This window comes from Amblyomma mixtum, chromosome 9 (assembly GCF_055824585.1).
Source record: "Amblyomma mixtum isolate Tamu chromosome 9, ASM5582458v1, whole genome shotgun sequence".
Lineage (NCBI taxonomy): Eukaryota > Metazoa > Arthropoda > Arachnida > Ixodida > Ixodidae > Amblyomma > Amblyomma mixtum.
Genome location: NC_143020.1, coordinates 83,689,396 through 83,820,319, shown reverse-complemented (window position 1 = coordinate 83,820,319; position 130,924 = coordinate 83,689,396). Strand labels below are relative to the sequence as shown.

Here is a 130,924-nt window from a genome sequence, read left to right as displayed (position 1 = left end):
GCGCGCAAATTTTAAAACATATCCCAGGGTCTTTTTCATTAGCCGCTTTTTGAATAATTCTTGTAATTCTCAGTTCTGTGTAACGTTGTTCTCGCATAGTAAATTTTTAACTTTGTATAAAAATTAGGCCTATTTCATAATTTTGCGCTGGGAAAACTTCATTAAAATATATCTTTAGTAGCTCATTACCCACTAACTCACGTGCTGTAGAAAATATCTCCCAAACAAGTAGTCGCTTAGAATTTGGCTATCGGCCATTGTGCCGACATAGAACCTGTGCCTGCTGGCACGTCAGCATCTTTAAATTCATCGGGACACGCGATGCGGAGACGATCTGCAATTGTATTTGTAGTCATCGCTCGTCATCCTCGTATGTTGTGTCGAGCTGAGCTACGTAATGTTCGAGCTTTTCTTTTTCTCGCAAACATCTCGTGCAATGGAAGCATATTTCCACATTCTAGTACTAATTTGGCTTCTCTTCAATTGTACGCACTAAACAACATGGCGCCGAGGAAGCCCCATCAGCCGTCCTTTTTTTTACTGCGAAAGGTACGCTATCTCAGCATACATCTGTCTCGCAACTCATTTTGTGACGTAAAAGCCACTCTATGGCAGCTGAAACATAAACTGAAATAATTTCAGATAAAATTTTTATTTGCAGCGTATTTAGCGTGTGCAGGCGGATTCCACGCACCACAATACCAATTTCTCACACCGCGTTTTAAAAGCAAAAACAGCGCAGAACCAAAAACTTGGTGCCCTTCTTTCTTTACGGGCCCCAGGCCTCAGAATAGTTGGGAACGTGGAATATTTTGATACAGCAGCGGTATCGAGCTTGAATAATATGAACTGGTAATCAGTATACCAAAAAAAAGAAAAAAACCCTCCGTCGAGCCGGATTCGAACCAGCGACCTATGGATTACCGTGTGGGGGGTACCTCTACAGTCCACCGCTCTACCAACTGAGCTATCGACGGAACGAATGAACGCAGCTAGCCGTCTTGAGTGGACTGCGCTGACACGCGTTATGACCTGCATTACTGTACAGCGGGCGTGTCTCGCACCATTGCCACAAAAACTGGTTCTGCGACGCCATGCGTCTCACCGACGCGAGCGAATTCACGCCGGTTTTCTCTTTCCAGTCGCCACAAGAATAGCTAATGCCGTCTACCCCAGAAGTTCTCTTCCGAACATTATTGAAGGCCCTTCCCAGAATTATTATCTGTTTGAATATTTATATATTTCAATGCAATTTATATTTCAACGCAATTCTGGTGCAAACACTTCATATAACCAGCAGCTACTAGTCCTTTGTGTCCAAATTGTTTTCACAGAACTCGTCACTTGCCAAACCAGTTTCTGTGTAATATGCAAACACGTGGCATCATTCGTGACCGCAGTTGTATGCGTCAGTTGGCAACGCTTTTTTTAATTAAGGAAGAGTTTGCATGACGAATCCCGTGCCTGCAGAGGCTAAGGGCGTTCAGTAGTTCGCAATAAATGTATTCTGCACCGAACCGACAACGCATTTCCTCAGGGGAGCAAGATTTGGTCACCCTGGTGTAGTACTTAGCCGCCACCTTCTACTCACCTATGGGGCAGAAACGTGGAGGCTAACAAAGAGGGTTCGGCTTAAGTTAAGGAAAACGCAGCGAGCTATGGAAAGAAAAATGATAGGTGTAACCTTAAAAGATCGGAAGAGGGCGGAGTGGGTGAGGGAACAAACGCGGGTTAATGACATCCTAGTTGAAATCAAGAGGAAGAAGTGGGCTTGCGCGGGGCATGTAATACGAAGGCAAGATAACCGCTGGTCCTTGAGAGTAACGGAGTGGATGGATTTCAAGAGAAGGCAAGCGTAACAGGTGGCGGCAGAAACTTAGGTGGGCGGATGGGATTAAGAAGTTTGCGGGGATTCAGTTGCCGCAACTGGCGGAGGACTGGATTAATTGGAGAGACATGGGAGAGGCCTTTGCCCTGCAGTGGGCGTAGTCAGGCTGATGGTGATGATGATGATTCTCCACCAGGCAGCTGCGACAGATTTGCCCCAGGGAATCACAACTAACACGCCTAAATGTTCGGTCGCGCTTCACACACATGTAGGGCAAGCTTTTCAAGCACAAAGCGAGCATATTGAGGAGGCAGCGGTTCCTACAGTCACTACGTCGAATGACTTGCACCTCTTCACAATTGCGTCTTTAGGGGCGCGTCTGAAGCTCTCACATGCAGCCTTGTTGAAACAAAAGAGTGTGTTAAATTGGCTAGCTGATTCAATCGATAAAGTGATAAACCTTCCTTCCGTTAACCAGCGCTCCGATTTCACTACATAACGCTACCAGTACCTAACAAGTACCTAGTGGGATTAAAGGTTAGCGGATTGCTCATTTAGCCGCTTTTTCCTTCTCATGCCCTTAGCAGTTGGTGGATAACGTCCATATTACAGCAGCTTTCGTATATGTGATTGTATTGCCGAAGAAGAAAGCGAAAAAATATTCATAGTTTTATAAAAGCGCAACGCAACGAGGAAAAGAGCGAGAAGTGACACAAAGACGGCGCCGAACTTAGAACTATGTTTTATTGGAAAAAAACGCATCAGTTTATACATACCAAAAAATCTACGCACATAAAAAGTATATATTGTTGATCCATAATTTTTACCGTGTACCCGTAACTAGGACTGCAATCGGTTTGCAACTCTTATGTGAAAAAGTGCTAGAAAATCACCGGGCATAAAGAGCTCCGCCATAGCTTCTAAACTGTGGCAAAGGCAAGGCAATTAGAAGCATGCTTCTTTATAGAATATTAAAACTTAGGGAAAGAAACTGCTCATCCGCAGTAAGGTCCGGCGCTCCTTTAGACTGACACGATAATTACTGGCTTGCGCCTTTTTTCGACAGCCAGCCAATGCAAATTATAAATAAAAAATTAACGTCCCGAAGCGGCAGATAGGGTATGAGGGACGCCATATTGGAGAGTTCGGGATCAATTTATACCTTCTATGACGCCCTCTGACATCGTACACCACGAAGGAGTTTTTAGAGCGGAGCTCTTTGGTGCCCGTTTCTGCGTTTCGCGGCGTCGCCGTCGCCGTTGTCGGTTGTAACCAGCAGTGGACTCTCTTTAAGCTGCGAAACAAATGGAGCGGGAGCTTGGAAAGCAAAGGGTAAAATTGGTAAATTGGTTTTTGCGGAAAGCAAATGCGCAGTATCTGTATCACACATCTCCGTGGGCTCCTGAACCAGAGGGAAGCTTCTTGAAATAGTGGACACCTCAATCGTGCTTTAAGCTACGTGGCGGTAGTTAGAGATGTGCGCTGCATGCGTTGGCATTGACAACGTTGTGCCAGAAACGCGGCGCTGAAGCCATAGGCAGTCGGCGTTCGTAGTGTTCGTTGGCGTTGGCGTTGATAACGGTTTACGCTCCGATCATTTTATGGAAAGGATGCGCGCATAACTGGCTCCCTGGGTCAGTGGACGCTTGAATCGCGCATATAGGTACGTGGGGTGATGAGAGAGAGAGAGATGTGGGCTTCATGCGTTAGCCCTGACAACGGTGAGTGAACTCTCGCGATCAACTATTAACTGCAACCTGCCAGTGCGGCAAGGTGGGTGCGGACTTTAATGTAGATATAGAGACAAGCAGGAATTTCTTACCACTTATGCGGGAGAGCATCCCGTTCCCCTCGCTCGTAACGCCTCCCACGGCTGTGACAACCTCGCGAACTACTTGCGCAGAACTTGCCTTCGAGAACTAGGCATTGGTGCAGCAAGTCGACCATATATCCATCTATTTCTCCGTCCACAAAGCTTCCATCATGACAATCAAGAACTGCTAGTGGAGTGTTGCTTGAAGAATGACTACGTGCGAAAATTAACAATTTGTTGGTAATTGTACATGCATGTCTTCCTCGAATTGTTCTCATTTTCTTCAACTGCGAATAACACTTAGATATTCAGAAATATAGGACACAAATATACAATTTTGCCCGCCAATATCAATTTTCTTAACGTCTTCTTTTCTGGTCCGTTCATGGCAGTCTCATGGTGAACGATAGTTTAGCAGCCTTTAAGTACGACTTTAAAGTCCCCCGTCTCAAGGCGAACATCGGAAGTGTCCGAATTGCACAAAATTTCTTCTACAGGGAGGCAGATAAGACATTCGTCATTTACTTTGTAGCGCTCCCTATACAGTGTTACATGTCCATTCTGCGTCCGAATAATTTTTACGGTATGCTGCTTTCTGGCAGTCTTTTTCATAAGGAATGCTGCTTTCTAGCAGCCTTTTTCATAAGGAGATTATTGATTAGTGTCCCAACAGTAGTCAATTCATTTTTCCAGCATGAGCCCAGTACCTTTCCGCTATAGTAAACGAAAAGTCATCTCTAGGAAACCTAAAAAAAAAAGTGAACTTGTTATCGATTCAGATATGATTGTTTACCTTGGAAGTGCGACATCCTTTCACTGTTTCTGTTATTTGTTGCATGTACCTTCCATTTTAAGTTTATGTATATACTTTACGTAGTTTGCTTACCCTGTGTTGCTTGTGTGTTTTTTGCATATTCCGAAAGGGGACCGACACTTAGTCAGGCATTCGTTGCCCTTTTGTCAGCCCCCTCGACAGACTTTCTTTGTATTTCTGTCAAAATAAACATTCATTCATTCATTCATTCATTCATTCATTCATTCATTCATTCATTCATTCATTCATTCATTCATTCATAACCAGTCTCAGTTTCTATGAGTGCATTGTGCGAATCTGCAAGAATAAATCGGCCGTGTCCGTTGTGTGAAGCAAATGTTAACGTCACAAGAAGATTGCAAGAAGGGAATGCTCGCTCACTGGCTTACAGCCATATACATTTTGATTTCTAATAGCGTCAGCCAGACCACCTTGCATGCGGCGAACAACTAATAATGTCCCCGCCAACTTAACAGAAGGGAGACTTGTACTTAGAAGGACGCAAAAGATTCACTTCATAGCACACAAAAAAATTACGAATTCTTCATGTCATTGCTGTGCGAAGATTTTTGAATAAAGTCTCTTTGCTCACAGCGTAAATGTGGATGGCAAATCAAATTTATTCAGTTTTTAAGGCGCATTCAGAAGCAGACACACTAAACACAACAATATTTATCGTGCTCTCAGTCACAAAACAGTGCAGCAAACTCGTGATTGAAACGCATTACAAAAAAGACAGCAGTGTCTTGTCCTTGTCAGTAGTTTGTAGTTTCTGCAGTTCTTTCTTTTCATAGAATATGGAGGTCTGAGATAAACAGTAACACAGCGCCAATAGGAAAATGCACATGAAGACAGCACTATCTTTTTGTTTGACCGCACGTTAAATGTTACTCATAACAACCCACACATACATTTTAATATAAGTTTTTTTCCTTCGAAAATGTAGTTTATCTTTTCTTTTATCAAATCAATGTAACTCTGAACCTCGAGTTAACACCACTTATTCGTGAAGAGAACGACCTACTTTGAAAACGAAGAAAATTACGCACTCCACTGCAAAAACTAAGACAGCACCGACCAGCAGAAGCAGGTAGTGCTGGATAAAATCTACCAGTTAGATGCTCGGTTCTATTGCAACGATGGACTGATATTCACAGTCGTCGACGACTACTCTCCACAATGCCGCGTCGCGCACCGCAAAGAAAAACTTTCTCAGAGCCGGCATATACGGGAATCCGTGTCGAACTGGAATGCCGTCCAGCACCATAGTGAATGCCTCGCGGAACGGACGGACACCTCCAGCCAGCCGCTGAATCGTGCACTTTGGTTGCACCGGACAGTAGCAGACTCTGTCGTGTCTGCCAGCAATCAGCAGGCAGTCGAGTATGGTCGGTCGGACGAGCTGTTCTCCGCTGTGGCGTCTAAACGCAGCGTGCAACTTTCTCATCAGGATGCTTGTGTGCGAATAGCCGTTGCTCAATATACCCCACGTCGCTGATTCCCGTGAGACGCTGGGTGCTACATTTCCGCTGTCCAGAGCTGCCTCCAGCTCATCCAGGGTGTCCAGATGATTGGCGGGCTGCTTCGCAGTCACCAGGGCTGTCATCTCGCTTCTCATGTACACAGACAGGGAGAGTATCGCCATGATCCAGCAGGCATAAAGCATCCGCCGGCATGCATTGTGTCGACGGTGCTGTGACTCGGGTGCCGAGGTCGCCAAGAGAGACGCCAAGAGGAAGGTGGCTTCGCGAGCCAAGTTTTCAAAGAATGCCTTCCACGAGCGATCCGGGTTCAGTGAAGCCAGGACAATAGCCGAGGTACACATGCAGAGAAGCGTCAACGCGACGCCCCAAGAAGAGTACGACAGCACAGAAAACACAGATATGGACCGGGTGTCGTTCGCCCTGGTGTAGAAAGTGTCGTGGTTGACGTCCATGTCTGCAAACGAGAAGTGATCCAGCGTACTTTCTTCAACGCTTTTAAGGCTCATCAGGAGATCGATTTTTCCGCCAATCAGGGAGGACAAACCACTTCCCACACCAAACTGAAAGGTAACCTCGAGCGTTAAGTTCTTTGCTAACAGCAGAGAAAGCAGGACTTTATATCCTTTCTTGTGGCATACAGAGGGTCTCTCCGCGAGCGGCCGACCCACCGTTTCTAATCGACTGAGGTACAAGCAACCCACACGCGGCTGACTTCCGGATAACTGGTCCTTTTGTGGGCTCCAAGGAAATGGTGCCACAGAACCTAACTTGACAAAGTCTTGTCCGGTGTAGAGAACTCGGCTTTGCGATTCTTCCGAGTAAATAAGGACACTGCTCACAAGTAGACCGCAGCAGCCTAGAATTGACAATTTTACGGAGGGGGGAATTTTTTTCGTAGTTCTTCCTTTCGTAATGAAGGATAGTGTCGTTTCGAATAAGCACCCAGTGGACAGCAGCGAAGTACTTGTGCCTCAACCTAGCCAGCAGACGAAACTATCCTAGCGGAATCTTCAGGTCAGGAATTATGGCCAAAGTCTTCCTTCCCTGTCGTACATTGGCGTTGACAAAGGGTACGAACGTTTTGTCGAAGACGAACCACAGAGACCTTGGCAACGCAATATGTCGCATCCAGGCAATATCGCGATTATACCAAAATGGCACGAATGATACAACCGCGACATTCATCTCACCCTGAGCCAAAACTTTTATGACTTCCTTCCCTTCGGCATAGGCGCTGCAGCCGTCTGCTAGATGTCGAGAGCGGGCACAAACAGAGACCAAATGAACCACAGAATGTAAAACGTACATCAGACACCGCTCCCTCTTCATCATTTCTTCTTTACTCATACTATCCCATCCAGCTGCTCACTGAATGCCGACAGAAATTTGCCGTTTATATGAGAGTCCTGACTGCCAGAATCAAACCGCCTCATCCCACCGACATAGGTCAAGGAATCGCCGTGTTATGCGCCTTCTAAAAGCGTTTCTATAATCTTATAATCTATATTCGGGTGAAAACGCCTATAGCTTCATTTTCAAACATTTCGTTCTCTAATGTCGATCGGTTCTGAGAGCAATAAATAATATGAAATGAATTTTTCATACCTACAAGTTTTAGGCTATCTTATATCATGTCTCGCAGTGTCGAACAATCACACATGGATCTCTTACAAAATAAACGCTGATTGCGGCTAGAGAAACTGCTTGAAGACAAGTTGAAAAAATATTCTCTTGTTTCGAGGTTGATGTTCTCAGCTCCTGTTTCCTTGCAGCTATTTGAAAACCTACCGCTCCAATTCAGTGTGTTTGTGCCAGCAATCTGGTCATTGAATATCTATCTTTTTTAATTTCGTCAGTGTAAAGAAAACCTCAGCTAAGAAAACCCACTGCCAAAGTGAAAAATACATATCTTCGATTGTTACTGATTGTGTACGAAAATACAGGGAACAGTTACGAGGAGAACGTAAACGGATATACATGAAACTGCCTGAGCATAAAAAAGGAAGCCACAGCCAGATTGGCGCAGAAACTTGTATTGTGCGTTGCCGCGTATTGCAAGTTGAAAATGCCGAACCGATCAAACAAAAAACGGTCCGTATGCTACAAGCAATACCGGACCGCGTTCAAGAAATGACCTGTCTGGGCGACCATGGCATCAAGTGCCCATCCCTTTTCGTCAACACAGTGATGATTCGACAACACACACTGTAGCAACCGTACAAGAGGTTCCCCAATTTCTTTTCGCACGGCGTCATGCACTCTCGACCAGGTATACAAACGAATGCATACAACACAAGCATACAGCTACTCTTAGCGGCTTTTAGTTTCATTGCGTCTTTGTTTGATCCCTACCTTACATGGCAAGTGTAATTATTAGATTTATAAATTCTCGCAAGGGCCAGGCGATATTTCAGTAATGGCTACGAAATTATCGTCAATATAGAGGCCCTGTATTCTTAGATGCTTTTCTTTTATTTAATATTGAATAAGAAATAACTCGAATATCTTATGTGAGGCCTGTTACGTGAGTTCTTTATGTGAGTTACAAAAGAAGAACCAGTATATTATGACATAGTAAGGAGAGTGAATTAACTAGAAAAATAAGAAATGGTTGATTTTACATTTGCCCGCTACTCTCACATCATAAATAGTTGCTTTTTTTTACTATTAGACCTTCGCTGCCTCAGTATTCATTTGCTATGAAATTCGTTTTTTCACGTCAGAGCCAATCTATGGTAGCTGAAACATAGACTGGAACAAGTTCAAATAAAAATTTCACTTGCGACTTATTTAGCGAGCACAAGTAGATTCCACGCACCACTATACCAATTTCTCGCGCAAAGTATAAAAAGAAGTTTAGCAGCACAGAAATCTGCTGTGCTTTTTCTCTTAAAGTGTCGTGGGCTTGAAAACATTTGACCTGACCTAACCGACCATAACGGTGTATATTCTGATAGCGCAGCACCCCGAAGCATCGAAGCATGAAGGAGTAATCAGTACTAAAGAAAAAACCACTCCGTCGAGCCGGATTCAAACCAGCGACCTATGGATTACCGTGTGGGGGTACCTCTACAGTCCACCGCTCTACCAACTGAGCTATCGACGGAACGAACGGACGGAACGTGCAGGCTTGACTAGACGCAAGCGTTACGCGTTCTAACGCACTTCACTTGGTACTGGGTGTCGTCCCAGCCCCTCCTCCCAAATCCGGTTCGGCTGCAATTCAAGCCAAATGATTTTCCTTTAAAGTCGCTATAAAGACCGCCAGTGCCATCTGCTGCTGACGTTCTCTTTAAACATTAGCGACGGGGTACCTAGAATTAGAAATATATCTGAATATTTCACATTCTCTGTCCATATGAGTTCATAAAGGCTCGGAGTATATATTTCAAAGCGATTCCGGTGCAAGACAGTTCACGTACCCAGCAGGAAAATCATGTTTTATAGTCAACATGTTTTAGGAAAAATCGCTTCTCAAACCAGTTTCTTTGTAATCTGCTTACACGCGGCACCGCTTCCTATCGTAGTGGAAGTCGTCGCCTGATTAAGCTTTTTTTTACATAAACAAGAGTTTCGATGACAATTTACATGCCTCCAGATATTAAAGGTCTTCCGTAGTATGCGATAAATGTGTTTTCCACCAGGCAGCTGCGACGGAGGTGCAGCAACGAAACACAACATACACGCTTAAATGTGTGGTCGCGCCTTTTTGCAGAGATGTTCGGGAAGCTTTTCAAGGGCAAAAACGCGTTACGAGGAGGCAGGAGGTCCTACTGTCGCCGCGTCGAGTGAGCTCCGCTTCTTCGCATTTGCGTTTCTAGTTGCGCGTCTGAAACTGGGAGCATTTTAAAAAAAATGGCTGAGGCTTAGCTAAGGTTGAGCCTAGTCAGATGCGAAGCATATTGATGGCTAGGCTTGGTAAAACATGGCTTTCCTTGGTTGACGTTCATGCCGCTCTTCATCGGTCTCTGTGGCACGCTGAAGCTTTCGCTTCTCGTTCAAATCAGCCCTGCTTCTAGGCGGCATCCCAACACCTGGCCGCCTCGTAAGTGCTGTTGGGTCTGGGTGTCCGAGCCAGGAAACGGTCGAGGCGACGGTGAGTAAAATGTCTTTTATGTACAGTATGTACAAGGGCTTTTACATCATACAAGGGTCATGAGCACCACGGGCAGGCACACAGAAGAAGGGCGGCCCCGGCGGCGAGCGTAGCTCCGGCGTGATGGCTCTTCTGCTGCCCGTCTGCTGCTCGGGTTCAGCGCGGCTCCGCTTTTAAAGCCGCTGGAAACGGCTACGGCGGCCAGCCGTTCAAATCCTCCAATCACTGGCCACCGTTCAAATTAGACCAATGGTCGAGAGCCGGCGAGCGTCTGAGGAGTTCGCACCGACGAAGAGGAGGAGAGGAGGAAGGGTCCGTGTCGGCGCCTCGGTGTCGGGATGAGTCACGCTGCATGTCGCGACTTGTCCGAGAAAGTCTGGGCCTGCTTTGAGCGTCGGCGAGCGCGCAGCGCTTGTTTCCAGGGGGGCCAGCCAGCGAAATAGGAGCTCCGGCACTACAGTGCCCGGAGAACGAGGCAAGCTCAGCTTTATACCGCTGCTGTCGCGTCACGTGGTCAGCTGCAGAGCCTCTGATGTGGAGCCTCCACCGCCGCGGCCGACCGCGCGAACCGGCAGCCCATCTCTCCTCTGCTGTGACGTCATGTTGTCACGTGGTGTCACGTGGTCACGCTAAAGGTCAATGGTAGCTCCACCGCCGCGCTCGACGGGCTGTAGTGTAGCTCTAGTAATATGTTTGGCATAAAAACAAAAGGGTACATTTATGCGACTCTTAAATTGGTTTTTGAGGAGAGAAAATGGCGCAGTATCTGTCTCACATATCTCGGCGGACACCTTATATACGACTCGCTGACGGTGAGTTTTTTAAAGCTGTCCGACAATGGCCGTTGGAGAAGGAAGTAACACGTTCACAATCGACCATGTCACATTCTAAGAGTGCGGAGTTGCAGAGATGAGGACAAGGGCAAATATTTTGATGCAGCGAATTTTTCATGCATTTATTCATCTACAGAAGTTAACTGCTGTCTGAATGAAACAAAAAAATTATCTGCCTAGAGCAGGCTTCAAGCGAGCGGCCTATGAATTACAATGCAGCGCACTCCTACAGTCCACCGGTCAACTAACTCAGCTATGCACGACACGGAGGACGTAAAGATATTACATCAGTGGATGCTGATGATACGTGCCTTGACCTACAGCGCCGTATGTCGGACGCGCCTCGCAACTCTTCTCTGAAGAAGGGTTCAGCGCCGCTATTCATCTCGGTGACACGATCGAATTCAGGCTCAGGCATAGCAGTTTTTGCTTTCAATCGCTACGACAAACACCTGTAGAAGCAGCTGTTGAAGTTCACTCTCCAGCAATTTCGAAGGGGCTGCTCAGAGTTCTAAACCTAGTTGAACATTCAAACATTCGCGTAAAGTAGAGCTCCTCCATGATCAGCGCATATATTTCAACTCACTGCTGACGAGAATACATTATATACGCTAGAAAAATTCTTTTTTTTATTTCTCGAATGTTTCCGAAGTAATTGCTATTTGTCGTACAGTCGCGAGCAAAAAATATTAGCACAGATCACTGGCGATCACAATTCGTATATCTCACCACGCGGCGCTGCGGTACGCAGACCTGCCTAACGGGCCGCTTCCATGTTTGCGGCCTAGGGGAGGACGGCAGGAAGTAAGCTTTATCAAGCGTGCACCGCCCGAGCGTTGAAGTGCCGACCCTACGTGACTGTGCTTGCGGCATTTATTTTGGCTCGGTTATCATGAGCAAAGATTGCATCTTTTTATTACTGTTTTTTTACGTCCGCGATGGTTTGTCGAAAGGAACTCGCGGGAACAATAGATGATAGCGCTGCTTTTAGCCAGTAATCTTGCTGTCCGTGGCAGTCCACTGAACCCCCTAATACTGTAGAATGGGAACGGCCCGGCACTCTCGTTATCAGCCTCTTCGCCACACGCAGCGCCACGCGTTGTCATTCCGGCACTCTGGTGTTCCGTCGTGTGTGCTAATCTTTTTTACCCGCGACTGTACCAGTTGGAAAGAAATATTCAAAAAGACAGACAAGATAAATATAGAGCAATTTTTTACAGCATCTGAAAATTTTTTCAAGCAGTGCTTTGATCACTGTTCCAAGCGCTATAAACACTAGGTTTCCAACGCTCTTACCTCTGGGAGTTACACGGCTAATAGTGAGAGAAAGGCGATCGGCAGGGTTAAGAAATTACTAGCAAATAATTGGCCTTTTTTGTGCGTAACACCATTTCTTTGGTAAGCAATGGCCAAAAATTCAATCGTTCTTTTTTTAAAGAAGCATCAAAAACCTCAACTGCACACTGATATCAGAACACGGTGTCATAAACTACCGAAAACAAAAATCTTTCAATCTTACCCTCGACCTCCGTATGAGTTACCACGACCATTCGTACTAGTAAACCGCACTCTCTAAGCGGAGTAAAACACAAAAGGTTCAGTGGAGGTGCTGGGTATCGATCCCAGTACCTCTCGCATGCTAAGCGAGCGCTCTACCATCTGAGCTACACCCCCGACGCCGAACGGAGTCGTGAGAAGTCTCCAACAATAGAGACCACGCACTGCGCCGCAAACTACGAATCTTGATAAGGGAGCAGTGGTGCCACCTGGGACCGGTTGCCACTCGAGTGCGGTGCCGCATTGTAATGAGTCTACAGGGCTACACAATTCCCTGCTAGCTGCCTCATTCGCAACCACTGGCTACCCTTTTGAACACTGCCCGCAATATGCACTTGGGAATTTTAGTCGTCTCCTATATTGCTTCCAAGAGCGCTTTTTCTTTCCAGGGTGAGTCTTTCTCAAAGTACACCAGCTTTCCCATAAAAGGTGTCCTTACCACAATATCCGAGGTACGTTTACACCCAAGAAACCGAAGATAGCACCAGAACAAGCGACGAAATCCTTTTATGAAAACAACTTTGTACCGAAACAAAGATGCAGCGATGGTAGCCTATATGCTAGTTATTTTCCAATGCTGTTGGACATACAAGGCCGATGGAGTAACATTAGATTAAGGCGTTATATTGTCACGTTGTAGTGACGGCAGGCCAGCGGTCAGGAAGACACCAGAAAGACTTGCAAACGAAGCTCTTTATTTGGGCTGACTTGCGCCCGCAAAAGAACTGGATCACTCGGTGGCGGCGTAAGGAACAAGCGTGCTCGTCAATCGTCGAACTACGAATGTCCGCCGCTCGCGGCATCGCTCAATTTAAAGCCGGCAAGGAAACTTCCACATAACAGGTCAAGATCATCTACGGTAATCTAGAAAAACCTAGATGCAGCCTTTCATGGCTGCGAACAATCGAGATTAGTCTGGTCGCTTCTCGCGCCACGAACAAAAGTGATAACGACCCTTTCCTGCTGCCTTGAGCGTGAACGAACACACACTGCAATGATACGTGGCATTACCCCCCTCCCAAAGAAGCATCGTCTCGATGCTTTAAAATGAAAATCAACACGGAGAATGCTTCGAGAACTTAGAGTCATTTAGCGTTCCTAATAAGGTGTAAGGACAGCGGTAAAAGCTTCAAGTCTGGCCGCGTCGTCGTCGTCGTCGTCGTCGGTGTTGTCGTAGTTTTTGTCGTCGTAGTCGTAGTTGTCGTCGTCGTCGTAGGGATCGTCGTCGTCGTAGGGATCGTCGTCGTCGTAGGGATCGTCGTCGTCGTAGGGATCGTCGTCGTCGTAGGGGTCGTCGTCGTCGTAGGGGTCGTCGTCGTCGTAGGGGTCGTCGTCGTCATAGGGGTCGTCGTCGTCGTAGGGGTCGTCGTCGTCGTAGGGGTCGTCGTCGTCGTAGGGGTCGTCGTCGTAGGGGTCGTCGTAGTTGAGGCATAGTCTTGTGTTTTCGTTGATGGAGGATCTTGGTCCTTGCGCTTAGAAGCAACCTCACCTCCAGAGGCTGCTTTATTCAGTTTAACCTTCGGGGGCTGGGGGAGCGTCCACGCATGGCGTAACCTCGGCTAGGAGATACAAAGCGCGGGGACGATGGCGACGGGGAACGTGATAGGCGGCTCGGCGATGAGTATTCTTCCCGACGCAAAAACTCTTCGATTTCGGCTGGTCGCTGGCCGGGTCGGGGTCGTGGAGCGTCGTAAGAGAATCCTCGGATGCCCAGTCTTCTGTATGAGCAGTGCCGGAGGACGTAACCGGCTTCGCCACAGTGGAAGCATAGTGGACGGCGCTGGTCGGGAGTTCTCCACTCGTCGCATTTCCTCGTCTGTGTGCGGCGCTCGTAGAACGGGCGGGTTGGGGCTAGAGGGAAGCGGTCCAAAGCAGCTTGCTGTGAGCGATAGGGGCTTGGGTCCCGTCGTCGAGGTGCAGGACGGCGCAGTGCTGCGGCGTAAGTCATGACTGGGGGCTGCAGAGGCTGCGTGGATGATGGCGTCACACCCAAGGCCTGCTGAACTCTGTCCCGGATGACGTCAGTGAGCGATGAAGGTTGCGGCTGCGTTCCCGTTGGCAGCAATCGTCGGAGCTCCTCTCGCACAACTTGACGTATAACCTCCCGCAGGTCATTGCTGTTAGCGGTGTCCAGGCAGCTTGCTGAGAAAATGCGCTGCTGGCGGTCATACTGGCGGGCTCGGGCATCCAGAGTTTTTTCCATCGTGGATGCCTCTTCTACAAATTCCGCGACAGTTTTCGGTGGGTTTTGGACGAGGCCGGCAAAGAGTTGCTCTTTAACTCCTCGCATGAGCAACCTTACTTTTTCTTCTTCCTTCATGTTTGCGTCGGCACGCCGGAAGAGACGCTTCATTTCCTCAGTGTACACAGCAACGGTCTCGTTTGGGTGTTGTATGCGAGACTGTAGCTGCTGCTGGGCTCTCTCCTTTCGCACAACGTTCGTAAAGGTCTTTAGAAGCTGCTCCTTGAAGGTTTCCCAGTTCGTGAGGTTAGCTTCCTCATTCTCAAACCAGACTTTTGCTGGTCCCTCCAAGGCTAAGAAGACGCACCTAAGTTTCGTAGCATCATCCCAGTTGTTGAAGGTAGCCACACGGTCGAACTGTTCCAGCCATTCTTCGGGGTCGGCGCCAGGCGAAGCGTCGAAGGTTGGTGGCACCCGGGGCTGGTGAAGAATGATTGGAGCCGTCGGTTGGGGCAAGCTCATGGTGGACGTTCCTGCTGGCTTTCGTTTCCGGGTAGGGTCAGGCAGAATCCCGAACTCAGGTGCGTCTCCTAGCAGACGTCGGCTTGCGCGGTGGACTGGACTCAGGTCCTGCGGTGAATGACTCGAAGGGCTGGCGTCGCGACTTGCTGGGGGTGTCCGGTACATGGAAGGCTACCCAGCACCTCCACCAGATGTCACGTTGTAGTGACGGCAGTCCAGCGGTCAGGAAGACACCAGAAAGACTTGCAAACGAAGCTCTTTATTTGGGCTGACTTGCGCCCGCAAAAGAACTGGATCACTCGGTGGCGGCGTAAGGAACAAGCGTGCTCGTCAATCGTCGAACTACGAATGTCCGCCGCTCGCGGCATCGCTCAATTTAAAGCCGGCAAGGAAACTTCCAGATAACAGGTCAAGATCATCTACGGTAGTCTAGAAAAACCTAGATGCAGCCTTTCATGGCTGCGATCAATCGAGATTAGTCTGGTCGCTTCTCGCGCCACGAACAAAAGTGATAACGACCCTCTCCTGCTGCCTTGAGCGTGAACGAACACACATTGCAATGATACGTGGCAATATACTCACACATACACTTTCCTCAACTGGAGTAAGAGCAACTCTAATGATCAACTTTTACTATTCCTGTCAGAAACTGAGAAAAAAAACTATATATTTTTAAGTTATGGGTGCATAACAAGCATACCACGAAAACAAAACTTCTTAATGGAGATGAGGCCGAAGTTAAGGAGTGAGGGCAGCTGACATACACGCGGAAATAAAACAAAAATGATTGCACACAATTTAAAGAGAAAGCAATAGAGTGAAGGTGCAAAGAACACTCAAAGTTTTCTTCTTTCAAAGTTGTCCGACAGTGGTTGCTGCGCAAGAGAGAAACGCATTCAAAACGTATGTCCACAAAGGACTATGTTACATGTCAACAGTGTCGGGTTTTAAAAAAGAACCAAAGGGTAAATATTTTGATGGAGCCGTTCACATTCCCAACAACTCTGCACAAAAAGCATTTTTGAATGGGAACCAGTTTAGGAAAGCAATGTTTTGGTATATTGTAATATTTCACTATAAAAATCAGTACATCCACAGATATTTCGTCGCAAGGCTTCCTTTTTTTTTCCTATTAACGTTTTTGTTATCGTCAAAAGCGTTCCGCAGTGGTTTTCTACGACATTCTTAGCTGCACGATGTCTGCGATGGAAACACTGCTGTAGAAATGTTTTGCTACTCAGCAGTAGACAGCACCATTGCGTCTCATATTTCCATAAGAATGCAATGCAATTTTCTCATACTAAAATTTTTCTCCGATAATGCTGTACATCGTCGTGCATTTAGTCATCATGAGTCATGAGCTGCAGGGACGAACGAAAAGAAGAAAAGGTGTCTGTCGAGCCCGATTCGAAAAAGCGACCATGTGCGCAACCCGCTGCGAAAAAAAGCGAAAACCAGTTGTCTGGAAGTATACATGTGGACGCGGCATGGAAAAATTTATGACAGGAAAGTAGATGCATCGTGCGTCACCTGTGTCGAGCACATTGGTGACCTTTCTATGTCAGTTGAGCTATATTTGCTGTAGTTGCTTTTTAGACCCATTCTTCTTAATGGTTCACCAACCGATGAATTCAAAACTACCAAAAAAGAAAAATAGATGGGTAATGTTTTTCTCTTACTAAAACCTGCGATCTCTAGCAAGTAAAGAAGACGAATTGACGCTCCCATTTTAGATGTTCCACATAAATTTTTATCTTGTCAAGTTCAAAAAAAACAAGGCACACCAAGGAATAATTCGTGTTTATTGAGCCTTGCTATGAGCCCTTTTGTCAAAATCATCCGAATAGGCGGCGGAGAATGAGGGAGGGGGTGTTTTCTTTCTTTTTTAATCGAAAAAATATTACCTTTTAAGAAAGCACACAATTGTGCGCAGTCACCCCGGATTGTGAGCTGCTCACTCTGCGCTTTGAAGCGAACCTTTTTGCGTCGTAAACCGGTCGCCCTCTGGTTATCCGGACCGATTCTTTGATTTTCTTGAAAAACAAAAGAAAGCACCTCAACAGTGGCGAAATTCCTTCATCAAAACAACTTCAATTCGAAACAAACATGCAGTGTCTATGACCTCGATGTTCATCAAGCACATTTATATCTTTTAGCGAGAGGCAGGGCAACGAAGGTTGTCGTATTCATTACTGTATGCATTCTTGTCCCGGTGTAACAAAATATGCAGTGCTTTCTTGCTGCCAACATGTAACCTGCACGTAGTGAAAGTGGAATTATGGTTCATGAAAAAGTGCTGCAATTTCAGGCGCGGAGGTAAAAATGAACAACAGTAATGCAAAATCTGTGACGTGCGCCTCATTGATGTAGTAGAAAGAATGTGAAATAAAACCGTCCCATAGGCTCAGTGGTTTAGGTCTTCGGCTGCGGATTCTGAGCTCGTGGGTTCGACACCGGCAGAGCCGGCCGCATTTGTATGGAGGCGAAATAAGAAAACGCCCCAAAACACCCGGTTTAAATATTCAGAAACCTCATTTCCGACCGTAATGAGGTTTCATGAATATTTTTACTGCAGTGATAATGCACTTTAATAACCCTTTATTATCTAATATCAGCGAATAAACAACTGTATGTGATTTGCCATGTTGTCCTCCTTTTACAGACATCTCAGAGCTCAGTGGCACATTTCTAATTGTGCGTAGGTCAGCTCTTTCTGCCAATTATTCTTCGGTCCTCTTACAAAAAGTGCTTGCTTGAACGTTTACTAATAATACAAGCTCAAGATTCTTATTTCCTTATTCAGCTGCAATTTTTTCCGTCATTGAGCAAGCGATTGATAGTATCTTACAGTTTGTCTTCGTAGCTTTCGGTCGTACTCATAAAAATGCTTATCTTCTATATGTTCTAAAAGCCATCCCCCTAATCCTGGTAATACGCCGCGCGATTTACAGCACCTTTGTGTCATTCATCCACCATAATCAACCAGGTTATGATTCTGTGCGCGCGTATATTTTAAAAAATATGCAAGGGTCTTCTTCATTACCCTCTTTTTTAATAATTCTTGTAATTCTCAGTTCTTTTATACGTTGTTCTTGCAAAGAAAAGTTTACCTTTCATAAATATTTGCACTGTTTCATAATTTTGTGCGAGAAAAACTTGATTAAAAGACCTCTGTAGTAGCTCATTGGAAACTAACTCAGGTGCTGTGGAAAACATCTCCCATACAGGGAGTCTCTTAGAACTTGGCTATCGTCCATTGAGCTGACGTATAGCCTGTGCCTGCTGCTGCGTCAGGATCTTTAAATTGATCTAGATCAACATCGCGGAGACGATCTGCAATTCTGTTTGTAGTCAGCGTTCGTCGTGTCTCCTTCCGTCATCCTTGTATCGTGTATCAAGCACAGCTGCGAAATGTTCGAGATTTGCTTTTTCCTGAAAACATTCGCGCAATGGTAGCATATTTCTACATTCTTCTACTGATTTCGCTTATCTTCAGCTGTGCGCTCGAAACAACACTGCACTGAGGAAGCCCCATCAGCCGCCATTCTTTTAAGTAAGGGCTTCTAGATAAGCTACGCTACAGCAGTACGACTGCCTTGCAACTCGTTTTGTGACGTCAAAACCACTCTATGGCAGTTGAAACAAACTCAACCAAGTTCAGACAAAACTTCGAATCGTGACCTATTTAGCGAGCGCAGGTGGATTCCACGCGCCACCACATCAATTTCTCACGCAGAGTTAAAAAAAAAACAGCACAGAACCAGAAACTTGGTCTCCTTTCTTTTTACGAGTAGCAGGCTTCAAAATAGAGCTGAATGGTGAACATTTCGATACAGAAGCGCTATCAAGTTTCAAAGCATGAACGAGTAGAAAAATAGCAAAAAATTAAAAAATCTTCCGTCGAGCCGGATTCGAACAAGCGACCTATGGATTACCGTGTGGGGGGTACCTCTACAGTCCACCGCTCTACCAACTGAGCTATCGACGGAACGAATGAACGTCGCAAGCCGGCTTGAGTGGACTGCGCCGACGGGCGTTATGACCTACATTCCTGTACAGCGGGCGTGTCTCGCACCCCTGCCCGAAAACTGGTTCTGGGACGCCAAGCCTCTCGCCGACGCGAGCGAATTCGCGCCGGGAGATTTCTCTTTCCAGCATGCGGTCTACTCCAGAAGGTCTCTTCCGAACATTATAGAAGGCGCTTCCCAGAGTTTGAAATATATTTGAATACTTTACACGTTCCGTCAAAATAGGTTCATCTCGACTGAGACTTTATATTTCAACGCATTTCCGGTGCAAACACTTCATATACCAAGCAGCTACTAGACTTTTTATTCCCAAATGTTTTCAGAGAACTCATCACTTGCCAAACCAGTTTCTTTTTAATATGCAAACACGCGGCATCATTCATGAATGCAATTTTATGCGCCAGCTAGTAACGCTTTTTTTTTTAAATTAAAGAACAGTTTGGATGACGAGTCGCGTGTCTGCAGAGATTAAGGGTGTTGTTTAGTTCGCGATAAATGTATTCGCCACCAGGGGAGCTGCGACAGAGATGCCGCAGCAAATCACAGCAGACACGCCTAAATGTTCGGTCGCGCTTCGCGCGCATGTAAGGCAAACTTTTCAAGGACAAAGCGAGTTTAACGACGGGGCAGATGTTCCTGCAGTCATCACGTCGACTGAGTTCCAGCTCTTCACAACTGCGTATTTAGGGGTTCCTCTGAAATTCACACATGTAGCCTTGCCGAAAAAAAAGAGTGTTCAATTGGCTGCCTCAGTTCAGCCGATAAATTGATAAGCAAGCCCTCCTCCCGTTGGCCAGCGCTCCGCCTTCACTACATAGCACTACAAGTAATTAACACGTACCGCGTGGGATTAAAGGGAAGTGGATTGCTCATTTAGCGGCTGTTCGGTTAGCATGCTATATGCGGTTGGTGGATAACATGCATTTTTGCATGACCTTTGAAATATGCGATAGTAATGCCAAAAAAAGAGAACAAAGTATAGATAGTTCATATTCATAATAATTTACCTTATTCCTGCAACGAGGACTGCAATAAGTTCGCAACTGTTATGCGAAAAAGTGCTAGAAATCAGCAGGCGTAAAGAGCTCCGCAATAGCGTCTAAACTGTGTGAAAGGCCAGGCGATTCGAAGCATGCTTCTATATAGAATAAAAATTCAGGGGGCACTTTGGCTCTCTGAAGTGCTGCAAGGCGAAAGCGTTTCTTGGGGCTATGTTTGTTTTTATTTACTTTTCATTTTTCATATTTTGTTTTGTTTTGCTCCTTTTCTTATTTTTATTGTTTTTATTCTTATTTTGTTTTTATTTTTGTTTTTTTTTCTTATTTTTATTTTTTTTTGTTTTATTGACTTTATTCTTTTTATTTTATTTGTGAAACCCATGCATTCACTGGATGTGCCTTTATTCATGCTCCAACCTTGAGCCTTCGTGGCGGAGTGGTAGCGTCTCCTCTTCAAATGCCAAAGGCCCTGGTTCGATTCCCACCCTCGGCGCAGTTTCTTTTAAGCAGTGACGCCGAAAGGCGGACAAATCTGCCGACGCGGCTGCTAACGACAGTATGAGGCATTAAAGGCTTTCGCCTTACTATTAAAAATTAGGGAAAGCACTCGCTGATCTGCACAAAGGCCCGGCGCTCCTTTAGACTAACACGGTAATTACTGGTTTTCCGCCTTTTTTCGACGGCCAGCTAATGCAAATTATAAATAAAAAATGGCCGTTTAATGTCCCGAAGCGGCAGAAAAGGTATGAGGGACGCCGTATTGGAAGGTTCGGGGTCAATTTAGGCCTACTGGGCTTCTATGACGCCCTCTGACATCGTACACCACGAAGGTGTTTTTAGAGCGCAGCTCTTTGGCGCCCGTTTCTGTGTTTAGCGGCGTCGCCGTCGCCGTCGCTTTCACCGTAGACCGTTGTAATCAGCAGTGGGACACCCTATAAGCTGCGAAACCAATGGAGCGGGATCTTGGAAAGCAAAGGGTGAAATTGGTAAAGTGGTTTTTGAGGAAAGGAAATTAACACTATATCTCTCACACAGCTGCGAAACTAATGGAGCGGGAGCTTGGGAAGCAGAGGTTAAAATAGGTAAATTTGTCTTTCAGGAAAGGAAATGAGCAGTATCTGTCTCACACATCTCGGTGGACACCTGAACCTGAGGGAAAACCTCTTGGAACAGTAGACACCTCAGTCGTGTTTTAAGCCACATGACGGTAGTGACAGATGTGTGCTGCATGCGTTGGCATTGACAACGTTGGGCCATAAACGCGGCGCTGAAGCCATAGGCCGTCGGCGTTCGTTGTGTTCATTGGCGTTGGCGTTGACAACGGTTTACGCTCCGATCATTTTAAGGAAAGGAAGTGCGCATAACTGGCTCCCTGGGTCAATGGACGCCTGAATCGCGCTTATAGGTACGTGGGGTGATGAGAGAGAGATGTGGGCTGTTTGCGTTAAATGGTGGTGGTGGTGAAGACATTTATTTAATCATTGTGTTGGGGGTCGTGACCTGAAGGGTCACGCCCTTACAACCACTAGGTGGGATGACTAGTCAGGCACCCCATTGGCGTTTGCCGCAGCTGGCGCACTGCGTTAAGGCCCTTTGGGCCTCGAGGGTGCAGCAACCGGAGAGGGTCGCCTGCCAGCCCTCTCGGGTGGGGTTCGGGATAGGGGGTAGGGATTGGTTCTGCTGGCAGGCCCACACCATGTGCTAGGTGTCACCCCCCCCCCCCCCCCCCCGTGTGAGCACCGCCCGTCGAATTGAGGATCGAAATGTTGTAGCGTTGCCGGGCATAACATCATGTTGGTGAGCAGGCGCAGGAGTACCCGCTCGTTGACTTTCCCCAGCCCTTTGCACGGGGTGGGAAGAGTTTGGTACGTGGATTTGTAATAATCGCATATTTCCTTAAAAGTTTAAATCGGATTGAAATCGAAGTCCTGGTCGGCGTCGGGTCCCGTGGGAAATGCCCGAAGAGAGAGCGCGCGGGCGGCGGCGTCGGCTGCCTTATTTCCCTGGACGCCTTGGTGACCTGGAGCCCAAACGAGAGATCGGTGCGTGGGATCCGAGTCTCGGCTACAATTTTGTTAAATTCGATAAGCTAGGGGAGTAACCCACCCATGCGTGATGTTTCGACAAGCCCCTCGCGAGTCGGTGATTATGTATTTGAAGGAGGTGTCAAAGGCTGCCAAAGCGATGGCAACCTCTTCTGCGTGAATGGCTGACTGGGCCTCGAAAGTAAGGGCGTCTACTGTTTACCCTCGTGGACGACCGCGGCCGTGTACCATCCCCTGGGGTCCGGGCCGGACGCGTCCACGTAGCAGATTCCTGGTTTGCTCCGAAAATGGCGGTCCAAGGCTTTCGCCCGCGCCAGGCGCCTGCCATTATGATCCCGTTACGACTCAGCTTGAGACTCGCGATGATCACGGTGGCGGCAACAGCAGCGGAAATTTCGAAAGGTCGTTTGACCCCAAGATGACCCCACCAAAAAAATGGCCTGGCTTAGCTTATGGTTAAGCCTAGGATGCGAAGCATAGTCGGCATCGGTGAGACATTCTTGAGTCTGCAGTAAAACTATTTCTTCTGCGCGCTGCTCCTTTCGTTTCTCACGTTGCTTCTTCCGGTAAGCACGCTCCTTTACAAGGCGCTGTTCCGGCTCTTCAGGAGTTTCTTCAGCACGCATTTTCCGTTTGGTAGCATTTCGCCGCTCGAACCGAGTGGAAGTACTCGAAGCTTCATCCTTCACCTCGGCATCGGTTGTCGAACGCTGCCGTCTAGCTGCATACTGTGCACGTCGCGTGGCAAGCCGTACTTCTCGTTCTTCTCCGGTTCCCGTGGTTCTTTGTAACTTGCGCTTTGCGGTCTGGCGAGCCGCCCTCTCCCTGGCCGACATCTCGCTGCTCAACTGACTCAACGAGTGCGTCGCCTTTCGCGTGACGTCAGTATCTCCTAGCGGTAGGAGCGGGAGTTAGGCCGCCGGCGGAGGCTGCGCGTCCGCAAGCGAGAGCACGAGGCCCCAGCTTTCACAGCTCTTGTGACGTCATATCACGTGGTGCGCCGATGAAGGTCAAGTGGTAGCTACGCGGCCGTGCGCGGCGCAGCAAGGAAGAGCTCGGTTGTGCGAGTAATATATATGCTTCGCATAAAAAGGATGACTAGCTGGGAAGTGGCCGATGGAGCTCTTCACACACTCGGCTCGGTGGGAACGACCTTCCCTTCGGTACCGCGCAAGAAGCGACCGTCGATGGACAGACGGCAGGGAAGGAGGGATTCACCACGTCTGAGAGGAACCGGAACGAATGGGAGGAAGCCGGCGCAGATGCGGCCGCGGCGCCAGCACGTCTACGCCACACCTGTGTTCGATGGACACGTGCGGCTTGCAGTAATGTTGCACCGCAGTGCGAAAGAGGTGCAGACTTGCGTTTCCTCCTCGCCAGTTCCCACGCGTGGACTCTGTACCAGGTGCCTCCGTGCTGTGCTGTGCTGTGCCGATCTGTGTGTCGTGTTGAATTGCCGCCTGGTGAAGGGGCGGAGCCTTAGGGTATATATCATCATCATCATCATCAGCCTGACTACACCCACTGCAGGGCAAAGGCCTCTCCCATGTCTCTCCAATTAACCCTGTCCTTTGTCAGTTGCCGCCACTGTATCCCTGCAAACTTCTTAATCTCATCCGCCCACCTAACTTTCTGCCGTCCCCTGCTACGTTTGCTTTCTCTTGGAATCCACTCCGTTACCCTTAAGGACCAGCGGTTATCTTGCCTTCGAATTACATGCCCTGCCCAAGCCCATTTCTTCCTCTTGATTTCAACTAAGATGTCATTAACCCGCGTTTGTTCCCTCACCCACTCCGCCCTCTTCCGATCTCTTAACGTTACACCTATCATTTTCCTTTCCATAGCTCGCTGCGTTGTTCTTAACTTAAGCTGAACCCTCTTTGTTAGCCTCCACGTTTCTGCCCCATAGGTGAGTACCGGTAGGATACAGCTGTTGTATACTTTTCTCCTCAGGGATATTGGTAAGCTACCATTCATGATCTGAGAGAACCTACCATATGCGCTCCACCCCATTCGTATTCTTCTAGTTATTTCCCTCTCATGATCCGGATCTGCGGTCACTACCTGCCCTAAGTAGACATATTCTCTTACTACTTCCAGCACCTCACTACCAATTGCGAACTGCTGTTCCCTTGCTAGGCTGTTGAACATTACTTTGGTTTTCTGCATGTTAATTCTTAGCCCCACCGTTCTGCTCTGCCTGTCTAACTGATTGATCATACTTTGCAGTTCTTGTCCTGAGTGGCTTAGCAAGGCAATGTCATCAGCGAATCGCAAATTACTCAGGTATTCTCCATTAACTCTTATCCCCAACTGTTCCCATTCCAGTCCCCGGAATACCTCCTGTAAGCGGAATACCTCCTGGAGTGCGGCCTGATTTCGGTGACCAGAACCGACAACGCACTTCCTCACCAGAACAGGATTTGGCCACCCTGGTGTAGTACTTGGCCACAACCTTCTATGAACAAACCAATTAATAGGGTATATAACCAGCGCCCTATGTGAAAACGAACGCTCTGGGCCCTGCCGAAAAGGCCCATCCAGACGCTCGACGCTATGAACTCTTAACTTTTCATCCTTTGCTCTTCTGTTCATCTTTATGTAAATAAGTTTCTTAAAGTGCAATTAAACCCGCTTGTTTTTCGTTTCCCCAACTCCGAAGCTTCAGACCGTTCCCTCATCCCGGACGAGCCCCAGGGTCACGCAACAACTGGTCACGCTACCCGACTTGTAACAACTGGCGGCAGCGGTGGGGTGCTGCTACTCGAGCTATAACAACTGGTGGCAGCGGTGGGATGCTGCTACCCGAGCCGTAACAATCCTCTTTGGACATATTGGTGGGGAGAGGCCGCACGTGGAGGGCGCGTCGCCAGTGTGCGGGAAGGCGGCATCTCTCCTCTGTGAATTGAGTGTGCTGGATGTGAAGTCGGGCTAAAAGGCGGCGACCCGACCCTGTCTTTGTGAGACGAGTGCATTGGTTGTTGAGGTAGGCCTCCCGAAGCTCCCTAAAAGTGTTCACCATCCCCAGTGCCATAAGGCGGCTGGTAGAGGTAGAGACCGGGAGGTCCCGCGCTCGTTTTATGATTTTGCGGAAGATGACCTCGAGGGCATCCTCCTCCTCTTTCCGCAGGTGGAGGTAGGGAGTCGAATGCAAGATTCTACTGGTCACGAATGCGTTCCCCAGCCGCAAGGCGTCTTTGCATCGTAACACCACGCGCTTGTTGGAAACCCGGCGGACCATGCGGCCCACCTGGTGCGTGAGCGCTGACAACGGTGATCGAACTCTCGCGATCAACCATTAACTGCCACCTGCCAGGGTGGCAATGTGGGTGCGGACTTTACTGTGCATATGAAGACAAACAGGAATTTCTTACCACTTATGCTCGTAACGGCTCCCACGGCTGTGAAACTGTCGCGAACTACTTGCGCAGACCTCGTCTTTGAGAACGAGGCATTGATGCAGCAAGTCGAGCATATATCCATCTATTTCTCCGACCACAAAGCTTCCTGCATGACAATCAAGAACTGTTAGTGGAGTGCGTCTTCAAGAAGGAATGTGAGAAATAACAAGTCTGTAATTGCATACATACATGTTTCGCCCGAGTTCTTTGCCTCAGTCTATCGAAAAGCTGGAACAGCTGATGAGCTGCGCTTAAATTCCGCATTAGGAAGTAATGTAATCGTCGGCAATTTTTTTTATTATTTTGCGTTCAGTAGCCGAACGCAAAAGGTTAAGCCACCGAGGCCAGTCAGTAATCAAAATTTGGTTAATTTGCACTAAAGCAAGGGTTTGGTACGAAACGTTCTGTGAAGAAACTAGTGAAGCTGTGCGCTTTGCCACTTCAGAATGCGCACGAAAGGGAGGCATTAATAACTTCGAAAAAAAGCAATAAAGCAATTGCGATAATCCTGCAAAGTACACAAGACCAACCCGTCTCGGACAAAAATTTGGAAAATTGGAAAATTGTAAGATACTCTTGGGAAACTTTAAACGTAAAGATCAATTCTTCTGATAGGTAGCAAAATCCTTCTTTTAAAGCGCTCCCATCTATCACATCGTTAGGACTGCCTAAACTGAAAAGTATAGACCAATGAGCCACGGTTCTGTTGATAGCAAAAGTGTTAATAGAAAAAAAATTGCTGTAAAATCTTACATAATATGAAAACATTAGGTTCATAACTGTGTTTCCGCTCAAAAATGCTCGTGTCCGCAATTGTTAGTCATGTGAAAAAAATAATAAAAGGCATCTCAAAGCATCTAATCCCAATAATTGCAGTTATAAAACCGTCACAGCAATATACGAATTAATATACCATCCGGAAACGTCCAACGAAAAAGTACTTTTAGTGGCCACCGCCAAGAATGCCAAAAATTAATCGAACAAAACTAAATTAAGCTGAAAGAGGAAGACGCGGAGAAATCAGCAAACCTTCGAGGAAAGCGAAAATTCCGGCAATAGCAGCCTGAGCAATCGGGAAGATAAAATCACGTTAATAAAATGGTTACAAGAACGACACTTGCGTGTTTTGTCCAAGAATGCAATCGGCAAATGCGGTGAATTAAGCCCGCATTGCCGAAATTGACCGCCGCTGACTTTTAAAAGTTCATGTACACACAAATGTCATATTTATAGAATTTCTGTTGTATAAAAGGCCAACTGGTACTCAATAAACTGTGGGTTTAGGCTAGCTGATAAACCGTTGTCCTTCTTCTTCTTGTGATTCTTGGTGAAGGTGATTTGAAATGTGGGGACACGGCGCGTTCAACTGTCTCCTCTTGAGAGGGAATCACCGCCGTTGCGCCGTGCTGGGGGAAGAGGGAATATAAGGATAGTCAACCGTTGTCCAGAACAAATGATGCTGCATCTAGAAAGCGTAAATTAATTTTTCTACGGCAAGGCGGAAGAGCGAAGCAAATAATACGAGGCAAGGGAAGACTCCTTGTAAAGGCAGACACCTCGCGAATCAGATCGATGGAAGAGATTCGGTGCTTGCAGCGCCTTGCTCATCGCCAACGACGACAGCTGGCAGCGATCTTGGGAGATAAGCACTCTCGATGATCTTGTTCGGCAGTCTTCGTAGCCGCCTCGATTCATTCTAAAACAGCCCAACAATACGACCGATATATCTCACTGTGAGCTTCTGTCTGGGGTGCAACTCCACAAACCAGAGTCAATAGCACACGTATTTATTGATTGCTGGGATGCGCTGCTCTTTTGGGACGTGCTCCAGTGTACAATAAAGAAAGACTTACCCTTGACACCGTATGGGATACGATTCCTAGATGTTGAGCCCGATCTTTATAAATACAAAATACAACGTAATTTTCCTTCTTGTCCTGCACAGTATTTGGCGAAGCAGGATGGCTGATCGACACTGCGGTGAAGATGCGTGGTCTGTCCGAGATTATTTCAACGAAAACATATTTAAACTGCCTGAAGTGTACAAGGAGCTTTGTTTTGGAGATGAAGTTATCGAGTTGATGGGAGAGTTGTGTTCCTTGAAACACTTTTTGATTTTCTCACGTGAGGGAAACACATGTCCGCTCTTGATGTTTGAGAGTGCAGCGCAAAACATATGTGTATGATCTGTTGTAATCTGTCAAAACAGGTAAGAAAGACAAAAAAAAAGCTCAGATGGTAAAGCGCTCAGCCTGCGAGAGGTACTGGGATCGAAACCCAGCACCTCCACACATGTTTTCTTTTTCAAGCTCGAGACATTTTTTTTGACGCCCAGCTGAAAACTATAGACTAGGAGCTGCGTTTCTGAGTTACGATGGTTTGGAACACTCATCCGAATGCAGGTTGTCTATCAACTGATACGGTCACACCACGCCGTTTCACTAACGCTAGTCACTGGAACACTTTTCCGGAGACTTAAAACTAACTCTATAGCCTGCTCAACCGCGAAGTAAACCTGAACCACTGAAACAGCATTTTTCTTTGCTTAGTTTGTTGCATGTTGCAAAAGAAGGCAATCCGCAACACTGGCATTTTTTTCAACCTTCCGTTTGTCTGTTTTCATTCTTTGTTACAGCTATAAACAACACCATTCTCGTTAAATAAAAAAAAATTGGGCGGGAGAAGTGGAACGTGGGCTTGCTTTGTTTCTCGGCCCTTTCCATTTCCGCTCACAATCACCCGTGACTTCTTCCCATTTTTTTCAACTGCGAATAACACTTAGAATTGAGAAATATAGGACACAAATATATAATTTTGCCCGCCAATATCAATTTTCTTAACGTCTTCCTTTCTGGTCCGTTCATGGCAGTCTCATGGTGAACGATAGTTTAGCAGCCTGTAAGTACGACTTTAAAGTCCCCAGTCTGAAGGTTAACATCAGAAGTGTCCGAATTACACAAAATTTCTTCTGCAGAGATGCAGATAAGACATTCGTCATTTACTTTGTAGCGCTTCCTATACAGTGTTACATTTCCATTCTGCGTCCGAATAATTTTTACGGTATGCTGCTTTCTGGCAGTCTTTTTCATAAGGAGATTATTGATTAGTGTGTCCCAACGGTAGTCAAATCATTTTTCCAGCATGATGGAAGGAATGAGCCACAGTATCCTTCTCGCTATAGTAAACAAAAAGTCATCTCTCGGAAACCTAAAAAAAAGTGATCTTGTACTTGTTATCGCTTCAGATATCATTGTTTACCTTGAAAGTGCGACATCCTTTCACTGTTTCTGTTATTTATTGCATGTACCTTTCATTTTAACCCTTTCAGGCGCCATTTTTTGTTTTGACTGAAATATATTATTTTTCACTTAAGTAGTATGTTTAGGCCTCAAGAAAGGGGATTTGTTAGTTTTCGAACGTGAAAGACCAGCAGGTCAGTTCTTACAACGATATGGAGAATTCCATACAAAGTGTCAGATATGTCAGAAATAATAACATCGAAATGTTCTCCTCTGTCAGGTAAACACCCCAGGGATCGTGGAATCGCTTTGTGTTTCGAAGATTCACATTACTCTCGAAATTGAGCAAAAACAATCGACGTTTTCACTCGCGGCAAAATCTGTCTGCTCAAAAACGGCGGACAAAGTGCTACCTAGCTCACTCTTATGTGGAATATTATTTACTGCATTCGCGACATGGTACAAAAAAGCAACTTATTTGCAACAAGAAGGGTGCTCAATTTGACTGAAATAATGAAATCGCTGTTTAGTACTCCACTTTCTCAGAAAAAGCTGCAAGTTTGCCGCTTACACAATTGTGTACAAAGCGCCTGAAAGAGTTAAATGTATGTATATACTTTATGTAGTTTGCTTAACCCGTGTTGCTTGAGTGTTTTTGGTGTATTCCGAAAGGGGCTGACCTTAGTCAGGCATTCGTTGCCCTCGACAGACTTTCTTTGTATTTCTGTCAAAATAAACATTCATTCATTCATAACCAGTGTCAGTTTCGATGAGTGCATTGTGCGAATCAGCAAGAATAAATCTGCCGTGTCCATTGTGTGAAGCAAAGGATAACGTCACAAGAGGATTGCAAGGAGGGAATGCTCGCTCACTGGCTTGCAGCCATATACCTTTTTGATTTCTAATAGCGTCAGCCAGGCCACATTGCATGCGACGAACAACTAATGATGTCCCCGCCAACTTAACACAAGGGAGACTTACTTCGAAGGACGCAAAAGATTCACTTCATAGCGCACAAAAAAATTACGAATTCTTCATGTCATTGCAGGGCGAAGATTTTTGAATAAAGTCGCTTTGCTTACAGCGTAAATGTGGATGGCAAATCAACTTAATTCAGTTGTAAAGGCGCATTCAGAAGCAGACACACTGAACACAATGGTATTGATCATGCTCTCAGTCACAAAACAGTGCAGCAAACTCGTGATTGAAACGCATTACAAAAACGACAACAGTGTCTTGTCCTTGTCGGCAGTTTGTAGTTTGTGCAGTTTTTTCTTTTCACTGAATATGGAGGTCTGAGATAAACAGTAACACAGCGCCAATAGGAAAGCGCACATGAAGACAGCACTATCTTTTTGTTTGACCGCACGTTAAATATTACTCATAACAACCCGCACATACATTTTAATATAAGCTTTTTTTCCTTCGAAAATTTAGTCTATGTTTTCTTTTATCAACTCAGTGTAACTCTGAACCTTGCATTAACACCACTTATTCGTGAAGGGAACGACCCATTTTGAAAACAAAGAAAATTGCGCACTCCAGTACAAAAACTATGACAGCACCGACCAGCACACGCAGGTAGTGCTGGATAACATCTAGCAGTTCGATGCGCGGTTCAATTGCAACGATGGCCTGATATTCACAGTCGTCGACGACTACTCTCCAGAATGCCGCTTCGCGCACCGCAAAAGAAAAACTTTCTCAGAGCCGGCATATACGGGAATCCGTGCCGAACTGGAATGCCGTCCAGCACCATAGTGAACGCCTCGCGGAACGGACGGACACCTCCTGCCAGCCGCTGAATCGTGCACTTTGGTTGCACCGGACAGTAGCAGACTCTATCCTGTCTGCCAGCAATCAGCAGGCAGTCGAGTAAGGTCGGTCGGACCAGCTGTTGTCCGCTGTGGCGTCTAAACGCAGCGTGCAACTTTCTCATCAGTATGCTTGAGTGTGAAGAGCCTTTACTCAATATTCCCCACGTCGCTGACTCCCGTGAGACGCTGGGTGCTACTTTTCCGCTGTCCAGAGCTGCCTCCAGCTCATCCAGGGTGTCCAGATGATTGGCGGGCTGCTTCGCAGTCACCAGGGCTGTCATCTCGCTTCTCATGTACACAGACAGGGAGAGTATCGCCATGATCCAGCAGGCATAAAGCATCCGCCGGCGTGCATTGTGTCGACGGTGCTGTGACTCGGGTGCCGAGGTCGCCAAGAGAGACGCCAAGAGGAAGGTGGCTTCGCGAGCCAAGTTTTCAAAGAATGCCTTCAATGAGCGAGCCGGGTTCAGTGAAGCCAGGAGAATAGCCGAGGTACACATGCAGAGAATCGTCAAGGCGACGCCCCAAGCGGAGTACGACAGCACAGCAAACACGGATATGGACCGGGTGTCGTTCGCCCTGGCGTAGAAGGTGTCGTAGTTGGCGTCCATATCTGCAAACGAGAAGTGATCCAGCGTACTTTCTTCAACGCTTTTAAGGCTCATCAGGAGATCGATTTTCCCGCCAATGAGAGAGGACAAACCCATTCCCACACCATATTGAAAGGTAACCGCAAGCGTTAAGTTCTTTGCTAAAAGCAGAGAAAGCAGGACTTGATATCGCTTCTCGTGGCATATAGAGGGCGACTCCACGAGCGGCCGACCCACCGTTTCTAATCGACTGAGGTACACGCAACCCACACGCGGCTGACTTCCGGATAGCTGGTCCTTTTGTGGGCTCCAAGGAAATGGTGCCACAGAGCCTAGCTTGACAAAGTCTTGTCCGGTGTAGAGAACTCGGCTTTGCGATTCTTCGCAGTAAATAAGGACACTGCTGACACGTAGACCGCAGCAGCCTAGAACTGACAATTTTACGGAGGGGGGAATTTTTTCGTAGTTCTTCCTTTCGCAATGAAGGATAGTGTCGTTTCGAATAAGCACCCAGTGGACAGCAGCGAAGTACTTGTGCCTCAACCTAGCCAGCAGACGAAACAATTGTAGGGGTATCTTCAGGTCAGGAATTATAGCCAAAGTCTTCCTTCCCTGTCGTACGTTGGCGTTGACAAAGGGCACGAACTTTTTTGTCGAAGACGAACCACAGGGACCTTGGCAACGCAATATGTCGCATCCAGGCAATATCGCGATTATACCAAAATGGCACGAATGATACAACCGCGACATTCATCTCACCCTGAGCCAAAACTTTGATGATTTCATTCCCTTCGGCATAGGCGCTGCAGCCGTCTGCTAGATGTCGAGGGAGGGCACAAATAGAGATCAAATGAACCAGACAATGTAAAACGTACATCGGACATCGTTCCCCCTTCGTCATTTCTTCTTTACTCACACGATCACATCCAGCTGCTCACTGAATGCCGACAGAACTTAGCCGTTTATATGAGAGTTCTGAGTGCCAGAATCAAACCTCCTCATCCCACCGAGATAGGTCAAGGAATCGCTGTGTAATGCGCCTTCTAAAAGCGTTTCTATATTGTTATATTCTATATTCGGCTGAAAACACCTATCGCTTTCATTTTCAAACATTTCGTTCTGTAATGTTGATCGGTTCTGAGAGCAAACAAATAATACGAAATGAATTTTTCTATACCTACAAGTTGTAGGCTACCTTCAATCATGTCTCGCAGTGTCGAACAATCACACATCGATCTCTCACAAAATTAACGCAGGTTGTGGCTAGAGAAACTGCTTAAAGACAAGGTAAAAAATATTCTCTTGTTCCGAGGTTGATGTTCTCAGCTCCTGTTTGCTTGCAGCTATTTGAAAACATACCGCTTCAATTCAGTTTTGTTTGTGCCGAGAGGTGGGATGATTGAATCTCTTTTTTAATTTCGTCAGTGTAAAGAAAAGCTCTGCTAAGAAAACCTACTGCCAAACTGAAGAAGACATCTCTTCGATTGTTACTGATTGTGTTTGAAAATACCGGGAGCAGTTACGAGGAGGATGTAAACGGATATACACGAAAGTGCCTGAGCATAAAAAAAGAACCCACAGCCAGATTTGTGCAGAAACTTGTGTTGTGCGTTGCCGCATAATGCAAGTTGAAAATGCCGAACCGATAAATCAAAAAACGGTCCGTATGTTACAAGCAATACCGGACCGCGTTCAAGAAATGACCTGTCTGAGCGACCATGGAACCAAGTGCCCGTCCCTTTTCGTCAACACAGTGATGAGGTGACAACACACACTGTAGCAACCGTACAAGAAGTTTCCCAATATCTTTTCGCACGGCGCCATGCACTCTCGACCAGTTATACAAACGCATGCATACAAACACAAGCCTACAGCTACTCTTAGCGCCTTTCAATTTCATTGCGTCTATGTTTGGTCCCTACTTTAAATGGCAGGTGTAATTATTGGATTTATAAATTGTCGCCAGGGCCAGGCGATACTTCAGTAATGCCTACGAAGTTATCGTCAATATAGAGCCCCTCTTTTCTTAGACGTTTTTCTTTTATTTAATATTTAATAAGAAATCCATCTAATATCTTATGTGAGGCCGGTTACGTGACTTCTTTATGTGAGTTACAAAAGAAGATCCAGTATATGAAAACATAATAAGGAGAGTGAATTAACTAGAAAAATAAGAAATGATTGAGTTTACATTTGACCGCTATTCTCACATCATAAATAGTTGTTTAAGATTAAAGGTGCAGTGAAGAGGAATCCGAACTCGTATTTTTGTCGCGGGAAGTCGATTTACACGTTCCGAGCATTCTTAGAAACTTCGACTTATTGCCGTGTGTGGCCGATTTCCCTAATTAACTCGGATTAACGTCCAGCTCCCACGTTTTTTTTTTAATTCTCCCTGTACGCTGGCCGGAGTCGACCAACGCGTGGAGTGCCTTTCAGCCAGCTCTGTGGAGGCTTTGGTTTCTCTTTATTTTGTTTTTTAGGTTTGCGTGAATAAATAGTTTCATTCGCAGATAATATAGCCGCCAAACAAGCCCGCAGAAATAAAAATACGCGCGGACGTTTTGCTTTCGCGTATTACTACGTATTACTCCGCCGATGGCAGAGCGGCAAACCTCCACGGAGCTGGCTGAAAGCCCCTCCACGCGTTGGTCGACTCCGCCCACCGTACGGGGAGAATTAAAAAAAAAGGCGGGAGCCGGACGTTAATCCTATTTAATTAGGGAAATCGGCCACAAAGGGAAATAAGTCGATGTTTCTAAGAATGCTCGGAACGTGTAGATTGAGTTCCTGCGGCAGAAAGACGAGCTCAGATTCCTCTTCAGTGCACCTTTAAGCTTCCGAAGGAAAGCGAGTTGTAACTGGCCAGTACTCACCTTTTGGGCAGAAACTCGGGGCCAGTTAAAATCCTTGTGCTTAAGATGGGAACACTGCAGCGAGCTATGGAAACAGAAACAATAGTGGTAAAGTCGGGAGAAAGGAATGTAGTGGAGTCCGTCAGAGAAAAAACGCCAAATAATAGCATCCTAGGGAAAATTCAGAAGAAATTGGCATGGGCAGGACTTGGATTGTGAAAATACGGATGGTCCTTGAGCTGAAGAAGTGGATTCACAGACAAGGAAAGCGTATCCGGGAGTCTATTTGGTGAAGAAGATTAAGAAGCTTGCGTGGATAAAGTTGCCGAACTGGCGCAGAACACGATTAATTGGAGGGATAAGGGAGAGTCCTCTGTCATGCAGTCAACGTTTTCAGGCTGCTATAATATATGACTATAATTAAAAAGTTGGAAGCAAATGACGCGTAAGTGGTCTACCAGCTTCTGTACACAATTGTACACATCATCCTGGCTTTCAGCACAATCTCTTTGCAATTCGCGGAATGTGGGGAGGTGGAGATGAGACGCTTTTAAAGCGTTGTTGATATGGGCTAGCAAACATAGGATTGGCGGTGGTTTATTAAAAAGTCATCTTGCTACACAACGCCAAGGGTTTTACGTAAAATTGTAAACGCTTGTACCAAAACCTCGCGCTCATCTCGATCGTCATATATACGGTGGCTTCTGCCTAAACTTTGCTCTCCGTTCATTAGTTTTAACGTAAGCTGCTGACTACGTATATCATCTTTAAGGGTAGGTGGTCGCCCGGCTGAGAATTAAAGCTGAATGAATTTCTCGAATGTATCTAGTTGAAGGCACATTTGTCACTGAACCCGGATCGAATAACGGCCACCGCCCGTGAAGACCAGACGCTTGACTAATAGAACTAACTACATAAGGCTACGAGGCAGCAGAACTGGTTTTACTGGATGAACACCACCAAAAAGGAAAAGAACTTGCTCCAAAGTATTCAAGCGAAAGTGCCAACCACCTCAATATTTTAAGCAAGAGACTTGTTTATTACAAGCAACTTTCCTCGGCCGTTGTACGCCTCCGCTACGGGGAAAACTGGTTATAATTAGTTGACAGATAAAGTCACACGATTATCTGGCAACCTTGCTCGAACACAACGCGCTGTATTTGTGGACATGTCGAAACGTAGCGTGTTCGTGCTTCGATGCCCTTTGTATTGAACGCTTATTCTGAGTCATTTCCCACTCAGCATCGAACACCGAGCAGGCACAAGGACAACCGAACTCTATAGTCTTACCCTGCCGCTTTCGATGATGGTTACCCGCCGCCGTGGCTCAGTGGTTATGGCTATCGGCTGCTGACCCGAATGATGCGGGTTCGTTTCTCTCGGCCACGGCGGTCGAATTTCAATGGAGGCGAAATTCTAGAGGCCCGTGTGCTGTGAGATGTCAGTGCACTTTAAAGAACCCCAGGTGGTCGAAATTTCCGGACCCCTCCACTACGACGTCCCGCATAGCCTGAGTCTCATTGGGACATTAAACAACAATAAATCAAATCAAATCAATGATGCTTACTTCACCTCTTTGTGCGGCAAGAGATGTTGTAGAGGGTTATTTCGCACATGACTAAATGTGGAGAATGCTAGCAAAAACGAAACGCAGGCATACGGAACAGGACAACGCAGGCGCCGGCGTCCTCCCGCTCTCTCTAATTGCCACCCGTTTGTGCAGCCGTGCTGGCATTCTGCCTTATCTCGTACCTCGTAAAAATGTTAATGCCTGGAGCGTGCTAGAGCACTGCCATTTTTGTGTTGCTTGTTTTCTGTACTTTGCTCACTTCAGCTATCTTCCCCAGTATTTCTGTGTTGGTTGGTTGGTTTAATGGGGTTTAACGTCCCAAAGCGACTCAGGCTATGAAAGACGCCCTAGTGGAGGGCTCCGGAAATTTCGACCACCTGGGGTTCTTTAACGTGCACTGACATCGCGCAGTACACGGGCCTCTAGAATTTCTTTTCCAAAGAAATGGACTCATGTTGCAGTGCTTAGCATTCATTTTAACTATAAGTTTTTGATCGGGTTTTTTTGGTAGTTTTGCTCAATGATTTTCTTTCATTTAAGCAAACACCCACATCTGCTGTCCTTCAGGTCAGTATGGTTTGCAATTTTTGCGTTTCGCTTTCTTTCGTCGCTAGCATGAAAAATTCATGCTTGTGAATATACCTGTTCCATACGTATCTTTTTTTTAAATGACGCATGTCTCCACTCATAGCCCTTACTGGGTCTGAAAAGCACCTACACCGAATTACTTTCTGCAAGAAGGTGGATTTTTACTTTTAAGATGCCTCCTTTTCTCTGAGCTACAAATCTCTCGGTCGGCAAAGTCCAGAAAGTGCATAATTAATCGCTATGCGCTACCTCAATCCTTCGTTCTCGAGCATATGAGTAATCTCCATATTCCCTCTGTCTTACCGCGTTGCTAGTTGTGCGACGTATATATACTATTCACCATGTATAAGTAGGTCTGGGCCATATCACGACTTCCGAATTGTCTTCGGAAATATTAGCCGGTCCATGTACACGTGCTCAATATTCTTGAGTAGTGAGGCGCAAAATGTGTTCATTGTATTGTCTTCTCTCTGCAATAGATCCTCATGGTAATGTTTCCAACCATGCCCTTGCGCTTTGTTATTTTATCCTTTATTTTATTTCATGCAGTTAGTGTTGGATAGGATGAGATTCATGATACATGTATTATTGCTAAAAATAACTGAATGGCCAGAGAAAACCTCGCTATGCAATATTTCCGCTCTTTTGTTCGTAATACCTTTTTTCCTTTGGCGACCATTTTCGTTGATATAGTAAAGCTACAAAATGGCGTCATAGCAGGGAATTAATCTGGTTCTTGAAATTGCCACGTCACTGTCCCTAACACAAACAATTGTAGAACACAGGTCCTTGTGGCCATCAGAGAGTTTTGTTTGACTACGCTGAACTGGGGCTCTCCGTTGCTAGCGGATTTTTCTTTGGTCCTTTTTTTCTTTTCCGCAAGACTAAACTGGCATTTAAATAAACATTTTCTCCTTGAATGCAACACAAGCTCACTCACCCTCGCTTTTCATTCAGCAGCTGCAAACATAATTTCTGTCTTTATAAATTGTGGCTTTAAATGAGTTGTCGTTGCTTTAAATGAGATTAATGACCTTAATTAATAGCATGAACTCTGCTTTCTCATTTACACCTTATTTCTCTTCGACCGAGCGGTTTCGAATGAAACTTTGTTGTTCTTTTAAAAAGCTTAGTATGGTGGTGAGAAGCTTTATCATATCCAAAGCGTTCGTATAGACCACAAGCGTTCAATAAGGTATGTGTTTTGATGTTTTCATTCTTTCATAAGTGGTGCAACGAAGAATGCTTCATTCAAACGAAACTCTGGCATGGCTTATTTCCCAGGAAGAAATTGATTTTTCATATGTCTACCTCTTTTCGCCGTGCGCGAATTTTTCATCCTCTTATAATATTTTGCACTTTTTCAAATGCAGTGTTGACCTAATTTTCTTCTATTTTTTATTGACATGGACATGAAAGGTGATGTTGCTGCCTGACTGTGGCGTCAGCTACTCCTTTTCATATAACAGAAGAAAAACACTTTACCTGGCGACATAACGGTCAACAAAGCACAACTACAACACGCACAATTCAAAGTACAAATAATACAATGGACACTGTAGAAATGCTATCATTAATTAATAATATAAGAATGGTATTGCCCAATGAAATACTACATGGATATACTATGTGCCATGGTATCAACTATTCACAGTAGATGGTTTAAAAACCATAAATGCAAGAAATGAAATAGAAGCAAAGAGCAGCAACAATAACGGTATCGATACGTGATAGAAATGCATAAGAATGATCGCCAGGAGAGTGGAGAGCACGAGCAAAAGCGAACGATAACGGAGTTTATTAAAGCCATACCTAGTATCTCCCGAGGATTATACTGTCTTCGAGAAAAAATTTCAGAACAATAGTCACCACGTTTCTGTAGCGCATGCGCCGGCCATGGACCTAGTAACTTTTCAAAACTGAAAGGCCTTTTATGAAGTTCATCAAGTCCATCTTCAGTCAGTTCCTATAACTCTCGTGATCAAGGCAATCAAGCAACAGATGAGGTACATCCTCATCATCATGACCACATGCATAGAGTAACTTGTCTGCACGCCCAGTACTATGTATAAATTGACTCGCGAAGGCTGTTCCTAATTGTAAGCGGTGAATGAGAGTTTCTAGGCTTCTCTTGCGTGATAATTGGATCTCTGTTTCATGTGTTGCTGATGTTACTTGTTTTCTAATTCAATACTTGCGTTAACATTTCCTTAACTTACTTTTTTCGCAATTATTTTTTGCAATACTAAGAAGGCAAGCTTAGGAAGGGGCGGCAGTATGTTAGGTGAGCAGATGAAATTAAGACTTAAGGGGGACAGGAGGGCAGCACCTGGAACAGGACTGGCTTAATCGGGCAGACATAGAAGAGGCCTTTGCCGTGCAGTGGAGTTTGTCAGGCTGAGGATGATGACACTGGCTTTTGATTTGTGATTGTCCCAATTATTATCTGATCATTTTTACTTGCATACTGTTGCCTATTTGCCTGTTGCCTGGAGGCCTGTGAGGTCTAAACAGCTCAAATTTCGGTACACATCCTGCAGGCTATACTTGTTAAAATTTGAAAATTTGGGCTTCACGAAGTATTTATAGGTGTTGAGCTTCCCCAGTATAGCATAAAATGCTCAACACGCTTCTTTGTACTGGGTGCGGACTGTGCACAAAGTGCTGACTATGTGACGAGTGCGGACAGTCTAGAAATTTTTTTCCGGTCAAAAGAGAGCCTTGCAGGTTATAGATGAGCTGCGAGATGTGTACTGAATGTGACGGTAAATTAGAAACAAAACGCAAGTTATTTCCACTACTAGCACTTAACTTCTGCGACGGATGCATAATGAAACACTGGCAGTCTCTATTGACGCCACCAACGGCGTACGTCCCTGGAGTCCTCTTCGTCAGAAGCGAAGCGCTTGTCCTTCGGACATTTTTATATCCCTGGAAAAAGTCAGACTGCCTGAATACGCAGTAAGATACGACGCAGTAAGATACGACTGCTTGCAGAGACTGGCGCACTTTCCCCATCGGTGCTATTGATGCCACTCTATTGTCGCAGCTCGAATTACTTCCTTCCAACGGCTGTGGTACAGGAGGTCGCAACGCATGACGGCGAAAGTCCCGCCGGACGACAAATGAAGATGAGCGTGTTAACAATGGGTCGAGGACCCCGGTGGTGCGTGAGAGGAGTACGGTTGTGCCGCAAGCACAGATATTTGTAGTTAGACTAGGAGACCATTTTAGGGTTTTCAAGTTAATTAATATCTGCTCTTCGCGACGCGCGAGGATTGCGGACGACTCAGTGACATCAAGTAAGCTCAGCTTACCTGCTAAAAGCATTTACATGGCGAATGAAAAGGCCACACGACACAACAGACGAACTCGATACAGTTTTTCAACAAGCAAAACCGCAACGCATGACCCGTGCCGATGGTCTTCTCCCTCCGTCTAGCGTCCACGAATCCTCCTTCGTGCTAGCGAATTTTTGTGCACATCATCAAGCGTTCGTCCCTAATTAAAGGGAATAGGTGAACTTAGAGACGTCCAGGTTTGTTCACCAAGCACAAAGCAAAAATAACAATCACAAAGGAAATCGCAAAAACCACAGTCACAATCAAAAAGGCGTCCTGATGCATCTGCATAACACGTAAACAGCCCATGAACCCGTGACGCCACGCCGCGTGATGCGCTGTACGTACTTGAGATCACCAATTCTATTCAGCGTGCGGATCCGTTTATTCTGAGCAGAGCGTCTTTTATCGCGCATATTTTCTGCACTTTAAAAACAGTATTAATTTTGATTTGTAAGAGTCTCAAATAGACAACGGGTTCTTTTCGCGATTGCAAGTGTTAGCGTTTGCGCACTAATACAACATTACGCACTGTTGCACTGAAATCCTAGACAAGTGCTGCACAGGCAACATACAATGCTCTTATATTCTTTGCGTGTTCGACTTTCTGAAAGGTGGAGCTCCAAACATGTTCTTCTGCTCCTCCCTTCACTTAGAGCGCCCCCAAGCGGTCTCAGATGGTCTCTCGAAGTGGCTGAATGCCGTATGTTGCATCACTGCTTTCCATTAATTTTAGCGGGGCGCTGGACACGAGTATTTTAGTTTAGTTTTAGTTTTATTGAGGTTTAACGTCCCAAAGCGACTCAGGCTATGAGGGACGCCGTAGTGAAGGGCTCCGGAAATTTCGACCGCCTGGGGTTCTTTAACGTGCACTGACATCGCACAGTACACGGGCCTCGAGAATTTCGCCTCCAAAGAAATTCAACCGCCGCAGCCGAGATCGAACCTGCGTCTTTCGGGTCAGCAGCCGAGCACCATAACCACTGAGCCACTGCGGCGGGGCAGACACGAGTAGTCTATGTGGTTCAATGATACAAAGTGTAGAAAAATGAGACGCTGCCTTAACGTGCTTACTCAGCGCACGTATGTGGATGCGTTCGAATAGCGGTGAACTTAATCTTTGCGACAGCAGCGCTCTGTATTGCGAAAAGCGAATAGCACGCAGCTTTAACTGCTAACCCGTGATCATCGACCGCATTTATGACATTTCGTAACGATTTCATTTCGTTGTGACGTAATTCCTAACAATGTGGCAAAACACACAACAGATAATAAGCACGAACATCCCGGCCGTCGCTCCGAAGCTAGCCACCTGTCGTTGCATCAAGTCCGGCCGAGTCACAGGAAACATACGGTGTCAGTTTGCCGCACACCAACCACTGTAGTTTTTCTCCCGAAACAGGATTTGCGCCTACAAAGCTTTTCAGATGTGCCGAACGTTTCTTCGTACCCCAGCCATTCGTGAGTTACAGCGTCGGCACCATTATGCAATCAGTGCGGCATGTGTGTTGTGTGCGTTTATGCAAGCAGGCTACGCCACTCCACACAGCTTATGCCACCAGAAGAGACAGTAAATAACAGATAACTAAATGCAACTGGGAGAAATTTTATCTTTAAATAATATGGTTCAGGTTACGGGTTTGTGGCTATGATTGTATGCACTCCGTTATTGTCCCGTATGACTCGGGTATGAGTGCCATCTTAAAATCAGACAGCACTAAGCTAAGAAAAGACGTATAATCAAAAACGCCGACTGTGGCTCTCAAGTATATTGCCACGTATCATTGTAGTGTTTGTTCGTTCACGCTCAAGGCTGCAGGAAAGGGCTGTTATCATTTTTGTTTGTGACGCGAGAAGCGACCGGACTAATCTGGATTGATCACAGCCACGAAGAGCGGCATCTACGTGTTTCCAGATTACTCTAGATGATCTCGACTTGTTATCTCGAAGTTTCCTTGCCGGCTTTAAATTGAACGATGCCGCGAGCAGCGGGCATTCGTAGTTCGACGACCGCCGAGCACGCCTGTTGCTTACGCCGCCGCCGAGTGATTCAGTTCTTTTGAGGGCGCAAGTCAGCCCAAATAAAGAGCTTCGTTTAAAAGTCTTTCTGGTGTCTTCCTGACCGCTGGACTGCCGTCACTACAGCGTGACAATATTCATTTTATGAAAAGAGGTTACGGAACAAATATTACCATTAAAAAACATCAAGCAGGTAAGTTTGGCATCACAGCAATGTCTTGACACTATGTAGGCAAGCGGTTGGTTGATCTCTGCAAGCCTTTAGATGATAGAATGCGCCGCTTTAGCCTCACATGTGTAGGCATAACTTAGCAAGCACGAGGTGCTGATTGGTCTTTCCAGCCAGAGCTGTAAAAGTCCAGCGACAGAAAGTCCACAACGCGCCCAAACTGACTTTTGAGAGATAAATTTTTTTTTATCTTTCAGCCCCAAAGTTATTGCAGTGCGACGTTGGTAACATATGTTTCTGCAAGCGGGCGAAAAATAAAGACAGAAAAACCGAGTCAGGTTCAACGGTGATATGAAGTTAAGCATGAAGGAATGCACTACATGGGAAAAAAAACCTATAAACATGCTTTTTCGTTTCAAGTTTAAGCTCAGCTGAAACACCCCTCGTTAACTAAACCAACGACTTTCAAACCTGTTTCAAACGCCGATAAAATCCGGCGAGCGGGTAAATGTGTATATCAGTTCATACGCATTTAAGTAGCTATGAAGGTCATCAACTCCTCGAACAATCACCTTGCCACGCGAGCACGCACGCGCCTGACCTTGCAGAGGCTCGAATACCAGACAAACTTCTTTCACTGAACGCGTTATAAGAGTGGGACTGTTGCCACCGCGTCGTTTCCTCCATTATCTCCGCCATTGACTCCTCGGTTTCTGCTCGTTCTATTTTCCGCTTTCGGTCTTCTCTTGTGTTTACGCATCGGAGACTCCAGACCTGGTTTCCTGCATCCTTATTGTGCCACACCGCTAAGCATATCTCTAGCCTCTTAGCTTTTCGCCACCCTTCTATATAGGAGATATATATGAATAGCCGTACGGTTTTTCCTTCCCTCGCCCTCTCTGCTCGTCTCGCTGTGGCAGCTGGGTGTCCGTCAATTGCCATCCGCAGCTCGCAGTCGTCGCGGGCCGCACAACAGGTGGCGTGGAATTCGTGCGAAGAGCGGTTCTGAGCGGAACAGGATGTCAGTATGTTGAAACCATTGTGTAGACGATTCGCGAAATATAAGTGCCGCCTGACAGTTCTCCACCAGTCGAATTAATCTACAGCTACGGACTCAAGTTTGTGACGTGAAATCACCCTGGTCCGAGTTCAACTTAGCTTTTCAGTTTACGGTGGTCCACGACCAGTCACCATGAGAACATCGTTGGTTTTGTGTGCTATGTTTGTGCTCTTGTTTTGGTGGTTCTGGGACTACCTGGTTCCGCTGCATGAGATCGCGCACCTCATCGGTTCCGTGTGGCTCGTCCTGACACTCTCGTACAAGCTTTCCCAGCTTGTATGGACCCAAGTCTTCGTTACCAAAGTCAGCGGCGACGGCAAGGCTGTGCTCATTACAGGTGAGTGGATCTGCTGCCTTGTACACACAAGCGGTTGTGATGTTTCCAATCAGCCACTGGAGCAACAGCATATATCTTTCCACTAATGTTGACAGATCGAGCTACAAATTAAGCTGGCGCAAGTGAAGTTGTGCACGCTAGGAATGCTGTGAGGAGATGCTTTTTCAAAGCAGCTGTTGTGTGTGGCAGCGAATCAAAATGAAGTGTCTGCCTCTTTCAAAGAAGGAAGGAAGGTCGCATGAGTTGATGTTGAATATTTCCACAATAATTTCTCGCCGATATGCTTGAACATGAGCGATATCCTACGACCTTATTGTTGAGAGGATGTTACGAAAAGTAACAATTAGTCCAAGCTACAAACGACAAGACAGAGGAAAATTTACGAGTATACCCAGGGTTCTCGACTATGAGAGAATTTATGGGTATACTGTAGTCTGGGTACCCGACCTCATGCACTTTACTAAGCGCCGTGGTAATATTTAATTTATGGAGACATGGGGAACTCCCAGCTTGAATTTAAAGTAAGATGTTCTGGGCGTGGCGTACCGTATAGTCTCAGTACTAATAATTCAACACGGTACGGGGCGCATGCACTGTAAATGAAGCTCGACCATTCAAACTTACTTTATTTATCCACCCCTCACGAACAAAATACACAATACGCATCACACTATTAAGCGGCAGAATATTCTGCGCCCAAAAGTACTAATGATGGCAAGCAAACCCTTCAGCTTTCAGCAATATTAATGTGGATCTCACAAACTATGTCAATTAAATCACCGTAGTCATCAGACTTTTTCATTATTACCACCAAAAATGTTTTCAGCAAATTTGTAACTACACTATATTACTCTCTTTTATATGAATGTGCTATAATCGCTGTCAGACATTTATTTTTGTTCGTGGCTTATAACAATATCATAAGGTCGTCTTGCTGCCTATTTATTGCGCTTATATTAGCCATTTTCTCAGAGCAGGCTCTACTGATAGCTTCATTTTGGGACGTCTCTCTGTACCAAATTAGCCAACACTTATTTTCTGTGAAGTAATTCTCTAAATGAAAACCTGAAATCTTTCATAGATAACTTCACGTATCCTTTTCTAGTACGGTGAATAAATGACATGAACGAGGTACCGAATAATACCGTTTACCACATGAAACTCTTAACAATTAAAAAATTATTGTCACTGTACTTGTTAATACTGGGAAGAATGCAATCACTCGGCAGCTCTTTTATTCATCTGTTTTCTGCGCAATTCCTTACCGTTACAGCATTCATTTATTGAATATAATTCGTCCTAATCCGCTTGTGTAGAACTTCTATAATTGTTGTTTTTTAAACTGTGTTTTCTTTGTGTAACTTGCGCGTGTTGCACAAGAGCCTGTGAGTTGTATACAGTCTTGCCCACTTAAAACATCCGCAGTTATAACAAGCAGATGCTGTCGCGTCACTAGTTACAGGGAATGTGGAGGCGCTGTAACCTAGCTCCTGTAACCCTCCACTAGGAATTCCAGAAGAGGGAAAACCAACGGGCTGGTTGGTACATGTTTTACGAATTGGAAAAACAGCGGAATCAAAGACGAGACACAAGCGCTGGTGTTTTGTCCTTCTTGTGTCTCGTCTTTGATTGCGCTGTTTTTCCAATTCGTAAAACTCCTCTAGGAAGAACGTGACGCCAGAAAAAAAAATAAAAAAAGGCTATAAACCGCTGGCCAAGCGGGCGCCGATGGGCTGCAAGGTCAGTATGTGTGTTCCTAAATGCCGGTTGCTTAAAGCGTACAACGAGAAACATAAGCGCGACGGTTGCGAGACGGGTTAGGTCCGCTTTCTACGCTACTGCCGCGTGCAGGCAGCGCGCTAACAAGAGACTACGGTAAGCTCCGCGTGTATGTGCCTGCACTATCTTCTTTACCGCATCGTTAAAATTTACTGCATATTCAGGCCAGTAGGCTTCACAAGCGGCGTTTACATGACGGGGTGAGCTGAGGAGTTGAGTTGAAAACCGGTTACTGGGTTCATGTAAACACGGCAGAGTCGGATCTGGGAGTCGAGGGAGCGAGTCCAGTCAACACCGCTGCAGGGGGCAGGTTGACTCGCTCGACCTTAACGGCAGACGGCATGTAAGCCGGATCGAGTCGAAGAGTCGGGTTAGAGGGAGGGGAGATGATAAATGCGAACCTGTTTTTCGCTTGCTCCGTCGCGCCTCCGAGACACCGGTCCGTGCCGCAATCTTGGAGGCTGCCACTGCCCTCTCCCGCTGCGTTGCTCGACGCTTGGTGTCGCTGCAGTTGAACCGGTCTCGACTCGCGAAAAACGGGGTTCATGTAGACACGCAGTGGTCGACTTGATCAACTCGATCCCCTGAATCGACCCGTCACTGTCGGGTTCATGTAAACAAGGCTACAGACGCCATATAGTGCGCGAAGCTCGTTATCTACATACATTGGCGCTGTAAAAGACTAAGAAGTGAAATGTGCCATCGCAGACACTTGAGGTTCGTTTCGGAAGAGATGACGACGACCGTCGAGCGCTGTTCATCTAAATAGAAGGAACGCTCGTAGCTTGCGCTGGCCAGTTTCAGCTAGACGATTCTGCACAAAAACCTGAGACATGATTGCTCCTTAGAAATGTGATAATTTATGTAATATACATATCAAAAACTTCAATTAATGCTTTCCTTGTATTGTAAGTAAAATGTGCCCAATTCATTGCACATTTTAAAGTGAAACTGAAAGAACTGCTGTCTGCCGGAGCAGTATATGCCGTAAGGATCTTTCCCTCAGGAAGAATGCACCAATGGTCTGAAAAGTAGCTTCAGAAGATCGCTTTGTTTGTTTTTTGCATTTTACTGCACACAGCATTGGGTGCCACGTCCTTCATCCCTTTGAGCTGAACTTATTTTCTGTGAAGCTAGAAATGCGGTCCCAAATATACTTTTACTTGCAAAGGAAACCGAACACATTGCCGTGGCTAAACACTGGGCGCTTAGGCGATACTGCTATTTTCGTTCCATATTTACTGGCATATTGAGGGCACTTTCTTCCCGAGAGTTTTCGCGGTGCGTTCATGGCGTGGGGTTAAATGTTCAGGAAATTTTTAAAGCTGCCAAAAGGAACGAAACGCATTCTTTAGGATGATTTCCGTCCTCGACAGCACGGTCAACACGCGGAGCGACCCATACTTGTGTCCAAAGAGAGTCCCAGTACACGTTCACGCTAGCACATCTCCCTACATTCAGCGCGAAGCTCAACCGTAACCAGCTGTTATAATCCTTATTACAACAGATCAAACATAGGAACCCACTGTGACGCGGCACGGTTTCTATCTGTTGCCCGATTCCACGCGAAACGTTTTTATTGTTTGATCGTCCCGCTCGGTGAGGTATAGTCGTACAGGCAATCGACAAACGGGGGCTTTATATTACAGTGCAGTAGTTTCATGCAATGGTTACTATACTTAAATAAAGAAATGATTTTAAGCGCCTTGTTTTTTACGGCTCAGCAGGACTGCAAGGAACATTCTTCTCCTGAAGTAGGTCACAATTAACAAGACTGAATGAAGGCGCACAAGTAGCGCCTGTGCCGTCGGATATGTCCTTTTCTTCAGCCCTCTTGTTTACGCGCTTCCTTCAGAGATGCATAGTATTGAAGAAGCGTAGCTTGTTGGGCCAGTTGGTGCATGGTATGTAGAAAACCAGCGAAAAGGACGCATTCACAAGGAGGAGAAGTACACAGGACAACGTCCTGTGAATTCCTTCAGAGAAGTGCACCTAAAAACAACACGTGCCTATTGATGAAGCTTACTAATGTCTGGCGTTACAGTTATTGACAGACCATCGTGAGGCTAGTCCCTTCGCATATAAACATACCTGCCATCAAACTTAGCGAACATTTATTTTCTGATTTTTCGTTCCATTTGCTTTAAAATGATACATTTTTGCAACCTGCCAGAAACAAAAGTCGTCTACCAATGCCTGTCTTTTTTCCGTTTTACGGTCACTGACCCCTTTTAGGTAGCCACCAATAAATCAGCACGGCTCTTTTATTCACTATACAGGTCTTGAGCTATATTGGTTATTTCATCTGGTAATGCACTGCATTAAAATAGCTACATATTTATTGCACAGGTTGTGACACAGGATTCGGTCACAGGCTGGCGAAGCGACTCTCTCGTCAAGGCTTCCTGGTGTTTGCCGGCTGCCTGAGCTGTGACAGTGACGGCGCTGCGGAACTCAAAAGCCTGTCCAATATTAAGGTGTTGGAGCTCGACGTCACGAAGCAAGCACACGTAGATGACGCCCTAGACGCTGTCAAAAGAGATCTCGGCAGCCGAGGTAAGTCCGGTTGCTGATACCGAAAAAGGAACATCATTTTTTTCCGCAATATTCAAAGTACGACGCTTCACAAGTCTACTAAAAAAGTGGGTAGCAGAGCTCCAATCCTGGAAAGCAAACCGTGAAAATTTTGTAAACATGCCATGTTTAGCTATGTTGATATCACCGTAGCAAATATTTGGAATTTCCCCTATACAAGTCAAACATCGATTTGCAGCAGCTCCGCTTGGAAATCTGACCATCGTGTAAGAGTCAAGTAACGACTAGTTTTACAAGCATGATAAAGTGTGTCTCCTAGAGAAGACTGCTAGAAAAGACTCCTAGAAAAGAGTGACTGCTTTATCTGTACAATTATCGTCAAAGTAATAAATCAACAGGCGCCTGGAAGTACCTTTTCTTCAGGATAAGCCGCAGGTAATCCTTAAATCTGAGCAGTCCCAAAGTATTCCTGTAATAAGAGTAGGACAGAAATTATGACAGGAACTGTGTCTCCATTATCCACACTTCCTTTTATTGTCACACAGAAGTGAGGGGTCCATTTGAGGGGCTGGCGCTTTATTCTGGGAGAGATATTTCGCATAAGGAAGCCATGCCAATCCCTATTTTTTTGGTGACATAAGTACAAGAAATGCATTGTGTAAAAGGGGCCGGCCCCAGCCCGAGACGAATAAAGTTGGTTGGTTTCGTGGGGTTCGCCCCAAAGCGACTGAGGCTATGAAGGACGCAGTAAGGGAGGACTTCGGGAATTTCTGCTACCTGGGGTTCTTTAACGTCCACTAACATAGTACAATGTACGGGCTTGCACCATTTAGATGTAGGCGAACTGCTACCGCCCCGGACGGGATCGAACCAGTGTCTTTGGGGTCAGCAGCCGGACCCGTAACCATTCAGCCAACGCGGTGGTCCCAAAAAAAGAACAAAGCTGCCCTGTACTCGCATACGAATACTATCAAATTTTCACTTATGTGAAGGACTCACCTAATTATAAAAAAGATTCCAGCAAGGTTGTGCCAGCATCTGCGATATTGGTTTAGATTACTAGTAATTAAATATCTTTTATTGCCTGTGTTGACCAAATTATTGTCCATGAGATAAGCGCGCTCTGTAAAGACAGGATGCCCGTATGATATACTGGAACTGCAGTATGCTAAGATTTAAAATTTTAATACTCATCATTCTGAGCAGCCTGCGCATTAAAGTCAGGAAAAAGAGTAAATTTTAAAAACACCACTTGCAACGCAGCGCTTTCACAGAGAGAGCTCGTTAAAAAATCGAAAAGCATACATAAAATACGACATTATGAGAACAAAAGTAACTGCGCAAAAGGACGGGACAAGAGAAAGAGAACCACACGGGACAAACGCAGACTGACAACTGATTTATTCCACCTACTCCTCCTTCCTTCAGCAGCAAAGCGCATGCGCACCAACCACAAAAACAAAAAACAGAAGCGACACTCATCTCGTGGAATCAAGGAACTCGAACTCCTTGCGGTACAGGTGTACTGAAGCATCGCTAATGCACTTATCAGGCCCTAACCTCGCGATTTCCAAGGCCTCGATAATTTCTCGTTCTTTCTTATCCCTCGAGCGTCCGATAATCTTAGTCCTATCGAAAAGCAGATTACAATCTCTGTCATCATGCTTGCAAGTGTGACAATGCTTAGGCAGATGCTGCCCCCTTGAATCTTCTAAGGAATTTGCGTGCTCTAATAATCTAATGTTGACGCAGCGGCCAGTTTGCCCTATGTAGAACCTACCACAACTCAGGGGAATCTGGTAAATTACATTGCATGTACACTGGACGAACTTATTCCTGTGGTTAATGCCACACTCAACCTTCTTTTGCTTATCTTTTCTCGCCAAATTGCACAAACGCGACAACTTGCAAGGTGCAGAAAAAATGACGTCAACGCCGAATTTTCCGGCGACTCTCTTGAGGCCGTGCGAGACCCTGTGAACATAGGGCATAACTTCATACTTCCGCCTCTCCTGTGCATCCGCCCCCAGAGGTTTTGAGTTTGGGCGGAAGGACTTCAACAGGGACTCAGCGACAGCCTGAAGAAGGGCCAGCGGAAAACCAGCAGACCTAAGGCGATCAACCTGAGCCTCAAAGCTAATCTGAACTTTATGTGGACAGGACTTGGCTAATGAAGCCCTGAGGCAAGTTGATACAATACCCCTCTTGACCAGCTTCGAATGGCACGAGTTAAAGGGTAAGAGTGCCTTTTTCGACCTAGGCATGTACGCCCAGCAGAGGTGGTCAGGATCGTTAAAAAATAATTTTAAATCTAAGAATTGCAAACAAGAGTTTTCAGGAAGTTCAATGGTAAAATTAAAACTCGGAAAGGCTGACTTAAAAGATGCTAAAACCTCCATTGCCACCTGGGCCAAGTCGTCGTTGTGGTCAATATTTAAAAGGATTAAAAAGTCATCCACGTATCGGAAAACTCGAACGATACGGTCGTCAGATAGTACCCGCGATAGCGAGCGGTCAATTTCAGCTAAAAGGATTTCCGATAAAACTGGGGCTACACATGACCCGATGCAAATTCCGCGTTTCTGCACGTAAAATTTTTCCTGAAAACTCACAATCGTTGAAGTAAGATAAACCTTAAGCAATTCCAAAAAACCTTCAACAGAAATACCGCACGCATTCTGGAAAGACACAGCACCAGAACGTTCGATACAGTTCCGGACTGCACGGAACAGGTCATCGTGGGGAAGGGAGTAGAACAACTCTTCGATGTCAACCGAGAAGCCCGAGTTAACATCGCAGAGGCTATCCCCTAACATTTCGGCCACTCGGTCTGAGCTGCTGACCTTGTACGGATCGTCGGGTGCCAGACTTCCCAGATGGCGCTGAAGGTAGCGACTGACCACAGCTTGCCAGGATCCAGTTTCTGTAACAATGGCTCTAAAAGGGCATTCTATCTTGTGGCTCTTGGCACTGAAGAACACAGTGAGCACTAGGACCTTGTTTTTCCCCACTTCACTTTTTAGCTTGTCGAGTTTCAAATCCCTTAACAGTGCAACCGCCTTTGCCTTTGCTTTAGACGGCTTTAGATCTGTTCTCTCAAAGTTCTTTAAGACAGATGTCATGGCCTTGTCACTAAAAAGCTTCTGAGGCATAACCAGATTCCCCTGAGTTGTGGTAGGTTCTACATAGGGCAAACTGGCCGCTGCGTCAACATTAGATTATTAGAGCACGCAAATTCCTTAGAAGATTCAAGGGGGCAGCATCTGCCTAAGCATTGTCACACTTGCAAGCATGATGACAGAGATTGTAATCCGCTTTTCGATAGGACTAAGATTATCGGACGCTCGAGGGATAAGAAAGAACGAGAAATTATCGAGGCCTTGGAAATCGCGAGGTTAGGGCCTGATAAGTGCATTAGCGATGCTTCAGTACACCTGTACCGCAAGGAGTTCGAGTTCCTTGATTCCACGAGATGAGTGTCGCTTCTGTTTTTTGTTTTTGTGGTTGGTGCGCATGCGCTTTGCTGCTGAAGGAAAGAGGAGTAGGTGGAATAAATCAGTTGTCAGTCTGCGTTTGTCCCGTGTGGTTCTCTTTCTCTTGTCCCGTCCTTTTGCGCAGTTACTTTTGTTCTCATAATGTCGTACCAACTAGCCCCTCACCGCACTCTTCTAGATTTCATTTCTTCTACATGGGGCTCTTTTCTGTCTACCCTTTCCTTTGAGGATCAGAGCGCTGCGTGCACTAGCCTCATCGCTGCAAAAACATGCGAGGCCAGGTGGTTGGGCTTCTGCCTGCGCAAGAATCTGCGCCCGCCGGAGGTGTTGGGCTTCTTCGGGATTCTTGGCTGTTCCGAGGGACACTGGAAAAGAATTGCAAAGATTCTGAGAAGCGAATGCTGGAGACACGTCCGCCTGTTGCAAGACTGGCTGCGGTTTTTGTGCTTCAGCTGGAAGGGAACGGGCCCTGCAGGCTTCCGGACACTCAAGGATTACCAGGCCCTGGCTGAGGGAAGTGCTGAGTTCCTTTGGAACATGCGGCGACTGAACCTACCCAAGGTCCCCAAAAAGCACGTTGGTGTTGTTCCGGTTGTCTACCTTGGAGGGGCATCGGTTCCACACAGCGTTGAAAGTGTCCTCAACAAGGGCCCCAAGTTCAGCGTGGAAGTCCCCCTGAGCAAGCCCGAGGCTTTGGCGGCGGCGCATAGGATTGTTGACAAAGTTCAAGGTGAAGAGAAAGAACGTTGCCATTTAGAATGTGTTGATTCGATCCGCAACACTTTCAAAGGCAAGAAGAAAGAACACTCCATGGTGAGATCTGTGGCAAGCTATTTTAGGAACTCTGACCTCGCTTTGATGATGGCCGACAAAGAAGGAGGCTTTGTGGTTATGCCTCAGAAGCTTTTTAGTGACAAGGCCATGACATCTGTCTTAAAGAACTTTGAGAGAACAGATCTAAAGCCGTCTAAAGCAAAGGCAAAGGCGGTTGCACTGTTAAGGGATTTGAAACTCGACAAGCTAAAAAGTGAAGTGGGGAAAAACAAGGTCCTAGTGCTCACTGTGTTCTTCAGTGCCAAGAGCCACAAGATAGAATGCCCTTTTTGAGCCATTGTTACAGAAACTGGATCCTGGCAAGCTGTGGTCAGTCGCTACCTTCAGCGCCATCTGGGAAGTCTGGCACCCGACGATCCGTACAAGGTCAGCAGCTCAGACCGAGTGGCCGAAATGTTAGGGGATAGCCTCTGCGATGTTAACTCGGGCTTCTCGGTTGACATCGAAGAGTTGTTCTACTCCCTTCCCCACGATGACCTGTTCCGTGCAGTCCGGAACTGTATCGAACGTTCTGGTGCTGTGTCTTTCCAGAATGCGTGCGGTATTTCTGTTGAAGGTTTTTTGGAATTGCTTAAGGTTTATCTTACTTCAACGATTGTGAGTTTTCAGGAAAAATTTTACGTGCAGAAACGCGGAATTTGCATCGGGTCATGTGTAGCCCCAGTTTTATCGGAAATCCTTTTAGCTGAAATTGACCGCTCGCTATCGCGGGTACTATCTGACGACCGTATCGTTCGAGTTTTCCGATACGTGGATGACTTTTTAATCCTTTTAAATATTGACCACAACGACGACTTGGCCCAGGTGGCAATGGAGGTTTTAGCATCTTTTAAGTCAGCCTTTCCGAGTTTTAATTTTACCATTGAACTTCCTGAAAACTCTTGTTTGCAATTCTTAGATTTAAAATTATTTTTTAACGATCCTGACCACCTCTGCTGGGCGTACATGCCTAGGTCGAAAAAGGCACTCTTACCCTTTAACTCGTGCCATTCGAAGCTGGTCAAGAGGGGTATTGTATCAACTTGCCTCAGGGCTTCATTAGCCAAGTCCTGTCCACATAAAGTTCAGATTAGCTTTGAGGCTCAGGTTGATCGCCTTAGGTCTGCTGGTTTTCCGCTGGCCCTTCTTCAGGCTGTCGCTGAGTCCCTGTTGAAGTCCTTCCGCCCAAACTCAAAACCTCTGGGGGCGGATGCACAGGAGAGGCGGAAGTATGAAGTTATGCCCTATGTTCACAGGGTCTCGCACGGCCTCAAGAGAGTCGCCGGAAAATTCGGCGTTGACGTCATTTTTTCTGCACCTTGCAAGTTGTCGCGTTTGTGCAATTTGGCGAGAAAAGATAAGCAAAAGAAGGTTGAGTGTGGCATTAACCACAGGAATAAGTTCGTCCAGTGTACATGCAATGTAATTTACCAGATTCCCCTGAGTTGTGGTAGGTTCTACATAGGGCAAACTGGCCGCTGCGTCAACATTAGATTATTAGAGCACGCAAATTCCTTAGAAGATTCAAGGGGGCAGCATCTGCCTAAGCATTGTCACACTTGCAAGCATGATGACCGAGATTGTAATCCGCTTTTCGATAGGACTAAGATTATCGGACGCTCGAGGGATAAGAAAGAACGAGAAATTATCGAGGCCTTGGAAATCGCGAGGTTAGGGCCTGATAAGTGCATTAGCGATGCTTCAGTACACCTGTACCGCAAGGAGTTCGAGTTCCTTGATTCCACGAGATGAGTGTCGCTTCTGTTTTTTGTTTTTGTGGTTGGTGCGCATGCGCTTTGCTGCTGAAGGAAAGAGGAGTAGGTGGAATAAATCAGTTGTCAGTCTGCGTTTGTCCCGTGTGGTTCTCTTTCTCTTGTCCCGTCCTTTTGCGCAGTTACTTTTGTTCTCATAATGTCGTACCAACTAGCCCCTCACCGCACTCTTCTAGATAAAATACGACTCAATACTATCCATCTTCAGCTCAGAAACAGCATATTAGTTGCTTGAGAAGTTATGTATTTTCTCTACCTTAAAACTGGGGCGTTTTCAGAGGAAGCATGTCACCTTACTATTCATCAACTCAGCGCAGTGATGCTCTTTTTTAATAATACTGCTCTCTGAGATTGATTTGTGAGAAAACTTTGTAGTCAACTGCTGTTGCGCACCCCGAGCGTCTTATCATATCTTGCTTCGGTGCAGAACTCTGGTCGGTCGTCGCCAACGCCGGCATCGGAATTTCGGCTCTCCTTGAGTGGGTGACGATGGACACCGTGATTAAGGTTTTCGACGTGAACCTGTTCGGAGCCCTTCGAGTCACCAAAACGTTTTTGCCGCACCTCAAGAAAAGCAAGGGTCGAGTCATCGCCGTGGCCAGTCCACTAGGTGGGAATACAGTGAAAAAATTGTTTCGCGCATTTCTCTGTAAAACAATACACGAAAGCGTCAAAACAAATCTCTTCAATAAATTGCGGTTTGATTTAAGGGAAGCGCTTTGAAAATTTTACGCTTACTACCAGGTTTGAGCTTGTAAGCTGCTGTCACTACGGGCGCTAAAAAGATTAAAAACCATTCAGATGTCCTCACCAGGTTCTCCAGCGTGGAAGTCTTGCTAGCCTCAGTTTCTTGCCACTTGTGCGAGAGTTTTTGACACTGCCGTGATACCACCTATCATTGTTGTCCTTCTCAAAGTTTCAGCCCCACATTTCTCCTTTGTATTCCTTGTAAAACAGGTTGTTTGGATAGTTGGTGCACAACGTTATGGAAGAAACACCAGCGTTCGTCTACTGTGTTCATCTGTTTTTTTTTTTGGCTGGTGTTTTTCCATCAATCATATTCCTTCTTCCATTCTAAAATGAAGGTTCGCCAAACTATAACGTTCTTGACACCATATCTTCCCTCCTTCCTTTGTTCTCTCTTCTTGTTCATCAAGAGTGTCCTATTTTATAGCCGCGTTAGCATGAAAAGCTCTCGGACACTTTACTAACTGCCTTTTCAGGCGCATTACCGAGACGAATGCTAACTATGTAGTCAGTCGTTTATGTTTTCATTTCGCTTAACTTTCTTCCTACCTCCAACTTTGCCACCTTGTTTTAAGACAAAACTCTTTCTTATCTACTTCAAGCAGTCAAAATTTTCAAAAAGACACCGCTTTTCTCCGGATGTCTTGAACTAATACTCTAATACTTACCCTCTGCTGGAAAGCCAAACAAAGTGTTCCTATTGACATTTACTACACATTCAGCGGAGGTGCTACTTCTTACTCTATTCTAAAATATGCTAGAAAATGTGGTTCACTGAAGAAACCTTGTGACAGTCATGTGCTTTTTCTCTGTCAGAAGTTTTCCTTCGGTCTAATACTAAGTGAAAATAGGACAGCTGAACGACCTAAAGCTCCGATGCACAGCCTTTGTGAAATGTAACGGTACCAAGCAGTTTTCTTCTGGACCCTGCTGGTCATGCATCGTCAGCGTTCAGAATTGCTTCAAGATGACACTAATTCTCGTGCTCACTGATAAAGAGTTAGGACTTTACAGATGTTGCAAGAGACTCACTGCATGGCACAAAAGGAAACCCATTGGCCACTTTTTCTTTTTTTTTTACTTTTGAATAGGGTGCTCATTGCTTTCCCCATTGAAGCAAATATCTAGGCAAGGCTTTCAGTATTACTGCCCCTCTTTAATACCTAAGCCTTCATTTGCACGTTCAGGGTTAGCATTAGGCTCCCTTTATTTCATAGGCGTAGAGTCAAAGCAACCTTGCTGCTCTTGCTACTCGTCAAGCTAAGTTGTGTTTGCTAACCCTATCACTTTTCTTTCTGCGTACCAGGCCGTTTCACCATCCCCATGATAGCGCCTTACTGCATGTCAAAGCACGCCCTGGTGTCTATGATGGATGGTCTCCGCAGGGAGTGTTACGACAGCGATGTCGACTTCGTCACCGTGGAACCATCCGCATACAGGTGAGTAGCTCAAGCACAGGTATGAAACGACAAGCATAGGTTTTGGTCAACCTTGGTAGTAGGCTTAACCCAAGCGAGTTTAAACATGAAGAAATTTAAGAACGTTAACAAACCAAGGTTACAAGACGGGAAGGAAACGAGACACCGGAAAAAACGACACATTTAAAGCCAAAGAGCACTTTTTGTCGGGAAGTGCTCCTTTATGCCGCTGTGTCGCCCTTTCATGAATAATATAGCCGCCGCGGTGGCTCAGCGGTTATGGTGCTCGGCTGCTGACCCAAAAGACGCGGGTTCGATCCCGGCCGCGGCGGCTAGAATTTCTTTGGAGGAGAAATTCTAGAGGCCCGTGTTCTGTGCGATGTCAGTGCACGTTAAAGAACCCCAGGTGGTCGAAATTTCCCTCCACTACGGCGTCTCTCATAGCCTCAGTCGCTTTGGGACGTTAAAACCTCATAAACTAAACTAAAATAAACCCTTTCATGAATAGAAATGCGGAAGGTCCGTCGCTAGAGAAATGGTACGCCCCACAGCAAGAAATACATTACGCGTCTTTCCGCTGAGAACCAAGGAGAAAAATCCTGGTGCACACAACAACGTACTCAAAGCTGATTTTGCATTTTTCAACCTTTCCTCTGATGTCAGTGCTTCGATTGCGCGTATGAGTTTGATTCCAAACATGGTCTTATGAACACATACTTTTATGCTCATCATTTCATTTGACGGACAAAAAGAGGCCAAACATGCAACAGAGGAGACATTTCTTCGCTTAGGACGAAGCTCCCATGAAATTCATCAGCATGCGATCGCGGTGCTTCTGTTTGATCACGACGCTTTTTTGAAGTCGGGTCCCGTATTTCGAGTACACCTCTGATTTTTTTTTCGCGAAAGTGCAAATACACCAGCTTAGAAGCTAGAGTTACTTTTATCCTTAGTATATTTTCTTATTTCACCATATTCTTGTCACCCAAGGAATCAATTCAGACAAGAAATGCAATAGCTCCTTTGAGTGCAGCAAAACACCTGCCACAATTCCTTACTCAAAAGAGTGTGAGCCACATTTTGTCGTCATTCCAAGCAAGAGCGATTTGGCTGGAAAACTGCAATCGAGTACAACTCAGAAATGAAGCGGCTAATGCCCCTTAAACTACCCTTCGGCAGTGGTATCGACCGACTGTCACGGCGTCGTGGTTAATTCGGCTTATACGCCGTTCCTTCCCAAGCATCTACCAGCCCATTTTATGTCCCATTAAAAGGCGCGAGCGGTTGCCACTGCATTCATGACAATCAGTCGAGGCATTGGCTTGAAAGCACCATTTGAGAGGCATTTCCAGGTCATTTGAGAATTGTACCCGATTATGCTTGTCTTTCAAATTTCATTTCGAAACCTCACCTAAAGATTCCAGTGATCCTAAGACAACTGAGGCCTTTAACCGCTTACCGGAGTCGTTACACCGAAGGGTTTGTAGGCCCTCCTAAAGAAGAAAAATTGTAGCCTACCCCGTTCTAGAAAAAGACTTGCACCGCATGGTTGCCACATGTGGACGGAAAGGCAGTAACAGCGCTAAGAAGACTGGACTGTAGGGAACTAGAACAGCTGCTGCAAACAAGAAATCCATTGCTGGAAAAGCTTCGTGCTTCCGAGGACGGCTTGTCTCTTTCCGGAGTGGCGCTCACGCCTCCCTTGGTTCACTTGGTAGTTTTGCGGTAGCGTTAGTTGGAACACTCAACAACGCGTCTATGACACGGTAGATTAACTTTCGCTACAAGTCTTCTTTCACAGAAGCGCTGTGTCTGTACGGTCATTGACCTATATCTGTAGTGCACACAAACACAATCTTCCTGCAACAGAAGCTTCCCAGCAATGTGGACAAGGCAACACACCACCTTCGATAGCCCTATAATATTCCTTGCCGGACGACCTTCCTGAGCCCACACGGCACGCTTCCATTCGCTTTGTGCCCAGCTTTATATAATCGAGCAAAACATTTAAAATATGTGTCCTTATAGCCGGCATAAATTTCGGCGATCATGTTCGTGGTGAATTCCACTATCCTGTTCGGCACCGCACTTGTCTTCACCTTCGGCTTCAGGTTATCGGTGGTTCACGGACTGTATTTCTCTGTATCGCTGAAAACGGGTGCTAAAATCTCCTCATACACGACAGAGTTGGGTGCTAGGTGTCCAGCAACCATAAACAAACTACCGCTTAGACAAGAGTCATCTCGATGCACGCGGTCATCCCATTCTTAGCTGCTTAGCACATATTTTTTTTTGCCCTTAGCCCATTTACATTCAAGTCAAAACTCTCGGTTCGGAGAAGCTACCATTATGACATAACATCGCACGGTTCAATTTATTGTTTAGCAAGCATAGCTTTGCATTTTACGAGCGCTCGATAGATATACACAAAATTTTCCTGCAACTCTATAGCACACGTTCTCACGTTATTGTCATTCCAGAACATAGTGACATGCCGCAGCTTAAATGGGGTACTGCTCCCCCAAAATTGCGGTGGAAAGAAGTACAAAGCATACTCCAATAACAAAATATCGATCCTTTTGTAAACAATTACTGCTCGTTAGTGAATTACGCTCCATTATTTGTTTGTAAGAAAGGGTCTTTAAATGCAAACTGAAATGCTGCAACTCACTTTCAACATGGTGCCTCACTTTATTGTACTTGTCCATCATTATGCACCCCTGGTGCCTGTACATTGCCTGCAACACCTTGAAGTTAAAATTTGTCTTATTCAGCAGACGACCCTTCCTGCAACTAGTTCGCGATGCCGTGGTGAAAAAGTCTGGATTATTGTCTCGCTGTGCCGATAATTCACATTCCGCACGCAGGACCCCCATATTCAAGACTGGACCAATGGACATTGCAATGCAAGAATTCAAGCAACAAGAGCCGGAAGTCACCGCGGACTACAGCTACCAGGACATCGAGGACTGGATGAAGGCGCTTGACAGTGACTTCAGTCCGATCATCAGAGAAGATCCCGAAGAATGCGTGGACGTTATTGAACGGGCAGTCCGAGAAACCGACCCACAGGCAATGTACAGGTCACCTTTAGGCAGAGACGCGCTCTTCATAGCTTTCATGACGTCGTTTCCAAGTGAAGTCATTGACACAGTTACTGCGGTTAAACGAAAAGTTCAGCTAATGTTGAAGTAAGGTTTTAAAACTTTCCCAAAATTGTCCTCACGTGCGATCGGCATGATTCGCGACTCAGTTGTGCTACTATCTCTTATGCAAGACAAAAAAAATTGAGAGGACACTTAAGCTCCCACTTTGGGCGTGACGTGGCAGCAGTTACTCTTTCCCACGTAAGGTAGGCACAAACAACATATAAAGACGCGCTTTAAGCAAGGTGTATGAACGTGCGTGAATGGCGTAGTGATAGGTATCTTACTTGCAAACCGAGGGTCAGCGAGGGGGGTTTCCGATTCGCCGCCGGTGCGGCTGGTGCCATCTATGTAAGCCTCTTGTATTAGCCACTTTTTCGACCAGTCCGGATTTTTTCGTCACGCCGACGGCAACGCCGACACCGGCTCTCTACCGCTTGGGGCCTTTACATTATCGGGTGAAAATGTCCCCCAGGTAGTAATGCTAGTTTCAGGATATTTTTGCTGTAAACTGTCCTTATCGATCTGTCCAGCAACTATTCTCACCGTTTCACCGAAACAAAGATTCAGAGTGTGAGTGTGCTGTCTGATTTTAGGAAAAAATGGTTTCTTTGTGGTCTGTGTGTTTCATCGAGTGTGACTTGTATCACTGATACTACATGAAGACGCGCCAATTCAGTGAGTGTTACGATGCACGGCAGCCGTACTGGTGCTTGTGGTCATTGTCAATGCGTGATTGGTTCCAAGACTTCCAGGGGCGGTGCTTGCTCCCCTGAAAACTTTACAGACGGGGAAAACTTTACAGACAGACAAGGGCTGAAAGTTGAAAATGTCATTCTTGACAACACGAAACAAAATAAACACGGATCGAGGGGGAGCTTCAGTCTGCTACTCAACGTTTCAAAAAGGGGTCTTGTCTGGAGGGCCGGAAAAAAGGGCTTATCCATAGAAAGGCAAGTACTCTTTTGAAACATAGGCTAGCGGACTGAGCGTCCGCCTCGAGCCTTGCTCATTTTGAACAGGGCAACCATGCTATCTATTCGGAGAGCATGAAGGGTAATGAAACCAACGACATAAACGGGAACACAAGAGAAAGGACTCAGGACAGCCAGTTCATTGCATGTCCTCGTCTTGTGTTCTTGTTTTTACCTTGTTTACTTTATTTCATGTTTGCGGATGAAACGTGCAACATGACCCACGCCCAGATGTAATCTATTCGCAGACATGAGTGAAAATAGGAAGCGTGTTCTCAGAGTGGCATAGTCTGTTCTCAGAGTGTCACTATCTGTCATAGTGGATTGACACCATACGAAGATTAGGGGAAGCTTTGAAAGCTTATACAGGGCGTCGCAGCTAACTTTAGCTAAGGTTTAAAAATATGCCGAGAAACTCTCAGATGACGAGACCACATGCACATGCTGGTTATTGTATGAAGCAAGTCAAACTTATTTTTTTACTTTGCTAATTTCATAATTACTTGTGATTAATTAACCAACTTCCCAAGCAAAGAAGTTTGGCGAAAAATTCCATTGAGCTTTTTGACGGAAAGAGCAGATTTTACAAGCAAGGCCGTGACTCGCCTTCTTCTCTCTTCGTCGAAGTTTTTGCTGTTTTCCTCAGAAAGTGCACTGGAGTCGACCTTTGTCGCATTCATGCAACCGAGATTGTAAACGCGCCGTTGGGAGGCCGCAGCGTATGACGGCAAAAGTTCCGCCGGACTCGAAATGAAGTGTCTTAACAATGCTCCGATGAATGTCCGGTTGTTTCGGAAGTACCGAATTTTGTAGTACGCATTTTTAAGAAACGGAGATGATCCTTTTGAGCGCTTTTAAATACATTAAGTCTGTTAATCCGTACAGTGTGATGGTATAACCATAACGCTCATCCAGGGGTGGATGCACACCATGGCTGAGAAAAGTGGACGTATCAGGGTCATCAAGCCAAGTCAACTTACCGGCTAACAGCATTCATAGGATTAATGGAAAGAGCAAATGACACAAACGCCGATCTCTGAACAATGGAATTGTTTTTTTAAGCTCAGAAAGACAGTACCGGAATAATCGAGCATGATAGGGCAGAACGCTTAAAAAAGCAACCCTAGTAAAGAACCAACAAGACTGCTTGCAGAACAAGGCATCGTCGCGTCGTGTTTGAAATATGCCTTGCAGAAATCAGGCACTCACAGGACTGTACTCAGTTTTTATTGTCAAATTGAGAAGCTTGTGGCCGCAGGATGCCCTCTTAACATTTTAGCAGCATTAGCAGAGACAATGTTGAAAAAGTTGAAAGCTGGCACTACAGTCAACCATAGAAACCGAGACACGAATATGTCTATGCTATCTTATGTTCGTGTGATCCCATAATTTGAAAAGAATTTGAAAGAAAGCAGGAGTAGATGCTGTATTTTCACCTCCTGTGAAATTGAGAAACATGTTCGCGCGTGCAAATGCTTCCGAAAAAGCTTTTCAAGCTGGTCCCGTATGTGCAGAAAAAAAACGTGAAGAAAAATTTGGGAAGTGCCCAGAACACCCGGTTTACTTAGTTTGTTTAACTTGGGGTGGATCCTATGTTGGCCGAACTGGTCTTTGTGTGAATGACAGACTTAGGGAGCACAAAAAAAGTGTCAAGAATGCCGCCCTAAACACCAGAATTCACTGCCGTGATTGCTGCTGTCAGCCATTGTATGATAATGTAGATAAAAACAAAGATCATCTCACAAAAGAAATCACCGAGGCATCTGAGAACATGAAGTTCGGTCCACGTTGTGCAAGCACCCCATCTGTTGCTATCTCTGAGAAAAAGATAGATTTTGTAACTCGGTAGATTTTCCTCGTTGTATCAAAAAATATGCATGCTCAGAGGGATTTCTGTTGCTTTTCTGGAAGCTTTTCTGTTTATTTGTTTTTTAGTGTTGCCGCGCCATTATAAACTTTAGCTTCCTGAATAAACTATCTGTTGTTATTAAGCTCTGTGTCTCGTCAATTCTCTTCCTGTGGCCTCGTGCCGTTGCGCTGTTGCACTACAAATCAAATCCTGCAAAACCCTCCTCGCATTTTCTGCACAGTGGTACTGCAAGAAGCAGCACCGTCATGCGTGGGATGCGTGCATCACTTGTTCCCTCCTTCCAGCACCTAAGAATCCTTCTTCGTAGTAATGAAATTTTTGTTCCCTCCATCGTGTTCTCAAGCCTAAACAAAGAGAATAACTGGATGAATAGGCGTACAGCATTTCAATACTACTACTCTGTTCATGCGCCACCACACTCCCAAACAAAAACATAAATGGAAATTACACCCATTGCAACCGATGATTAGCGCTAGCTCGTCCATCCCGCGGATTTGGTTGACGAGTGGTTGACGATTGTGTTTTGTTTTTGTGGGAGTTACGACGAGCGTTTTATGTGGAATGCGAGAGATGTGTCGGCACGGACTTGAGCGTCCGGTTGGGCCGCCTGCTTGTGGTGAACGTCCCGAGAGCATTCGTTTTATGTTCGGCTTGCCGCATGTTTGCGCTTCTTCCCTACCAGATATGTGCAGCGTTGAGAGTTCGACGGTCTGTATCGGCTGCATTCGTGGCCCTTTCGAAGCACTACAGGTGCGCCACGTCCTCTCTAGCGGCTTTATCATAACGGCTGTGCAACGACCGCTCAGGCACGCAGAATGCAGCGCTATGAAATCATTTGAAGATGGAATCTTTAACCGCGTTTCAGGTCGTCTGCCTTTAACACTGCAATCGCACTGTAGCTGATAATAGATACATGTAGCTTAGCGCCTGCCATTACCGCTACCGTTTGCCGCGCCCCGTCATTCCTTACTCACTGGTTGTCACCGGCGTGGCAGAAGTAGGCGCTGTTAACGGGAATGTGGCGCCATCTGGAACCCACATGGTGATCTGCGCATGCGCAGTGACAGCTCTCTGTAAGCGGCAAGCTAATGTGGTAGCGGTATGCGCTATGCTGAATGCAATGCTGCGAGGTGCGCTATATTGCGTTCACCGGGAACCATTGCCTTAATAGCTAGCACTGTAAGTGACGAGAGATCTGACCGCGTCAAAACGCAAGCCGAATCGGCTGTAACGAGTCCGTGTCGCCATTTCACGTGCGGAACGGTAAAAGCTGCGGATCAGTGATTTTGTGAAGTGAAGTGAAGTGAAGTGAAGTGAATCCACTTTAACTGGAAGACATCCTTTTGTCTCCACCTTTCGCGCTGTTTGATTACGAAATCCTGGAAGCTCTTACATTTCATCTATTCATTGTCATGGTTTACCACTCCACTATCTTTAAACATACATGTAAGTGTGGAACCTCTCATTTACCGCTTACCACTGGGGACATTTAACAGAAAAGCACATTCTATACAGAACTCGGTCAACAGTCAGCACACGACATGTTCGGCTCTCAGATGGTGCGGATGTAACTCATCTTTTAATGTAATGGTTTATGGTTTATGGGGGCTTAATGTCCCAAAGCGACTCAGGCTGTGAAGGACGCCGTAGTAAAGGGCTACGGAAATTTCGACCACCTTGGGTTCCTTAACGTGGACTGATATCGCACAGCACAAGAGCTTTGGAATTTCTCCTCCATCAACATGAAAATTCTCGGACATGATTGAAGCGGTACCTGAACACCTTTTCTAAAGGCCTTTCTAAAGGTGTTGAAAATGCATTAGAAACATAGCCGACTCATACGCAACAAACGACGAGCATTCATGCGTCGAAATTTTTTTTCGAGGACATTGGCATCCTAGCAAACTAGTGGATGGTACTACATCCAGTACATGTTCGACCGACCGACCGACCGACCGACCGACCGACCGACCGACCGACCGACCGACCGACCGACCGACCGACCGACCGACCGACCGACCGACCGACCGACCGACCGACCGACCGACCGACCGACCGACCGACCGACCGACCGACCGACCGACCGACCGACCGACCGACCGACCGACCGACCGACCGACCGACCGACCGACCGACCGACCGACCGACCGACCGACCGACCGACCGACCGACCGACCGACCGACCGACCGACCGACCGACCGACCGACCGACCGACCGACCGACCGACCGACCGACCGACCGACCGACCGACCGACCGACCGACCGACCGACCGACCGACCGACCGACCGACCGACCGACCGACCGACCGACCGACCGACCGACCGACCGACCGACCGACCGACCGACCGACCGACCGACCGACCGACCGACCGACCGACCGACCGACCGACCGACCGACCGACCGACCGGCCGACCGGCCGACCGACCGACCGACCGACCGACCGACCGACCGACCGACCGACCGACCGACCGACTGACTGACTGACTGACTGACTGACTGACTGACTGACTGACTCCCCTTGTGCTCTGCATAGCCTGATTTGATGTTCTCTGACTGCTAGTTTTTGACCGAAATTGCAGTTGTTACATGTTAGGGGGCACGAAAGATAATTTTCTAGGGTGTCAGTTTGTTTCGTAAACGATGGGAGGAAAGTTCGCTCTCGGGAAGGTTTATCAAAAGGGGTGATGAGGCTGTAAAAATGCTGGCGAATGAATTATGCAGCACTGGCAGTCGAAACCTCTCGAATAGGTCTATTCGCTCGTGAAGCCTAATTTACTGAGACAGAGAGCAATATAATTTCACAAGCGCAGCTGCAAACATTAGACAACTTTTACGTTGCCATCGGGTTGGACGGGCAGTCGTGAAGCGCTGCCAGATGTTTCGAAATTCCTCTCAAATGGTGCGCGCACGTCTGTGTCTCTCTTGCACTTCGCATGCACGCGAAGCGCGTTCTTATCGCGCCGTGCGTCAGCGCCCAGCGTTGCGTAATGTATTGCGAGAGCTGCTTCCCATTTCTACAAGTTCCTTTCGCAAATTACATCACCGGCTAGGCTGAGTAACGCCACGCATGCTTCCTACTGGCGCTTTTTTGCAAAGCTAAAATGACAGCACTTCAAAATTAATGAGCTATATTCACGCAGCGGAAGCCTTGCTCTTGAGGAATTAGCCATGCAAACACCGCACGCTTCGCATTACTGCACGAACGCATTGAGCCTATCGGAAGACGTACTGCAGGTGCTAATAGCTTTGTTTCTGCGTTAAATGTAACGGGTAGAAAGTGTCGACGTCTGTACCCAAGGTTACAACGCATGCCGGCATGCACATTCGGACTGAAGGTGAGCGCACGCGGAACTTACGCATCTGTTTCAGACCTCTGAGACTGCAAATAGCGGAAAGGTTGACGGCGCAGTCTTTGCGGGAAATGCAAGGGGTGAAATATAAGGATTTAAAAATTACCGCTGATGCGCGCACCGGACTGGGAGAAAATGCGCATTCTCCTTTCGCGTGAACAGCGGTAGCATCAGCAGAGCGATGCGACAGTGGCGAGCCCATTGAGGTGCGAAGGCCGTAAAAGCCTGCGCTGTAAGGCCGTAAGAAAGGAGCATGCCATGGGACCGTATCTACAACTATGTAATTCGATTGCGGCTCTGTGCTTGCCTTTTTGTGCATTACGCACTTACAGTTCCTGTGTTTCCTCGCACCAGACGCTGCAAAATACGCGCCGGCACATTGGAAATCCCTATCGTTACTCTTTGGAGATACGATACAATGAAAGACCTTTTTCATGAAGATCGTGCTATTAGCGTTAAGTGGGTCTGTAAGTACACAAATTGAACCGCGCGGCGGACACACTCTCCTGTGGCAGTTCCTGCTTCAACGACAGTATTGGTGCGACGTCTGGCATCGATGGAATTCGTATCATTAGCTCCTTTAACGTGTAATAAATGCTATAAGCCAACTACGACGAAAAACTGCCTCCAGTGGTGTATCACGTACATTCATTGCTAAAGGGGAAAAAAACTGCTCCTCGCCAAGGCCCATGACCACAGCGCGAGTCTGGCATTATAATATCAAGAATGACACGCTAGGAGTGCTGCGAGGCGGCGATAAAAGAGGGGATATGGAATGGACAGTGAATGCAGCACAGAGATTAATTCCTATAACAAACAGAGCATACGGAGCAAGTATCGGGATCAAAAAAACATAACTGAGGAACGCCTGGACAGCGTAAAGTCCTTTGCCGGCCTTGGCTTTATCCAGGCAAGGGGTTAAGGTACCCAAGTGATTTGCGGAAAGAATAGCGGCCTCAGTCACGCATACCGAAATATTACTTACCAAGACCGTAAAGATATAAGCCTTTCTCCGCCGCAGCTTTAGATAGCCAGAGACACTGCTTTGAAAATGCTCAAACAAGATGTCAGACAGGGCGGAATCAGTTTGTTTCACTTTTACCTAGAAATAATTGGAGCGAGTTAGCATTTTAAACAACTTTTTCTAGAAGCACACGAAAAAAATAAAAGCTAACGTCAAAAAGGCGGGTAATTTTTTTTTTTTCAGGTGATGACTGCAGCGGTGGCGTAGTCGTTTGAGCATCCGCCTCATATGTGGGAGGTGCGGGGCTCAATCCCCAGTGCCGCCGGGTACCCAGCCGGTGAAACGATTGGTGCATGCTTCCCCTGGCCTGGTGCTTGTCATATTTAGGGTGAAAAGCCTGGGAAATGGGTATTTGACCCCATCTTGAGTAGAAGCAAATACCTTGTGCATGGCGCTCTTTGGCCGCAGATGCCCTTGTGCTATTAAAATTCATCATCATCATCATGAAATATAGCTCTTAAGAGAGCAAAGCAGGATAAGTCATTTCCATTCTCGACTCATATTTGACTTTCGTGCAATAGTGAAATAAACCGGCGAAAGTTCATGCAGGTTCACACGTATTTAGGAATCGATGAAGGTCACCCTGGCGCCGTACAATCCCCTTGCCGCTGACAACAAGTGCACGTGGCTTTGGGAATACTCGAAAACCACCCCTTGGGCCTTCCTTCAGTGAACGCGTCAAGACAGCGGATATGTTGACAACGCATCGTTCCTCTAACTACCGGCTCCACCGGCTTTTCTTTTTCCCCTCGTTCACTTTCCCACTTTCTGTTTTTCTTTCATTTTGCACGCATAGCCTCGAGACATGGTTTCCTGTCGGCCACTCATTGTGCCGCACCGTAAAGCAATTCCCTCTCTCCTTCGCTCTAGGCTGCCCTTCTATATATGCACATACGTAAGCCTTTCCCCTTCCACTTTGAGTCCATAGGCGAGGCCTCGCTGCCTTGCTCCCCGCTTAGGAAACCACCTGCGTTTTTGTCTATGCAATTGCCAATTCATGCCAGTCGTAGGTAGAAGAACGTGTGCCTTTCAATTCGTGCCAAGAATCGACCACGATAGTGCGGCGAGCCAGTATGTCGAAACCATGACGAAAATGCTGCAATCGCCAATTCTTGCCAGTCGCAGATAGCAGAATGTGTGCCTTCAAATTCGTGCCGGGAATTGACCACGATCGGACGGCGAGCCAGTATGTTCAGACGATGACGAATGATGTAGTTGAGCCGTCTACTGACAGTCCTCCAACAGGCAAACTAATCCACCGTGAAGTACTAAAAACGGTTTCATAAACTCACCAAGCAAGAAAGATTGTTGCCTGCTCTGTGTACAGCTACAACGACCTGTCGTCATGAGAACGTCCCTGGTTTTGTGCGCTTTCTTTGTGTTCCTCTTCTGGAGATTCTGGGGCTACCTTAATCCGCTTCATGAAATCGCTTATGCCATCGGTGCCACGTGGCTTGTCCTAAAACTTTCGTACATGCTCTCCCGGTTTCTCTGGGCCAGTGTCTTTGTGACCAAAGTCAGCGGCGACGGCAAGGCGGTGCTTATCACAGGTAAGTGGACTTCTTTTCTGCTCTGTGGCCATAAATGACTTTGAAGCAAGCTAGGTTGACACATCGAGCTACAAATTACGTTGTGCATGTAAGGAATGCCTTGAGGAGGTGCTTTCTGCGAACAGCATTTCTATGCGAGAGAAGGCCAAAAGGATATTCAAGCTAAGTTGTTTTTACAAAGTTAACACTTATTCGCGTAACACACTTCGGACATTGTGCAAGCATGTTAACGGCGAAGACATGAAGGGTAAAAACTAAAGCAAACTACTAACTTGAAGTCACGAACTATGGGGGTTTCTAACGTACACTGAAAATTGGGGACGCATACAGGCTACTGAACGCGGCCCATCTAACAAGAGAGTGATGCTAAATTTATGAGGACATGCAAGAGTACCAACGTCAACGTGGAGTTAATTTAGGAAGACGCTCGGAATTCGCGGTGCGGTAGCAGTATTAAGATAATAAATAAACCTAATCAATAAGAAATTTTATTGATTAGGTTGTATTATTACTGAAATACTTATGTTGACCGTTATTTTTTACTCTTCCCTTATCATTGTTTAATATATCTACCCCCCCCCCCCTACCTGTTTTATTTGAAATGTGAATTGTTATTTGTATGCCGCAAGAACTGGCGCTGCTGTCATCGTCGACTTTTTCGGGTGACGAAGCCCGTCAAGCTGTTATTGCGAACCGCTATTTTTACATCACCCACGCTTTCTGTAAGGCAAAAAACGAAATAAACATTCATTCATTCACCCAAGTGATTGAATTCTGCATAAATGAAGCCAGGCAAGCGCCATGTGTAGTCACCCAGAATGAGAAGTACTCCCTTTTATTCGCTAAAAACCTAACAATTAAGAGCAAAAACCACACGAACTTGACACACTTTCTAAAAACAACTCTCTACATTCAGTACTATCCTCTCTGAAATCGAAAACGCGTGCATCCTGACGCACACTAAATAGCTAGGGCTCAAGAACGCTGGTAACTATTTCGGTTACGTAAAGTTGGTTGCATATCGGCAATGGCCATTGAAAAGCCGCCAGGCGTGGGAAGCAATGTTTGATCTTCTCGTGCCCGGTCACATTGCAATAGACTCGGTTTCTGATAGACCCGTATAGTTCTCCATAATATGAACGAAGGAAGACTCAATATTGCTGCATCCAAATTGACTGTGGTTTAACAAAAATAGAGCATATAATTGGAAAAGAATGTGAGAAAAGCAGGTATTTCAAATGGTTTTCACGCATACTGAACGTTTTTCTGTTTATTTCAGGTGTTCTGTCTGCTTTATTATTGGCTTTATTCTCTCATAAAAAAAAACATGCACCAATCGTGTACTTTTTTTCTGTCTTTAAGCTTGTTCCTCCAAACTGAGCTTCTACGGATAAGCTCTCATTTCTCTTCAATTTACAATAAATAAATTTTTTCATTTAACACTGCGTATATAATTGTGCGATTATCGCACAATCAATGCGATTAAACTAGAAATATTTCTCTGCAGGGTGTGACACAGGCTTCGGCCATCGGCTGGCGAAACGACTTTCACGTCAAGGATTTCTGGTCTTTGCTGGATGTCTGAGCTCTGACAGTGACGGTGCTAAGGAACTCAAAAGCCTTTCTAACATTAAGGTACTCGAGCTTGACGTCACAAAGCAAGAACACGTTGACGATGCCTGGGACACTGTAAAGGGGCACCTCGGCAACAGAGGTAAGTCCTGGCACTGAAACCCCTGAAGGTACGAAATTTCCTTTTTGTGCATATGCAAATCGTGGCACTGCACATGTTTTGAGAAGCTCCGTGCATTATTCCCCATTTCACAATGTGCGTTCTTTGTAAACTGAACGCTAGCGCTTTTGAGAGCTGCCATATTTCGCAACTTCCCTCTGATCTGCCTGTTGTCGTGCCTGTGTACAGCTCGAGCATCAGTACCAGCAGTGTCGAGAGGCATACCCAACACTTCTGGACAAAGCCATTTTTCGACGGGAAATGGTTTATGAATGCAATATTTTCATATCTTGTAAAGATTCCATTATAAAAATCAATATATCTGCCGATCTTCCGTCTGCAGGTTTGCATTTCTTGCTACTAACGTTTTCGCTACGGTCGAAAGCGTTCTCTATTGGTTTTCTATGGCAGTCTTAACTGCTCGACAAAGAGAATGCAATCGTTAAAGTCTGTCTCTCTCTAATTGCTCGATGCGAGCGATGAAAACACTAAAAAAGAAACATTGGCTACATACCAGAAGAATGGAAAATCTTGTGAATACCAGTGAATACCAAGTGAATACCAGTTTCAAAAATTTTACAAAACATCCGTTTTACAAACGTGAATGAACGGAATGTGACACGACATTTCTGGAGGCAAATGGCGGCTGCTTTGTCTGCAGTTTTTGCAGTAATGAAGCTTTAGGCGGCTGAGAGTTACTTTCCTGTCAGAACAAACCCGCAATAATCTTTTATTCTTGCTATAAAAGTAGAGCGGGCTTAAGTAATGCGCTATATCTCATTTATTCAAGGCTCCTTTTTTTGTTACAGAAGATCGATACAAATTGCCCTTTTTCACTGCGGTGGGAAACTCAGATCTCGGGTGCCTTCTATCACTTTATCGCCCCGCTTGTTGAGCTCCGGCGACCAACGCAGGGCTCCTCACATAGTTTAGCTTTCGAGATATCTATCTCAGAGCCAGAAAATAAGAAGAAAAGATTTAGTCGCTTTTGACGTAGTTCTCGAATTTTATAGGCATGAGCAACGACTTGTGCAAACGTATGAATTTTGACAGCATGTTCAAGACCTGTCAGCTGAACTGTAGAACACTTTCACATCTCTGAAATCACGCCGCACCAACATGGTTGCACTACGTGAGTAAAATGACTTGAACTGCTCCGAAATTGAGCACCATGCAAGCTCTCACGTCATAGAGCTCTTCAAATGGAGGAAGCCGTGTTTTTTTTATTTCTTGTCTGCGCTGAGAGGGGTGTCACACAATAGAATCCTAGCAATTGAGTCCTTTGAGGCGCGCGAAATCAAGTACTTAAGATAGCGTGCCAGGTTGTTTCAAGCGCTCCCAGCGCAATTAGTTCACAGTGAGAGGGTCCATTTCCCTAGAAATTGCAGTTGAAACTATCACGAGACGGGTATTCAAAAACGTCGCTGCATGGCTGGCTGCGTTCATTGTCTTCTTTTCCGGAATGTTTAAAAGAAAAAAAATTAAGTCATTCAAATTTTATTATAGGTTGTTGCACTTGTTCCTTGATAAGTAAAGATAACCTTGAGGCGAAGCTTTCTTCAATTTGTTTTGCTGTGTTTTTCGTTTTCTCTTCTGGCACACGCCATTTTCACTTTGTGTTTCTCGGACCTGACGTGACCATACCATGCATGCTCACGTGCACCTTTCTGCGTTTTTCGCGGCGGTTGTTGGTGTTTCTAGATACCTTATTTTAGCTGTCATCCCAAACCTGAGCACCGCTGACAGTGACGGTTATTCTCACCGCTTAACCGTCACGGCACTTGCAGCTATTACCAAGAATTCCAGACAGCGCGCAGCCAGGACCGCTAAGCCTAGCAGCCTATAGTTCTAGAATGGCTGTCCCTCTATTATTATCTTTCTTTCTTGCGCCACGGATGATTTTAACGCGCTTTTTTTAATGTTCGGAACCATGTGTCACGTGGTGGGTGACAAGGGAACCAGAGGCGCTTGTCCTGCATTCCTGGTAATAACGCTCTGAGGAAGGGGGGGGGGGGGGGGGAGGGGTCTAGTTCGCCCAATAGTGCCCAGTCAGCACTCATGCACCTACTTAGTTCATGGGCAAACAAATTATTTGTTGCAGCTGGAAATCGAATCGTTTAAATAAAGAGCAGACGCTTTATATTTGTTCGCGTAGAACCTCACTTAAATCTGCTCTTCGTTTTGTGATTGTGCTGCGAGCGAAAATGCATTTCTGTCGGCATTTGTAACGAACACAAAGCGTTTCCCCTTTCTTCCACGCAGAACTGTGGTCAGTCGTCGCAAACGCCGGAATAGGAAGTGCCGGTCTATTGGAGTGGACGACGATGGCTACCATCATTCGGATTTTCGACGTGAATGTATTTGGCGCGCTTCGCGTCATCAAAAAGTTTCTGCCTCTTCTCAAGAAGAGCAGAGGCCGAGTCATCGCCGTGGCCAGCCCATTAGGTGAGACTGATGTGAAGCTCACGCCTGGCAACCTCTTTCCGAATGTCAATACAGGAAAGCTTCAAAAACAAAACTCGCAAATGTGATCGCTTGATTCGATGGAGGGAAATTGAAGGGTGAACGCAGAGCTTAAGATTCGAGCCATTACGGTGGAATCACCTTCCTCGACACAAAGGTTGTAAGTAATGCTCACCAGGTTACTTTCGGATAGCCCAGAAGGCTTTGCCAGACTCTCTTCTGCTTCCTCTGCAAGTTACTGCATTGCTGCACGAGAGTCGATCTTTTTGAGGGACAGTTGGTTCATACTGATGCAAGTTAAGAAGTACGAATAAAGCCCGAAGGCGAAATGAAAATTTGGCAGGAAAGAACGCTAATTTTTTTACCAGTCTCTTCCTGAGGCAGAAAGTGATGTGCCTGGTGGGCAGGTTGTCATGTGATCTTGTTGGCAAGGGCATCAAGTTGCGCCGCTATTTAAGAAAGTTAATTGCGTAGACCTTCTTGCTTGGCTAGTTGGTCTCTTGTGACTAACGCAACGCAGGAAGAATGAAGGTCGCAACTCCGGGCACCAAGCCATCAGGCAAGGCGGTGGTCTCTACGTAGCGTTCTCTGCCACACGAGCGAACAGCCGAATCAATCATGACGAGCCCACAAAAGTGAGAAGGATGAAGTCGCATACAGATAGGTGAAATGGACGAAGCCGCATGCGGGGCTCACAATACTATTATTCTTTCTTTCTTATCTAGACCTAAATATTTCATGGCCATAATTAGTAACCCTCTATTGATACGGTGTACTGTCAAAGCAACCATGCTGATTTTGCTGCTCGTGAAGTTTAGATATTCTTTTGTCTACCTCACTTCTTTCGCGTCCTCCTCCAGGTCATTTCACTTTCCCCATGGTAACGCCGTACAGCATGTCAAAGCACGCCATGGTGTCTATGATGGACGGACTCCGCCGAGAGTGCCACGGCAGTGGTGTCGACTTCGTCACCGTGGAACCATCCGGTTATAGGTCAGTACTGCAAGCTCACGGACGATGTGATGAGCACTGCTCTTGGATTCACCGGATAGTAGTTCAGTGCAGTGAACGAAAGGACAGGCGCTGTTTCTCTCTCCACTTTGCCACCTCTCAACCATGGCAGGTGGCAACTGACAGGTGGAGGCTCCACCCCATGGCAGGGCGGCTTTTTCGCTAGCAGGGAATCTAGAGATAGCGCACAAAAAAAATTGTAGCCTGTCTCGTTGTCAAGACTAGTTGCAAGCATTAAATGCTTTGAAAGAAGCCGTAGCACAATTCATTAAATCTCGATTTCCAAAAAGGTCGGCTTACTGAGTGGCGGGCTTCCCTTCACTGGTTCGACGCGTAGAGCCCCCGTGATGTTGATCCCGGAGTCATGAGGTAGCGTTCGTTCGATCTAACAACGATGATTCTACTGCACGGTCTGCTAAGCGGCGCTAAGTTGTTTAAAGACGCGCTCCTTATGGGCATTCTTTAACCTTTACTGCACCACATTTACTGTGCAAACGCCATCTAACCCTCCCGCAGGCATGCGCGTTGTTCCAACGCCGGTGATTTCGAGCAATGTGTAGAGGTAACCGCTGCAGTCCTCATGCTACAGCAACTTACCCAATCTTCTTCGTTACCTGCCAGCCATGGTACTTTCGTAGTCCCACACGGCGCATTACGCCCAGCTGTATACAGTTCGGAAGGAAAGTTTTGTAGTGTTCTGCCTTATATTCGGTGTTATGTTCGACCTCATGTTTCGTGTTAGCTTCAATGTTCTGCCACATCTTGGCTTGATGTCCGGCCTCAGATCAGCTGTGGTTCCCCAGCGAGGTTCGCCTCAATCTTTAGACAACGGGAGCTCCAGTGGAAGCGTTTGATGCAGAACGCAATTGTGTCTGAGGTGCCCTTTGACTACAAACTACCATGGTGAAGCGAAACATTTATGGTGCTCCCCGTGTTCGTGCTAGATATATCAGGCCCCTTGGGTCGATTTTTCAGGTGGCTTTCAAAACAAAAAGGCTTGCTGGTCAAAATATTAGTTCAATAGGCTATGCACTTCGCGACACTCAGTGAATGTCCAGCGAACGCATCAAGGACATCAGCGAATTATAGCTGGCATTTATGGTAGTTTGAAAAAAAAAAAAGAGGAATCCAAATGTTAGGTGTCTTTGTTGTCGCTTCTTGAACGAAGAAATTTAGATCTATAAAAAAAACTAAATCCGTGAGCACGAGCCCATGTCTAGCTCAGTCGGTACATAGAAACGCACAAAAGTGAGACAAAATTCATTTCACTCTCAGCACCTGCCCCGTCCGTTCCTTCGTGCTACTGCCGTATTCCATTTGGTGCTTTCTTCTCATAAATACATGGAGGTGCAGTTTCTTTTACCTCTGAGTCAACATGATGTGCGTACCATTTTCTTTCCTTTGGCATTGTGCTTTCATCAGTACCATTTAATATGGCACAGCTTTATTTTACGCACTACGTGCTCAGCTGGCGTGCAATTCATAGACAAGCGGTCGCTTTGCAGTGTAAAATAGTGACGTCACGCTGAACGTCGCATTTTACGTTACCAGCGACTGAGCATTTCCTTTTATTCGTCGGAATGTGCTGTAAATTCATTTTTTTCTTATCTTATTCTTAACCACCATTACGTTAGAGCTTTGAGCTATAGGAAATTACCACGGATATCACAACAATGCACTATTCGCTTTTTCCCTCAGCAAGAATCGAAGCAGCCCGCTGTGAATGAGTGATCATTATCCAAGAAATTATCTTGCAGCATTGTAACACACGTTGATAAATCATGGACATTTGAGAACATGTCATATGTGACCACTGATCTAACGCACTAAACTGAAGCCGACTGCACTGCTCTAGAAAAACCAAGAAACTGATACCTACAAGACGAAAATCGTCCCACAAATTTCGTTACTGCCGTTTTGTGCATTACTATAACCTCTGTTTATTCCAGTAAAGTTATAAATGTAAACTGAAATGCATACACTCATTTTGGTTATGGTACGACAGTTTTCTCACGTTTGTACCAATCTGCAGCACCAGTACCACTGTTTTGTCCGTATCATTTAGTAGTTCCTTTTGTTTTTGCCAGCACACCGAGCTCTTTGGTTCCGGTTGTGCACGGTGAAGAGACCAACTCTTGATTGTTACTTCCTTTTGTCAATGTTTCATATTTAACGCGCAGGACCCCTATATTCAAGACAGGCCGCGTTCCCATAGACCTTCTCATGCAAGAATTCAAGCAGCACGACAAGGAAGTCACCGTGGATTACAGCTACCAGGACATCGAGGACTGGGCGGAGGCACTGGAGACTAGTTTGAAGGGATTCGTCAGAGAAGATCCCGAGGAATGCGTAGACGTTCTCGAAAATGCAGTTCGAGAAACCTACCCTAAAGTTACTTACAGATCCCCTTTAGGCCGAGACGCGCCCACCATTGCTTTCATGACATCTTTTCCAACTGAAGTCATCGACGCAGTTACAGCCGTTACACGAAATGTTCTACGAAGGACCAAATAAAATTTCAAAACTTCACTAAAACTCCTTCACGTGCTACCCGTTTGATTCATTGCTCTATTCGCCTTCCCTGTTGTTGTGTGACAAAAAAAAACAAAAAAAAAAAACAGATATATTCCAAATAGCACTGCTATCTTCAAGATATTTTTGCCACAAAGTGCCCTTATGGTCTGCCCATTTCAAACAATTTCGATCAAACGAACTTTCAGAGGTCCTGCTTGCTGTAAAATTTTTGTAGTAACGATAATAACATCATCATCGAGCTAATAACCCTGATTTTAAAAACATTCTTTCTCGCTTACCACCACATGTTAAAAGAGCCGAAACTTTAGGTGGAAAACGACCGGTGAGCGCTTGCGGAAGTCACTTACACTTAACAGCCAATGGTCGGCAACGGTATGCAAAAGATGTTGCTATGCATGGAAGCCAGGACCGCATCATCTGCGTATGCAGTTGCCCCGAGCAGGCGTCCATAAGAAGTTCTCTGGGAGTGCCTTAGCGACCATTTGCTCTTTGTTCAAGACACTCTTGGGGCGTGGGTAAGCGCCGTCTTTGTTGTGATGGTGATGAAACCATCTTTCACGTTTCTCCGTTAGGCAGGACTTGATTATACACTGGGAACATCCTTGAGCGTGCGGGGATTTTGAGTATATGGGCATCACTTCTCGCTTCGTCATTCGCACCCGTGGTAGCATCTAAGGCCTGCACCTTAGCAAACATAGACAAAAACAATTGTCTATCTTTCCCTATCGCCCTCTCTTTCGGCTTGGTTTCATGTCATCGTTTTTGTGTCGTAGCTTTGATGTGCCAGAGTGGTTGTTATGCGTCATTAGACACTGGTGGTTTACATCCAGTCCCCTCGTCTGGCCTTGAAGCGCGAATCATCAAACGTTGGCTCTTTTTTTACTTTGTATTTCAGGTTGCAACCTTTGCAGGAAAGCCGTAGAGCACCTTGGAACTTAAGTGCTTTGCGAGAACTCCTCTGCTAAAAACGCGGTGCGTGTGGAAGGATCAGTTTAGACTTCATGCACAACGTGTCTTCCTGCAATTACGTTCCATTTAGATGCGAGAGCACCTTTGGATTTTCGTGGAATAGCAAGGAGCGTAAAAAAGGGTGAATGCGCAAAATTTTTCGGTGAATTGATAATGATTATTCGAGATACGCTGGTTTTATTCGCAGGGGACTCAGTTTGGTTATCTAGTCTAATTCTTCATTAAGCCCTTCCGTCTCCTTTGCCATCTCACTGTTGTTATCGCCTCGTGCTGCACTTCACAACGCTATGATTTGACTCCCCGCTGTTCGCCCCCTATCAGAAGTTTTAGTGGTGGCAGTCAAGAAAGAAACATTAGTTCTATCAGAAACTTAAACACATTAAAAAACTCAAGCTATATGACTACATGGGTGGCTTCATGAACCACTCATGGAAGCCCCCCCCCCCCCCCCCTTGTAAATCCACCCGGTAAGACTGGGAATCTCTCCTAAAGTATTTTCGTGCAGCCTTGTTCTCGCGAGAACAATTACTAGGACATTATTGGGTTCTTCTCTTAGCCTAAAAGTGAACAATGTCCCTGTACTGCGAACCATAGCCGCTATAGCACAACTCTACACGTCATTTACAAATGCACCACAATCTATGGGAAGCATTTAGCCTTGCCGGGTGATTTTGAAAGCCATTAGCACAATAGCACACTAGCAGTCAGACTACTCTGACCTTGAAAATAACGATGTGAAAGTTTTTATGCCCACATGCGCATTCTTGTATTGCGTGCCTAAACTTACATACAAAACCAAAATTTGAAATGAGAACTTGCATAAGAACGAGTCGCGCCTTACCTTTGTCAGCCTCAGCCATCTGTGTACAAAAATTGTACAAAAGCAAAGAACACATATGATGGTGCAGGAGGGCGCTTCTTGCTGCTCCAAGGCACAGTCTAATGAATCAACACGTATAAAGATGCCGAGAAGATTTATTCCGCATTTCATAACACTTTAGCTCACGTCTTCCAAGTGGCATCCGCTGCTTCTTGAAACAAACACGGAAGTGTGGAGCCCAAAGCTCCGTGTTTGTAAATACAGACTAATGCCAGCGCCAAATGCCGGATCAGCCAGTTCAAATACAATGGCTCCAGATGATTTGTGAATTGTCTTCTGCATCTTTTTGTTAATACCCACAGTGACTTCGGACAAGGAATACTTCGTCTTGCACTGCCATTTTTATCCTAAAAGGTACTTAGACCACGATAAAAGATACGCCAAGCCAAGTAGTGTAACGCATTAGCGTAAGCGATGGAGGCGTTAGCCAAGCAGCACAGGCAATCGGCCCAGTATTGGTATATTTGAGGATTATTCGAATTGTCGCAGCCGTAGGTAGCCAAACATGCTTTATGCTTGTTTTATTGAGCAAGTATACAGCAATGCATAGCTGGGACATCAAGACTGGCGCAGCACTAGCAGATGATATGGTAGCCTGGAATGAATGTTCAGTTGACTTGCCCAAGACTTACCAGGCGCAAAATGGGCGGCAGTGGCCTATTTCATTGACAGAGAGAATACTAATAAAAGGTAAATCCAACGGAGTGAAGCCAGAAATGACCGGTGGTGGCGAGCTTCAAGTCTTTGTAGAAAAGGGTGACTGCTATCAGCGCGAAAAATAAGTAGTCAATAAATCTCGCGAAAAGAAATTTTCCTGCAAGCATATTTACGCCGCTAAACAAGTTCATGATATGGACGGTTACGGTGGGGATTCAGCACTCAAATGCAGAAGCAAAGTAAGGCATCTTAAGCTTGCAATAGTGATCGTCCAATTCGAAGTCCGGTAGTGCAGGAGTTGTTCCGGAACCACGTGACTTATTAAAGTGCAAGTTTTTACGTAGCCTTCCGGTGGCTATAGTCTTCTTGAAAACCATAGTAAAGGCGCGGAATCAAAAGCCGGAAAACCAAGTTGCAGCGCACTTTCAAGAGTTTAAACTGAACATATTGTATTCATCAAAACTTACCTCACTAGCACGAGGCCTCCAGCTACTAGCACCACGTTCAGCACACTAACAATATATATCACACCGCTGCGAACACTCCGACGCTCACTTCTTCCACACCAGCAGCTTCCGCAGCCAGAACACAATAATGTCAACAGCTTCTGCAGGCAGCGCCCTAAGGCCGCCATTCCAGACGTAGTCAAACAGGCTCATCGTTCTGTACCGGCTCTTCGGATCTGTCTCCCTGACGGCGAGAACCATCTGGTCAACCATTTCTTCAATGTCGTCCTTAATCCTCCAGTTGTAAAGGGCGTTCACTGACTGTGCCCAGTCGCGAATCTCTTGCGGAGTGTAATTCGCGGTCACTTCGGCGGGCTGGCTTTTGAGTTCTTGTTCAATGGTACTTACGCAGCCAGCGGCCTCCGTAACTCTTGACCTGTAATTTGTTAATTGAAATACCTGAAGTAGATCTCAACTTACTCTGCACATTTCTTGGATTCCTTGGTTAGTGAATTCATTCGCTAGTAATTTGGTGCATCAATAAAACTAGGCCTTTCGGAGACTACTCAGTAAACTGGCGGTAATACACATAAAGCAGAAATACGCACACTGTCTCAAAATGTGGTTAATCTTTGGGTTTGTTTCTGCTCTAACTGAGGTAATTTCTTGAAGTGTTTTGGTAATATGCACATAATACTAACACAAGTTGTCATTACAGCGTTGACCAAAAGTCCCGAGGCCACGGGATGTGCTTCTGAGCTGTTCAGTCTGGTGCTTAGGTACCTGTGAACCTACCAAGATTCCCAGCGGACAGGATGAGCCTTCTGTTAACCATTAGATAGTTTTTGCGCTCGTAAATGTCGTATATGCCACACTACATGCCTCAAAAGCTGGCACTGGCCCGCTGACTTTCGAGCAACACTTTACGTATAGCAGACAGTTTGCCCACTAATTAAGAACCCAGCAGCTTACTGTAGAGCAATGGCTTACCTGTAGAGCAATGGTTCAACGGCTACGACGTCGACACATTTCTCGTAACACTCTCGTCTCAGACCATCCACCAGGGAGAGGACTGCATGCTTCGTCATAGCGTACGGCGTTATGAATGGAAGTGTAAAGTAAGCTGTGAAAAAAAAGTAAAAAAATTCGTTAATTTTTGGCTTCGGACGAAACAGCAAAATGTTCGACAAAAACCCCTGCATGCTTGATATCGTAACCTGAGTAAAGAAAAAACAAAGAAATTGGTATCACACCGCCATCCCAAGCCACTGAACCACCATCTCAGAGGCCCGTATAAGGGAGACCTATCTGCAAATCATGACCACTCTCTGAGGGCCTCTGCTTTAAGTATTTGTACAGAAAATAATTTAATGATCGGATGACTCATGTGGAGTGTCTAAAATCACGTGGGCAGTCAGGCGGCCCTTGAACCTCTGGGCTATCAAGAAACTGCCTTTGCTCTTTGCGGCACGGCGTCTACGGTTGTGCGCGCTACTTCTCAAACTTTTTTCGAAGCACACGTGTGCGCTGTGGTGTACGAATTTCTATTCTCTTGAGAGCTTATTTGTGTTCGGCCGACTGGGTGTTGTATTAATATCCGTTTAACAGAACATTTTAACGGTCATCTGACGAGTATTTCCAGGTCGCAAAATCCTGCAGGGCTTGTGAAAAAGAGAACAAGAAGGTATGCCTTCCGCTTATTGACAAAGCAAAGATTCCACAATCTCCGTGCTCACATATTTATCGCAGCATAAAGCATTTACTCCAACACATAAACACAGTATTTGTTCCGTGACGCGTACCTGATCTTTGCTTTTATAAAGACTTTTAGCACAGTGCGTACCGACACCGCTACGTTGCCGTTCCCGCACGCCGTCAGTGATCACGCACTGATAGGTCCTGTCGTTGCAGGTGGGCTCTAAGCTGGCGGGAGCATGATGCAATCTGGTGCCCTCAGGACAATCTCTGCACGCGCACTGGCGGCGCGCTGTAGCGGTCGCTATAACGTTATCGTTGCGCGCTATGCTAAAGGCCTCTAATCATTTTGCGAACACCGCCAGCGCTGCTCAGTCATGGAACCGTTCGGTTGAGCGGTTGCAACATCCTAAGAATACTTACAATGACCGCTGGTGACGATGACCACTCGCCCTCTGCTCTCCCTGAGCATGGGCAGGAACTGCTTCACCACCCGTACCACCCCGAAGACGTTGACGTCAAAGATGCGCTTGATGCTCTCCATTGTCACCCATTCGATGAGGCCGTTGTTCATGATGCCGGCATTGCACACTACAGCCCATAGTTCTGCGAAAATGTATTTCCTAATTGGATGCCATTTATATATCGCCTCATTGCTTCAAAAGGAGGCATTACAGTGAACAAAAAAAAATTTGTGTACAACAGAAAAACAAACGGCAACAGAAAGCATGTTCATTCACTGGCGCGTCTAATTAAGGTTGACTTGATGTCTATCCGGTGTTGATATCCAGACAGAGCAGGAAGCTCCTTCTGTAGCGCTTCGTCGCCTCATTTTGTTGGATTCAACCGAAGGCAGCGAAGCGTGGCGCATAACCGCTTCCTTCATATTTTATTTAGTACGCGGCGCCTACGGCGGTTCCCGTGCATGCTGCGATGGCTGTTCGGTGCGGCTTTCCTTACCGGCACGGGGAAAAAACGTGGCGTCAGTAAGCTCTGAACAGAATATATTATTCACTTAGGCGGAAGTTATAAGCAGGAATTTCACTTCTCAGCCCTCGTAATCGGCATATGACGACGGCAGCCATAGAAATGCCGCTGAACTCTCTTTAAATTCAGAACACGACATATTTTGGTTACGGTCTGAAGGTAGCTTGTTGAAACTACGAATGTCAGCAGTGTTTTCATATGCCGCAGGAAGGCATTTTTAAACATTTAATCGCTCGAATAAGGTGATGACAATCTCCAGCAGACGGCACTGCAGTAATAAAAGGAGCTCGACGAGCTGATGGAGCCCCTCGGTATGCGTCCGGCGTGTGTCTAAGTAGCGGAGCTCAACATGTAAACTACACTAGTTTATCCAACGACCTCCATTATTTGACTCCTATCTTTCATTTCAAACTTTGCGATTTTTTGTTATAACCCGTTGTACCCGTACTCACCAGCTTGGAAGGTATGACCTGGCTGTCAATGATACCGCAAACCGAAGCAGGTTTTTCGAGTTTTTATAGTGTCTAACCATTAAATCCAACCCCTACTTACAACGAAAATAAACATGCAGTAACTGCATTAATATAAGTGAACAGATGAAACATATCAAGATAGCAAACATGAATTAATATTTTAAGGACCTCCATTTTTCTGTTACTGGCGAAGTATCCTGCATTATCCATCTGCAAAGTGTCCGTAACATTCTTATAGTGCACATTTGTTGACGTCCTGGCAGCAAAACAACGAAGAAAATCTTCAGAGCATACATTTTGTGAAATCAGTAGGCCTTGCAAATTCTCAATTTCTTCTTCCAAGGTAGACGCCTGTTTCATGCATCTAAGCCTGTAATTATATATACAACACGCTTACCAAGCATGCGCAAAGGCACTTTAGTTCTGTTGTTTTCACATTCGTCTAAGAGTTTAATGTATTTAGCGGGATCCGCCAAGGTGAACTAGATTTCAGTTAGACAGTATTTACTTACATTACTACTGTCACTAATTAATAAGTATGGTATTGAGTAACTACTACCTGTATTGATCGGCACCATATGCTAGCTTCTCACTTGATGCTTAGAAAAACTCCAAGATCTTTTTCCAAGTGAACTATTAATAATTGCAGTTCGTCCTGCGTTTTGTGTTCTTCTTGTAGCGGTCACACCTAGTAGGTCCTCACATAATATTAGGCATTTCGTTTCCTCTTCTTTTGCTACATGAAGAATTATCTACTACAGAGCATACAGTGCCACCAAGCTGTCCTATCTAAGGTGCTACTAGATCTCAAAACAGAATCCTTACTGTGCGTGCCAAGCTCCTGCTTGACGATTCGATGTGTGTTGTCTATGTCGACGTCCTTAGTAACGTCCATCTGGAGAACTTTGATCCCCTTGAGGTTTTTGAGCGACAAAGCCCCTTCGCTCTTCGCATCCAGGCATCCGGCAAATACAAGAAAGCCGTCACGGGCCAGAAACTTAGCCAAGAGATGACCGAAACCACTGTCGCATCCTGCATTGCAGACGAAAAGCGATCACGGGGTGTTTGGTACTTCTCTTCTAATAAATAAGAAAGAATACTTTTTGGTCCTAATTATTAACGGCTCGAATCATATAGATGACCAAATTATTCATTTCCCACGGCAAATACAAAGTTTATATGTCAATTAAACCACTTTTGTCTGAGCAACAATAGTACCAATTCTTATAGATCTAGAAAACTATATTTCTTAGTTCTTAATTCTCGTATTGAAATTCTGTTCACGCTTTTGAAGGAGATAAATCAGCCATTCTTCAAAGTGCAGCTGTTCTCGTGAAATTCTCACGAATTCCATGTGAAAAAAATAAACTTCCAAGAACGCTGCTTACAAAATTCAAACCGCGTTTATATATGAAGAAAGCAGAGGAAATCGGAAATGTTTGCTACCAAACATGCTTTGAGCCTCACGCTGATCGCGCACTGGTCTTAGACATGCATGCTCATAACGGCCACAGAGCAGTAGTCATTTGTTCATAAAAGAAGAGGCGATATCGTTGCCGATCTTCTCTGTGCTTGTTATCATCTGCATTCTGTGAGCCAGTCCTTTCATAAATTGCATTCAGAAGCAAGAGCGAGGTCCAATAATGTCGCCTTGTTATAAATCGTGGAACATTGCCTTTCTTTTGATACTTTACACCATTCTCATTTAATCTTTTCGGGCATTCCTAACAATTGAGATCTCTAAAAAAAATTTTTTTTGACAAGACATTCGACCAGCAAGGAGCACAAAATACACCAACTGGTGCAAGGCTGGAGCCGCCAAATTCCTTCAGGTTTACTTTACAGTCACATGTGCAGTAAAGAAGAAGACTGTCCAGAAACGCCCCGTTGCCAAATAAAATTGAAAATCCGACTACACTGTTATATCCAGATTGCTGCAAAGGCTACAAATCGCTACAAATTGCTACACATACAATCTCCACCTCTGTTCAAGCAAGAACAACTGTTTTTACGGTGTTCGCTAGAAAAAAAAAATTCTAGTTTCCGCTCCAAACAACGAGCACTGGCTGTAAAAAGTGGCCACTGTCGATAATTCGCGACGTGTCAGTTTCTCAAATTTCATAGTCACTAACAATTTTTTTAGATTGGCCTTTGTATTCCGGTGCTTTCACTGGCGTGATTCCGAGTTAGTTTCTTTGAATCCTCCAATATTTGGTTATTAGAGTTTTAATGTGATGTTATCAATACAGAAATATCTAGCAACCTGTTCTTCGGTTGCATCCAGTGGGCGTTTACGTGCCTGAAATTCTCTTTCGACGCGATGATCTTTTTGCTGAAGATCTGCTCATAGCACCGAAAGAGAATTTCAAGTACGAAAACGCCCACTGGATACAACCGTAGAACTCTAGCTACATATTTTTGTATTGATACGATGTCATCGTCGCCGATGCTGCCTACACTCCAAACATAATCCGTAAATAGCTTACCAGCCCTTTTTACATCATGGGGCAATGTAGACTTCATGCTGACCTGTACCGCCTAGTTTGGCATTGTTCAGAGTTCGGCAAGGGACGCGACAACTTCGTCGCCAAGCAGGGTTTTCCCACCGATGGCGAGGAATTTCGTGCATTGACAATGGCCGGAGCTAACGGCATCTAGGAAGGTATTGGCAAATAGGCTAAGTGACCTCTACTTCTCTACAAAGCAGTGTGGAGCAACCCCCTCCCCCCCCTTCCCCCCAAGTCGCCCTTTCATGTATCAATAAGCTCCTACGCTTACCTTCCTTAAAAACCCTATACCCCAGCAAACCGCTTTGAGACTCCCTTTATAAATAAACAGCTCATTCATTCTTTCGATGCGAAACTCAAGGTACTCGCCCTCTTACCTGTGATGAGCACCGCCTTTCCGTCGCCGCTTATCTGAGGGACAAAAGCCAGTCCCCAGAGCCATTTTGTGAGGAAGTAACTGGCGCACAGAACCAAGAGTACGGTACCCACGCATTCAGCGACGCCCGAGAGAAGAGGCAGTCGCGGCCATAAAAACAACAGCAAAGCAGTCAGGACCAGGAACAGCGTCCAGGACACCCTCATGGCTGGCACGGCCTGTTTTGATAAATAGCTGACGCTGTACAAATAGCGTGGCCAGGAAAATATTCCATAAAAAAAAACATGTTTCGCCTCTGGGACCAGAAGTAGGCTACAGGCGTGACACACACAGTCGAGCCCGCAGCAGATGCTTCGTCCAGTGCAAAAAAAAAATTAGGAAACGACCAAAAAATAAGCGCCCCAAACATGGTGAGCAACAGTGGACTTTGAATTTCCAAGGAGTACTGAAACAGTTCGAAACTTAAAAAAATCACATATGCACGTTAAAAATAAGTCAGACGACTGCCAGAAGAAAAAGATAGTTTATTATTAAATTCTAAAAGAAAAAATGAACACTGAGAGAGTGTATTTCTGTTCAAAACACCGAACTGCTTCTTCAAGATATTTTTATAGCAGCATTATACTCGAACATTAACAAAATAAAATATGTGTATAGAGCAAGATGATCGGCCCCTGCAGCGGGGGTTGACGATTTCGAGTCACGTGGTATCTAAGGACGGTGTGCTTCCCGACTCAGCAAAGCTTCGTTCTGTCGCTGAGTTCCCGAAACCCACCACGATAAAAAAAAAAAAAACTTCGCAGTTTCATCAGCCTCTGCTTCTCCTTCCGACGCTTTATCCGCAGTTTCCTTCTATCATCGCACCTCTGACTACCCTTTTTTTTTGCGGGAGCAGCAACCTTTGAAGATGGAGTCCTGCCAGTGTCGATGCGTTCAGCATGTTGCGCCGTCTGCTCACCTCACCGTCCACCTTACGCCGCGTTGACCGCGATGCTCCAACTGAAATCCACACAAATGCCATTGGCGCTGATATCGGTGCTGTTGTTGCGCAATGCAAACCCGGGTTTGTTGAGTACTTCGCTGCTTACGCGAGTCTCTTCCTGACCAAGCCTGCGTTGAACTAATCATTTAATGAAAAATTGTGCTTCGCTATCGTTTGGACAATCGGAAAATTTTAGCCTTACGTATACGCCCGACCTTTCGCTGTCATTAAGGACCACCATTCCCTCTGTTGGTTCTCCTCCCTCAAGGACCCAAATGGCCGCCTCGCATACGGGCCCTTACACCTTCAAGAGTACGATATTCGTATCTTCTGTCGCTATGGCAGGAAGCATCATGACCCTTTTACGCTCTCGTCTGATCTCCGGCGATGTAGGCGCGACACTGTCCCCTTGTCTCGTTTGAAGCCGTTCTACGACTCCTGCGTCCTGTTGACCCCATAAATCGCCAGGATGGCTTCTTTTTTTCCGGCGCCAATTGGGAAGAGGAAGATGATCGGCAGCTACAGCGGCGGAGCTGGCACGCGCCGCGAGACTAGAGCGTTAATTGTTCGGGGCCCGGACCTGTTCTTGCCTGCTCTGCCCAGCCCTCGCACAATACCTTCACCTATGAATAAAGCCCGTTTCATAAGCTTCTAAAATTGGCAGTAACCTTTTGGGTTCCCGGAAATAATGCCCTAATTTAGCTTCGTCGTTTGCCTCTTAAGTTGTTTCAAAGAAAGGGTCATGCCATTAGTAACAAAGAATTGTTTTCGACTTACTTGAACTTGATTTGCCTCATCTATACTGGCTATTTCACTGAGCAACTTAAAAAATTCTTATAGGTAGGATTGTTAAAATAGTAAGAAAATTAATTCTGGAAAAATTGTCTTCCTCGGCGGCCGTCAGTTAATACCCTCTTTGTGCTAATCAGCTGGGTGAATTACTAAACTTTGCATTTACTTTTTAATTAGCAACGCGTGGTCGTCCGTGCCAGTGGCAATATCGAGCCGCCAAAGTGATTGCCAAAATTAGTTCTTGTTCGAAAAACGGAACGCTCTCTAAAGCTGTCCACCGCTACGACATCTAGTGCTTTTTTCTCACAAAATTGAAACCGTACGCACGAGGCGCGTAGGAAGATCAGCTTAAAAGCAATCGCTGCGGACGAGTTTTTTTTTAAAGCCTACGACGCCTAATTCGAACCATGTGAGCTGTAGTATCTCAACATGAAGCTTATTTTCAGAAGTTTTGTTCGTAGTTCAACTGTCCGCAGTGGAAACGTTACTTGCGTCCTAATGCACAGCTGCCGCAATCCGCAATGGAAGGCTCCGCTTTGTCACTAACCACCTGTAACATTGTACACGGTACAGTGGACGCTTAACATCTTTGCACGCCTACACGCGTTAGCGGTCTTCGACTAAGCCAGCTTTGACTGCGGCCTCAGGCTGTTCTAATCTGCGCTCAACTAACATGAAAATTATAAGGCCCTAGGTCATTACAGCTGGATACAACTCCTAAATGAAATGTAAGGCGCACCCCAAAAGGAGCCGTGCAGCCAATGGCGCTCTCCAGCTCTCATGATGCCGCGGTTACTCCGATTGAGTCGTTGGTTAATTCCCTTTAATCTGCCACTCGCTAACCATTTCACGACAGCATGTCAAAGGGGATTAACCACTCCATCAGGCGCATTAATCAGCGCCATTGGTTGGAGGGCATTATTTGAGGGGCATTTGCCACGTTTTTCTTTATTTGTATCTGGCTATACTAACGTATTTCTGAGTGTGTCCCATGTGTGCTCGAGGAAACTAAAAGAAGACCTGTCGAAGGACAACGAGTACCCCACTAGTGCGCTTTATTGATAATTTTTTTTATATTTTGGGCAGCTGTGTCAGTTGTGAAACACACATGTCTCGAACCGCGTGCTTCTTCAGGGTTCTTTTCTAGTATCAACTTGTTTAGCACTGCCCAATTGGCGTGAAATCAATAATTTTGTGTGGTTTTATGCACGGAAATTGGTCGGAAACCATGAGCGAACAAAAACACGTCGCATATAGCCACTCAGGTAAGCCTATTTATGATGAAGTTTGCATCAAAGGGAAAAGAAATCTTACCCATTATATTTAGGCTCACAATTCTCTCTCCTACATCTCTGAACAAGGCTACAAAGGCCTGCCAAGTTATTAATCAAGTACCCGGCCATGCAACTTGGCCTTCAAAGCCCTGAGCAAGACGCGGAATGGGCAACAGTTTCGCTCAAGGCGGTCATCGTTTTTCCGTTGCTAGTCTAGTTACGGACACTGTTATGACGGAGCTGCTTTCTTCAGCTTGATTAACAATCAGGACGCGGCTCAGCAGAAAGGAATGAAAGTGAGCAGTAAACACTTTTACTTCAAAATATTTCCTCCCCAGTTGTACAAAATGACGACCCTTCCATAAGTGTTATTCAACATTCAGGCATTTTTTTTTCATTCCTCATGCCAACGAAGCAGTAATAATTACCTAAATGAGCCCCACCGCCCACATAACGGGAGCACAAACCATATGGCCTAATAAACGAGGTCCGCCCGAATGAAGATATTGAGTAACGTAGCTTACATTAACACAAAGATGCACACGTAGATGATGAATGAATGCATATATGCATGCGAGGATTCTTCTAGCCATAAAGCTGCTTAATTTTCAAGCAGCTAATAGTATATCATGTAATACATTGTTTGCTGCACATTGGTAACCTATACGTGGTCTCCTCGTGTACATAAACTGCACAAGCAGTGTCATGCCCGCTGGCGTTTAACTGCTAATCAACCTATTAAAATAATCCGCTTGATTAACAGCAGCTTGGCAGCGACCACGTACACAAATAACGGCAATAATTTGCGAAAAGCATAAGACCCTGCATTCAAACGAGCAAGCAGAATTCCTGGCGCTCAGCTACTGAGGTTTCTTTGACTTTGTCGTAATGCCAGCCCTCACCTGAAAAACACCTACTGAGGTTCCTTTGACTTGGTCGTAATGCCAGTCCTCAGGTGAAAAACAAGTGTCCTTGTCAGATAAATAGGTTTTAAGTGTAATCCAACAGTAATTTTCAAATCTTTCTTTTCTCAAGATGTTGGTGCACCTTCCACACATTAAGGCGAATGTTTCTAAGACCCACACCACTCTTGGAAACTCGTACTCTCGCTAGCTGAATAAATTTCATTGCTATCTTGAAAAAGGACACGCTATACCTCGCACGCATCACTTAACCTTGCTCTCTTACTCATGCAAAACCCTTGCACAGCCGCATTCAGGCTGCCGCAGTAGAAGAGTGACGATCTTGCCAACTTCGCAGTAACATCATCTGTGGTGTCATTTTACCCTCTTACGCAAGATTTTTAGAAGTACTCAAAACCTACTTAATCACGACACTCGACTAACCTCTTTGGTACAATTCTTGGGGCCAGAAGTACTTATCGCCTCAAGAAACAATCCCCGTTTTCTGGAGTACACCAAGCACCTTATTTTTTGGGTGAACTGGTTCTTTCCTGCTTGGAACGGAGCACAAAATGGGAATTGACATGACGGAAGGCACACAAAGGCAAGATACTGCGTGTGGGCTTTCTCTGTCGGACAGTCCCATTGTTTATGATAGCCTTAGCTGCTTATGCGCCAATAAACCCAACACAACAACATAGCAACAGTCCCATTGTTTCTTTCCTTTTTTTTTTTTGGCGCCAAGTTTCACGCAAGTATTTTAGTGACGCTGCGATGGCATGTAACTTACGGGAATAGCCGACTGGGAGTGCTATTAAGAGTTTTAGGAGAGCGAATTTCTATCAATGGGTCCTTACGCAAGGTTTCGCGTGCGCCTAATATTCTGTAACTACAACGTGCGCCGGTTTCTCTAAGCGCACGCCCAGTGGGGGCGTGCTCTGGGCCAGGTACATTGTCCCACCGGCATCCTAAGGCAGCAAATCAACAGCATAACGAGCTGCCGTGTGGTCATTCAGCACTGCTCAAAATCACCACTCAGCACAGTTTTTTACAAAAACGCTCTATTGACGCTCCTCGCTGTTACATTCCGCAGAAACAGACGCGCTGAAAGGTGCATTCAGGAAAGAATCGCCCCTGCCAATCCAGCAATCGCTGCTCACCGTTTTCCGTGTCGTCGACGCGGTTACCGGCTCCCGACGGAGTCTGGCATGGCTCGCCGGCTCGATAGCCTTCGTAAATACATTACGCGCACGCGCGCACACTCTCGTCGCCAACTGCTTCAGATCGAGTCGCGCGAAAGCGCCATCGCGTGTTGTCGTTTCGCAATCTTTCGGCTCGTCGACTTTATAAGCCGCTCACGCCAATCGGCTGGGTGGTTTCGAACGTGCAAGTGCCGGCGCACCTTAATAGGGTCGCATAAAAAACTAGTGAACGAAAAAAAAAAGATTAAATGCCATTTTTCTTCTCAGCTAGTCTGGAAACGAAAAAATATTGCAGATGGAGAGTGAGCAGGATTACGTTACATCCCAAGAAGGAAAAAAAAAGAACTCTAGAGGGAAAGGGATGCCATGCGGCCAAACCTCGCAAGCGAAGTGGACATGAAGCCGCTCCATTCACCGTTTTTCTCTCTCCGAGTCAGTCCCTAATGTTTTGGTGCTGGTATGTTTTAGTGCGCGTGTCTGTGCAGCCCATGGCGCGGTCGTCTACAGCGAGGATGTTGATCTACAGTCTGTTTGCCGCGCTTCTTCGCGCATGCGCGCGCTGCGGGGATAGGTAACGCCGCACGCTATCACGTGATGTGATCACGGGGACCTACTTTCCCCTTTTAACTTTTTTGTAATTAGGCATCAAGGTGACCGCCTGACGCTCCCTCCTGAGATTTTTTTTTTCTCCGTTAGATGCGTATAGCTGTCCAAGATGCAGGCGCTGAATGCCAACCTGAATCCACAACCACAGCTCCTGCACGCGCTAATCGGCACGACTTTTGTTTTGTTTAGAGGGAAATACATTAATTCTTTAAAAAGTTAAGTGTACGTTGGCTCCCCGCTTTTCAAGTGTAACGGAATGGCAAATGAAAGAAAATAAATCAGAACACCGCAAAAAAAACTTTTTCTCTGTGTAAACAGGGAAGAAATAAGGATACCTATTCAAGCACACCAGTAGCGACCAACATAACACGCTTTTAGGTATTGTATTTCTTGTGGTTTTTTTTATATTCCGCGGACTTTTCCTGTCTTTACTTTAGAACACAGTTCCCTGCATCTCTTTGGTCAACATTACTGCTTGCGGATGAATTCCTCTTTTTTAATGCGCCAGCAGATGATGCATTGCAAGCGATAAAACCGTCCTGTCTGCGGTTGAAGCCTTCATCTGCCAGCTGCCACCTGGCATGCGTGACAGGTGGATGTGCGCTAACACTTGGTGGGTCTCTAGCAAAATTCCCCTCAACTGTCCTGCTGAAGCCTGCAGGCGGCAAACCCGTTTTGCAGCAGCTGCCGCAAGTGGAATAATAGAAACCGCGTCGCGCCAGCTGCGGCTTACACTGCAAAACTCTCATAAGTGAGCTAGGCCAAAGGTCCATTCATGTCGTGCAGTCGCACTTGCGTCACATTTAGTTGAACGAAGTAAATTGAGGGTAATTTTCTTTCCGTGATATAAAGTTACATTTGTGTACGGTGAATGTTCAATTACACTTTAACTTGGCCTTCTTCTTAGCCAGGTCATTTTATTTACCTGTACCTAACGCAAGAATTGTCGTTAATTACTCGAATAGCGTATATACCTATGCTTGTGGATGAAGATGCTAATAAAAAAGTAACGGATGGTAAACGACAGGACCGTCCAAAATGAAAAGCAATATGAAGTTAAATTCTCAAAGGTGGCTTGTAGTGTTACATGAGTCGTTGCGCTAGCTTGAGCGAGAGGGTGGAGCAAACGGGGCCTGCTTGCTGGCGACAGCGGTCGAATTGTCGCTGAATCGTCCCGGTAGCCATACTTTTTCGTGACACTTATGGATGGTTTCGAGAGCCCTAATATGCATTAGGGACAGCAACTTAGCCGAATTACTGCCTTAAGCAGATGATTAGAGTGAACATCGTTACGCCAGCTGACGACGTATGGCGACGAGGTGCAACTTCTCAGTCTTCAGAGGTGTGTCAGATAACAGAGCAATGCCTTAAAATGCAGACTTGCGCTAGCTAATCCACCACTACGCCATCTCAGCACTCCCCTGGCTCCGGACTTCGTCAGTTTCCTCCTTTCACTCAGTGTAACTCCTACTTGATAGCCAGCTAACTGCGGCAGGCATGCCAAGAATACCGGCTGTTCTGTTTAAAACGGAATTTTGAAAATTCATTTTATACATTTTTATCGTTTTCTTTTCTGGTTTAAACCTAAGAGTCCTACCCTTATAAGTATCAGATTTCTGAGTTTTCTTATTAGAAAAGAAAAGGCCCTTGAAAATGCATAGCTGGTCTTCGTCGTACAGGGCCGCCACAAGCATAGCGGCGTCTCCTGCACCAGTAGACGTAGACGACGTAGACGACGTAGACATGGAGCACGGAGCTCCAGAAGAAATGGCAGCGTGCTTAGTGAAAGCAGCGGGATCTCCTATCTGTCTATCTGCATAAGCATAGGGCGGCAGCCTCTAGCAAGCTGTTCAGACGGCTTCTGGTCGCCAGCAATAAAATTAGTCGAATAAAGTCAATTTTCCGTGATTCGCAAGCCCAACGGCTTGCGAATGCGCGAATTGTTCAGAGGGTGAAGAATATGCTGTGCCATACAGCGACACAATATCCTTAGTTATAGTCTCTCATGGTACCTGCCTATGCAGGCTATCCACGAGCCAAATCTTGGCTTAAAACGAGCTGAGTGATTTCTGAGTTGTTGACTTTTCACGTATCTTTTTCTTCAGTAAACACACTGTTCTGTCTATAGCGTGCTCGCCTGCGTTGGTACAGTTCTTTTGGTTGCTTTTTCTTTTCGAGAAAGAGAATCTTAGCAAACCTTATGAAAACTTTTTAAGCTAATAAAGTTGGCACTTTAATAATGTTAATACTAAGATTTGCACATTGCGCTCGGATCAGATTTAAACCAGAAATATTTCGTATATAACGACATAAATTACTTTATCTAGCACTCTGGCGATTTGTTTTGTTAGGCACAAATCTATTTATGTAACAATATCGCGAAAAGTAGGAGCGTACATTTTGATGTGCAAAGGTGCGTTAAAACCATTTTTACTAATTTCAAGCCGATGCTTATTGATGAAAGCCTGGTAGCGACACAAATTCAGGCTCACGTATTTTACTCATTTAGATGCCCTCTTATTCGCTAAATTTAAGATGAATTAACTTATCTTTCACTTGCGTGTCTGAGGTTTTCGGCGGATTTATTTCAAATAAGGCAGTTGAAATATCAGCCCACAGACCCAAGTGAGGAGAACAAGAATATAGGAATATAATTAATCAAGTTAGCCCGGCTGAGTTCTTTCCACGATTTCTATTGCCGATATTAGCAGGTTTATTCAAAAAGGGGTGAAAACGGGCATGATGCAGATACAGTGCACATAGATGCAGAACAATGAAGCGACACTTATGCCTTGCTATACAGAGGGACATTGACGACATGGTCAGGCCATGCCCTGTGGACTAGATCAAGCTAGCGCACCTTTCAAACGCGATCCATGCCGAGTAACGGCGATCAGCCCAAAATCAGATTTTAAATTTGTGCCTGTGTTTGAACCCATCATATACTGTCTATATGAGAAGGATGTTCTATTATGAAGCGTGTAACTAGGAATCTGGAAATAGTGTTCTGTATGGGCGAGTTTCCGTGCGCTGAGCGAAAGCAAGGTGGCCGTCTTAAACCTTCCATATTAGGTATATGGCCGGCATGAGTAAGAACTATGCACTGCTAAGGCAAAACTGAGTTACTGCGGTATGTAACCAACAGCTTAATAGAAGAGCTAGAGTAAATAATGCCACCACTCTTTCAGTGCGCACATTGTATTTAAGAACTTGTAGCATGTTCTCAACTACCTATGCTCTTAACCCCAAAGGCACACTAGACAATGTGAAATCATAAAGTGAATGTGGAATCATAAATTGGAGGCCTGACAAACTGTGGTAATGAAGGATATGTCTCCAACCATAACCTTCGGAGAATCTGTGTAAAGCCCAACTTAGATTTCGATTACATCGCATTTGTGCAAAGAAAAAGAATTAGCAAAGAATCTACAGCAAGAACGCATCAGCAGGTTTAAGCAGATATGTAGCAACCCTTGGTAACAAGTGGTATAGTAGGCGATTGCAACGCGTACCACCTACCAGCTTGTTAGAAACCTACCAAATTCAAATGGCCAAAGTTTTCTGAAGCAGCTCTGGGTTCATGCATCTCATATGCTTCACCACATTACTATACGCGAAGCAGTCCAACCACAAAGCCTGTATACGCACTGTTTTGGCACTTTGTTAAACCTATTCGAAATGCACCACAGTATTTTGTTCTGTCTCGCAATTTCACATCGTGAATAGCATTGCAAAATGAAAACAAGCACGGACCCGTCCTCGCCCCGCTCCCAAAGTTTCACTTGAGCATGTCATTGTCCAGTGAATTCACCAGGACATAGCTAGTTCGATACTTTTGGACACATCCACCAACCACAGGTACAGTACGAACACAATGCCACACCACCACGAACACGCCAATGCTCACTTCCTCCACAGCGCGATCTTTCTCGACCAGTGCAAGATAATGTCCACGGCTTCACTAGGCAGCGTCCTCAGGCAGCAAACCCAAACGTAGTCGAACAGGGCCATCGTTGTGTAGCGAGTTTTCGGATCTGTCTCTCGGACGGCAAGAACCATTTGGTCGACAATATCTTCGATGTCGTCCTTCATCCTCCAGTCGTACAAGGCCTGGACTGACCGCGTCCAGTCGTGAATTTCTTGCTCGCTGTAGTCTGCGGTGACTTCAGCAGGCTGAGATTTGAACTCTTTCTCAACCGCACGGATGCAGCCGACAGCCTCCGAGACCTTTGACCTGGAAAGATTTTCAGATTTCTTGCTCTTTACGGTTTTGTCATTGCTCCTCTTTGCAATAGGCTTAGAGAGTTTGTGCATATGGTTGAACAATAGAGAGAGACTGTGTCCCTCCTGCTTGGCAATTTTTTAAAAGAGCTGTTTCAGTTAGAAGAGCGTCTTTTTCGGCATAGCATTGTTAGTGATGCAGCGCACTAGAATACAGCTAAGACGTGCCAACTACTTCAAGGGTTAACTTACATCTTAAGTTAACTTAAGTTAACTTGTTAAATGTGTATAGTTAACTTGTCTAAAGTTAAATGCAGTAATGTGCTTGTATGCCAATGCCAGCCCAATATTGATGCCACTGTATTCCAACAATGAGCCATTGTTGGTCCAATCCTGGCGTGCTGCCTGGGTTTTTAACTATTGCAGCTAGTATCCTTATATTATGAGAAGCATATAGCCTACCGTAAGTAATAACTGGATCAGTTTTTAGAACTTAGAAAACGCAGCCTACCCTCGGCCCTGTGACCGAGCTTGCAAGCAAAGCAACCTCTCCATCGCACGCAACTCGTTGAAATAGCCAGCAATTGATGGGTCACACAGCCGAAGGCAACTATGCTTTCTAAGTTTTAAAAACTGATATGAATAATACTTGCGATTGGCTCCGCGCTCCTAAATGAATAAGAAAACTCGCAGTGATAGTTATAAACTGCAATATTCAATTTTATGTAGTTAGCCTACTACTTCGGACCTCGTAGCTCCGTCATGGCGCGCTACACCGCTGACAGTGCTATACCAAAAAAAGCGCTCTCCTAACCCAAAATGTCTTTAGCTTTAATTGCAGAACATCTTAGGCGAAACACCCGGCATAGTGAAATTCGCTCACATTTACTTAATTCCTAATGGAAGGCGCATCAGTGTCTTGATGGTCAGTCACCCCGAACAAAGCAAGTAAGACACACAAATAGTCCTCAAATGTGTCTTCTTATTTACGAATCATTTCACCCTCCCAGCAGAATCCGTAATTTCGAGTCCCTTGCTAATTATGTCCACAGAATGATTCTGTCTACTCACCTGTATGTCAGTGGCTCAACAGCGACGATGTCGACGCCTTTTCCGTGGCACTCTCGCCTTAGTCCGTCAATCAGGGACCGCACGGCGTACTTCGTCATCGCGTACGGCGTGGTGAAGGGCAGAGTGAAATAGGCTAACAAAAAAAAGGACACAAGTGCGTTGAGCTGTTTCGTAATCTATTACAAGTTCTAATTTTTGCTAGCCTCACACAAGATCCTGACCTTCTGTGGCCGTCTCTTCCTTCTGCATCACCGTCAGTTAATCATAAAGTTTCGAATGCAGAAGCACAACAGGCAGCGGCAGGGCAGAAGCCTTATCTAGACGGCCCGCTGCACGCTTACGTGCATGCATAACAAACGGCTCAGCCTATCAGTGGTATTCACGTAAAGTCACCGGCGTCGGAGCTCATGCCGATAAGCTCATTACTAGAGGCCGGATTTTTAGGCACTAAAAAGCACGTTTTAGGCACCATATATAGGCGGCTAAAATTGCATTTTAGGCACCTAACGGAGAAAAATAGGCACTATAAACTTTATCAAAAGGGGCACACAGTTCCGAACTTCAGCGCGCAATATCTGTCATAAAATAAAACAAAAACAAAGCAGGAATGATTTGGGACCTTAAGCAAGGCGCGAACATTAGAAGCCGTTTTTTTTTAAGGCCGTCACGCAACTTTTCGTACAATACACATGCTTCAGCACAGCAAAAGGGACGGTTACCAATTCCCTTTTAAAACACTTTGGTATACCTCGAAACAAACAATTCGCTTGTCGTGTACAAAAGTAGAAACAATGAACACCTTAACAGGAGGCCATGTATTTAGAAATCGATAGAAACATTGTCAATTCAAAGCATCTGACAAATGAGTTCAGTCTTCGCTCACACAGAATTTGAACTTATTTATTGCAGGCATACACGATGCATCAACGTTAATAAATATGTTGTCATTTGTGTAAACGGTGTTTTATAGTTTGTGGCTTCCCGTGTCTGGAGCCGCGCGTCTATCAAATGGAGCTTGCTATTAGAAATGTCTGAAACCATAAATACGAGATGCTAGAAAATGTTTCACTCAGTGCTGCTTGATGCGGAATATGCCGAAAAGAATCAGTTGTGCACGGGCCTACGTACATCCACGAGGATCTATGGTAAAATAAACATCATCCATCTAGAAATCACTGTTAAAGCTATGGAAGCAGTAGCAGACAAGGACCATCTCCAGGTTGATGGACACAAATTTATGCCTCTTATCAGTAAGAACAAGCTTGTATGCTGAAAAGGAACGCTCAACATCAACGGATGTTGCAGGAGCGTGCTTGTACTTAGGAACATTTGATGGCTTTACACTGTTCGGTATCTAGAATGTTCACCTTCGATATTTTCGGCTGTGGTGGTTGTTATTGTGCACGCAGCCGGCGTAGGTGCAGTGTTCACCACAGCCGGCGTAGGTGCAGTGTTCACCACAGCCAACTGACGAGGTCATCTAATGTTGCCACGTGTGTGTCCTACACAAAACCGAAATGGATTCGAAAGCAAACAGAATCTGAAAGCAAAGTCACAGCGTATTTCAGGCCCCTTTTCTGTAAAATAGGGCATTTTTAGGCACCGACGTCGGAAATAGGCATTTATAGGCACTGACACCCAAAATAGTCATTTATAGGCACTATAAAACAAGTATTAAACATATTGCCAACACCTAATTCGTGCTCATATGTAAAAATGGTGCGCCTACGAAGCGTTGAAAAAAATAGGCATTTGCCTAAAATCCGGTCTCTACTCATTACACACGCGCACGGGCTTTCGCTGTGCTTAACGTGCAACAAAACAGAGACCTCTGTGACGTCGGTTAATACTCCTACACCACCAGGAGTTAAGGCTAGGTCTACATAACGGTTCATACATCAAAATATTATAACATACATAGCCATTTGCAAGCTAATAAGGAACAGACTAATATTTGGAATAAGGAACACTTTTCACACGCAAAATTTTGGTTAATAAGCCCCATTAGAGGAATTATGCCACCTTACTCGGTACTCTCATGTTGCCTCTGGGCAGAAGGAAGCAGCTAAAGCCTAACAATACAGTGCATTTACATGGTCATTTTCCCAACATCAAAGGCCCTGTATTGTGGCTGTAGAGAGAAAAAGTTACCTTCAGGCCACTTTTTTTTGTCGGTTTGTTGCACTTAACTCATTAAATTTTCATATATTCATTTCATTACTCGGTGCCCTTTCATGTATACGAAGATCAAAATACGTCATATTCTGAAATTTCCTACTAACCACCACTGACGTAAAGCACGAAGTACTAAGCAGATGAGGTATACTTGGTCGGAAAAAACGACGGAGTTGCTCTCAAAATTCACATAATATTTTCTTATCCTTTCGTAACGAGAAGATTTTGTCTAGTACAGTGGTGTCTTCTATTGTAGTGAAAGATGAGGCTTCATCATTAAAAGACGTAAATGTGTAAAACTTCGGAAACGTCTGTTATTACTCAACGATTATTTGCTGTTAATACAAGGTGAGGTCCTAAACTGCTGCATGAACGCTTGTCTTGACGACAGTAAAGCTTTAATTGTATTTTTCAATGGGTGAATACAAATTGAATAGAAGCCCGCTTAATTCCCATCACCGTGCTCTTCTGAACCCAATGTGCAATATCCCGACTGCGTTTTCAATGTGAGCGCCTTTTGAAAGCACGTAATGTTCGCAAGGACTGCTTGTGAACATGGACACAACAGATAAGAACTAAACTATACGTCGACACAAAAGCGATGTGTGGAATCTCGTCACCTAAATAACGTGTATAAACATCAGTATATCTCTGCACGAAGAGCCCCACTTTTGAACAACATATGTGCGTAGTCTGTTAGCGCTTCACGCACTCATAGAGCAACCCGGCAAGGTTCGTTTCACTGTCGGTCGACCTGTGCACAACTTACAGAGATTGCTGGCGACGATGACCGCTCGTCCTCTGCTCTTCCTGAGCATGGGAAGAAACTTCTTGACCACTCGCACCACTCCGAAGACGTTGACGTCGAAGATTCTCGTGATGCTGTCCATCGTCAACCACTCGATAAGACCGCTGTTCATCATGGCGGCGTTGCACACCACTGCCCACAGTTCTGAAAGAACAACAGATTGATGTCCAAGGATGTATTGCTAATGCGGTAGTATCAGAAACCTGTCTGGCTAAAACCAGAGTTCGGTCACGTAACTCTCAGGACCGGAACTGACAACTAGACCTTTCTGATTGGTGCCTGGCTGTGCAGACTGACGTGTCTGAGTCCACAAACGCAACCACGAAAGAATTACAGAAATCTCAATGCAAAGGAATCAACAGCTTGTAATGCTATCGCAATGGCAAGCATATGGCGTAATTAGGTGTCCCTGTGTTTTTATCTGTCTCTATCTCGGTGGGGTGCGTCTTTTGCGTGCAATAGAAGTGTCCGCAAAATCTGGTGTTCATTTTAAGCAGCACCACAAAAATAAACGAGTTCACGCAAACGAACACCTCAGCCGCCGTTGCGTTTTGTGACGATCTTTCTCACCATCAGATCCTCTACGTTTTGACTATTGTTCAGCCCCGCCTATTGTTCCAAGGAGAGAGAATGATACTGCATGCAGTGAGGGCATGAAGTGGAGGCGAGGGGCGGCGGCCGCGAATCACAAAACTTAGCCAGGCCACAGAAAAGTTAGCCGATCACTTCGTTCAGACGGTAACAAGGGCATACTTGGGGATATTAAAGCCGTTATGAATCCTGCTCGATGGTAAGACAGAATATAAAGCTCTCTTCGCTGCATTTTGTTTATTTATTTTTTTATGTTCCTATAGAGTCATGCCATGAGTACATTGTATATATATAAATTTTAACGCTCCACTCACCCACCCCTTTTAATTTGCCCCGGCCATCCAGCTTAAAATTTTCTTTAGAAGTGTACGACTGCATGCCAGTTGTCAGCACCGCGGTTTTAGACTGTACTTGTCAAGTGCAGAAGAAAGAATTAATGGACCGATGCTTACAAAATACGGCACTGGTTCGAATTTATTCCAATTTGCTAGAATTTGTTTCGAGATAATAAAAGTGTTGTGGCAGAATTGTACATATAACCGTCATAGGCTAGATAACGCTCGTGGGAGCGGTGATAAGAACAGCAACGCCCGACTCGGTGAGAATCTCGCAGTTTCTTACCATCTAAACTGTCAGAAGCGATCTTCATAGATTCCATGTGCGGTGAAGGTGACTGTTCTTATCACCTAGCTTATCACCTAGTTCTTATCACCCGTGGGAGCGGTGATAAGAACAGCTACGCCCGACTCGGTGAGAATCTCGCAGGTATTACCATCTAAACTGTCAGAAGCCATCTTCATAGGTACACATGCCTGACTTCGCAATGTTAATGGCTTATGGAATTCCATTTGTTCCCGTTGAATATGTAAATGCCATACGTAGCCACAATTGCTCTGATAATTTTAATTCATTCATAAGATTGCACATTAATCTGAGTAGTCCCATTTGACTTGCAAGACATCTGGGCATAATAGCGGCTTTACAGCGTGTCGAGAGACTATAACGGCAATAAAGCAAACAGGTGGGCTTGAGATGCAAGCGTTTCTACCAAATTTGCCCCAGTAGCCTAAGCAGTGCTAGATTAGTGACGCTAATTTTGAAGGAAAAAAACATCCTGCTCGGGGACGACACTTCAGAGAACTTCGGCACTTCCCGTTCTTCGTCCATCGTCACATTTCGCGCTGTTTTTTCTTTCCTAAGTTGCAATATATGAGCCTCAATTAAACCTCGACACTGTACGTGGTGCAATAATGTCGCACATTCGTGACAGAAGTTGAGCGCCTAGCCGTGACCAGTCAACCTCGAACACTGACCGCAAGATTTAACGCCCTTTTTTAATTAGCGCGCTTTTTTTTTTGCTTTTACGCATTTATGTAGGCGTTTTGTAAAACACATGCTAAAAAAATAAACTGAGAATAGCGTTCCGGCTTTTCTCAAAAAAGCTCGAAAACTTCTTTGTCCAAATACTACACGTACAAGCTAGAAATATTTGAAAAAATAGATATACAGCTGTGAACAAAAATAAACCGAGCACGCAATTGACTGCGAATATTTTTCACTCGACGCTTAATTTACATTTCTATCAGAGGTATGTACACTGCGGTACTGGGTGTTGGTGCGCTTTTCCTTATGGCCAAACAACATTTCTTCATTTCGAAAAGCGAAAGGGTGATAGCATTAAGTACTGAATACCCTGCTCCATCTACTTGTTTCCGAACTTCTACGCAGTAAACGTGACGGTGTGACAAATATAAAAAAATAGAGAAATCCTGCAGCTCTCTCAGTGTTAATTGTACTTTGCTGCTTTCCGTAATTTTCCCACTTTTTTTGAAATTAGAGTTGAAGGTCTTCTATTACACAAAAATCTAAAGCAGCCGTAGAGATGTGCTGCTTGCCTGCACCAGTCTAGAACCTACTATATTCAGGCTCTTAAGCCCCTAGCATTAAGAAGGGTCTGTGATCCTGCATTTAGCAACTGCTCTAAAAACACTCTTTTTCCAAAAGTATAACTGGCGTCGCACCAAGAACGCTCGGTCCCCAAAAGGCCTCCCATCGAGAGCCTGGCCAGATACGCACAGAACTCCCCGACCAGGAAGTGTCTGCTATACCGGCTTAGCGCATCATTTACCTGCACTCACGTGCATGCACCGAAGTGTGCGGTCCGGCCGCTACCTTAACCTATCCTTCGACATAATGCGCTTACTAAAGACCTTCCGTATGCGCCGAGAATTCTGCGTGTGCCTTTCGTGCTTTTGGTAAGCGGAAAAAACGGTATTAATAGGCGCTTCTGTACATCGGGCGCTCGTTCCTGCCAGCAAAGTATTCAGTTTTAGGTCACTACAGCCACTCTTTGAGCACATAAATTCGCTGGTGGGGCCCTCGGATCCGTCTGTGACATGTACATGAGGAGGTACCCACAGCGCATGCGCAAGTGACTCTACATGGCAGCGCCTGAAATGCTTCGGCACAGATTACCTGATTCTGTTAGTATTATTTACATAGACTGGGAGTCATAACAATGCAGTTGCTGCAGGCTGTGAATACTTTTATCAAAAATAAAAGGATGCAACAAAAAGGAACTACACTGCATGTTACTATAATATAAGTGAAGTCAACAGCCAGTGAAAACTAGTTGGAAAGGAAAGGCTTATATGAGTTTGTTACAGCTCTAACAATCTCATGTAAGCCTCTCTTTTGTCTCTAGATACAGACAATGCTGGTTGTAAACACAGAGAATGATGGCTGATTAACTTGGCAGCTAAGTTATGCAGTTCAGTTCAGGTCCTATAAGAAAAATATTAATTTAAATAAATGTTTTCACACAGAATGGGGCGATTTGGTGGTTGATATCTGTACTTAGTGGCTTATCCAAAAGAAATTAACATTATGGTTATGTTTGTTTTATGAGGGTTTAACGTCCCAAAGCAACTCAGGCTACGAGGGACGCCGTAGTGGAGGGCTCCGGAAATTTCGACCACCTGGGGTTCTTTAACGTGTACTGACATCGCGCAGTACACGGGCCTCTAGGATTTCGCCTCCATCGAAATTCATTAACCTTATTGCTGCAAGGTTAATATTATGATGTTCATTTGCAGGCCGTTATTTATAGTTTGTTAATCCAGGCAAGTTAGTTGCCTGCTTTTAATTTTTTTTTACCAAGGTAAGCAAAAAGTCATTGCTAATGAAATGAACTTCCTTTATCCGCATGCGTCAAAGCACCATCTACACTATTCCACCAAATAGTATATAATCACCATACACTAGCATACTATAATGTAGCTGGTGCCGCCGCGGTGGCACAGTGGTTATGGTGCTCAGCTTCCTACCCGAAAGACGCGGGTTCGATCCTGGCCGCGGCCATAGTATTTCATTGGGGGAAATGCTAGAGACCTTTGTACTGTTCGGTGTCAATGCACGTTAAAGAACCTCACGAGGTCGAAATTATCTGGAGCCCTCCACTACGGCATCCCTCGTAGCCCTAGTTGCTTTGGGACGGTGAACCCCACAAACCAAACTAATAATGTAGCTGGTGTCCTTTCATGGTGCAGCAGAAAGCGCTCAATAAGAGCGCAAGATTTAAACGGGTGCGATAGAACAAAACGAATAAGGAACATCTCACAGCGCTTGGAATAATCCTTTCCCAGTCGTGAGCGAAATTTCCTTCATTCTACAGCATATTCGTGTTTTCGCACCTCGTATGGACGGAAGTTCACGCGAAAAGCAGAATTAACTTCCGCGGCAGCTTTTTCAACAGATGCTTTGAAATTATCTCGCAGAACATTTGGTATACAACGTCAGCGTCTGCTTTGTTTTCTTCAGCTCAGGTAACAAAGCTTGTTCATACTAAAAACTCAATCATAAAGTGGGCGCTTCGCGAGGTAACCGTCCAGACCAAGCTTGTATTAGCATTACTTGAATAGCATTTGACTTTTTATATACAATAATCTCTCTCAATATTCAAAAAGTCTCCTCCTATTCCGGCATTGATACGCCATGAAATAACTTTCCTTAACGGCTATTCGTGTGCAGCAATATGTAAAGAAAACTTCGCATAAACTGTTAGCTATGCTGGTAAGCACATTTCAACTGTCTTTACCCTCAGTCGCACTTCTAGCTGAAAGCCATTTACCGTGACCTAAGGCTTTGACTCTAATCACCATACAATCTTGGACACTTTCTTGTTACGACGTTTGCTTTTCAGGCCACCTGTGGATTCAACCTAGTGCAGCCCTCAGGAAGCCATCGAGATTCGGCAGTATTGCACAGGGGTTGTAGTAATACGCCTTTGGTTCTTTTCAAGCCCTGGTAAAGCTGAGATTTTTTCGACCGTAACAATTTGATAGCGTTGTCACATTTCTTTTTCTGGCTCAAAATTTTCTGGCCGACATTTTTTTTTGTACGCCACAGTCTAAAATTTAGTTCACCCAGGGAAGTACTGTACAAAGACGCCAAAGAATAATTTTCAGTACAAAACCCAGACTGCTAGCCTCCTTACTGCGGGTTCCGAGCTCCTCGTTGATGGTGCGGTAGGCATCATCGATATCCACTTCCTTGGTGACGTCCATTTGAAGAACCTTGATGTTCGCTTGCTTTTTCAGGGACATGGCGCCTACACACTTCGCATCTAGGCACCCGGCGAACACAAGGAATCCGTCCCTAGCCAGGAACTTAGCCAACAGGTGCCCGAAGCCGGTGTCGCACCCTGGACAGCAGAGTTAGAAACATATCGGGGAGGAACTTTCAGGTTATCGCGGCACACGTTTTGGTCCATATTTGGACGCACAGAAAGGAAAGACCTGCACAGTGCTGTCTATGCGGACCTTCACATCCGCTGCGCCTTTCTTTGGTTTTGCGCAGCGTATCTTTATAAAATTAATGAATTCGCCATGGCTTTCTCGTCGGCAACACAGCTATAGAATATAGTTTCTTTGGCACAGTTCACTCCGTTAACTACTCGGTGTTCTCAAGCATAGTGAGGAACAGACATTAGGATATCAATCTGCAACTACTTCGACATTTATACTGCCTGAGCACAGCAGAAGCAAGGCGAGACTCCAGAATAGTTCTTGACATAGCAGTTTTTTTTTATTTACACATACTGCAGTCATAGAGACCAAGCAGGGGGGCAACATTCAAAAAGCAAAAATAATGTCAAACACTACGCAAATCCAGCGTTCCGGCAACAATAAAAGAAGAAAACCAAACAGAGTGCAATGATATTGTTAAGTTTACACATACAATAAGACACTCTTTTCAAAAGCAGCGGCATCCTGAGCCGAAAAGACATTTGCTGGCAGTGAGTTCCATGTTGTGATTGTTCGGGGAAAAAATGAGTTTTTGAACGTATTTGTGCGTGCAAAGTACGGTGTAAGGTTATGGTTGTGGCTATTGCGTGTCTGCCGTGTAGAACGGGGGGATATATAGGGAGCAGCATTAATATTAAATTGACTAGAGTAAAATGAGTACAGAAATTTAAGCCTTGCGAGTGCTCTCCTTCTTTCTAGAGTGGGTATGTTCTTCGTGGACATCAGAACGGATGGCGAGATAGAGCTATGGTAAGCGTTAAAAATGAAACGGACGGCTTTTCTTTGGATCATTTCAAGTTTCTTTATATCCTTTTTTAAGTGCGGATCCCATACGACGGAAGCATACTCAAGTTTCGGACGAATTAGTGTGTTGAAGGCAAGTTGTTTAAGTTCAGAGGGAGCGTGTTTTAATTTGTGTCTTAGAAGGCCGAGGTTCCTTGAAGCAGACGAGCAAATGCTATTAATGTGGCTGGACCATGAAAGGCGATTTGTAATGGTGACTCCAAGATATTTGTATTCGCTCACCTGTAGCAGTGGAAGATTGTTTATTGCATAATTAAAACTGTATGGCGCTTTCTTGTTAGTAACCTGAAGAAGAACCGATTTGTCGCTATTTAATTTCATGGACCAAAGGGTGCACCACTCTAGGACATTATTAAGATTTGACTGCAGGCATTCTTGGTCGGTAGTGCTGCTAATTTTCTTAAATAGAATGCAGTCATCTGCGAATAGTCTAATACTGACTTCGGACGTATTTACGGAGTTAACCAAATCATTGATATAAATAAGGAATAAAAGAGGCCCAAGTACGCTGCCTTGAGGCACACCAGAGGTAACGGGTAAAATACCTGAATGAGATTTTTTAACATCGACGAACTGTTTTCTGTTGGAAAGATAGGTTTTAATCCATTTGACAAGTGCTGTTGGAAGACCAAGATGCTGAAGTTTAAAGATGAGCTTATTGTGCATGACGCGATCAAACGCCTTGCTGAAATCTAAAAAAATGACGTCAACCTGTCCAGCATTGTCAATGGATGAAGCGAATTCATGAACTGTAGTGACGAGCTGAGTAACCGTAGATAAGCCTCTTCTAAAACCATGTTGAAAGGGAGACAGGATGTTATTTTTTTCCAGAAATGACATAAGATATTTAGATATAACATGCTCCATAAGCTTGCAGGTACCTGAAGTTAGCGATATGGGACGGTAATTGTTAACGTTCAAACGATCACCTTTCTTAAAAATTGGAACAACGCGAGCTAAGCGCCAGTCATCAGGGACAACAGAATCTTTTAATGAAAGTTCGAAGAGGCGAGTTAAAATGTGGGCTAATGGTTCGGAATAACGGCGCAGAAACTCATTAGGGATATCATCAGGCCCCACTGCCGATTTCGTTTTTAAGTTTAGCAGCATGTTTAGTACGCCTTCATAGCTTATAAAGTCACCTGATATATCAGATCCAGATACCTGCAGTTCCAAATCTGGATCACTCGAGGCAAAGACAGAATGAAAGAAACGATTGAAGTGATTTGCAATATCCACAGGAATCTCCGAGACCATGCCGTCAATAGATAGCTGATTTACCTCATCTTTAGAATCACGTAGGTAACGCCAAAACTTCTCAGGGCTCTCTCTTAAGAAGTTGGGCAGTGCCTGCGAAAAGTAGTTTTTAGAAAAGTAGTTAAGGAAACTTTACATCGCACAGACTCACTTTCGCTGGGCTGGAGGCTAACACTGGGAGCTAAACAGCTTTCGTGAGGGCTAATTGCATTGATCATAATTACCTTTTGCTTAAGGTGATGCACTCCGTGGAAGGAATACGTAGACATTAATAAGCATAAGAATCAGCAACTACAAATTATGGCCAAAAATTTTTTGCTTGTTCTGGCGACCTAAACGCTGGTATGCGAGTTCTGAATTGTATCTGATACGAGTGAAGTATTATTTCATATTAATAGCTTCCCTCTGAGCCGCCGCGGTGGCTAAGTGGTTACGGCGCTCGGCTGCTGGTCCGAAACACGTGGGTTCGATCACGGCCGCGGCGGTAAAATTTCGATGGCGGCGAAATGCTAGAGGCCTGTGTACTGTGCGATGTCAATGCACGTTAAAGAACTCCAGGTGGTCGAAATCTCCTGGAGCCCTTCACCACGGCGTCCCTCATAGCTTGAGCCGCTTTGGGACGTTAAACTTTTATAAAGCAAGCTTCCGTCTTAATATTATGTGCGCATTTGCTCTTATGTTCAAACATTTTATTTTTGTTCCAATGGTTATGCTGCTATTGCCTTTTTTTTCTGTACGGGCATTACATTATAAAAATCATTAAGTGAGGCAGTGAGTTAACTGGTTCGTTCATTTCAGATATCCTTTCTCGCAATATTCTCCCCATAACAAAACTGCTTTTTCTGTCCACTCACCCGTGATGAGCACCGCTTTCCCTTCACTGCTCACCAGGCGGACGAAAGCGAGACCCCAGATGAGCTTTGCGAGAAAGTAACTCGCACAGGCCACCATGAGAAGAGTGCCTGAAGCCTCGGCAATGCCGGGGAGGAAGGGCAGTCGAGGCCACAGCGACCACAGGATGGCCGTCAGGGCGAAGAACAGCACCCAGGAGACCCTCATGGCTGGAACTTCCTGCTCTGACTAGCAGCTGTGCTGTCCAGACACGTGGCCCAGCTGCGAATAAAAGCCAAAATATAAACACACTGCGCCTAATTTACTCTCTCTGACGGCCGGTAAGATGGAGGAAACTTTGTAGCAGAAGCTCAAGGCATTTTGTGCACGCGTGCGTGTTTCTATTTGTATGTGGAAAGGGTTTGTGGGGTTGTGTTTGCACAGTGAAAGAAAACACGCTATATTTAAAACCATAGCTAAGGTAGAGAACCGAACTGGCGCAAGGTCCTTCTTGCATCTCCACTGTGGAATGAAATGAAATAACGTTGACATGATGCGACCATCGTAAGTTTGTTATGAGGTATGAGATCGGTGCATACAATCTGCCGTCTTTGCCAAAAGTAAGCTGGCAACGTAGTTCGTTTTTCAGCAATGTAACGGAGCACTTGTGGCATCCTTTTACCTTCAAACCTGAGTAAGGTAAGACGAGCCCTGGTCCTCACCTTTCGAGACTAACCCCAAGTGTAGTTTACAGCATCTCAGAGTAACTCAACTCAACTTTCGTATGGTTTTCGTCTTTTGGGGTTGCATAAGAGCTCCAATATACGCCTTATATGAAAACCCTGTTGCCTGGTTACTTTTGAAAAAGACGGTGAGGGTAAAAACCTTCAAGACAGAATAGAAGCCCGTTTACAAATAATAAACACGTCACAGCTTAGCGTACTATGTAAAACCCCTGTGTACAAATCTTGCATTACTTGCAAGTTTCCTGTCCATCCAACAGGTCTAGTTATATAGATTTTCAATACAAAAATAGTTCATAATCCGTTCCTATAGCCACCCAACTGATCTAGCTATATAAATCTTCAATATATAAATAGTTCATAAGCAGTTCCCATAGCCTTTGTTTGCTCCTTTCAGCTCTACACGTGGCCAACCTCCTGCATAATAGAAAATGAGCAGTAGCTCATGTCACTGCTTTGAAGACGGCGTTCGGGTACTGCTCTGATCAGTGAACACAAGAGGGCTGACTTCGCTCGAACAGTACATGTAGTGATGATTGAGCTTAGTCATTTGTGCGCGGTTCTGTAACCTTCGGCGGCAACTGTCTGGTTCGCGGGCTTCACGGTTTGTCGCTGATGTCACGCGTTCCGTTAAGCTGCAAAATGAAAAGTTGCTGAGACTGCCCTAAGTTGCGTCCAAAGTTTTAGGGATTTAATCGAAAGCATTCGTCGTTGAGCTACGTTTTCACATAGCATTACTTCTACCACAGTATTAGAGAAGTAGAAGCTGCTCATACTGAATGTTTTTCACATAAGCACGAAGTACTTAAGCTGGGTGATTGACTTTCCCAAACAATAAACGCCTGTAAAAGGACGCATGCGATCTCCTTGACCAAGCAGGCATGAAACGAAAAAAAAATCAACCAAATCAGACCAACTGGTAGAGTCTGCAAGTATCCCTATAATCTTTTTTGCCATGGTATCTTCATTTAGGAGAAAAAAAAATAATTTTGTGTAGCCTTATATTGATGAAAGTACAAGTTGAAAGCTTATGTTGATGAAAGCCTTTTGTACAAATCTCTACAAAAAGCCCCTGTTACTGATATGGGCTGAACCTATTCACTCCAAATCGCGCCTTCCGTTGTGGTCGAAAAAAATGGTGAAGATGGCACGGCACATGACGAACACCCGAAGGTATACTTGTTCTGATTTTTTTATTCATTAGCTACATTCTTACGTTAGCTGATCATTTAGCAATGTTTTTAAACTTTGCTGGAGACGATAACGTAAGTAAACTTCTTATGCCTGATGATGTTTAGCCGTAATGCAAACCACTTTACAATCCATCATATCAGGGCGTCAGTTCTTGATGGTGGTGGTGAAATTTTATGGCACAAAACAGCTTTTCACCAAGAACACCATAGCAAACGGTATTTTTATCTGAAGACGGGGTCAAAGGCACAGTTCCCAAGCATTTCACCCCAGTTGAGCCGAGACGCACGCCAGAGATAAGCGTGTGTCCATTGTATCACCGGTGTGTACCCCGCTGCACTGAGGATCAAGCCCGCCCGCTCCTGCATGAAAGTGGGATGCTCAAACCACTGCAGCCCGGCTGCAGGGACCTACGACGTCAATTCCAGGTGATTAACCTGTCGCGCAAGTGAAGTTAGCGAACACCTGTTAATGAAATATTTTAGGTTTTTCATTCAAAACAGGGACATTATACCTCGGCCCATTTTCTTTATGAGAAGATGTCCTGGCGCGGTTTTTCGGAAGTATAGGTTGCGGAACGAGCAGCATTACTGAAATATGTAAGATAGAAATTAAAGCAGGAGCGCCGGAAGACGAATATTCACTGGTAGACGTAATAAAAGAAAAGAAAGTTGATAACTAGCGAGCTAGACTAATGAATAGTGCCTAATAACTATAGCGAATGTATTGGACGCACTGGCCACTAATTAAGAGTACCTGGCGGAATTGATGTCTCGTGGAAATACTTTTTCGTCGAGAAACAAAGATAAAAGAGCATGCGCCGAATATATGACTGCAAATATGGGGCCCTGGCGTCATCATATAATAACCACAACTTTCACCACAATCATTTCCCACAAATGTTCGCTGGATAGAGGGGCCCTCGAGTAAAAGCTATCTCACGGCTCCTCGACAGGGCCTAAAGCTCCCACGGTGGCAGTAGGAAAACGTAGCTCGCAGCACAGCTGTCAACTTATTTTAATCCGTACAAGAAAATGCACGCCGTACAATGCCATTATGAACCATAACGGTCGCAGATAAAATGTTCCCATGCTTCTGTCCTCGCGCGTGCGCGCGATGTCGTCACATTTTCAGTTACATAAGGGGTAAAGATTTTAATAAAACAAAAAAATTCACTTTACCGATATTCTATAACTGAAAGAGTCAGGAAGATTTAATACATCTGACCTCAAAAGGCTTTCTGTAAAGACGGTCAAGATGTGGCGCTAATATGGATGCCGGATACGGTCCTCCGCTACGGGACACTGATAACTGCAAATTTTTCCGTTCATTAAAAGTATGGTGGAAAGCGTTTCAAAAATGGGTCACAGGTGCTGCCATAAAGTTTAAAGCTGCCTACCTGTTCAGACCTGTCGGCGGGGTAGCCGTGCAAGCAGCCGGGGTCTTGCGAAAGCGCAGCTTAGGTGGCGTGCGTTCGGTAGACTGAACGCAAGCGCAAGGACGACAATGGTGCATCGACGGCTTCTAGGGCACTCGCCTGAGGCACGCACTCACGTGTGTCACGCAAACGGGCAATCGGAGCTGGCTTACCCACAATCGCTCCACACACTCCTCTGCTTTGATGAAGTCTCGCCTCTGCGCGTTCGAAGCGGCTACTCGTCGTTACCCAATGGTTGCTGGTATAAGACGCCACTGGGCGGCCGTGTCCGTAGCCTCATCCCTTTAATGCTCACAGTGCACTTGAGAAAATCAAGAAACGAAGAAAGAGGTGGGGCACATAGTTGAAGGCTACCACTTTTCCAGCTCAGATACCAATCTCTCTTATTTGCAGTTGTGAACTCTGTGCCAAACGATTCCTCTATCCACATGTTTGCGGGTAGTTGACCATGCTTGTGTGTGTGCGTGCGAGTGTGTACGTGTGTGTGCGTGTGTGCGTGCGAGCATGCGTCCGTGCGTGAGTGTGTGTTTCTGCGGGGAACAAGAAAGTGAATCGCTGTATATGTGCTCAAGGTTCAGCCATCACACAAATCGCCTCCAACATCGGTCATCGGTCGGAGCGAAGGACAATCATTCTCGTAAAACCGGTATTTACCGCTTGCGCCACTTTCATCATGGCTGCATCGCAGAATAAGAAACCTACAAGGAAGCAAGGTTTTTTTTTTCTGGGACTTCACTTTCGCGCACATTAAAACTGGTCTGAAGGAGAATGTAGCTAAATCGAAATAAAGATAGTGGAGCGCTTGACACTCATCAGTCGCGGTCTCCGCTGTCCTTTAATCATACGTGCATGGCTTTCTGATCAAAGCGTCACATTTGGCACTCTCCTTTCGCTCCTAGTGCAGCATGTCCACCTTGGGGGGTTAAGGTCCCGCTACACCGTTATATTTTTTTTCTCAAATACGGCAAGTGAGGTCAGTCCACTGGCCAAGCCTCTCAATATTTCTTGTTTACAGCAAAGTCATTCAATGACGAAGAATTTTTGCCGCTCAGAAATGTTCACAGAGTCGCACTACCTCGGTGTAGCCGTTGAACGTGCTGTGTTTGGAAGTGAACTTTTCGATGGCGAACATTGCGCGATATAAGATGTTCGCAAGTAAAAGTGAAAAAAACGTTTAAAACAGAAGAATATAAACACTCGAGAAGTTTATATTCCTTGGGTATGTAACGGGATGTTAACACCAGCACATCAAATGTAATTATCGTTCTTTGCTTTTATATCGCTTTAAATTATTTTTTTTGCAAACTATGAAGCAAATGTTCTTCATAATGAACTAAAAGGCTGTATTTTATGTTATTGATGTTAAGCCGATTGCACGCAAGCATGACAGATCACCATGCACAGCCTTTACTGTAGACGAAATAAGTTTTTGTGACAATTTTTCACGCGTGCGCCGCATCTTTACCGTGCAGAGTTGAACCATGCCAAGGCCTAAGGCAGTTTTGGTGAGGGCGCCAATTCACTACAAGCAGTGCATAGTCTACGAGATAAAAGCAATGATTTTTCCCAGAAGCAAAGAAGGCAAAATAACTACAGCTGGACTTTAAATAGTTCCTGTGCATATAATGTCATCTGAAAGAAATTCGTGCTGCAGAAAATCAATACCTCCGACCAAGTAATCGGTAGCACAATGTTTTCGGAATTAATAGTTGGTCGAAGTCTGATTCCTGACTTCGCCGGTTGTGCTTCTTTCGTTTTTTTTTTCCTGCGTTATTTTGTAGTGAAGGAGAAACTGCCTTCCGGCTGTAGCCTTACGAGCACCTCGCTGCAGCTTGCCGCTACTTAAAAATTTTTCATTCCTAACATAAACAGGTTAGGGCTCTTTGCAACGATTGCTAGTGATCCGTACTTAAGAATTTAGTCGTTTCGTTACATGTTCAAAGTCGCATGACATGATATCGAAAACATAGTAAGAACGTTCTCCTGCTCGCGCCATATCACTGGCCGGCCATATTTTCAATGAAATAAATTGGCGACGTTTCTGCTGCTTAGCTTGATCCTGAGCTACGTGACCAATACGCGAAAAAATTTACTAAAGCCGAAATCTCGGCATTAAGTGCTATCATACTTAATGCGGAATCAGCTGCCGAAGCCAAAGCGAAGCCCCGAAAGACGCGGGTTCGATCCCGGCCGCGGCGGTTGAATTTCTATGGAGGCGAAATTCTAGAGGCCCGTGTACTGTGCGATGTCAGTGCACGCTAAAGAACCCCAGGGGGTCGAAATTTCCGGAGCCCTTCACTACGGCGTCTCTCATAGCCTGAGTCGCTTTGGGACGTTAAAACCCATAAACCAAACCAAACCAAACCAAAGCGAAGCCAAAGCCCCGCACCCGGACGAATTTTGCTTTAACTACGAAGTGTCTGAGAAACCTGTATAGCTTTCCTTTGTAGCCATATGGCTGCGCTCGAGGGGATGCCAATGAGTAATTACTCCCTTTATACAAATCTTCTCCGCCTTGGGGGATTCCCCTATACATTTGACCAACAAAGTTAAAAGGCTTACTGAAAACGATACAAGTTGAATCTTTTTTTGTTATTTTTAAAATGCGGTAAATGTCTGTTGTCTGACAAGCCTATTCTCTGGCTGAAAATTGCCGCTAATATTGGTTCGCAGTTTTCCCAGAGTGTAAGGCTTTTTTAGCGCCTCGAACCGGTACTCTACATCGCAGAGCATGGCGACGTGAATCCTCGGCAGCAGTCGATGAAAATTGGTGGTACCCAAGGTTCTTCCTTGTTTTTCCTCTGCACGAGCAAGTAACACTATATTTAAACTTAATTCCAATAATTTCGTTTTAGACGCTTTCTCGTGAGGAACAGAAGAAAGACGTACGCTCCAAGGCCGAAGTCGCATTGGAGGTCATGCATACCATTTCCCAGATTTTAAGACCCGCTGTACTTAGCAAAACCTCTACAGATCCTTCATGTGAAGTTGCAACAATCACCAATCCTTGCTTCGTGGGCTGCGATTGCACATCTAGTGGTATGCGTGCCATGTACAGCCGTCCAAATCTTTAGCTGGCATGCGTGACGACCGTTTTTTCTGCGCTCCTGTGCTTTGCTACAAAGCAAACGTGTGGAAAGCTCAATATTACGCACGGGCTTTGTGAGCCTGTGCTTAGATTTGATATTTTTGCAAGTTTGCTCCGTCACAAACTGCAGGAATACGGAAAACGCGGCCGTCGCGTACGCCAGCTAGATTTGGCCGCCTGTACGGTGAAGGTGGCGGTTCTCACCACCTAGATAAAGAACGTCAGCAGCACAAAGGAAGCCCTCAAAATGATTATCTTACTTCTAAAGTCACGCAAAGTGTACCTAGAGTGGAAACTTTGAAAGGATTAGAATATCTTTAGCTTTCTTCGGGTACAAGAATAAGACGTCGTGCACTGTCCCGGTGCCATACAAGATTAATTCCAGATTAAACACCCTATTAGATCAAGAGTAGATCAAGATTAAACAACCTATTTAGATGGTCTGCTTGTAAAGTGGCTTATAGGCTGTTTCGTCGTTACAAGAGATACTGCCACGGGCAGTGACAACACAACGGCAGGCAACAAAACGGCAGCAGGCTTCCAAAGAAAAATTTTTAGTGCACTTCTGACTGTAAGCAGATAAGAGCTCTGCGAAAGAGATAGCAGCTAGTACGCAGTACCTTCGTCGAGAGCAGAATCTCCGCCTCTCCAGGCCGCGCTCTATATAAAGACGGCTACGGACTTGCGAGATAAGGCGCCTCAAAACACCGACAGCTATCTCTAACTACGCAGAAACCGCTGGGCATGGCCATATTTGTCCCATAGCGCTCTCGTTGCGTCTCGCGTAGCAAGTGCAAATGATAAGGCCGAGTGTTGGCGTTGATAACTGAAGGGCGTTAAAAAAGTACACAGCTTGGCGGCAGCTAGTATAGTCGTAAGGTGCATACACGCCAGGAATCTCAGCCAGGTGTCAGAACGGAAAGGCACCCTGTCATCACTTCCTGGCCGCCGGACGTGGAAGCTATATCCGGTTTTATTCGTTATTTAGCACTGCGACAGCGCGAAGAGATCTAATTGCTGCGCAATAAATGCACTAGTTGCTGCTGCCTCTATATTCGTTCTTCATTGGTGCATGCCACTCAGAAAGGCGCAGATTCTCTGCTGTAGCACCAGGAACATTGCGATCTTTACATCTTTTTGAGAATGTGTCAACAATTGGAGGCGAACACCGTACATTGAGGCTCAGTAGTAGCACACAGTGTTGCATCTGGTCGTCTCTCTTCTTGAGAAAGTAACAAGGCGCACCAGTCACAGGAGTAGAGGATGAGAACAAAGGAACTGAGGAGGAGAAGGAATAGGACGAAGAGGAGGAGGAGGAACGGCGGGGGGGTTAACCGGTAGGTGAAACCAGTTTGCTACCCTGCACTGCGGGAAAAGGATGAGGGGATATAAAGGCAAGGTAGAAAAGGGAGAGATGAGAAAAAGCAGGAGGCGAAAAGGCTTAGGCAGATTCACAGCCTCCCATGCAGGCCCGACACTCGAAAGAACCGCAGGAGGGCCGATAATCTCCGCGGCCACTGTCCCAGAATGTGGAACTGCGTCAGCGGGCTTGAAGCGGTGGGCTCCAGCGCAAGGCGGAATGTCTCGCAGAACTGTACGCTGGACATTCACAAAGAATATGAGATATGGTGTACGCATGCGTATATATGGTGTATATATGGATATATATGGTATATATGGTGGTGAGATATGGTGACGTGTATGCGTGTAACACGCACTACTTGCTCTGTGGGTGACATGGTAAAGCGAGGTAAAAATTTTATCTTCGCAGCAATTATCGATCCTACGATCAGATGTAGATAGTTGCATTTGTTTGCCTGCCTGGTAAATCATAAATAGTAATTAATAGGAAGCCACGAGCGACTCGATTTAAAGCTTGCTATCCTGCTTTTTAAATATTTCCATTTGAACTTACCGGATGTTAAGCTTCAACGAATCTGGCTCGCGAGGTGACGTGCCTTCTTATAATTTCATGCCAATAAAACAAGTTTCACTCGACCAAAAGTTTGGTAGTCAAGAAAGATTCGATTACGTCTTTCAGAGACGCTTTCTTGCTGCACCGCGTGTATGCTGCAAATCATATCACAAAAAGTTTACTTTGTTACAAAAGGAATAACATCGATAAGCTCCTAACGTCGACACTTTTTCGTGAGCATCCGCATTTTGTCTTAAGTGGTTTTCGTGAGTTGCATCAATAATTACAGCACCAAAACAAACAGATACGTAAGCAGCTTCATCTGCATTTCCACATTGCACTTCACGGTTTGTAGTGAAGGGCGGCACGCTTGTCGGTGGTTTCTTTTTGTTTAATTAAAAAAAAGTAGCGTAATCATTCTCACTGTTGCGCCATTAGAAATTTAAAAGTACGACCAACGCCGGGACGTCGTTTACACCATTATCCCCTTTTGAAGCATAATTAGGTCTTGCACTCAGTGTTGCCGGAAAAGCAATTGCTTTTTTTTCTAGCTGCCCGAAACCGCCATAGAAAATTTATTTATTTATTTCAGAATACTGTAGGCCACTGCTTTTTCAAGGAGGAGTGAACTTACATTGTTACATAACCAAAAGAATAAAATTATTCAATATTAACAGCACACGGATACCAAGCATACATATAAGCAATATTAGCATGTAAGTAGACGATTTAACGCTTCAGAAAAATTTTGCAAGGAAAAAACAGATTCCGGTAACGAATTCCAATGTTGCACTGTTCTAGGGAAAAAAACTGCATTTAAAGCTGTTAGTTTTGGCGAAAAGGGGAGTAAGTGAATGTTCATGAACGTTCCGAGTCCTTCTCACTAGAGGTCGCTTAATGCACTCCGGAAGCTTCAGTTTATTTTTACCTGTTAAACTATTTCTGTATTTGTGTATTTTGTGTTTTCTATCGTTGAAGCTCTTAGCTCCAATTAGTCTAAAGCACTTCACCAGAGTGGGTTATGCACTCATCGAAGTGTGAGGCGTTGTGATGCGCAAGATCCTTCGCATTAAAATGCACTCGGCCTACCGGTTCGGCCTTCTGCGAATAAAACTTGTACTTAGCTCTTTACAAACTGCTTCAACCATACCCTTCCACTTTACGACGCGAACTTCCACATTTGCTTTGTCTGCTCAATCTCCTTTCCCTATTTATCTTTAACAATGAAGGTTACTCTCATCAGAAAGGAAGAGTGGCATCCTTGGTAGCTTCTCCGAATGAGCGTCGTTTCCAAGGTTCGTATCTTTAAGCACTCACCGTAGGGTTCCTCAAACGTGCGTAATGAGAGGATGTCAATGTTTGGCCAGCTCGAACCCACTTGAGCGCATGCGCGTGCCAGTTATAATCAACAGACAGGTACGCGACAGGGGGAGCGACAAAGGGAAAGCAAATACTAGGTACGCCATTGCTTCGTTTTATACAGCCAAACCATCTGAGCGTCGGCTAAGCGTGCAAATGGCCTTGGTTATCTCTAGCGCTTTTTTTTCTTTCAGGTCTTTTTTTTTGTAACCTTGACAGTAGTCTGTCACATGATTCTTAAAATGATTGCGCGAGTCACCGCAATGAGAGTCTGGCATGTGTCAGTGCACATTGTTGTACTTACATTGCACTTGTACACAATAACGAGAACACCGTCTATGCATCCTTCCATCCTCTCTCGTGTCAAGGTCGTCCGTTACTGCTGAGCACACAAGCCTATCCATTCTTTAAGCAGACTGCTCCACCGGTAGGCGCAACGGAATTTAAACTGATTTTTTCTTGGCCTTTCAGTTGCCTACTGGTGGAAATTGGGAGGGACGCATTGAGGTTTAGGTGGCTTGATGTTTAGGAGAATCCCCCAAGGTGGAGTAGATATGCAGTGGATATTGATAGTGCTTCTGCCTCGGAGATGCGGTGGACTCCGGTCCGGGAAGAATTTTCGGTAAAGCACGGAGTTCCTGTGGAAGTTTTGGTTTTTTTTTTTGTAGCCTTATGCCTGAGATTTGCTGCATGCTAAAGAGTAATTGCTCCCTTATTATTCCTGTTTAGGTGTATAAAAGTACTATCAACGAGACAGCAAACTACTTTCAACTCAATAATGTGTTCCGCACGAGACCGCAAAACAGTCAAGGCTATATACTTAAAAGCGCCAACTATGTCCACTTTTTTTTGTTTAGTTAAAATTGGTTGTTTTTGACTATGTAGACGGTTTTCAGACAGTAAAATACGTGTTTATTGTTCATAAAATTGGCTTTAAATTTCGAAAGTTTTTTTTTTGGCCTTCACTCGATTCAAACTCGGTGATGGCTGTTAGCAAGTTAGTGGGCCTGTGGCAGGTTAAAGATGCATTAAAGAGGAATCTAAACTCATATTTTTACCAAGGGAACTCGATTTACACGTTCCGACCATTCTTAAAAACTTCGAATTATTGTCCTGTGCGGCCGATTTCCCTATTTTAAATCGGATTAAACGTCCTGGCTTCAGCCTTTTTTTTAATACACTGCTGAAGTGGGGGGAGTCCCTTTCAGACAGTCGCGTGGCGGCTTCGCTTTCGCTTTTATATTGGTTTATAGGTTTCCATGAATAAATAGATCTGGTCAGAGACTACATAGCTGGAAATTAGGCCCACGGAAATAAAAATACGCATGGACTCTTTACTTTCGCCGATCGCGACGTATCGCTCCGCCGATGGCAGAGCGGCAAGCCAAATATCGTTTAATCCCATCTAAATTACAGAAATCGGCCGCACAGGCCAATAATTCCAAGTTTCTATGAATTCTCGGAACGTGTAGATCGAGTTCCCGCGGCAAAAGGACGAGTTCAGATTCCTCTTTAGTGCACCTATATTGACCGTATGGTCTAGACTCAGAGATTCTGAGAGAAAAAAAAAATTGAAGTCGTCGCAGTTCTCTTGCGAAAAGGGCCGCCGGAGGCGAGATTGGTCTTTAAATTTTTGCTCTTTCTAGGCAACGAAAATTCTCTTCCAAACAAAGGAAGCCTGTCTATCATTTGAACGCAGTGATATACCAGTAAAGGCTAACTAATTTTCCTTCCTGGTCCCAATTAAGATTTCATGTTCTGCTAGCAGTAGCTACAAAATAGGATTGGTGCGTCCGCAGTGGATTGTAAAACTACGAACGGTGGACTCCCATCATAACTTATTAGCGGTTAGAATAAATGTGCTTTATTTTCTATATTTATGAATTCCAATTCCTTTCACAGAAAAACCTCAGCACTGTATAAAACATATGAATGTATTTAGAGAAGACCAACTGCATTATACGTCAATAATAACATATGTTGATGCCTATTCTTTTGTGCACGTGTGTGTGTCGTTTATCGGCTTCATTAAGGGCTCTTAGTTATGCCGATCTTGCTTATGTTTCCGCACACAGGTGCAGTCAGATGCGACAGTCGCATGAAAATTTTCGCAATTACTTTGGCGCTTGGAATATTTCTGTCAGTGGCGCATCAAAAATATAAACTGAGCATCCACAAGTACTCAAATATTGCCAAATGCATATTGCACCGGTTTGAATATGGTGCCGCTGAATCATCTTGCTCTTCGCTACAGTAGCCCAAAAAAATGTCATCTTAAAGGCACAATTCTAATCGGCTCTTAAGGATGGAAGTGAATACAATATCACAAGGAATCAGAAAGGTAACGCAAAGCAGGACCGTGTCAATAGGTACGGAAGCCGCTGATCGTATAATCAAAAGCTTGACTCACGATTTTCATTCGTTGCTCTGTTATCCCTCCCAAGACTATTTCGAACAGCTGTCATGCTTCATTAAGAAGTGAGAACATAAATCTCAACAGACATAAACCCGAAGTTCTACTCTCATTTAAGACAGGCATAGCTGTTCCCAGTTGATCAAAAATACGCCGTTAGAACAAAGTACTTCAGTGAAGAAGCAAAATTGTTCTCAGCGTGACCACCGGGCGTGATATCGAAGAGATAAGCACGGTGTCACTTCTTAAGATTTTCAGATTTTTATTTTAAAACTGTCAGAGATATGCCGGTGCGGTCTGTTTAGCTAGACTGTGCAGTAAGGCGCCCACTATATACCTGATATGAATCAATAATTTTACGATTAATAATTGAAAATAACTAAGAAATTATTTCAATTTTATTTTTAGAGGACAAGGTTTGACTGTGAAATTCATGGCCGCCAACATCAAACGAGAAGAGCTAACTGGCGCCGAAAAAAAAATCTTCTCAGAAGTGGCACACAAAAGATCGAAAGAACACTAAGTTATAGTGAGCAAACCTATCATCTCAAATGCACCAGCAATGCCCACTATACTCGACCCCGTTCCCGTCTAATTCCACCTAGGCAAAATGTGTAAGAATTTCATTAAAGAAAAGTTTAAATTCTACACACCTTCAGTCCACTTTTCAGCCGCGGCTGCGCTTTTGAACTGAGTAGAAGCCCAGGGAAGGCAAGGCCTACACACGTCGCGAAAAATGCTCAAATAGGAAGCACCTCTTGCCAAGAGACTTCACAGACGAGCAATCTGAAGGCAGCTGAGGGAACACAGCCACGCTTGGGTCTCCTATCGCCCGACGCGCGACGACGGCGGGGGAGTGCCGTATCACGTATGCACAGATATACGTTTGTGGTCTGTCCAGTACTGGCTGCGGCGACCCCTCCAGAGTGCCTGTTAAACCAGACGCGAAGGACTTTGTGCAACCAGCTGCAAGATCTCGCCCCAGGCAGTTGGCTGCTTCCAGCTGCTCAAAGAAAACGTTTTGTGAGTCTTTTATTTTTTTCAGCACAGCAAGTTGTTTGGCCAGTTGCTCAACCTAAGTAATGCAATTCAAAAGCTTCCGCCTACTGGACCAAGAGAACACATCCCGTGTTCTTTTCCGTATTGCCCACTTTGAGTGAATTTTGTTATTATTTAATCTTGAGACCCTTCGCAGCATGCTGCTGTCTAGCATCATGCTGTCTGCTGTCTTCGTATCTATTCTATCCGAAGCGTTGCTTTGCTTTTCTTACGTTTGGTTTAATGCCGTGCGAAATAATTTTGACATACAAGTTGTCATAGCGAGAAAAAAATGAATTTTTTTTGTTACAGTCATGTTTTGGCAAGAAAATAGATTTTGTAAAATCGGAATTATAGAATTCATATATACTATTAGTATCAAATGACCCCTTTTTTAATAATGGAAATGTGCTACACATGAGGCGGACGGTTTTTTTTCCGAAAATCGCACAAAACATATGGTATAGGAGATGAGAAAGAGGACATTAAAGACTTGAAAAATTACAGACCAGTTAGTTTCCGGTGAGTTGCTTCCAGGGCATTCCCCATGTTATTCACTAATATAAGCACAACTTTAGACTTCAATCAAGCAAAGTACCGGGCAGGCTTTCGTGAAGGCTACGCAGCAATAGACCATATTCACACTAATAATAAGGTGATAGAAAAATGCGCAAAATATGCCTAACCCCTATATATATATGTATATATATATATATACCGGGTGTGTTTTTTTAGAAGGTCCAAAATTTTCAAAAAAAGGTAAATTGCTTTAAATTTATTTTAGCACTGGGGCTATACTGGAGGCTACGGCGGGCGCCAGGCAAGAGGAAAACTGCTTTAATTAGTTCGCTGATTAACTAAATATGTTAATTAACTTTTCTAATTTTTGTTTTAGGGGGTATGTTGTATTCGCAGAATTGGAGATCGTCCTCTAAACAGTCCAACTGAGAAAAAACAATTTTAAATAAAAAATTTTCACGCACGTTACGAAGCGAAAAAGTCACCCTGGTAGGCATCTTCACACCGGAACTCAGCGGCGGGAGCGCCTCTGACATAGATCACTCCGCCCTGCATTTTGCGTCACGCGTCCCGGACTGGCGGCCCGCGCTATCGCTGCTTATCTCGTTTTGCTGCGCGGCCTCATGGAATGCCGCGTTGGAACAAAAACGCACTGGCACAAAGCGCAGGGCGGAGCGAACTACGTCACAGGCGCTCACAGACGCTGTGTGACTGTGTGAAGCTGCCTGGCAGGGTGACTTTTTCTCGCTTCGTAACGCGCGTAATAAATTTTTCATGAAAATTTTTTTCTTGGCTGGACTGTTTGGTAGTCGACCTCCAATCCTGCTAATACAACATATCCCCTAAAATAAAAATTATAAGAGTTAATTAACGTAATCAGTTAATCAGGGAACTAATTAAAATAGTTTTCCTCTTACCTGGCGTCCGCCGTAGCCCTCAGTATAGCCCCAGGGTTAAAATAAATCTAAAGGAATTTACCTTTCTTTAAAAATTTTGGACCTTCTAAAAAAAACACCCGCTATATATATATATATATATATATATATATATATATATATATATATATATATATATATATATATATATATAGCAATGCTATAGCATTGACAGATTACGAAAAAGCATTTGCCTATCTCCACACCTCCGCAAGCCTGCGGATATCCCGAAATAACAGTGTAGAATAGCCATGAGTAAAAATTTTGGAAGACTTCTATAGGGGCTGCACAACCTCCACAAAAAAAAAAAACAGAAATAAAATTCGAATGAGAAAGGTTGTCAGGCATGGAGACACGATCACTTCAGTGCTATTTCTTCCTAATCCCGTCCTGTTTACAGGAAGCACTCAGAGATTTGGATTGGGAACAGTTGAAGATAAGAGTTAGCGGAGAATACGTTAGCAATCTGCGATTCGTTTATGTCATTGTCCTGGTAAGTAACCTATGGGACGAACTGCAAAGTATGACTAATGACTTAGGTTGGCAAAGCAGAGCTGTGGTTCCAAAAATAAATATGCAGAAGACTGAAGTAATGATCAACTGTTTCGGAAGGGGACAGCCATTTACAATATATAGCCAGGCACTAGAACAGGTAACGAAATACATATACTGAGAAAACGTAGTGTCGTAGATCTACACCACGTTAAGAGACAGGAGGAGAGCAGAGCGGGTCAGAGAACAAACAAGGGTTAATGATATCTAATAGGAATCAAGAAAAGCAAGTGGGCATGGGAATTGCACGTAACGCGAAGAAAAGATAACCGATGCTCTTTAAGGGTAGCGGATCGATTCCAGAAGAAGCCAAGCATAACAGGGGCAGCAGAGAGGTACGTGGAAGGATGCCATTAGGAAGTCAAATCAAATCGTCTTTATTTTTTCTCTCAAGGAGAATAGGGGGTGACGGGTAAAAGCCGCATAACTGCGGCTTGACAGAGCCCGGCACTCTCTATGTACAGTTCGGCAGTAGTGCTCGTACACATTATACAAGATTCCATATCACACTTCATCTTACAGACCTAAAATTTCCACCCTACAGAACAAAAACCCTCCAAATGAAAGCACATGCAGTTTGAAATACATTCAAGACACACATTCTAGAACACATCAGGTTTGAAACATAAAAATTTCAAACACTCAGATTAAAACACGTTCAGTTTAATAATTTTAAATTTTTTAAAACTCTGGAAAGACGTTACCTTTAGTGGTAGCAGAAATTAGAAGACATTTTACAGCAAAAGAAAGCACCTGTGGAGATAAAGCGGCCGCAGCTGGCACAGGATAGAGACATGGTTTGGTTTGGTTTATGGGGTTTAACATCTCAAAGCGACTCAGGCTATGGAGACGCCGTAGTGAAGGGCTCCGGAAATTTCCACCACCTGGGAATCTTAAAAGTGCACTGACATCGCACAGCACACGGTCCCCTAGAATTTCGCCTCCATCGAAATTCGAACGCCGCGGCCGGGATCGAACCCGCGTCTTTCGGGTGAGCAGCCGATAACCATAACCACTGAGGCTCGTGGCGGACATAGAGATATGAGCGAGACCTTTGTCCCTCATTGGTCACACTCGCTGATGATGGTGATTACGATTTGACATCTCAGTTAAAGCAGATCAGAATAGCTTATGGTGTCGTGGTACATTTGTGAGAGCTTCAAGCTGCGTTTAAAACAGCCTTCCACGGTTCGAAGCTCATGAAGATTAATGGAGCAGACATTTTCTATTACTACTATTATAAAATTGGTAACTTTAAAGGGATAATGATAAGCTGCCTGAAAAGATGTTAAGGAAGATTTTGTGCTCATGTTTCTCAATAAACATTCTCGGAAGCCACGTTAAACCGTTTTTCAGTTATCCCTAAATTTTTCTTCAAGAAATCCTCAGCTTTGTGAGTTTTAGTGGATATCCATTATTTACAACTGCCTGCCTGCAGTAACAGAATTCTCACCAGCCAAAGCATGTCTTCATGTAAAGAACGATCCCTGCCAGAAGCCCTGTCACCTGTGCTGAATTACACACCTGCCGCCATGCAGGCTTCCTTCTTCAAAAGTTGTTACCACGACTCCAGCGCATTAATGCGCTGAAGTCGTGGTAACAACAGCCTGGCGCACCATGCCAGAAGATTAAGACCGGACACTTCGGGCGCTACACATGGGCGCTCAAGAATTTGAAGAAGGAAGCCTGCATAGCGGCAGGTGTGTAATTCAGCACAGGTGACAGTGCTTTGTGCAAGTCGCGAACGAAATCTGAGCGAATTTGTGACATAGGCTCAAGAGGGACCTTGAGCCCACAAAGGACAGATATCGTCTCTAATAGTTCTGCTACACGAGCGTTTCAAATGCAGTCTAGACGAACTTTATTAGACTTCAGTTTTGAACTTGAGCTCTCACACCAAGTTTTTCCACAGAATTCGGTCCGGATGGCACTCGAGTAGACGCAGTAGAGTATATGCTCCGAAGACTTTCTAATGTCTTCGAAACGCGAGCCCAGTCCTCTATTAATAATTCTCATTTTTACATCCGGTGTCACCACCAAGCGGCTCTTTAAAGGTCCGTGATGACTTCTCTGGCACCGAGTGTTCACAGTATTAGTGCATTTTTGGCTATGTTTAGCACACAATCGTGGCAACACCTTGATATAATATTCATTCGCGCTTGTGCAACGCACACTGGAGTGAACGACGCACCAATGGAATGCCTTTACCGAAAGTGACCCGTATGACGTCAAACTAGCCAGAGTAGAGGGCGTGGACTTTTGCTTTTGGAAGGAAAGATCGAGCGGGCTTTGATTTGAATTTTTATAGCTTTTCGGGGCGCGCATGGTTCTAGTATTTTGCACAGGTTATCTTCTATGCCTCATCTATGCAGTGGGCTTGTTTTTCAAAAATGTACTGACCAGGGGCAGGGGCCCTTCAATGGCACATACTGTCGGCCAAAATTCTCTCGCACTATAGCTGTCAACCAAACTGATGACGTCATCGATGATGTAGTACGTCATAGCCATGAATAATGTCTTGGTCATTAAGTGGACTGCGTAGTCATTAGTCGTTCATTGGTCATAATTAGTCCTTTAGTTAGGTGTGACGTCATCCATCTGTGACGTCACCAGTGCCACTGATGACGTCACTGAGTTAGAGTCGCTTCTCCATTCTGTACATGCGCTTGCCGCTAGGTGGCGCCATCGTAACGCTCCAGTGCTTACAATACAAGGCCACGAAATACCCAAAGTGGCCGCATACAAATACCTCGGGATATGGCTAAACGAAGGACAGATATACACGGAAAAGCACGAACAGGCTCTTAGGGCAAAAGGACGAAGAGACGCCGGGATAATGAAACATAGGGCATTATGGGGGTACAACAAATATGAAGTACTAAGAGGTATTTGGAAAGGAATAATGGTGCCGGGACTTACTTTCGGCAATGCGGTTCTGCGCTTAAGGGCAGTAGTTCAGTCGAGATTAGACGTAAATCAGAGAGCTGTTGGAAGATTAGCACTAGGCGCCCACGGCAAAACAACAAACGAGGCAGTACAAGGGGATATGGGCTGGGCATCGTTCGAAGCACGGGAAGCTAAGAGTAAAATACTATATGAAGAACGACTGAGGAAATTGGACGATAACAGGTGGGCAGCTAAGGTATTTAAATATTTATACAGAAAGAGCGTTGACTCACAGTGGCGGAAAAGAACTAGAAAACTAACCAGTAAGTATGTAGGTCATGAGGACGGAGAAAGAAAGCGCATTAAACGACAGGTTAAAAACGCGAAAGTTAAAAATTGGATGAATTCAATGGAAAAGAAACATAGTGTAGAACTATATCGATGCTGGAAAAGGCAGATCAGGAAAGAATTTTTTTATGATAACTCAAGAGGCAGTGCCCTACTTTTTGAAGCTAGGTCAGGGTGTCTTAGAACGCGCAGCTACAAAAAGAAATTTAACGAAGAAGATGACACATGTGCAGTGTGTGGTAGATCTGTGGAAACAATTGAACACCTCATAATCAAATGTGACGGTATCCATCCGATGTCGATGCAGGCGCAGTCACTCTTCCTGAGGCCCTAGGGTTTAAAGATAACAATGGTCATGTAAATAAATCTGCAGTGGAAGTAAGCAAAAAGCGATTGGAGGATTGGTGGCTGAAAAGCAGAGATGTGGCATAAGGTTAGAATTGTAGGAAACCGTAGGTAAAGATGGTGGCGATTCTTAATGAGAATTGCCAACACAGTAAACAAAAAAAAGAAGAAGAAAAGCTGAGCATGGTGGCATTTGCCACCACCCCGTTTCAAAGGGGGCGCTCCTATCCATCCATCCATCCATCCAGTGCATTTAAGCATGCAATCAGAAACGGAGACAGTCAAAGTGGTGCGGAAAAGTCTTTCGCCTCTGCGCGCACTTTAGACAGTCACACAAGGGAGTGCACAGATATCAGTTTACTCCCTTTTATTGCGAAAGCAAAACTACGCTCATGAACGGCCTTTCGCGTACGGCGGCCGGTAGCCACGTTTGACCAATAGAATGACCTCTGACGTCATACCAGGGTCAGAGATGGGCTACCAAGTCCAGTCGTCACGCAGCGGCGGCCGGTAGCCACACGTGACATTTAGAATGACCTCTGACGTCATGCTATCCCTAGTCACGTCATAACGTGACGTCATACCAGGGTGAGAGATGGGTTACCAAGTCGAGTCGTCGCGCAGCGGCGGCCGGTAGCCACGCGTGACCTGTAGACGCGGCGCGCTGCGTTCCTTCTGTTGGAGGCGCTGCGCTTTTGCTTTCGCAACCTACCAGGCTTAACCAAAGCTAAGCCCCCGCCATTTTTTTTACTCCCATATAAGTGTTTAGTGTTTAGAGTGTGGGCGTAAGAATAAAATCCACGTGGCAATACATGCTTCAACATCAGTCAATTTTTGTCCTCAATACAAATCTACTGTGGGGCTTATTCCAGCAGCAGAAGACGCATTTATTGCTGAGAAAAACGCATATAAACATTTTCCTTCCCCTTGATTCAAATTCGTGACGTCTAAATAGAAAAGGACTTCGCGATGCCCGCTTTGAAATGAATGATGGAATAGCTGAGCCTCTGAGAGCCACATAAAAAGCTGTGTCGACACAACTAAGTTTACTTACTAAATCAGCCGGTGATATATCACTCGAAACTTTTTTACACCCTTGAAGGTTGTAAAAAAAGGTTCCCAGAGTGTTCTTTATGGTTTTCATAAACACGCTTATAGTGTCCATGAACACTCTTTGGACGTTAATGAACACCTTAACGTCATAAGGCTGTTCAGAATACCTTTAAGGTGTTAGTGAACGCTCTTTGGACGTTAATGAACACCTTAACGTCATCAGGGTGTTCAGAATACCCTTAAGGGGGTAGCGAACACTCTCAAAGGGTGTTATAGCGCTATAGGACAAAAGTGGTACACCTTTAGGGTGTAAAAACATTTTAAAGTGTATAGGCATCTGTATTTCACTTTCTTGGCCTCATCTCGCTTGTACAAGCTGCGTTTCATTACAAAGTAGCGTCTTTGTCGCTAATTATTTGATACAAGACAACTTCAATTTGTCTTCACAGTCCCTCAAGTAGATCGACGGGAACGACAGTAAATTGCTACAAGGACTTGTGTGCTATGTGAGAGACAAACAGAAAAAGAAATGCGGATGCGTCACCGCGTCCTATTAAACGAGACGAAAAGGAATACGCAGCATTCGGGTCTTATACACGAAGCAGACTAACCTATACATAAACGAGTCCACTTGCAGAAAAATGTGCGGAACAGAGATATTTAGCTGCAAGTTTTTTTATAAGTAAGGGAGCTTGTAAGGAAGCAAAGAGTACAGTTTTGCAACGTATCATATACATCCAGTGTTAGGATGGTTTTGCACAGTGACGAAGTGTCACTAAATGGAAAAAAAAGTTTTACAATATATTTTTTTTTCATTGCAGCAAAAAACAGTTATTGCTGTGCGTTGGTTGCCATATCTCTAGCTACCGCAGTGGTGGCCTTATAGTTTGAGCATCCGCCAAAATGTTGAAGGTGCGGTGTTCGATCCCCAGTGCCGCCTAGTACCCACCGGTGAGGGTTGGCACATTACACGCTGGATACCTCAATTGCGCTACGCAGTGCCTAACGAGTCACAGTGCAGTCACCAAAAGGAGAGAGAGAGAGAAAAAAAAACTTTATTGTACAAGGAATTCGGGGCACGCCCCAGGGTCCCCGCACGACCCCACTACACTCAAGTGTTTATGTTCCTAAGGTCCATAACACTGGCAGCCCGGCCGGTGGCGATGGTCTGCACGGCCGGGTCCTCCGAGCGCAGCAGGGTCTCCCAGTTTTCCCAGGTCTACAGGTTCTCTAGGTCCCGCGGGGGAGGGTCCGCCGAGCAGAGGGAAAGAATGTGGAGGGAAGAAGCGAAGGGTTCTGGGCATAGGGCGCATGCCGGAGTGGGGAAGGAGGGATGATAGTGGGCTAGGGTAAGGGGTGAGGGAAGAGAGTGTGTCTGTAGTCTGCGCCAGAGCGTTGTAAAACCTTTCAAAAATTCGCCTATAAGCTCATTACAGTGCCCCTCCCCACGGTAATCTTTAGTAAAAGGCGAAAGATTAGTACGTATGTGAGGTGAGGCCTGAGCGTTGGGAGCGAAAGGGGTGCCTGGCAGACCCCATGATCGGCGAAGTGCCAAAGTACGCCGGTAACTTCATCGAATCAAACAAAGACTTCGAAGGAATTCTGCGCAACCCGGTTGAGATTTTGCAGGAGCAGATTCTGTGGCTTACTTAGAACAGAAGTTCTATTGAAGTTCTACTACATTGCAAGCATAGAGGCGCCTTTTGCGTTTCGTCGCCATAGAAACGCGGCCTTTTTTGTTGGTTTCGAGGAATGGAAAGCACATGACTCACTGACTAGACGCCTCAATTGCACTGCAAAGTACCTAACGAAAGGAAAGGTAAGTTAAACGCTCAGATCTCTTCGCTAATTGTAATACAACGACGAAATGAGAAGGGGTACACAAGAAAGGATGGTGAAAGAGAATTCAAGAATGCGTTAGTTCGTGAAGCTGAGTCCAGGCAAAGAAACACAGAAAGGATCTGTTGAATTGCATGCTTTTGGGTTCATTGAATTCGTGAAGCTGAGTCCAGAAAAAGAAGCAAAGAAAGAATCAGTTCAATTGGATGCTTTCGAGTTCATTGAATTCCACTGGCCTCTTATCCGTTCTATGGTTGTTCGCGCTTTATTATATGATGACAAAGAAACGGCCCTTTTCTTTCCTTCTTTCATTCTTTCCTTCTCTCTTTCTTTCTTTCTTTCTTTCTTTCTTTTTTTTCAATCAATCAATCATTTTATTTCCTTAGAAAAGGAGGAGTACGGGACTAAAAGCTCGAACAGCTTGACGAGGTCCCGACCCCTTGTTAGTTGGCATGACAGCCTTCCTTCCTTCCCTCCTTCCTTCCTTCCTTCCTTCCTTCCTTCCTTCCTTCCTTCCTTCCTTTCTTTCTTTCTTTATTTCCTTCCTTCCTTCCTTCCTTCCTTCCTTCCTTGCTTTCCTTCTTTCTTTCTTAAAATAGATGGAGACCTCACTAATGTTTCAGCTTCCCGTCTGTTCCACCACTGGTTTCCTTTAGATCTGCTAGTACATAGCGCAAACGGAAAAAGGGCAGTCGCTGCCGGCGTTAAGTAAGGTCGACAACATCTGTCCTGTTTGACATTTATACGACAGCAGCCACGAATTACGCATAAATGAACGAAATATAAGATAGTTCTCCTCCGTGATTTCTCGACATTAACATTTGTCGTGGACTATGTAGGTGGTGGTGGTGAAAACATTTATTAAGAAGGGACAGGAGGTATGTTTGGATCAGCCCGTAAGGGACCGATTCTTACAAGTACTAGGTGGAGGTCCCAAGTTTGGGACCCCAGTGGCGGTGGCGGCCGCCCGGGCGCGCCCGATTAAGGCTTGTTGGGCCTGTAAGTCGTGGCAGCCGAGCAGGGTCACCTCCCAATCCTCCCGGGTTGGGTTGGGGATGGGGGGAATGGCCGGGTTGGAGGGGCAGGCCCACACCATGTGATAGGTGTCCGGAGACACCGCACTACAGTGCGGGCAGCTGCCGCTAAAGGAGGGATCGAAATGTTTTAGGGCTGCCGGGCACAGCAATGTATTGGTGAGAAGACGCAGAAGGAGCCGCTCAGCCACCTTCTTCAGGCCTTTACATGGGCTAGGGTAAAGGCGATGACTATCTTGATAATAGGTTGTAGCAGCATCGCCGAAGGAGTGAGGTTCTGCACTAGTAGCGAGGTCAGAACATACTTTTATGAACTGGAATGGCGCAAGCTGAGTGTGACAATTCCTTAAATCAGCGGACGCGAAGTACACCGCAGGCGCCGTCTCAGCGGCACCCAGCTGCACGGGGAAGAAGGGAAAGGGAAATAAACGCTCCCTCGCTTTTCAAGGAGAGGAGCCAGTTTGACTCCCGCCAGCAATGCCCCTTCCCGAGCCCTCCTCAGAGCACGTCGGTGACCCGTTTCGCCATTCGCTTCCAAGCTCGCCTCCTTACAATACTATCACCCAGCCACTTTGGATTACCGCGGCGGCGCCCCCTACATCCCCTTATAGTGGCCACCCTAACCCCCGCCGTGCGACACGACTGCTTAGGTTCTGTTGCTTCCGATTTCTATATTTTATCGCAGTTTTTTTCTCCTACTGCTTATTTAGCAATTAGCTTTTTTTGCTTCGCTAAGTGGATGCTTGAAGGTTATAGCACGCCACTGAGCATTTCCCTTGGGCACCAAATTTTCTCAAATTTGCGCCGATGACGACGGCTGGACTCCACTGCTCTTGATTAAGTAGCTGTGCACAAATAGCTAGAGCTCGTTTGCATGGTATAAAAAAGGAGGCTGCACATTACTTCTGATGAAGAGTCTCTTCTTTCCAGCACCGCTTGTACACTTGCTTGCTTACGCAATGCAACAACTCTGTCAGAAACGCCAATGTGATCATCCGCTTGGGAAACACTTGATATGCCAGTTTCACATGCTGCGAATTTCACCGCCGGGCACAGAGAAGTCGTTCGGGCTGCGAATTAATTACAGCCGGAGGGAAACTGTACGCAAGCCGTATGTGCCTAGACCGGCGGGCATCTCCTGCCACAGATGATTTAAATCTCTTCAAATAGAAGAACTTTCAGTGACCGTTAGCCTTAATTGAAATTCCCTAATTGCGGCGTTAGACACAAAGACGACTGGTCGTCTCCGGCACAACTAAAACAAAATCCTCCCAGACCGTGGAGGAAGTGGCGATAGCTCTGGCTATAACTAAAACAGAAGCTGACATAATATTCAGCGACTCTAAGTTAGCCATACGCAACTTTGCGCGTGACTGGATCGTTCAGCCAGCGATGCACATATACAGGCAAGCCAGCCTACTAACCAGGAAAATAGAACTGATATAAGCCCCGGCTGGCTCGGGAAACCCAGAAAACGAGGCAGCTCCCAATAATGCTCGTCGTTTCGTCAGCAGA

The 130,924-nt window shown here is 45.4% G+C and overlaps 4 protein-coding genes, 4 non-coding genes and 1 pseudogene across 8 annotated transcripts; 2 read left to right on the top strand and 7 right to left on the bottom strand.

Moving 5' to 3' along the window:
* Positions 1-885: 885 nt before the first annotated feature.
* Positions 886-977, bottom strand: TRNAY-GUA (transfer RNA tyrosine (anticodon GUA)). The gene is given in 2 exon segments: positions 886-921; positions 941-977. It is a non-coding gene; the product is annotated as a tRNA-Tyr (tRNA).
* A 7,977-nt stretch (positions 978-8,954) lies between these two features.
* Positions 8,955-9,045, bottom strand: TRNAY-GUA (transfer RNA tyrosine (anticodon GUA)). Its single transcript is given in 2 exon segments — positions 8,955-8,990; positions 9,009-9,045. It is a non-coding gene; the product is annotated as a tRNA-Tyr (tRNA).
* Positions 9,046-12,469: 3,424 nt separating this feature from the next.
* TRNAA-AGC (transfer RNA alanine (anticodon AGC)) lies at positions 12,470-12,542 on the bottom strand. Its single transcript has one exon. It is a non-coding gene; the product is annotated as a tRNA-Ala (tRNA).
* A 6,483-nt stretch (positions 12,543-19,025) lies between these two features.
* Positions 19,026-19,117, bottom strand: TRNAY-GUA (transfer RNA tyrosine (anticodon GUA)). The gene is given in 2 exon segments: positions 19,026-19,061; positions 19,081-19,117. It is a non-coding gene; the product is annotated as a tRNA-Tyr (tRNA).
* Positions 19,118-42,449: 23,332 nt separating this feature from the next.
* Positions 42,450-60,917, top strand: LOC149329927 (retinol dehydrogenase 7-like). The gene is made up of 5 exons (XM_089560662.1): positions 42,450-43,186; positions 47,315-47,521; positions 54,007-54,189; positions 55,633-55,765; positions 58,612-60,917. The coding sequence occupies exons 1-5, from the start codon at positions 42,982-42,984 to the stop codon at positions 58,937-58,939; spliced, it is 1,056 nt and encodes a 351-aa protein (XP_089416788.1). The 5' UTR covers positions 42,450-42,981; the 3' UTR covers positions 58,940-60,917.
* Positions 60,918-67,380: 6,463 nt separating this feature from the next.
* Positions 67,381-75,465, top strand: LOC149329926 (retinol dehydrogenase 7-like). Its single transcript, XM_089560659.1, has 5 exons — positions 67,381-67,661; positions 69,169-69,375; positions 71,656-71,838; positions 72,717-72,849; positions 75,048-75,465. Exons 1-5 carry the CDS (start codon positions 67,457-67,459, stop codon positions 75,379-75,381), a joined length of 1,062 nt encoding a protein of 353 aa, XP_089416785.1. The 5' UTR covers positions 67,381-67,456; the 3' UTR covers positions 75,382-75,465.
* A 1,863-nt stretch (positions 75,466-77,328) lies between these two features.
* On the bottom strand, positions 77,329-89,606 carry LOC149329925 (retinol dehydrogenase 7-like). The gene is made up of 6 exons (XM_089560665.1): positions 89,503-89,606; positions 84,394-84,610; positions 82,335-82,541; positions 80,473-80,655; positions 79,345-79,477; positions 77,329-78,790 (listed from the first exon to the last, which is right to left on the bottom strand). The coding sequence occupies exons 2-6, from the start codon at positions 84,596-84,598 to the stop codon at positions 78,460-78,462; spliced, it is 1,059 nt and encodes a 352-aa protein (XP_089416791.1). The 5' UTR covers positions 84,599-84,610; positions 89,503-89,606; the 3' UTR covers positions 77,329-78,459.
* A 3,218-nt stretch (positions 89,607-92,824) lies between these two features.
* On the bottom strand, positions 92,825-119,716 carry LOC149329924 (retinol dehydrogenase 7-like). The gene is made up of 6 exons (XM_089560660.1): positions 119,514-119,716; positions 106,737-106,995; positions 103,512-103,718; positions 98,387-98,569; positions 95,443-95,575; positions 92,825-94,384 (listed from the first exon to the last, which is right to left on the bottom strand). Exons 2-6 carry the CDS (start codon positions 106,939-106,941, stop codon positions 94,054-94,056), a joined length of 1,059 nt encoding a protein of 352 aa, XP_089416786.1. The 5' UTR covers positions 106,942-106,995; positions 119,514-119,716; the 3' UTR covers positions 92,825-94,053.
* An 8,209-nt stretch (positions 119,717-127,925) lies between these two features.
* LOC149329923 (U5 spliceosomal RNA) lies at positions 127,926-128,042 on the bottom strand (annotated as a pseudogene).
* Positions 128,043-130,924: the final 2,882 nt, after the last annotated feature.

What these genes read in the sequence shown, in the direction of transcription:
- LOC149329924 (XM_089560660.1), bottom strand. Translation starts at nt 106,941, where the DNA reads ATGAGGGTCTCCTGGGTGCTGTTCTTCGCCCTGACGGCCATCCTGTGG. An exon ending in CGAGGAGCTCGGAACCCGCA is followed by an intron (nt 98,570 to 103,511) that starts GTAAGGAGGCTA and finishes TTGTTCTTTCAG; the next exon opens with AACTGTGGGCAGTGGTGTGC. An exon ending in CATCGTCGCCAGCAATCTCT is followed by an intron (nt 95,576 to 98,386) that starts GTAAGTTGTGCA and finishes TTTTTTTGTTAG; the next exon opens with CCTATTTCACTCTGCCCTTC.
- LOC149329925 (XM_089560665.1), bottom strand. Translation starts at nt 84,598, where the DNA reads ATGAGGGTGTCCTGGACGCTGTTCCTGGTCCTGACTGCTTTGCTGTTG. An exon ending in AAAGGCGGTGCTCATCACAG is followed by an intron (nt 82,542 to 84,393) that starts GTAAGAGGGCGA and finishes TCTGCAATGCAG; the next exon opens with GATGCGACAGTGGTTTCGGT. An exon ending in GTTGAACCATTGCTCTACAG is followed by an intron (nt 78,791 to 79,344) that starts GTAAGCCATTGC and finishes AACAAATTACAG; the next exon opens with GTCAAGAGTTACGGAGGCCG.
- LOC149329926 (XM_089560659.1), top strand. Translation starts at nt 67,457, where the DNA reads ATGAGAACGTCCCTGGTTTTGTGCGCTTTCTTTGTGTTCCTCTTCTGG. An exon ending in GGGGCACCTCGGCAACAGAG is followed by an intron (nt 69,376 to 71,655) that starts GTAAGTCCTGGC and finishes TCTTCCACGCAG; the next exon opens with AACTGTGGTCAGTCGTCGCA. An exon ending in GTGGAACCATCCGGTTATAG is followed by an intron (nt 72,850 to 75,047) that starts GTCAGTACTGCA and finishes TTTAACGCGCAG; the next exon opens with GACCCCTATATTCAAGACAG.
- LOC149329927 (XM_089560662.1), top strand. Translation starts at nt 42,982, where the DNA reads ATGAGAACATCGTTGGTTTTGTGTGCTATGTTTGTGCTCTTGTTTTGG. An exon ending in CAAGGCTGTGCTCATTACAG is followed by an intron (nt 43,187 to 47,314) that starts GTGAGTGGATCT and finishes TTTATTGCACAG; the next exon opens with GTTGTGACACAGGATTCGGT. An exon ending in CGCCGTGGCCAGTCCACTAG is followed by an intron (nt 54,190 to 55,632) that starts GTGGGAATACAG and finishes TCTGCGTACCAG; the next exon opens with GCCGTTTCACCATCCCCATG.